At 38.3% G+C, this 144,179-nt stretch overlaps 5 protein-coding genes across 9 annotated transcripts; all 5 read left to right on the top strand.

Annotated features, from left to right (window-relative positions):
• Positions 1 to 3,287: 3,287 nt before the first annotated feature.
• On the top strand, positions 3,288 to 4,743 carry LOC307171788 (ictacalcin-like). Its single transcript, XM_079893627.1, has 3 exons — positions 3,288 to 3,538; positions 4,120 to 4,250; positions 4,497 to 4,743. Exons 1-3 carry the CDS (start codon positions 3,532 to 3,534, stop codon positions 4,638 to 4,640), a joined length of 282 nt encoding a protein of 93 aa, XP_079749753.1. The 5' UTR covers positions 3,288 to 3,531; the 3' UTR covers positions 4,641 to 4,743.
• On the top strand, positions 3,478 to 15,742 carry LOC307171789 (ictacalcin-like). 2 transcript variants are annotated; one of them, XM_079893628.1, is made up of 3 exons: positions 3,478 to 3,538; positions 14,944 to 15,074; positions 15,346 to 15,742. In XM_079893628.1, exons 1-3 carry the CDS (start codon positions 3,532 to 3,534, stop codon positions 15,487 to 15,489), a joined length of 282 nt encoding a protein of 93 aa, XP_079749754.1. In that variant the 5' UTR covers positions 3,478 to 3,531; the 3' UTR covers positions 15,490 to 15,742. The 2 variants fall into 2 exon arrangements, with proteins under 2 accessions (XP_079749754.1, XP_079749755.1); XM_079893629.1 differs by lacking the exon at positions 3,478 to 3,538 and adding an exon at positions 13,742 to 13,983.
• Positions 15,743 to 25,748: 10,006 nt separating this feature from the next.
• On the top strand, positions 25,749 to 46,024 carry snx27b (sorting nexin 27b). Of its 2 annotated transcripts, none has more exons than XM_079894747.1 (13): positions 25,749 to 26,211; positions 30,601 to 30,832; positions 31,136 to 31,328; positions 31,445 to 31,509; positions 38,195 to 38,299; positions 38,385 to 38,463; positions 41,086 to 41,249; positions 41,363 to 41,452; positions 41,987 to 42,136; positions 42,290 to 42,418; positions 42,494 to 42,553; positions 42,630 to 42,678; positions 42,782 to 46,024. In XM_079894747.1, exons 1-13 carry the CDS (start codon positions 25,886 to 25,888, stop codon positions 42,847 to 42,849), a joined length of 1,710 nt encoding a protein of 569 aa, XP_079750873.1. In that variant the 5' UTR covers positions 25,749 to 25,885; the 3' UTR covers positions 42,850 to 46,024. The 2 variants fall into 2 exon arrangements, with proteins under 2 accessions (XP_079750873.1, XP_079750874.1); XM_079894748.1 differs by having other exon boundaries at positions 25,779 to 26,211; positions 42,630 to 42,692; positions 42,782 to 42,851.
• A 1,341-nt stretch (positions 46,025 to 47,365) lies between these two features.
• adar (adenosine deaminase RNA specific) lies at positions 47,366 to 66,362 on the top strand. Of its 2 annotated transcripts, none has more exons than XM_079893798.1 (15): positions 47,366 to 47,456; positions 52,290 to 54,442; positions 54,739 to 54,937; positions 55,885 to 56,033; positions 57,964 to 58,099; positions 58,209 to 58,447; positions 58,601 to 58,754; positions 59,929 to 60,100; positions 60,195 to 60,288; positions 60,943 to 61,062; positions 61,153 to 61,283; positions 63,192 to 63,374; positions 63,919 to 64,031; positions 64,129 to 64,256; positions 64,396 to 66,362. In XM_079893798.1, the coding sequence occupies exons 2-15, from the start codon at positions 52,413 to 52,415 to the stop codon at positions 64,745 to 64,747; spliced, it is 4,200 nt and encodes a 1,399-aa protein (XP_079749924.1). In that variant the 5' UTR covers positions 47,366 to 47,456; positions 52,290 to 52,412; the 3' UTR covers positions 64,748 to 66,362. The 2 variants fall into 2 exon arrangements, with proteins under 2 accessions (XP_079749924.1, XP_079749925.1); XM_079893799.1 differs by lacking the exon at positions 47,366 to 47,456 and adding an exon at positions 49,041 to 49,373.
• Positions 66,363 to 78,484: 12,122 nt separating this feature from the next.
• kcnn3 (potassium intermediate/small conductance calcium-activated channel, subfamily N, member 3) lies at positions 78,485 to 143,590 on the top strand. 2 transcript variants are annotated; one of them, XM_079895641.1, is made up of 10 exons: positions 78,485 to 78,947; positions 79,564 to 80,634; positions 94,447 to 94,542; positions 111,942 to 112,238; positions 118,273 to 118,394; positions 120,972 to 121,113; positions 132,804 to 132,914; positions 138,029 to 138,156; positions 139,786 to 139,855; positions 142,219 to 143,590. In XM_079895641.1, exons 2-10 carry the CDS (start codon positions 79,609 to 79,611, stop codon positions 142,561 to 142,563), a joined length of 2,337 nt encoding a protein of 778 aa, XP_079751767.1. In that variant the 5' UTR covers positions 78,485 to 78,947; positions 79,564 to 79,608; the 3' UTR covers positions 142,564 to 143,590. The 2 variants fall into 2 exon arrangements, with proteins under 2 accessions (XP_079751767.1, XP_079751768.1); XM_079895642.1 differs by lacking the exons at positions 78,485 to 78,947; positions 79,564 to 80,634 and adding an exon at positions 90,315 to 90,390.
• Positions 143,591 to 144,179: the final 589 nt, after the last annotated feature.

Below are 144,179 nucleotides of genomic sequence, written 5' to 3'. Positions count from 1 at the left end.
TGGGAAATGGATCTCATTGAAGAGAACTACATGCAGGCTAAGAAAGAGAAGTGTAGTTGTCACACTGAATATTTGTCAGGGTAGGGTTATGTTTAGGCACAAACCTTATGTCACGCTGGGTTGCAAACAAGGAAAATATAAGGCAGGATTTAAGCACAGCAGAATATTCTTTAATTCTCCAAAACTCAAAATAACACTTACTCAGGAAACAAAACACAGATAAGATAACAACTCAAAATAATGAGGAAAACAAAGGGCAACTGAAACACATGGAGATAATCAAAGAAACTCCAAACAGGTGTGACTTAAATCAGCAATCAGGGCAACAAACACTGTAATCAAACTAGACTGAACACACAAAACACAGAAAAACAGAACATAACCCTTTCTTTCAAAACTAAAACAATTATATAATACGAAAGAATTCACAAAACAGCAAAAACATAGAAGATAGCATACTAAATAATCGAACAATTTTTGGCCCAAAAAATATTATATACTTTTTTACATTTAAAACATGTGACAACTTGCATTCAACCTGACCTTTATGAAAAAGGCCTTTTGCAGATGTCTAGATTTAATATGTGAAAGGGAAGGGGAGGGATATGTATTTTGTTTGTCATGATGTTTGTATGTTTTGTATGCTAGCTATGTCAACACAGTATAATAAGTGGTTCATGCCAACTGTAGCCAATCAGAGCAAAGATAATGTCTTTTGACTTGCAGGAAAGTCATTTCTATACACAGTAACTTTCTTCTTTATACTTGATATGAAAAGTGAATGAGTTTGTGCCATGCTTTTGTGCACATTTATTCATAGCAACATGCATATCTTCAAAGAAAGGCCAACCTCCTGCCAGAACAAGTATTTCCACCATGTCCTGTCCTCTCATGTTCTCATCCACGCTTGCACACTGTGATGCACTGAGAGTTTGAAGCCGACCCTAACTAACACTCGTGGTCAAAATGGCGCCAGGGAGGTCCCACTTACTCAGAGAATGTTTTTGATGGTGACTCATGAGGAAACTGGCCACAGAGTGCATGAGATTTAATCATGAGCTCTTGTTTGTCTTCTCCCAGCTGCTGCATCCAACTTGCCATTGCATGAACACATAGGTGTGCATGTGTGTATGTTTCTCACTCATTTAAAGGAACAGATCACCCATGAAAATTCTTTATCAACTCTTTCTATGTAGTCCCAAACCTGTATGACTTTCTTCTGCAGAACATAAAAGAAGATATTTTAAAGAATGGTGAGTAGATGATGACAAAATTGCTGTTTTTGCCGTTTTAATTGCTGACTATCCCTTTAAGGGAAGTAAACAGCACACCAAAAAAGTTAAATGCATTAACGTGCACAAAGAACAACTGTGGTAAAAAAAAAAAAACCTGAAATTCTACTCGAATGAGTCACCAAACACAGAGGTTAAATAAGGCCAGTCATCTCCTCCGCCTCCTTTCCCCCCCTCCTTTCTCCCTCCCTGACTTCTCTTATTTCTAGCTCTGTCTTCAAATCGGTCACTGGTCCTGAAATACCAGTACTTTTGAATGCTTTTTACTATGTTGGTTTGACATGCAATGTCCCTCCCCTTTTCCCTTTTTCTCTCTATTCCCATCTATTTCTTTATTCACTTTTTCAGCAGTGCATTGCAATTAATAAAAGCTGCAGCTAGTGTACAACTAGTGTAAGCCCACGCTTCTGCATCACAGCTGTAAAACAGGATACACGACATTATACTGTGCCATCTAGTAGCATTCATTCAAATCAGAATGAATACAGTATTCCTTGTTTCTCCTCTTATATAGTATTTTGTGTGACTAGTTTTGTTTGGCTGTGCACTGTCAGAAAAAAAAGTATTGTCTCTTTAGGGGTACAACATCTTGTTATTAGGGCAATACCCACAAAGGAATACATTTGTACTTTATATACTCCTAAAGTGTTGATATCAGTAACTTAAAGGGATAGTGCAGATTGTAAAGAACTGTTTTTGTTCATTCAATGAAAGTCAATGGGGTCCAAAACAACATTGGCCCTCACTAATTTTCACTGTATCTAAAAAAAAAAAAAAGAAGAAAAAAAGAAGAAGAAAGAAAGTCATACAATTTTGGAACAACTTGAGGGTGAGAAAATTATGACAGAATTTTCATTTTTAGATGTACTGTCCCTTTAAGACTCTAATACGCACTCTTTAGGGTAGATTATGTACAAAGGTGTCCATTTGAGGATACTGTCCTGGTGACAATACTTTTTTTTTTCTTTGCACTTTTTTTTTTTTTTGTTGGTATTCCACTTTAAGGTGCTGGCTGAATCTATACTAGGAATCTAAAATGCTCTAGCAAAATGTACTTCACAAAATAATTTTTTAATCACTGCTTTGTGGTATAACATGCTTCCCATTAAGCATTGCAATATGAGATATGCATTTTTTTTGTTGGTCTTCCACAACATTTAGTGCAGATAAGCAGCTTTTGACTGCTATAAGCAGGCATATATAGTCTCTATGTGTTGTTGCCTTTTAGAATTTCTTAGAATAATAGACACTAATCCTGTGTATTTAAACCATGCATGGCTGGTTAAGACTGCTGGAGCAACTCCATTATGATTGCAACATAACTTAAAGCAGTATATTTATGACATCTTTTTCTGATTAATGACACATACAGTGTGCGATTTCATTACCTAATGGTTTAAACTTGTGCCCTTTAGCTGTGAAAAATTTGATCTTGCTGATTGCATAAATCCAGCCTTTATGTTAAGAATGTGTCTTGAGAACTAGTCTGACCAACTAGCAGTTAGACATGGGGTAATCAGTCTTACTTTTCAGATTAAAATTAGACCAATCTATGTTTTTATGTAAAAGTTTTTACCAGTCGTAAAGAAAAAAATATGGACATGGTCATTTTGATAAATACATCTGTATTCGTTTAGCTAAAGACTTTGTCACATTTTTATTCAACTTGAGCAGTTTTGAATACCAGCAAACGTGCATGGGCATGCATAAACGAGTAGCCCTTAAAAAAAAAGTTTCTACATAAATTTCAACATACTCACTATTAGATATAATTTCTGCATTATAAGATTATTTCAGCGATTCCAGTTTCACTAAAGTGGTTCTCAGATACGCCCATCTTCCCCATCCAGGGGAAGGTATTGACAATGGATTTGCCCAAAGGCTCAAGTATAAGGTTTTGTCAGTTTATTTGCAGGAGCTGGTTCAACCAGTTGAGTTAGAGACTTTACAAGGACAAGAAATGCCAAACACACCTGCTTCATTTTTTACAAGCTCACTGTAAACAAGAGTTTCAATGGTTTAAGGTAGTGAACAATGAGAGAGCATATAGGGCAGAGTAAAAGAGAGAGGGATGTGAATGTAGGTGTGTTTGTGGTTAAAGGGATGGGATGGTGGGAGGGTGAATTCGGGGGGTGTGGCATTTTACTGCATATAACAGTCAGTCTGTCCCTTCAGTCCTCACTCGCTTGGTCTCCTTTTCTTTTACTTCTTGCTCACCGTGAACTTCTACAGCTACACCATGTCACGTAAGAGACTTTATATTTTTTTACTATCTGCTTAAAGTGAACTAAGTGTAATGTAGTGCACTGCTGCTGTATTTAATATGTTCAGCGTTCTTGCAACCTTTATTTTCTGATATTGATTTGAAGGCTAGTTCAGTATTTTGTTATATGTTTTTCAACCATTAATTTATTGGTAGATATGTCTTGTCAGTTTTACCATTTTCGTAGTTGGTGGTGAATAAAATGTCAAAATCGAGTAGATCTCCTTCCTTCCTTCTTTCTTTCTATCTTTCACTTCTGTCTTAATTAAAGGGTAAGTGCAGGGTGTTGGCCGTGATCAAAACTGTCGTTTTTAATCCCCCCTTTTCTGAAAACTCCCACTCTGTAGACAATTACAGGTCCATCCCTTCTCTCCTCCTTCTTATGTTTGACTCCAGAGGGGTGTAACTTTAACCGTTTGTTATGCTGCTGCTGGGCGTGACATTTCATATATGTGTATTTTTGACATCTCCACTACTAATAATTTTGGATGTTGTGGACACATAGCCTTTGCTTGATTATTGTTATTAATGGCGCACCTATTTTGTATCACTCTAATTTCACAGAAACTCAGCAAGCGATGGCTCAGCTGATTGCAGTCTTTCATAAATACTCAGGAAAAGAGGGAGACAAGCTCACTCTGAGCAAAGGCGAGCTGAAGGACCTGCTCACCGCAGAGCTAGGAGAAATATTTGGAGTGAGTTTCTACATAATCGTTTCATTGTCCATTTAAAATATAATTCCTCTTTTCATTATGACATAAATCGCTCCTTTCTATAATTAATTTTTTTTTATTATTAAATAAATAACATTATTTAAAAATAAATAAGATTCATTCTTTTGTATTAAATCTCATAATGAATATATTTTGAGCTAATAAATCCGTTTGATTCATCACTGCACTGATCGTGTCTCTGACTGCACTTTTGTGTGTTTGTTAAAGAAAACCCAAGACAAGACAGCTCTGGACAAGATATTTAAGGATCTGGATGCAAATGCTGATGGTGTTGTGGACTTTCAGGAGTACGTCACCCTGATCGCCTGCATCACTATGCTTTGCAATGATTTTTTTACTAAGGATAAATAACTTTGTCCTTACAGAAAGGTTTTGTCTGTAAAGTTATGGTACATCTGGAAAAAAAAAAGAATAAATGTTTCTAATGTTTTGAATTAAAACTGTATTCTTAAAATATGTGAGTGTGAGTGTTCTTAACTGTAAATGTGTGTTTATTGTGTTTGTGGCTGCAGTTTAATTAAACGGTTAAATCCTATGGATATATTAAAACTATGCTTCGTTTTCATATGGAAACGTTCACTTTCCATTGACACTGCTAACATAACATACTTACAATGAATTGTAAAATTACACTATAAAATAACACTGACACATATATGGACTTATCATTTCCTAGGACATGTGAAAACAATACTGTCTTGAGACAAAACAATGGCATGTTTTAAGATATGTCAGTGCAAGTTGCTTTCAGTTCAGACAGCTCAAACATGCATTTTAGTCTGGGTTATAGACTTTGTGCATCATTCCTGAATCCCAGCCCATTGTCTCTGAACACTGACTGCTATGTGGTCTGCTGCTGTTGAGAACAATGCCAGGGAATGCTGAAGCCAAACTCATGTCTTTCTCCCACTCCCCTATAGCGGCCTCAAAAAATGTGATTGTGACCCTCTGTATCTGTACTTGTATTCTTGTGGTCACTACCTTTCATTGTTCTAAACAATGCTAAAGAAATTTGTTTCAATAATGGAAGATTAGTGAGCTTATTATATTATATTATATTATATTATATTATATTATATTATATTATATTATATTATATTATATTATATTATATTATATGGGTGATGTAGGCTATTCCCTTCTGTTTATCTCCTTTTCAATATGTCATGTTAATTGGTTTAGAACTGCACAAATATTATGCAAGTGTTCAGTGACTCATTTGAATGAATGAGGCACTTATATAGCGCTTTACTATACTACTTTACATCCAAATAATCATATCAGGAGTCTCCCTCAACCACCACCAGTGTGCAGCATCCACCTGAATGATGTGATGGCAGCCACAGAACAGCGGTGCCAGTGTGTTCACACCAGCTATAGGTGGAGAGGAGAGAGAGTGATAGAGCCAATTCAAATAAGGGGGATTATTAGGAGGCCATGATTGATAAAGGCCAATGAAGAGATTTTGGCCAGGACACCTGGGTTGCACCCTTACTCTTTCGAGAAGTGCCATGGGATTTTTAATGACCACAGAGAGTTGGGACCTCAGTGTATGTCTCAACCGAAGGACAGTGCTTGTGCAGTATAGTGTCCCCATCACTATACTGGGGCATTAGGAACCACACAGACCACAGGGTGAGCAGCACCCCCTGCTGGCCTCACTAACTCCTGTTCCAGCAGCAACCTTTCCCAGGAGGTCTCCCATCCAGAAAGTCTACTGACCAGGCTCAACCCTGCTTACTGTAGCTTCAGTGGGCAACCAGTCGGAAGAACATTTAAAAGATCTAATATTCATAAGTGACATTGAGCTTATTATTATAAGGTTCTATCTCCACTTTTGGTCGAAATTGAGTTTTTGACATAATCTGATCCATTAGGTGTTTATTAATGCCTGTGTGGTGTTATTTTTGTAAAAAAAAAAATTTTGTTAGTAGTTATTAATAAAATAAAAAGGTTCCATCTCAGTTTTGCCAGCTGGGATGTAAAAACTTTGATGCTCAATATCTCAGAACTACCCTAAACGGAGATAGAACCTTATAATTCTAAGCTCACGACATGCAGAGCCCCTTTGCATCCTGATGAAAATGACAGTGAGTGTGTCACCTGCCTGGGCAAAGCTCACAGATAAGCTGCTCTCATTGTGAAAGCATGCCTCTCTCAGCTCTCCGCTCTCGGATCGCATTCAGAGTGCGTCTCCGCCCCTCACGCCTTCCCATTTCCTTTCTCCCACGAACCTTGGATAAAAAAACAGCGGGCCAGAGGATTGAGCAACTGGATGTTAGAGAGCTCACGCCGGCTCAGACCCCACATGCCTCACTTTCTCCACAGAGAGAGATTTCACCTGTGCTTTTTACCCGTCTGATGCAAGCGGTCTCGTCTCAGTCGCTGAATCCGTAGAGGATCTTCACAATGACTCTGTGTCATTGGCAGCTTCGGACGCGGAGAATTGGTCGGGCTCCGTTCGTAGTTGCATAGTGAGATCACCGGCGCCACCAGTCCGCCCCCAGCTCGAGCCAGTCTGGGCTTCTCGTCCGCGACAGGCAGGTCTTCTGCCTCGGCTGCTCTTCGCTATGCGGCTTGTAATGGTAGCCACAAACACCTGATTCGAGCATCAGACTTCCGAAATCCTCTTCTTCTACATCATATTGAGTAACGTTCCCCTCCGCTATTGTCATAACTTTACATCTGTCTCCACAGCGCCTGTTAGCTTAGCTTCCAAACAAGATGGAGGATATTGCTTTTAGTTTCAGAAAGTGAAGTCCCACCCACTGATCTGTAATAGGCCTGTAGCGTGAGCGGGTCCCGCCCCCTGGAATAATGAGGAGCTAGTGTTTGTAGTCTCTACACTTTTCAATGAAATGTGACTTCCTGCTTATTATGACGCAAAATGATGATTTTTACGTCATAATAAGCAGGAAGTAAAACACTTAAATCCTTATTTCTCCCATCTCAGGGAAAAATTAATGAAAAATCTACGTTTATTATAATATATGACTGGGTTTCTAACAATACAAAGCTTAATGCAAATGGGTGAAGAGTCCCTTTAAGTCTTGCTGCGGCCAGACCACCCTCCAAAAAGCCTTGAGTGTTCCTGCAAACACCCTGTTCAGTTCCGGCTGTTGGAGCAGATGTTGCAATTACAGGCCATGGGCCCGTTCAAGTTTACACACCCTTGTAATTGACCGCTGTTATAACGGACAAAAAAAATAAAAATACTCGGCAAAAGAGCACTTTTCCTCTTCCACACCCTGCACAAATGCAAATCCTCACGCTATTACGCCTGGGGGATTGGTTTTTCTCAGTGGATCTGAAATATGCATACATTCATATCCAAATAGCCCCCATCACAAACCAGTATACAGTCCTACCAATCGGACTGTCTCTGGCTCTACGCACTTTTACAAAGTACATGGATGCAGCACTTTTCTCCCTGAGACAGAAGGGAATGTGCATCCTCAACTAATTGGAATTGAATTCCCACAAATCTGTGTTCCTCAGCCATTTGAAATGCCTTGGACTCAGAATCAAAATAGCCAAGAGCTCACTGTCCCCCAGTCAGAGGATCTCCTTCCTGGGTGCAGTTATAGACTCAGCCCAAATGAAGGCTTGGCTGAGACACGAGAGCGCCCAGACTTTTTAGCAGCTCGCGACCTCTTTCAGAGTAGGGGCCCGTCTCCCCCTCAGAACCTTTGAAAGGATTCTAGGCCTCATGGCCTTCGCATCAGCAGCACTTCCGCTGGGTCTGCTACAAATGCTCCCCTTGCAGTACTGGCTGAAACCCCAGGTCGATTCCCAAGCGTGGCGCTCAGGCCACCTTCATGTCAAGGTGGAGGTGGACCATGGCTGCATCAGAGCCCTGGCCCCTTGGAGAGACCCCAGCTTTTACGAGACCGGGGTAAGCTTGGGGACGGTCTCAAGGAGGATGGTGGACACCTCGGACGCCTCCAACACGGGTTTGGGAGCTCTGTGCAAGGGCAAACCGTACTCCGGCTCTTGGACGAGCACGGAGAAATGGCAGCATGTCAACTGCCTAGAAATGATAGCTGGCCCTCAAAACCGTCCTGCCAAACCTGACAGGTCACCATGTCTTTGTCCGATCGGACAACACGACAGTAGTGTCCTAGATAGTTGAAAAGGGTGCGCAGTTTTAAATATCTTGCAGTATATCTTACAGAAGATCTTTCCTGGAAAATGCATACACATCACCTCGTAAGGAGGGCAAATCAACGCATCTATCATTTACAAAGGTTGGCCAGGTTTAAGGTTTCCCAAAAAGTGCAGAAGACTTTCTATACTGGAGCTGTGGAGAGTCTACTCACTGGAAGTATTATTTCCTGGTTTGGAAATACAACGGACCAAGATCAGAGCAGCGTCTAGTTGTCTAGAGCAGGGTTTCCCAACTGGGGTGCCGTCTGACGAGAGCAGGGGTGCCGTGTAAAAACTCCTTCAAACATTTTAAAATGGCTAAAATGTGTGCAAAAAAATAAATAAAATTATTATATACCATCAATCTCAGATGTCTCTAATAACAACAAATAACGCACACACATTTATAATAAAAATGCAAATCGTATAATAATAAATAAATAAAAATTCGCCATTGAATTGCGGGGGATGCTCATGATTTCATTCCCGTGCTTCATTCCCAGTGCGTCCACATACAGCTGCCTCTTTTTCATGGCTTGTTGCACTTCTGGTCAAATCACACGAATATATTGTCACAATGCCCGTCTTGCCGCGTATTCATAAACACATCGGTTATGTCCGTGCTGTCAACGGTAACGCATGCGATGAATGTTTTTCAGTTCAAAGCTACAATATGTAATTTGCCATAATCCATAATGTTTGAACAAAAGAACAACAGCATGAGCATGCCGCTAAACGTAACGCAGTTGTCCACATCTGTCGCCATGGTTACTATGGCAGTACAAGCGGAAACCAGGGATAACGCGGATATTACGTATTTGACAGACGACAAGTGACAAGGGATGGGCACTATTTCAAATTGTGAATTTCTCTGAATTTACAAATTCTTGGAAACATTTAGGGTAATGTAAGTACACAATTGAAAGAAATATATAACACTGTGCAAGTGTTTTTTTTACATTTTGTGCCTTTAACGCGTAAAAAATATTTAACGCAATTAACGCAGCATCCGTTTTTCTAGTCATCTTTTGGCTAGCGTTACATTATATGATCACTTTCTTCTTCATGCAAATGCTTTTAAACCATTCAAGCGCGTTAAGACAAAAGAGAATGCGCTGTCTATGAATGTCCTGCTGACACACACACAGGACGCACAGAAAGACGCGCACCAGAATCGACTTCTCTTTCACGCTTGAACGAATAATAACACCAAATGCCAAAATGTCTGTTTTGTTGAGTATCCTCATAAAAGCAGTCTTAAATTAGTTAAATAAAGTCTTAAAGGGTCATTTCACCCGTGGAGACATGAATGTGTATTGAAAGTGGGTCATTTATGTAGAAGAAATGTGAAATAATTTTTGAATTTGGAGCTTTCTAGACTGAGAAAAGCCAGAAAATGTATTTTTGGCTTATGTGTATTAAAGACAACAACTCCCAGAATGCACTTGGTTCGCTGGCCTACAAGGCCACTCCCAAGTCACGCCTACCGGTAAGACAGCGCAGTTGAAAACAAAAACATCAAGGCAAGGCTAGGCTACGAGTGAGTCTCCGTGACGAGTTTGCCCAAAATGTCCGGGATTCGGCTTTCGCGTTCTACAGTCGCCATTCATCATGTTTACTGTGGCGAGCAGGACGAGGCTGAGGGGCGCGGGAGAACGGCGCGAGGCCGGTGGCGTGATTACTGACGACCGACACCTGTGAGGCACTGTTCTCGTATCTCGCACGGAGGAGCAGGTATTTTCTTAGCAATAGTAAAACACACATCAACCGATCACGCCACCGGCCTCGCGTCTTTCAACCGATCACGCCACCGGCCTCGCGTCTTTCTCCCCCGGCGCTAGCCTCGTCCTGCTCCCTGTATTACTGTGATTACTGATGAGCGCGCCTGTGAGATGCACCGGTCTCATGGGCTATCTCTCACGGAGGTGCGGGTATTTTCTTAGCAATGTTAAAACGCAAATCAACCGATCACTTGTTTAGCATTCATGTAAACATTACATTCAGATTCACCAATCGGGGTGAATTCAGTTAGATTGAAACAAAAGGTGAGCATGTAAACAATGGATGGCGACCGCAGAAAGCAAAAGCTGAATCCCGGACATTTTTGTCGATCTCGACGGCCGGACATGTCCGGGAAATAGAGTATGGTAACCCCTACTACTCAGCTTTCTTCGTCCCTGTTTTCTGCAGGTTTCTGCCGTTGAAATCAAACGCACTCGCACTGATCTGTGATAGGTCTGTTAGCGCATTAGGTCCAACCCCCTATGGGCGGGTTTGAAAGGGTGGATCTAGTGCTTGTAGTCTTAACAGAAATCCCCCCCTCTTACACTTCCTCCTACAATGACGCAAAATGACGATTTTTGCGTCATTGTAGGAGGAAGTGTAAAGAGGTAAATACAGATTTCTCTCGTCTCGGGGGAAAATGAAAAAATGTTGCATGACCATTCAATAGTATGACTGGGTTTCTAACAATGCAAAGCTTAATGCAAATGGGTGAAGTGTCCCTTTAAATTAATGTAAAGATTTGTGAGAAAATGGGACACGAGTGAGATCCACATGTGCAGCAGTGACAGCAGAATCAAAGAACACAGGTAATAAGGGTTTAATTTAAATTTAAAATAAGGATTAATCTATATTGAATTTATAATTTATGCAGTGAAGGCTGTAAAGTGTTTTTTTACACTTTTGTTTTTTTTACACCCAGGAGAATGGACCCTTCTTCCCCAGACGGTTCAAATGATCTTGAGTATTTTCGGAGTATTTTCGACCTCTTCGCCTCTGAAGACAACTCTCACTGCCCAAAATTCATCTCAAAAGGATTTTTTTGGATTTCCCACGAATTGCCCAGCCTCCTTCTTTACATTTTTCCCCAAGTCGCGCTCCTCCTTCAGGTCATCAAACAGATCAGGGAGGGCGGACACTTAGTCCTTCTAGTGGCCCCTCTCTGGTGGACCCAACCTTGGTTCCCTGAGTTGATTCAGCTGCTGACAGCAGCCCCATGGCTGATACCCCTGAGGAAAGACCTTCTTTCCTAGGCGAACAGGTTGATTTGGCACCCCGTCCCACACTATGGGCCCTCCATGTGTGGCCCCTCGACGGGGGCTCCCAACAAGAGTCCTAAACACCCTTTGTGAGACTAGAGCGCCGTCCACGAGACGCCTCAATGCCCTTAAGTGGTCCGTCTTCTCCAGCTGGTCCTCAGCCCGGAGCCAAGACCCTGCATTATGTGAAGTACCGCTGGTACTTTCATTTCTACAAGAGCTACTGGACGCGGGTTGCACCCCCTCCACACTCAAAATCTACGTGGCGGCCATTGCAGCTTTCAATGCTCCCTTGGCCGGCCAATCGTTGGGTAAAAGCGACTTTATTGTTCGCTTCCTGAAGGGGGCAAGGAGGCTCAACCACCTTGAGTTTGGACTCTAAAGTCGCCCTCAAGCCCAAGTCGGCTACATGCCCAAAGTGCTTTTGACTGTGCACAAGTAATTTTGCTTTCTGCTCTTCACATATCGGAAGACGAGCAACAATTACACCTGCTCTGCCTGGTATGGGCCCTAAGAGCATATTTAGAGCGCTCCGCACAGTTCAGACAGTCGGAGCAGCTCTTTGTGAGCTTTGGCGGCCACACCAAACGGGCTTCTGGTCACGAAGCAACGATTATCCCGCTGGTTAGTTGATCCTATCGCTATAGCTTACGCTTCAATGGGCCTCCAATGCCCCATCGGCGTCAGAGCACACTCCACCAGAGGCATGGCCTCCTCCTGAGTGTGGTCCAGTGGGTTGTCTATTGGTGATATATGTGCGGCAGCCAGCTGGTCCTTGCCGTCCAACTTCACCAGATTTTATAACCTGGAAGTCCCTGCGCTACAGGCACATATCCTCTCTGTATTTGGAGCTGGCCTCTGAACGAGCCCGGCCCACCATTACTCTTGGAGGGTCCGACCAATCTCTGAACCCTCTTCAGGGCACGATTACCTCATTGGCCCTACTGCCCTTCGGGCCCTTGTCCAAGTGTGCCAGGCGTTGTTCTGCTTGAACATAGCACCGCATGATTGGATTGGTTCCCCATCACGTCTAGCAGACGCAATACGAAGTGACCGTTTGAAAAGGAAAGACTCGGTTACTAACGTAACCTCGGTTCCCTGAGATAAGGGTATTGCGTACGACATTCGTTGTTTCAGTCGATTTAACCTGAATCATATGGCGAAATTAGCTGCTTTAGGCAGATGTCCCGCCCCTTCTGGCGGGATCTGCGCTCGGATCGGCAGGCTGTGCAACGATTGGTTTGCGCAGTTACGCCACTCCGCCATAGGTTTGTGCAGTTCCCACTGACCAGCCAATAAGCGTGTGTGTAGATCACTGCACTGTTATGGCTGTGAAGTAGCACTGCGTTATTTTATAAAAGGCTTCAGTAATCGGAGAAAAGTGAGTTTTCCCTCCCTTTCATTAGCATGTTAGAGTCAAAATCATTTTTCATGAAACTGTAATCATTCTCTTTTATTGTTGTTATTATAATGTTGAAATTATGTTTCAAAACAAAAACAACTGTTATTGTCCGTCCCTCCTTTTGTTATTGTCCGTCCCTCAAAACACATTTTGTTTTTTCTAAGTGCTTTTCCCAATTCAGTGATCAGACAAGTTGCAAATAACTACTAAACATTAATCTTCACTGCAGCTCATGGAATGCAGTATTTCAACTAAATGTCTCCATCTTGTGGTGGCCCTCATAAGGGATCTTTGAACTGATACGTTGGCACTCAGAGCCATAAGGAATGAACTTTATCTCATGTTCAGAACTTTAATCTCAAAGAATGAATTTGTTGTTATAACATTCAAAAGTTGTATTCATTTCTATTTCAGGTCACTCACTATATTTGTGTCTATCTATGTTTTATGCAAAAGTTATTAACAGTCTAAACAGTCTAAAAGAAAACAAATTATGGGCTTTGTCATTTTGATGAAAACAGGTGACATCTGTATGCATTTTGCAAAAGAATACTTTACATTTTCATTCAGCTTGAGCAGTTTTGTATACCAGCAAACATGTATTAGTTAGCGAGTATGCCTTAAAATGATTTCACAACTGGAGTTTCAACATAATTACTATTAGATTTAATTTCTGTAGTATAAGTGATTCCTGTTTCACTAAAGTGGTTCTCAGATACGCCAGTCAGAGTCAAGTATTGATTTGCCCAAAGGCTCAAGTATAAGGTTTTGTCAGTTTATTTGCAGGAACTGGTTTAACCTGAGTTAGAGACTTTACAAGGACAAGAAATGCCAAACACACCTGCTTCATTTTTTACAAGCTCACTGTAAACAAGAGTTTCAATGGTTTAAGGTAGTGAACAATGAGAGAGCATATAGGGCAGAGTAAAAGAGAGAGGGATGTAGGTGCGTTTGTGGTTAAAGGGTTGGGATGGTGGGAGGGTGAATTCGGGGGGTGTGGCATTTTACTGCATATAAAACTCAATCTGTCCCTTCAGTCCTCACTCGCTTGGTCTCCTTTTCTTTTACTTCTTGCTCACCGTGAACTTCTGCTACACCATGTCACGTAAGAGACTTACATATTTTTTTACTGACTGTTTTACTATCTGCTGCCTTAGCAGTGATACTAAGTGAACTAATGATCTGCACTGTAATGTAGTGCACCGCTGCACAACTGCTGTATTTGATGGGTTAAGCATTCTTGCAGCCTTCATTTTCTGATATTGAGTTATTGCTATAGTTTAGTTTAGGGTACAACGGGGCTAAAGGCACATCTTAAGAAAAATTTGCTTTTCACTACTCCCATAGTGTTTGATTGCAGAACAAAAAAGTTTTTATTTAACATGGATGGAGTAACAGATTTTGTGTGAAATTAAATCATAAAAGTGGTTTGTTTGTTTGTTTGTTTGTTCAAAAATCGTATAAATAAATATGAGGTGGCAAGGTGGGCCTTTTACCCCAGACGCGGGGTAAAACCAGCATGGGGCAAAAGGCACAAATCATTTATACGTCATATTAAAATGTGTCTTTTACACGGGTGTGCCTTTAGCCCTGTTGTATATGTTATATGTTTTTCAACCATTGATTATTTGGTAAATATGTCTTTTGTCAATTTTGACGCAATAGTTTAAGAGTTTGTGTGTTGGGAAGAGGAAGCATGTTGGTGGTGGATCAAATGTCAAAAGTCAAATGTCCTTCTTTCTTTCTATCTTTCACTTCTGTCTTAATTAAAGGGTAAGTGCAGGGTGTTGGCCGTGATCAAAACTGTCGTTTTTAATCCCCCCTTTTCTGAAAACTCCCACTCTGTAGACAATTACAGGTCCATCCCTTCTCTCCTCCTTCTTATGTTTGACTCCAGAGGGGTGTAACTTTAACCGTTTGTTATGCTGTTGCTGGGCGTGACATTTCATATATGTGTATTTTTAACATCTCCACTACTAATAATTTTGGATGTTGTAGACACATAGCCTTTGCTTGATTATTGTTATTAATGGCGCACCTATTTTGTATCACTCTAATTTCACAGAAACTCAGAAAGCGATGGCTCAGCTGATTGCAGTCTTTCATAAATACTCAGGAAAAGAGGGAGACAAGCTCACTCTGAGCAAAGGCGAGCTAAAGGACCTGCTCACCGCAGAGCTAGGAGAAATATTTGGAGTGAGTCTCTAAGTAATTGTTTCATACATTGAACATTTGAAATATAATTTTTTCTTTTCATTATGATATTTTTGAAAAAGTTAGGTATTAAAATGGCTCCTTTCTATAATTTTCTTTTTAAAAATAATATATTTACTTTTAAATTAAATTAAGGTTCATTCTTTTGTATTAATTCTCATAATGAATATATTTTGAGCTAATAAATATGGGCCGTTTGATTCATCACTGCACTGATCGTGTCTCTGACTGCGCTTTTGTGTGTTTGTTAAAGAAAACCCAAGACAAGGCCGCTCTGGACAAGATATTTAAGGATCTGGATGCAAATGCTGATGGTGTTGTGGACTTTCAGGAGTACGTCACCCTGATTGCCTGCATCACTATGCTTTGCAATGAATCCTTTAAAAAGAGTAAATAACTTTGTCCGGTTGCACTTTATTTTACAGTATGTGCACTTGAAAGTACTGGGTAATATAAGGTTAATATAACTATATGGGTTTTAGGAGTAGGTTCAGGGTTAGTAGTTATTTGCCATTTCTATATTGAGTACATGTACATGGGGAACAGGAATGTAAAATAAAGTGCTACATTTTGTCCTTACAGATATTTTTTGACTGTAAAGGTATGGTACATCTGGAAAAAAAAGAATAAAGTTTTTTTAATGTTTTGAATTAACTTACAAAATGTGGTGTGTTCTTCTCTGGAAATGTGTGTTTGTGGCTGCAGTTTAATTAAACTGTTAAATCCTAGGGATATATTAAAATGCTTCATTTTTACATGGAAACATTCACCTTCCATTGACACTGCTAACATAACATACTTACAATGAATTGTCAAATTACATTCTAAAATTACAGACACATATTTAAATTTTCATGTTTCATTTTCATTTTCAATTTTCATTTTATGCATATGGACTGATCATTTCAGGAAATGTGAAAACAATACCACACCACACCAAAGGGGGCCTCACAAGTACTGATTATCGTGAGAGAGATGTATATTTTGGTAGACCTCATGAAGAGTTCATAGATCAGACTTCTTAAACATTTAGGCCCGGTTTCACAGACAGGGCTTAGATTAAGCCGGGATACGGCCTTAGTTCAATTAGGACATTAAAGCAGATTTTATAAACGTGAAAAAAAAAGAAAAAAAACATTACTGGTGTACATCTTAAGACAAATTTTTAAGATATGTCAGTGCACGTTGCTTTCAGTTCAGATAACTCAAACATGCATTTTAGTCTGGGAATATCTTAAGCCTCTGTGAAACCAGCCAACAGTCTTTGTGCATCATTCCTGAATCCCAGCCCATTGCTTTGAGTGTGAGCAGCTGCTTAACCGTACTGTCCACCTTCTCCACCATCCCATATTAGACAGAAAGAAACCTAATTTGGTCTTAAACACCAGAGGTGAAAGGCAAAACAAAACAACTGTAATTTTCTCTAACACCAAAGTTTTATTATTAATTTTAACCACTGAGATAGCCTACATATATATATATATATATATAAATATACATACATACACACACATACACATACATATATACATTAAGTTACACTAAAACACTCCATAATAGAGATTTATATATATATGTAAGTATAAAAGTTATTTTAAAGGCAAAAATGAAATTAGATTAATCAGAGTGTATTAGAAATATACCTCTCCCATGCAAACACAATTAATGCAAAAAAGGAAAGAGCAGGAGCAAAGACAGGAAATTAAGATTAACACAGTGCAGTCGGGAAATTAAAGGGGAAGATGCACACATATTGACACTTCATGTATACATTTAAACATTTTTGTGTAATTCGATAAATTAAAAGCGTTGGAAACTTTTCCTTCGTCGAAGCAGAGGCCAGGAGACGTTGGGATATCTTTCAAGCAGAAGTTACTCTTTATGGAGAACTCGCTGTGCGTCCCTGTAGTCATCAAGTCTAAACTAAGGAACTTTACATTGCAATTTATATACATTTAGGAGGAGGGATTTACATACAGGTGGATACACTCGGAACAAAGCATGTAAATGAAGTAGGCTATACAGGTTTAGGAACCCGCCCTAGACTCTAGAGTGTTACCAATCCTAATCCAATCAGCATAACTATTCAAATGCATAGATGCTAATCCAATCAGCCTATTTATTCAACGACTGGGGCTGGGGCTGGGGCTGGGGCTCGGGTTCCAAGAGCCATTAAGGCCAAAGTGAGAGTCTCAGACACAATTAAATGTAACCTTGTTGAATGGTCACAGGAAATAGACATGGAGTATATTGGGTTGAATATCTCCTCATATGTCTTTCATTGTCAATTGTTTATATCGACCACCATCAACCAATAACATATTTTATGCGCATCTCCATAATATTCTTAAGCAATGTGATGGTAAAAAGGAGTTAATATTAATGGGTGACTTTAATATAAACTGGGACAAAAAAAACGTAAAGAGATAACAAACAAATTCAATCTCTCCCAACTGATACAAGGTCCAACAAGAATAACCGACTCCTCCCAGACACAAATTGATCTGATATTTACAAACAGACCTGAGAGAGTAACTACATCGCATATGCTGACTGGTCTGTCTGACCATAATATCACACTGCTGGTAAGGAAACTAACCACAATTTGTAAATTCTACCAAAAGAAATCAATTCTATGAGGAAATTCCTACAAATGAAACGATCAACTTGGAAAAAGCTATAAACCAAATTGACTGGTCTGACTTTCTAACCTGCAGGAATACTGAGATTAGCTGCAGCACTTTCTTTTCTACTATTACCGAGATAAGAGCAGCTTTCACAAGAAAGGTGAAACGTAAACATGGAGAAAAGACCACCTTACCATGGCTAAATGACACTCTATGGCAACAAATGAAAGAAAGAGATTCTGCTTTAAAGAGGGCTCTGGGCATAGTAGCGACCGGCTCACCTTTACAACTCTCCGAAATAAGTTTTTAAGGAATTTAAGAAAGGCTAAGGCAGAGTTTTTTTTTAATCAGAATCATTAACGAAGCACAGGGAAATGGGAAACTTATTTGGAGAAATCTTAATAAATTAACTAGGAATAAAGAACAAAGGATAACTTTACCTGATCAACTCAAAGTGAATGGAATCCTGACCCAAGATAATGATATGATAGCAAGTACATTTAATGATTTCTTTATAAATTCAGTCAGAGAGCTGTCTCAAGGTATCCCAACTGAAACTATACCATCTATCCCCATTGATAAAGCTAAACCTATTTTTAAAATAAAGGAAATATCTGAATCAGAGGTTATCAAAATTATAACCTTGCTAAGAAATTTAAAAGCAAAGGATTCATATGGTTTGGATACCACATTTTTAAAATCACACAGGGACGCACTTGCTTGCCCCATTGCACATCTGATCAACCTGTCAGTTAGGCAAAGTACTTTTCCAAGCTCCTGGAAAACAGCAGTAGTATCTCCGATCTACAAGTCTGGTGATAAAACAATGGTGTCAAATTATAGACCCATTAGTATTCTATCAGTGATATCCAAGGTGGCAGAAAAATGGGTAGCAGAACAGCTGAAAAACCATCTAAACTTGGGCCACACCCCTTTACACCCAATGCAATTTGGATTTCGCACAAACCACTCTACAGAGACAGCTAACTGTTTTCTCCTTGAAAACATAAAGTCAAAATTAGATGAGGGTGGTATAGTAGGTGCAGTGTTTCTGGACCTTAAGAAGGCTTTTGACACTGTGAATCACCAGACACTATTATCAGAATGATCTTTTTTTAATTTCTCGGATGAGAAATGGATGGAGTCCTACTTAACTGACAGGAAACAGAGCATACATATTGGTAATTCTTATTCTTCATACCTCGACTGTAATATTGGTGTACCCCAGGGGTCAGTATTGGGCCCTATCTTGTTTAGCCTGTACATTAAAGGTTGTATCAGCGATTTCAGGCCGAAACATAAATGATCACATTCATCTAATCTTTCCTATCGATCCGCTAGCTACCCGCCCCATAAGCATGGCGTCAAAAAACTACGTCTCTGTAGGCAGCCTAGGCTCTGAAATCTGCACACAAAAACAGTTGGTTTCATCAACACTCAAAACCAAAATAAATAGTGTTCCAACTAGGCATGTGCCACAATAGGTGTAATTGTGATTGTCAAAACATTTGGTAACTAAACAGAATTTTACACAATTTTCACGATTTCAATTCAATTCTTCGGATTTGATTTCAATCTTGATTCAATATTGACTCTTTGGATAAATATTAGGTAGGCTACAGTAGATAGCCTACATGTTAATTTTTCTCAAGAAAAAATATCTCTCACATAATGCTGTAAACATACAGAGAGCCCTATCAGCTGGTATTATTAAAGCTGAGGTGCTACAGCGATCTGTCAAGTCACATTTACAAGCACCAAAATGGTATTTATTGTCTAAATTTCGTAATAAAATGGACAGAACATGAGAGCTGAGAATTTTTTCATTTCAAAAGCAACCTACTCTGTCTAGTCTGTTGGTGTCAGTGTCCTCTTTGCTCCGTGATTTTTCTCTGCGTGAGAAAATGGATGTGTTTATATACTAGTTTATATACTATTGTATTGGAAACTAAATTAAACATTTAATAAATTTGTAATACAGCAAACATGTAGAATACGTTCCATAACCATTACATCAACACATATTGTTTTTTTCTGGATAATTTATAGACTTTGTTTGGTGTAAAAAGCACAAGTTTCCCAATTCACTGATCAGACAAGTTGCAAATAACTACTAAACATTAATCTTCACTGCAGCTCATGGAATATTTGAAGAAAATGTCTCCATCTTGTGGTGGCCCTCATAAGGGATCTTTGAACTCATACTTTGGCACTCAGAAACATAAAGAATCAACTTTATCTCACGTTCAGAACTTTAATCTTTAAGGAGTCATCGATACCCATTTTCCACAAGTTGGTATGATTCCTTAGGGTCCTCATGTAAAGTTTGTAACATACTTTGGTTAAAATTCCTCAATGGTCATGTAAAACAACACCCTTTTTACCTCCTCAAAAACAGCTCTGTTCATAGTGACCGTTTCAGTGTATGTCTCTTTAAATGATAATGAGCAACTGCTCACCCCACCCCTCTTTTCCTGGGGCATGTTGACACAAGACACATAGGGCCCTATCTTGCACCCAGTGCAATTGACTTTGTACACCGACGCATGTATCATTCCTATTTTGCACCCGCGCAAAGCGCGTTTTTTCCTCCACAGTAGCACGTCGCTAAACTAGGGAATGAACTTGCGCTCCCTGAGCGGTTCAGCGCAAAAAAGGAGGCGTGTTCCAGCGCAAACGTTCCTTCATGCTATTTTGCAGGTTTAGAAAACAGTTGCGCCACTAACCAGGAAAAAATGGTTTAAAGTCAGTGGCGCGTTGCGCATGTTATTCATATGCTATTTTAAGGGTGCGTGCTTGGCCATAATCAATGTAGCGTGTGCACAACGCGCATACACTTTGATTCTCTCATCTACACAGAAGCAGCCGTTTTCATTTTTGCAAATTATACATTATTACGATAGATAGATAGATAGATAGATAGATAGATAGATAGATAGATAGATAGATAGATAATTTATTATAAAAGCATACATCTAGCTTACACATTTACCCAAATTATCATACGCCTTTTTAACCGAAGTTAATTTGGGTGTGTTTCTCCATCCCCAACGTCCCTGACGAGAGCGTTGCTCTCCTCGGCTGTGAACCGCTCCTGGCGCGCGTCTGGCAAATCCGCCATTATGATAGGAATCTGCTTTAGAACAAGCGCGCCTGCTCTTAAAGGGAATGTGAGATGACGCTCTGATTGGTTTATTTCACGTTACGCCCAAACCACACCTATGAATAATGAAGCTACTTCAGACCAACCCATTTTAGATTTGCGCCTGGCGCAAGAGTAATTTATCCCGCCGGGAAAATAGCAACAGCGCCAAGACCCGCCCACAAAGTTACTTGCGCTTTGACACTTGCATTTCAGATCGTTAAAATAGGGCCCATAAAGTCAACCTCCCTTGGCAGACAGTATACAAATATATGGCAAGCCGTTTTAGCTTAAATTGTACCCAGCGTTACTCGTCGTAATTGCATTTTTACTAGTAAGAATTCAATTAGAGAGCTCTACAATTCAGTTCTTACTAGTAGCAATTACAATTAGAGAGCTCTCTAATTCAATTATTACTAGTAAGAATTACAATTACAGAGCTCTCTAATTCAATTCTTACTATTAACAATTACAATTAGAGAGCTCTGCAAATAAATTTTTACTAGTCATATGTCTCCATAGACTTACATTCATTTTTAATTACAGAGCTCTACAATTGAATTGTTACTAGTAAGAATTACAGTTAGAGAGCTCTACAATTCAATTATTACAGTAACAATTACAATTAGAGAGCTCTCTAATTAAATTCTTACTAGTAGAATGCAATTACAGAGCTCTCTAATTGAATTTTTACTAGTAAAAATACGAATGAAAGATATGTATAATTGCAGAGCTCTGTAATTGAATTAAAGAGCTCTGCAATTGCATTCTTACTAGTAACAACTGAATTAGAGAGCTCTCTAATTGGAATTGTTACTAGTAATAACTGGATTAGAGAGCTCTCTATTTAAACTGTTACTAGTAAGAATTGAATTAAAGAGCTCTGCAATTGCATTCTTACTAGTAACAATTCAATTGTAGAGCTCTCTAATTGTAATTCTTACTAGTAACAATTCAATTGTACAGCTCCGTAATTAAAAATGAATGGAAGTCAATGGAAGTCAATATGACTAGTAAAAATTCATTTGTAGAGCTCTCTAATTGGAATTGTTACTAGTAATAATTGAATTAGAGAGCTCTGTAATTGTAATTCTTACTAGTAGTAATTGAATAAGAGAGCTCTCTAATTGTAATTGCTACTAGTAAGAATTGAATTGTAGAGCTCTCTAATTGAATTCTTACTAGTAAAAATGCAATTACGACGAGTAACGCTGGGTACAATTAAAGCTAAAACGGCTTGCCATACTAATATGCTTCAGTGGTCATGGGCGGAGCATGAGCAATATGACATCATATTGCTCAGAAAATCAAACAGCTTGATTATTGAGAGTGTTTAGGTTTTTTGAGGATTAAAAAAAGGAGTGACATACACACACACACACACATATACATACATATATATAATATATATGTATGTATATGTGAGTGTATATATATACATATAGCACACGTATGTCTGCAAGATGTCTGTTAAAGATAACTTAAAAGGGTGGTTGATTATGATTTCACTTTTCTAACTTTAGTTAGTGTGTAATGTTGCTGTTTGAGCATAAACAACATCTGCAAAGTTAAAGCAGCACTCAGTAGCTTTGGGATTTCTTCGCTGTATTCTCGCTTTTTGCTCGCAGGTTTCTCTCTAGAGCTCCCCCCACAGCTTCGGAATAGATATTTGACAACACTGTTGTAAAAACTCGTTGGTGATTCTCAGACACCAGAGGCTAGTAGATCAACGACATCAAAGCAGATGGGACATTCTTTAAAACGTCTTCTTCATTCGGGTTCGGACAGCGTGAGGGAGCGCAATAATGACAGTATTTGAGCAGATTTCTTTTGCCGTAAAGCAATTGTTTACATCGCGAGACCTGATCTCACGCGATACTTCCTGACGCGACGGCCGCCCGGCCCGCCGGCTCAAAGTTGCAAGTGCGGATTTTCCGCTCACGGGCACCAGGGGGGTGCGAAACGACCACCATTCAACCCGAAATAAGTAATATAACCATTCCAATGACTCCGAAGCTGTTCAGTTAAGGTAAAAAAGTTACTTAGTTCACCTTTAAAACGCTCAAAGTTCAAAGCAAAGGGAGATATTTTCTTTTAAAGAAATTGCTTTTTAAGGACTACAACAAACGACTGGTAGTGACTACTAAACATTCCTCCCAGGTTAGTGACATCACATCACTAACCTAAATTTACATAAACCCCGCCCCCGGGAACGCGATGTATTTAACCATTATCATGACAGAATATGCCAATCAATTACTAGAAGAGAACTACACATAAGCTACATAAATTCATCAACTAACCATTTAGAAATGTCCTGTTGCATTCTACATGTTGTCACTTTTTCTTGAGTCTCTCCATTATTGTCTGACTCCAGTTTGAACATAAAAGATTAAAAGTTTTTGAAATTTGCATTGTGTGTCTGTGTGAGGTAATGAGCTGCTAACACACAAACACACACCAGCTCTTGAAGCTCCGCCCTCTGTGACGGGAGCAGCAGCTCATTTGCATTTAAAGGACACAAAAACGGTGCGTTTTTGCTCACCCTCAAAAAATGACAATTCTAACATGCTATATAAAAATATCTGTCAGGTATTTTGAGTTAAAACTTCACATACACACTCTGGGGACATCAGAGACTTATTTTACATCTTGTGAAAAGGGCATTATACCATCACTTTAATCGGGAAAGCATCTGCGGTTTACTAACATCTGATAGACGTCTTTAAGATGTAAACATCTTAAAGACATTTCTAAATGTCTATTTGACATCTGACAAGAAACGTCCTATTGACATATTGCAGATGAGCAAACACTCTAATAAATAGGCTATGTCTTTCAGATGTAAACACGTACATCAAATAGACGTCTCCTTGATGTAAGTGTGCTATCAACTGTTTACACTTTAAAGAGCTTTCATTTCAACAATAATCTGCCAAGTGTCTTTATTAAGAAGCATTCATGTTCTGATACTCCATTTCCAGTATTGAGAGTGAGGAGTTGTCGTCACGGTATAGAGCCCCTCCCCCGATCCGCCATGTTGGCAGGATTCCAGCGGCAAAACATCATTGTTTACGTGTGTTGTTAACTCGGTAGTAGAGGAGGTTTTCGCAATTCCGCACTGTTTTACCATGCCTGGAAGTAAAAACTGCTCCAGTGTTTGTCACAAGAAGCCAAGCGCCGACATTAGGCATTTCTCAATAGCAAGTACGCAAAGTTTGGACTTAAATGCCAAGTCCAGCTCAGGAGAATGACTCCCGAGGACGCGCGTCACTCAGCTCGCTCTGCTACTCCGGTTATCTCTGTATGTACATTTTAGGCAACAATAAAACGAAATATGTTATAAAACACTACACTGCCTCTTTTCGTTTTCATTTAAAGAAATCTTAAACATTACACAAATGTGGTTCAGGCAACGCATATTTATTATATTCACTACACGTAACGTTAGCATATTTATAACAAAACTTTTTTTAAAAATTGTTATATTTAAATTGTTCTTTTCGTTTAAATTTTAAAAATATTAAACTTATTAATATGGTTCAGGCAATATATTATGTGCATTTGTACTCTGATCATCACTGTAATAAAATTAAAAAAAATACAAAACTAAACCCTGTCTCTTTTTGTTGAATTTCAGTTTTATCAATAATAGTCATTATAAAAGTAGCCTATAAGTAAAAAGTACAAGAAGCTATACAATAAGAAATAAAGCAAACGATTCAGTCAAACATACAAAGTCAGCGCTCTAGTCTAACATTACAACAACGGTAAAGTTAAATAGCCTAAATATAAAGTTATGAAATTTCACTTAGCCCTCAGTTTGGCCAGGGAACAAGATTCACAAGACCAAAGATCGCCCGTTAGGTCAACACAAGACGAATTATATCTCATGTTATCTTCTCTAAATACCGCTGTTTTGCGCTTGGTGTGAGCTTGTTCCTGTAAGGTCCCTTTTCTTTCGCCTTATCTTTTTGCATTGCTTTACTTTCTTCCTTTTCTTTTTCGTATTCGTAGATCAGTCTGTGTCCCGCTGAAATAATAAATAGCCTAATAATAATAGCCTAATAAATGCGCAAAAATGAAAGAGCTCTGGAATGTTTAGTCGCGCTTCTGTGTAGTTCTGAAGGCGTTGCCCCTGGCAACCGATAGCGTCTCCTTCCATCATGGCCGACAGGCTCAGACCCCGCCCAAATCAACCCAAGTCGGCACGTGACTCCTCACTCTCGTGATCCAGTAATGAGTTAAATAGATTTACATAAATGTTTAATTTATCTGAATGTTATTAAAAATGCGTTTAAAGTGCAATTCATTGAAACAAAGCGGAAAAAAATAATTAATAAAATTATTATATTATTATAAGTATTTATTACATGGCTCGGCTGAATTAAATGTAGAATGCGGTCTGTTATTTCTTGATAACAGACCGCTGCGAAGTATAACAGACCGTTGCCATGAAAAACAGTGCGTTGCTATGGACGCGGAACGGACTATTTTCTTTGGCGGAAGCAATACAATCGTTTTTAAATCAATAAACTCCTTTTTAAATCAATAATTCGTGTCAAATTATTTATTTATTTTGTAGGTAGCCATGTAATAAGCGGGATAATGTATAGAGAGGCGGTCGTTATAGCGAATAACAACCCCTTCAGGCTGATTCAAGACCCCTCCGCTTCGCGTCGGGGTCCTGTTCAGCCTGTCGGGGTTGTTATTCGCTATAACGACCGCCTCTCTATACATTATCCCTTACATAATCTACATAAAATATATTTTCTATTATTAATAGAACTGGAATCTATGCAAAACATGCAGTTAAATGAAACTACATACCCCATGGTGCACTGCTTTGTTGTTACGTGACAGAAGTAACTTTCAAGGCACGCAAATGCAGCAGTGTCTCGTGATGGGGGCGGGTTGGCGTCAGTTTTTCCCGTCTGGAGTCTGACGCACTCCGCCAGCCAATAAGCTCATGTAGCACTTCGGCGCCCGTACCCGCTGTGGAGGCAGGATTTCTTCAAATAAAGATGGCAGATGTTGTCGAAGTAGACGGCACTCGCTCCGCTGCCCCTTCCACGCTTCACTCGGCGGCTCGCAACGGCTCCGGCATGAGCTCGGCGACATGCGCCGGCGGCCTCGTCACGACCACGGTCACCTCCGGGCCTCGGCTGGTCCGCATCGTCAAGTCGGATTCGGGCTACGGCTTTAACGTCCGCGGTCAAGTGAGCGAAGGAGGGCAGCTGAGAAGCATCAACGGCGAACTTTACGCCCCGCTGCAGCACGTCAGCGCCGTGTTACCGGGCGGTGCGGCAGATCGAGCTGGAATCTCAAAAGGGGACCGTATTCTTGAAGTGTAAGTTTATGTAAATAATCTGTGGACGCGCGTGAGGAGCGCGAACAGCCGCTTAACCGCGCTGTCCACCTCCACCGCCGTCCCTTATTAGACAGAAAGGGACCTAATTCGGTCTTAAATACCAGAGGTGAAAGGCAAAACAAAACAGTGTTTTTCAGACACTTAAAGGCTTCCGATAAGAGAAATCACTCTGTAATCCAGTACAACTGCTAACCTGGCTAATAAGTGGGTTGATGCATATTGGATTGAGTAAGTTAGCTGAAAGTTAGCCAACCATGTCACTGCAGTGCTACATATCATCTGTGAAGTCTCGAAATATACAGTATATTCAAAATGCATAACACTTATATGGCATACAAATGCAGTAGTGCTTCCCTCAACACATAGTGAAGGATTTCATATTCCAAACACATCAGAGCTTGTCATTCAAACATCTAGCATTCGCAATCATCCCATATCGTTTAAGTTTTTAGCAAACATTATTATTAAGCTGACTTTATTAACTAATTTCAAGGCCACCTAATTGCATAAAGTCACAGAATTGGCTTTCTTCGGTTTTACAAATGCGGTCCCCATTATGTCATCATTCACTCACCCTCATGTATTTCCAAACCTGTTTTTTTTTTTTCATAGACCAGAACTACATTGACTTTAATTTATTGTATTGTATTGTATTAATCAAAAGTGAATGGAGGCTGTCACATTAAGGCTAACCTCTTATGTTACGTTCCTCTGAAGAAAATAAGTCATACAGGTTTGGAACATTAGGGTGAGTAAATTATGACATTTCATTTCCGGCTAAACCATCCGTGTCTTTGCACACACTGTCTCTGCCTGTCATATGCATCGGTGTATGTCTCTGCGTGAATGGCTGCTTCATTTCCACCAGATAAAGGAGGTTTGTGTTTGGACGCGTTTGTCTTCATTGCAGATTCAGGTCACATACAGCACCGTGAACAGACAAGCTCTCTCATTCCTTCTCATCTTGACTGCGCACTGTTCTGAGCAATACTGGGTCAAAATCGAAATGTATCTCAGTGGACAATTGGGCAAACAATAGCTTTTATTCTCACACTCCTCAGTGATCGGCACATCCTTTTTATAACTGTGGTGATCTCAAACATTTGCAGCAGCAGCATGATTATGTAACCGCAGACTTGTTGTCTATGGACTACGTTAGAGGATGTCTGTTAGGAGGAATGTCTGGGTTGTGTTTTGTTGCGATTTATTATTTGTTGATGGTATTGTGTCTCTAATGTGCACTGGAGCGGTTCCGGTTGCATGTTAATATTCACAGGGCACCTCATTGATGCTGGCATAGGTTGCCATGGTGACAAGTGGTTTCCGTGGCGTTGAAGGTGACAGCTCAGCATCAGCATCAGCCAGTGTAAACTTAAGACAGAGAGGGATGCAAAACAATTCTCATCCATCTTATGAGAAGGCCATCTCCACCTTTTGTACTGTGGATGTACTGTTCGCGAATGTTTTAATATTACACCTAAAAAACGTTCTATGTGCAGTTGAAACAAAATGCAAAGTTTTGCAAAGCACCCTCAGAGACATGCACCCCAAATCGATAGGAATGTGTACAGGTATACATTTTATTCATTTGAACAATCCCGACATCTATTCGTAAACTTCAAATAGAAAATGTTTACACTATGCCTATTTTTAGTGGCTGCATTAAAATGTGTACAAATCTGCATTACACTGAAATAATTCCCTTAACTGCATAGTTTGGGCCTTATTATATTAATAGTTTTTTAATATATGTAGTTGTGAATGTGAGTTTGCATTCTCTCTCTAAAAAAAAAAAAAAAAAAGACGGTGTACTTCGAAATAATGGCAAGAAATGATTTACATATTTTTTGTTTGATGATTCACAAACAAATGACACTATGAGCCGGTTCTTTCTGATGTATCTAAAAAGGTTTAACATTACAAATATGGCTTGATTCTTGGAACAAATGACTCTCATGAGCCAGTTCTTTTAATGAATAGTTCAAAAAGACAAGTTGCCTGTTTTGATCATTTTGAAACTTTGGCCAAAATATGTCCGTTGTCAATAGTATAGTGGTGTATGAAACAGCTTACATAGAAGTCACTTTCAAACCTAGCAGCTTTCTGTTGGTCGTCATGGTGAATTTACGTTACCAACTTGTGAAAATTTTGTGAAGATTTTTTTTTTTTCTGTCCTCGTGCAAAATTCCAGATCCCGTGGAATCCTATTGAAACAACTGGATTTCGCCTGTGAAGATTCGTTGAACGTCTTCTGCAATGTGACCGCACCTTTAGCGGAGGGAGAGAGAAAACCCCTCTAATATAGGCCTACCCAATTGAATCAGAATCAATTCAAGAACTTGGTATGGATGGTTTCTAAATCCATATCAATACCTAGACCTTCAAATTTCTCAATCTTCTGTGTTCCCCAGTTATCATGTGATGAACGGCTAAAAGAATGTCATGTCAAACATATAATGGAGGGCTCAGCTTTCAGAAAGTGGGAGTCCATTTGGAACTGGGCGGTCTGGAGGCAGGTTAACCTACGGTCTTGTATTTGATACAGCATGGGTTTTCAATTCTGGCTCTCAAGGTCCACTTACCTACAGAGTTTTGCTCCATCAAACCCACCTGCCTGTAGCTTTTTAGTAATCCTGAAGATCTTAATTGGCTTGTTCAGGTGTGTTTGATTTGAGTTGGAGCTAAACTCTGCTAGAAAGTGGACCTCGAGGGCCAGAGTTGAGAACCCTCATGATTGTGTTATAAAGAGAGAGATGGTGTGAGGACACACTGTAGGCAATACAAAACTATGATTCAGTGGCGGCACGATATTTACCGCTTTTTTATGTACAGTAAGGAGGAAGAGTGAACGTTTAGTGAAGATCTTTGAGTGGCTGACTGAGAGCGTATTTGAGTGTCTACGAGAAACAGACGAGTGAGAATGTCAATGCACTGCTGATTGCTGTTGAATAAATCTTAAGTACTTTGTTCCAGTGGTTTTACTGGAATTTTTTGGGGTTTTTTTTTTTTGCTGAAACTCTTCAGTTCTCTTTGACCACAAAGTCATACCACCGATACCACATGATGGTATCAGAGTTTGTTTTTTGCCCTGAATGATTTCTGCTCTGAAATCTGCATTACAGTCAGAATGACACCTTGCACACATCAACCGCATACAGCATAGATTTTGAGGTCAAACTCAGGTTATCAGGGCAGAAGATATGAGACTTTGAGTAAGACCTGCTCAGTTTTTAAATAAAACCTGACTTTTAGCAGAGCTCAAATATAATGATTTTTTTTCTACTAATCAGTTGGGCCAATAGGTCAAATTTCTACTTGACCTGCCAACATTTTTTCTGGCTCCACCACAAAGGAAGGATTTTATTTTATTTTTTCATTTTCTCAGAATATTGTTTTATTTAAAATATTGTGCACATTTTAAATAACTATTCTATTTGAATATATTTTCAAATGTATTTTATTCCTATGATGGCAAAGCTGAATTGTCACCATCATTACTCCAATCTTCAGTCTCACATGATCCTTCAGAAAGCATACTAATGTGCTGATTTTGTTCTTAAGAAACATTTCTTATTATTATCCATGTTGAAAATGGTTGTGCTGCTGAATATTTTTGTGAAAATATTTTCAGGATTCTTTACAAAGGAATAACAGTATTTACTTGAAATAGAATTTAAATTTTTTTTGCAAGAATGTTAGTAATGGCTCGTTTCCACCAAGCGGTACGGTACGCAATTATTTACGTTTCGATTGTCAAAGTTGTGAATGGTTCCAAAATACCGAACCGTATCGTACCACTTTTTTGGGATCCTTCTGTTGGGGTACCTACAATAGTACAGTACCTAAAGGGTGGAGCTAGACTCACTGCAGAACAATGATTGGTTGACAGAGAATCGTCACTTGCGCATGCTACAAGGGGATTGACAACAAAATAGGCGCCATTTTTTTTATATACAGTTGAAACATAATGCCGTTGCAACACAATGTTTTTCATCTACATTAACCAGCTAGATTGCTCAAATTGAGATGTTTGGTTTTCTTGCTGGCAAGGCATAAACTAACTTTCAGTGGCATCACAGCACTGGCTTGAAAGGGCAAGTAACAGTTCCGTCAACTGAACCGAAACTCTCACACCCTTATTGTTGAGTCCTGTAAAGATTAGACCATAAAATAGGAGCTCCAGGAACTCCACCTAAGTAGTAATTCAGGATTAAGAGATATCTGATCTGACCTTAACCTTCTAAAAGGTCCTGGTAAGGCAAGATTTAAAGCATTAACCATTTAACGTCACATTGGTATAAGGTATTGGCCGAGAGTACAAGCTTAATTCTGTAACCAGATCCTTCTCTGCTCTTTTTCGCTCTGCAGAAATGGGGTGAATGTGGAAGGGGCCACTCATAAGCAGGTGGTAGATCTCATACGAGCAGGAGAGAAAGAGTTGGTCTTGGCCATCCTGTCGGTTCCTCAGCCAGAGACGGACAGTCTTGATCCCGGGGACGATGGCTCTTCGCAGTCCTGCTATGACTACAGTGACAAGCAGGCCGTGCCCATCTCCGTGCCCACCTACAAACATGTGGAGCAGAACGGGGAGAAGTTTGTTGTGAGTGTTTTATCCTCTGTCCCTGCTTACGCATGTCTGGTATTTTTTTTTTTTTTCTGGTGATTTCAGTATTATTTTTAAAAGGATTTTGTGTGTGTGTGTGTGTGTGTGTGTGTGTGTGTGTGTGTGTGTGTGTGTGTGTGTGTGTGTGTGTGTGTGTGTGTGTGTGTGTGTGTGTGTGTGTGTGTGTGTGTGTGTGTGTGTGTGTGTGTGTGTGTGTGTGTGTGTGTGTGTGTGTGTGTGTGTGTGTGTGTGTGTGTGTGTGTGTGTGTGTGTGTGTGTGTGTGTGTGTGTGTGTGTCAGGTCTACAACGTGTACATGGCAGGCCGGCAGTTGTGCTCAAAGCGCTATCGAGAGTTTGCCATCTTGCATCAGAATCTGAAGAGGGAATTTGCTAACTTTGCATTTCCCAAGCTGCCAGGGAAATGGCCTTTCTCCCTGTCTGAGCAGCAGCTAGATGCTCGCAGACGAGGGCTGGAGGAATACTTGGAGAAAGGTAAGAGGGAACGACACAGGAAGGAGACGTGAGATGAAAATCTAGAAAATAACTGTTTACAGATGTTTCCAACATTCTTTCTGTGTTTCTCTGTGGTTCCCTCTTCATCTCACCAGTATGTTCTGTTCGGGTAATCGGGGAGAGCGACGTCATGCAGGAGTTTTTGTCAGAGTCTGATGAGGTAAGGCATTGTGTATATTAGGGATGTCAGGGTATCAGATGACAGTAATGATATTACTGCAATAGTGTTTATAACTTTAACTGTATAAAAGCATACAAAAACAACTTACTGTTGATTGGCACTTTTCTGCGGACTGGGGTGTATCTCATATATGTATTCAGGCATATCTTGAATAAAAGGCAAACAGTGCCTTTCCTTCTGATATAATTTATCCAAAGTCTAACCGAAGTTTACCCTTAGGGTCATCTGATTTTAAGAAAGTAGGAGGAAGGATAGCTTAGAGGCGGATATGTGTGATTACAGTCAGTGGGTGATTGCAAACAGAAATGGGAAGTATCTGTGTAAAAGGCTGGGTATCGTTCAAAAATGTTCTATACCGATGCCATGACTTCGATACCGGTTCCTGAACAATACTTTTTTGATACCAATTTTATAAACAGATAATGTTATAGCAGAGGCTATAACATTAATGTGAAAAAACAAGAAAGCTAAACTGTTAATGCAGCCAACCTTAAGGATAAGCACACTTTACAAGATACCTAGTTTAAGATACCTTAGTTTTTTTTTCAGGATGGTTAAGTAAAATTGTATTAATCAAAAAGCATGTGTAATTAATTGAAATCATGAAACTTGTTCAATTTAACAGCAATTTATTAACAGTTTACAGAAATGATTTAGAATTTTTGTTTAAAATGTATTTTTAACCAGTTCTGTGCTTTCCGTTTTATTTTGTCTATATTACATTTAAATGGTTTAATCAAAAACATTTCTAATTAATTGAATTCATAAAGACAACTTAATTTATACATTTTTAAACGATAATAGGGCCCTATGAAATGTTTTTTTTTTTAATAGAAGTTCTGTGTTGTGTATTTTAATTTATCTTTTAATCAAATGAAAATTAAACATACCCTTAAAGTTTTTAACAAACAAGTGCTACACAACAGTGGTTTACTGTTAAAATTATAACATGGAAGAACATTTGTTTTAATAATAATTGTATTATTATTATTATTATTAGTAGTAGTAGTAGTAGTAGTAGTAGTAGTTTACATTTACATTAATTTTTTTGTAAATTTGGAGTGCTGTCAGTACAGAGAACAACGACAAAAATCGGTGTTGCCTACACCGTGTTATCCTCTTTTTAAAATTTGCACCCTGTTGACTTCAATGGGGCAAGTTTTAAACCTGCTTTTAGCCTCTTAACATCCTTGATGTGTCATTACAAGTGCCCAGCCATGTTAGATGATTCCTTCAGAGTGAACACGGGTGAATCTGACTGCAGTAGATGTGAAAGATATGAATAAAAGTGATGTTATTTCAGCCAGCGCTCATACCTGTATTTACATCCTGTTTTCGGTCGAAGTCCACAGTAGTCGATTGTCGAGTTCAGGCGCATGATCATAGGTAACTCATAGGTTTCTCTCAAAGGAAATGTTGTCAAAGTGAGAATATTATACTGCAAAAGGACTATTTAAATATGAATCCTGCATGTTTCGCGTGTCTCTGTGTCAATGAATGGCGCAGACGCGCGGTTCCATTTACTACACGGCATGCGCGACTCACGTGGTGCTCGTCTGCGCCATTCGTTTGCATCGCGTGCTGTTACCATCAAGCCGGTGTAAACTTGTGTTTTTCCCTGATGCCTCGCCACAGCCAATCACCAAGCACTTGATTTGGGCACATCATACATGCTGCATGCTTATTGTTTCACTGATGCTGACGAGATTAAATTTTTAGATATCGAAATTTGGTACTGAACGATAAGGCATTTTATTGATACTCCATGGTATCGAGGCAATTCGGCCAGTGCCTAAAAAGTATCGAACTCGATACCCAGCCCTATCTGTGTACCATGGGGAATGTCTGGTGCCATTCATCCTCAGTAATCGCATGAGCATTCACAGTTTGTCTTCTGGGGTAGGGAGGCCAGGCCTGGTTTTAAGCATCTTCTGATTATAAAAATGTGTCTTGCCCTGCTTTATTCTATTCCATTTATTCCCTATGTTTGCCATTTCACGCCCAACAGACTGCAGTGATGTATTTTTGTAGGTCAACCCAGAAGTTAACATCACCCTGGTTCCCTCGACAAAAATCCAGTTGGATTTTTTTCATTGGCTTTTGGATTATTGTGACCATCAAAAACAACACATTTATGGTTCTTACACAATTTGTTTATCATGATAATCTTCACAAATGAACTCAGTTTGAGTAAGAATATTTTGCAAGGCATGTTTTTCCTCCCAAAACTAGTTCATCAATTTCATTGGGTAGGGTTAGGGTTTAGTATTTGTTGTAGCATTGTGTAGGCATCAGGGCTTTGACATGACCAATGAAATCTTTAGAATCAGCTGTGGGGCGGAGTTTTTTATTTTTATTTTTATTTTATTTTGTAAATATAAACAAATTTTGATTTTGATGGCTGCAACACACTACAAAAAAGTTGGGACAGAGGCATGTTTACCACTGTCACATCACCTTTCCTTTTAATAACACTTTTTAAATGGGAATTGAGGATATTAATTGTTGCAGTTTTGCAACTGGAATCTTTGCCCAATTTCATCTGATACAAGACAGCTGCTCAACAGTCTGTATTCATCGTTGTCTGATTCTCCTTTTCATGATGGGTCATCATACATTTTCAATAAGAGACAGATCTGGACTGCTGGCACATCCCTTCTATGGTGCAGAGTGTCTAGAAACCACTTAGTTTTAGCAGAATGAGGCCTGGCATTGTCTTGCTTCCCAGTAGAGATGTCATTTTGATGGCTGTTTATGTCTCTGTACAATCCAAATATATTCCTCCATGTCAGTGGTACCTTCACACAAATGCAATTCACCCATACCGCTTGCACTGATGCACCCCCATACCAGGACAGATGTTTGCTTTTACACCTGTTGCTGATGAAAGTCTGGTTGGTCCCTTTCGTCTTCAAACTCAATGTCCATTTTTTTCCAAAAATAAGCTGAAACATGGACTCATCTGACCACAGCACACATTTCCACTGTCCTCTAGACCGGGGGTCGGCAACCCGCGGCTCTTAAGCGCCGCCCTAGTGGCTCCCTGGAACTTTTTCAAAAATATGAAAATGGAAAAAATATTTTTTGTTTTAATATAATTTCTGTAGGAGGAAAAACATGACAAACATTCGTAAAACCCATTCGCACTTACGATCGCATCGTTGTGATTAGAATGGTCAGTGCATGACGTGATCAACTGCTAAATTCAAATGTGCTCTCGCGCGTTGGCTGCCAATATGGCTCTTTCAACATTTTGGGTTGCCGACCCCTGCTCTAGACCATCTTAGATGAGCTCTTGCCAAAGAACTCGGCAGCATCTTTGCATTGAACTGATGGATAGCTTTCTCCTTGCGTAACAGAGATTCAAGTGGCATTCCTTTATGCAACATCAGACTCTGTTCAGTGAAAATGGTTTTCCAAAGTACTCCCAAGCACTTTTGGCTGTATTTAACAGAGTAGCATGGTTTCTCATGTAATGCCGTCGGAGGGCTCAAAGGTCACGCACATTCAACAGAGGTCTCCTGCCTTGCCCGATGTCTCTGGATTCTCTGAATCTTTTCAAAATATTATATGGAAGATGGTGAAAGACATAATGCAAGATCGCAAAGATTTTGAGAAATGAGAGAATTGTTAAACAATTAAAAAATCACATGATATTTGGCACAAAGTGGTGAGCCATGACCCATCTTTGCTTGCAAAGACTGAGAAGCTCGTTTACACCCAAACATGATTCCCTCACCTATTACCAATTCATCTGCTCATTGTGGACTGTTTCAAAAGAGTTGGATAATCTAACTTGGATAATCTTTTCACTTCTATTTTGTCTCTGTCCCAACTTTTTTGGGGTGTGTTGCAGCCATCAATATCAAAAAATATATATATTTACAAAATACAATTACAATGTTTGTCAGTTAAAAAAAAAAATCAAGAGAATTAACAAATCACAGATTGTGAATTTTATTGCATTTTATAAAAGGCCCCAACTTTTCTGGAAATGGGGTTGTAGAATAAAACGTGAAAGTATCTTGAGCTTGTGTTAACCACAGACGTTATCTCATGCATTTAAAAAAAACATTGACTTTAGGACAATGCAACTGGAAGTGCTAAAATGCTGACTGTTTTCTGTGTTTTGGCCTACAAAAATACATCATCCTTGCAGCACTGTATTGGACTTCACCTCATGTATACAGTTAATCAGACGACAGCTGGCCTCTGCGCTGTGCACACACTCTGAAAGACCACTAAATGAGTAAATGTACTTGGATAAAGAGAAGAATGTAGTCCTGCAAAAACCTTCTTCATCTTGATTATAACTACATATAAACAAAAGAAGCATATTTACAGCATTGCAATCTCACTTGACTCAAAAATTGAATCATGGACGATGGCCACCGTACAAAGAATGTGACTGAGTCACAAAGACTCTACAAAGACAAAGTGTGATAGATAAGTTAGCAAGGAAAACATTCCTTTGTTAACATATGTTCTGACTCTCAAAAATGACAAACTGATAGAGAGGATCTCATACATCACAATGCATTCAACTACAGACTATTCAACTCAATTCCTTTTTCTGTTGCTGTTGTTTTTGTATTGAATGCAGTGTTTATCGAATTACAATACTGTATCAGTCGATTATAAAGTGTTCCTTAAAGGGTTAGTTCACCCAAAAATGAAAATTCTGTCAGTAATCACTCACCTTCCTGTTGTTCCAACCCCGTAAGACTTTCGTTCATCTTCGGAACACAAATTAAGATATTTTTGATGAAATCTGAGAGCTGGATCACTCCTCCATAGGCTTCTATGGGATCGAAACTTGCCGGCCCAGAAAAGTTATTAAAGACATCGTTAAAATAGTCCAAATAGTAAATATTTTGGATTATTACCAAAATCTTATTAGCAATCCACAGCGAAACAAATACTTGCCTAATGTAAGTAAAAAATTCTCAAATAATCAAGTGAACAGTCAGTAATAAAATAAGAACAATAGGACAAATAAATACAACATAAACAGATACAAATGGTTTAAGTACTGTTTTTTTTTTTTTTTTTTTTCCTGTTTAGCATTAACAACAGACAGCAGAGGGTATATTAGGTTTCTGTCACTTTAAGACCTGCAATGTCCAGATGCAATACTGACCAAACAGCCCAACCCAAATTAAATTAGGTATAATTCAATTAGATAATTATAATTTATTGTTTGTGAGACCTTTTCATTTTTGTGATTTATTTTCTGGTGAAATGGCGAATTATTAGCCTGGCAAGCCCGACCTACATCAAGATGTTGGGTCTGGCAACTCACCATAGACACGGCTCAATCGAGGGGCAGGATAAACGGCTGTCTTTCAAATTCCCTCTGCACGCAATAGGACAGCGCTTCAACCAACCAGAGCGTTTTCCCAACAGCGGAGCTAGTTGATAGATTCAACTTTTGCCATATCTGGCCGGCAAAACTACTAACACATCTTCCTTTTTTAAAGAAGGACTTAAGTGCCGTTCTATGCTCTTTTCTCAAAGAAAAACCTAACTCCAAGTCCTCCAGAGTCATGGACAAAGCCGATTCGAAAGATGTTCGCCAGCAGCAGCCGTCATTCTTTGTTTTCAAGTGGCAGGTAACCGTCGCAACTCTGTCGTCATTATGTTAAGCCCGCCCCGCCTACTCTATACACGACGTAATTGGCCTGACCCAATTTAGGTTTTTGCAGCTCGAAAGTCAATGGAGAGTTGCTAGACTGCCCTGGCTGCAAAATACATTTTGCTGGCTGCAAAATACATTTTGCTGCTGCTAGGGTGTGTCTAGATTTCTAGGCTAGCAAATTATGCAAGCTCGCAAAAAAATGCGACCGTTGATTTTGCGTTGTATTCAGCGATCACGGAATCGCAAAAAACTGGGGCTGGTTAGAAACAAGAAAAGTAATAAGTAATGTAAATTCATTTGTAATAAAAAGTGTAAAACATAAAGAGCACTTTAATTACTTTCTGTAAATAAAAAAAAATTAAAAGCTTTGCCATTTTAACACAAGTATAAGAATATCTTGAGGGGCCTTAAAATATTGGTTTTGACAGTGGGGGGCCTTAGTCAAAAATGTTGAGAACCACTGCCTTAAATTGATCCTTCTCCCCTTAATGGCCCCAAAACTACAAGCCTGTCAGTCTATCCATCCATCCATGCATTTATCCTGTCAGAGAGTCACTTTTCTTGTGCCCTCTCTCTTTCATATGAGTGGCATGATTGACATAACAGCAACTCTACATTTATAATACCAAAACGTTAGCAAGTCAGCTACAGGCAATAATAGAACATTGTTTAAAAAAGAGAGGGAGAGAGAGAGAGAGAGAGAGAGAGAGAGAGAGAGAGAGAGAAAAAGAGAGAGTCATTCTGAACAGTCCGCTCAGGGCTTAAAATGGCCTGTATGTCTTTTCAAACCAGATGGATTTTGTCTTACATCTGTTTAATTTGTCGAGGAATTTTGAATTTCCTTAATTTAAAAATGTGGCAGTCATGTCGTTGTTTGTGTACTCATTTGCATGTTCCATTGCTCTGCTGTGAGTGTGAATCTGTACCTTGTCGGGGTGTTTCTCAGGCACACGATGGACAAGCAGCCTGCAGTGCTGCTCTATCTGTTTGGACTGTATTTTTAGGTCCCTCTCTCATTTCTCCTAGAACTATAATGGTGTTTCTGATGTGGAGCTAAGGATAGCAATGCCAGACAAAACTACAGTTACGGTCCGGGTGAGAAAGAATTGCACAACAGACCAGGTCTACCAGGTAATGTATTTAACTCATTTGAGTTATCTAAATCAGTTTCTAAATCCACACATTTCATTCTCACTGTCTCTTTTTTTTTCCCCAGGCTGTAGTAACAAAGATTGGGATGGACAGCATTACTGCAAGTTATTTTGCTCTGTTTGAAGTCATTAACCACTCCTTTGGTGAGAGCTCTTCATCATTTTTCCTGTATGACAATGTTATATGTGTTAAGTATTCCTAATAACTAAGGGTGTAATCATTCCGTTTTTTTTTTTTTTCATTTTCCGATTTTGGTTGAAATCGTGTTCAGTTTAGATCGCTTTTTGGGGGTGGGGGGACGCCTATTACCATATCTGAATTTCAGCTCCAGAGGCTTCCTCAGCTCTTGATACACAATGATACGAACAGTAACAAAGGCGTTGGGTTTTTCCGTACCAATTCTAGCGAGTCCTCATCCTTTTGAAGTGCATTTTCATCCCAGAAAACAGTTACTTCTTGACATGAACAACACTAACCAAACTCTGCCAGGCCTCAGCTACAACTACAGTGTTTGAAGTCGGGTCAAAGTAAACGTTGTTCGCAGACAGCCCATGAAGATCATAGGCTGGTATTATGCAAATGTCTTACATTGTGACGTAGGTATGTAACAGGAAGTTTCGGCAGTTCCGAATCGATTATTTCTTTTAGGAGACTTAATTTGTCATGCGCTTTGATCTTTAAAACTTTGCAGACCTTTTACATTCACAAACAGCTATATGACACACTGCATAAAAGGTAATATTCAAGTATTTAAGTAAATCAAAGCACTAAAAGTTATGCAGTAGTGAATCAAAATAAATAAGCATTTGTTTGCTCTCCTCAAGTTAAATCAAGTGTACCCGAGTTAATGAACATCCCGACGTCCACGCTGATGGAGCGCCGCATAGACAAATATGTAAATATGTGCTACATGTTTTCCTTTTAATAACAAAATAAACATACAACAAAAATAGATGAGAAAACAACAGTTAAGAAATCATCTGATCATAGTGATGTGGATGTTTGCATATCACATTTATTTATAGCCTGCTACGTTATAAAATATTGCTTTAAAGCCACAAATATAACTGTTATCTATAGGCCTCTTGTAATTGAGACATTTATCCAAGAAATTCATTACAACCAACAAATGTAATGTCAGAGCGGGATTTGAGAGAACGTCGCTTTACCAGTGAGCGGTACATGAGTGGAGCATTCGCTTGGGCGTGAGTGATTAAGCAGAGCACACTGGCATAGAGCAGAATAGTTCGTTGTTATACAGTTCTGTCAGGACCACTACCGTCAAATACGATTGACAATAAGCATACAGTTTGGATTCGCGGTATGGTTCCGTTCTGGGCGAGAACTCCCTGCGCATCCATGCAGCCTAGCATGGATAAGAGCAGGGAGAGCAGCAATAACCCCCCTTGGGGTAAACAGAACAGAACCAACATGAAAGTTTGCAAATATATTTAATTCAAGATTTTAAAGTACAACATAATCTAGAATTACTCTGATTCAAGGGGAATAAGAATGCCAAATCCTGACTGGGCAAGAGGAGGAGCTGGGGATGGAGGAGGGTAATTAGTTCCTGAGAAACGCGATAGCTGCTGATAATACTGAAGGAGCTTATATATGTATACGGTGATCGGCGTCGTATTCCTATAGGTTGATGTGGATCAGCTGACGGTCAGCTGATGCGAGCTTGACTAACGTGACCTGCCAGAACTAACGCTACGCTTGATATTTGTTGTTTCTTTTTCTTCTCTGTGAATGTACTGATGCAGAATTACAATAATTACTCTTGAAAATGGACGCTTCGCAATTCATTCACATTTAATATTCATATTTTTAGATGCGTCCTAAGATATGAGATGAAATGCAATCCAAACATGCATCAAACTGTTTCTGTCATTACTTGTTCATGTTTGCATATTTTTCATATTTTCATATAACTAGGAATTTAATGGAAACCAATTTCACAGATTAAGAAATACATTTTTACTTTTGTACAAAATGTTAACTTTGTATCTCACAATTGTGACCCAATATCGCAGAATGTAAATGTATTTATTGTAAACCTTATTAATTACCTTTTTATTCTGAAGCAGAAACAGCCTTCATTTCATTGTTTAAATTTTTATTTTATTTATTTTTTTAATCAAATACACTTGTCAACATCACACACACACATATGTATCTGTATGTATGGAGTTTGTTAGCTCATGACTCTTGAATTATACAAGCCTCTTTGTTTTCTGATCATCTTATCCAGTCACTTAATGAAGCCAAAATGTGTTCAGCCAGTATGTGTGGTTTTCCCGTGTGTGATTCACGCTAAAATATCTTCAAAACCCCATCCACATTTTATGATTTGATGTCACAGAATTGCTGTACTTGTATCTTTAATTGCTCCCAAAATATCCAAACAGTTAATGAGTATGTATAGGAGAGTTTGTGGGTGCTTTGTATTTGGTGTTGTATTAATAAATGGTTTCATAGAGCAGCTTTGAACATGTTTGACCAGCATGTCTCAACTCATGTGTTTAAGTAGCAGGGTCTTGTGTTCAAATCAAGCTCAATGTTTATTGATTATTTTTATATAACGTTCATACCTCAATATATAATATTAATGATATAAAGTAATATATAATGATAAATGAAGTACATCATAAAGTCCTTCTATGATTTTGTAAATACTCTGACTCATCATTTTTCACACTTTCTCTCTGTCCCGGTTTCTTACTGCTTATCTACCTCTATATTTCTGTCTCTCGATCTCTCAGCACGCAAGCTGGCCCCTAATGAGTTTCCACACAAGCTGTATGTGCAGAACTACACATCTGCCATCCCAGGCACCTGCCTCACACTCCGCAAGTGGCTCTTCACCACAGAGGAAGAGATTCTTCTCAATGACAACGAGCTGGCTATCAACTATTGCTTCCATCAGGTCTCTGTGTGTGTGTGTGTGTGTGTGTGTGTGTGTGTGTTTTCAAGAAAATGTGTGTTTGTGGCTATGCGTTTTCAGTCTGTACTGGTGTTTACTTGTTTCCTCTTTCTCAGGCTCTGGATGATGTGAAAAAGGGATTTATCAAAGTGGGAGAGACATCCTACCAGCTCCAAAAGCTCACTGAACAGAGGAAAATGACCATGGTCAGTCTCCAAACAATTCACAGTTATTCTAATGAGTGGAGGTCTGGGGGTTAAAGGGATCGTTCATCCAAAAATGAAAAATGTGTGCGTGATTTTATGTTTTCTGTGGAAGGCAAAAGTTTTGAATCTTGAAATCCTTTACATTTTTTATTATCCAGCTCTCAAATCAAGTATCGCACCTATGGCGTAAGTTTAATATCACAAAGTTTAAACATTTGATTTGATAGTGAAAAATAACTTAAGGATTCAGAAGATTTTTCCCTGTTTCCGTAGAAAAAAATAAGTGTATGGGTTTGGAACGACATTAGAAGTATATGACTGAATTTCCTTTTGAGTGGCCATAAAGACATTTAAAATGTTACTAAGGATTTCTAATTCAAATAATTGCTGTTCTTTTAAACGTAGTTTCCACAAAAATATCAGACAGCGGTTTTCAACATTGATAATAAAGAGTTTTAATATCAGTACATCCCTAATTGAAAAGTGATTGTGAAAAAATGAATCTTAATCTTCCTGTACCATCTTCCTCTGTAGTATTTAGGTATTCTGAGGACATGTGAGGGTTACAATGAGATCACTTTCCCGCACTGCTCCTGTGACTCACGTAGGAAAGGTCACGTCGTCACAGCGATAAGCATCCACCACTTTAAACTCCATGCGTGCACAGAGGATGGCACTCTAGAGGTGAATGTGTTTGCTTTGAAGGAGTGAAACATTGCTTGCTAGGTGTCATAATTTAATTATAGTACATGTTGTTGATACCACTCAGAAACGTACTTTTATAAGTAAGAAAAAACAGTTCAGCTGCTTAATGATTTGCCCTTTGTGTCATTACAGAATCAGGTGATAGCGTTCGAATGGCCCGAGATGCAGAGGTGGGACACGGATGAAGAGGGAATGGCTTTCTGTTTCGAGTACGCGCGAGGGGAGAAGAAACCTCGCTGGGTCAAAATCTTTACTCCTTATGTGAGTCTCGTACTTCCATGTGATCTTGCAACTTGCATTTATTCTAGTGCACTAAAGATGCCTTTTCTTTCCCAGTTCAACTACATGCACGAGTGCTTCGAGAGAGTCTTCTGTGAGCTCAAATGGAGAAAAGAGGTGGGTACTTATATTCTAAATGAGTGTTTGCTTGTCTTTTGCTCTGTGTTATTATAAGATTGATATATTTTTTCAGGTTGAAGAGGAGGCCACGGACAAGGACAATAAAAACTGCAGTAAAGATGGTATGTGCGGTAAGGTAAGGCTATGCCTGCCTCCATATTGAATTGTGGACATTAATGTCCATCTATAATGTGTGCTCTTCTGAAGCTTGTCTATCTTTGACAGAATATCTTCCAGCTGTTGAGACACAGAAGGGATGGAGGCACATGAATGAAGAGATCATCTCCTCTTGAATTCTCGAATACATGCACACGTACACTAAAAGCTGCATACCGTGACTCAGAAAACATTTCAAACCAGTCCCATATGCTTACATGCACTCCACCACTGATACACACATACTGAAATACGAAGATATGAAGCGGGAAATGACACAGTCAGAGTGCAATGATGAAAATAAGAAACTACAAGAGACTTTTAAAGACTTACGTCATCATTTCATTTCATTGGACTGGACAGAATTATGTTGGACGTACTGGAGTTGACCGCCAGCTCAGGACAGAAGAGACGACACTCAAAGACTGTAATGCTCCAGGAGACAGACGTGGTCATTGACATGGCACCAGCATTGTGACTAATTCATGTCATGTGACTGGTCACAAGACGAGGTCTTCAGATGCTGAAAACTGAGAGACTGAATTGTGCTTCTGGGGAGTGTGTCAATTTAAAGACATGGAAACGTCAGCGAACTGACTAATGTATCATCCTGACACTAACACAGGCACCTGTGAGGGCAGAGATGCTCTCTCAGAATGTGACAGTTTAAAGGTACACTATGTAACTTTTAGCGCTCTAGCGGTTAATAAACAAAACTGCGTGAGTCTTGCGGAAGAACATTGTGGCCAGAGTTTATGTCTATACAGGTCACGCAGGTAATGGGATCCTGCTCGGTCTAAAATAGTCAGAATATAAATGCTTATTATAGGCGTAACGAAGTGATTCAGGATAAGACAAAAACACGGTTTGGAAGATGGATTCATGATGTACTCGCTCATTATATACATTTTGAAAACCAAAAAGTTACATAGTGCACCTTTAAACAAAAAAGAATATAAAACAAAACCATTACTACATTTTCCACTTGGACAATCAGAGTGAGAGAGGGAAAGAGAGGAAAAAAAGGCTTTTCAAACGAGTAGAAACGAGGGCAAGAGAGACAGATCAATACTTTCCATGCTTTTCCACATTAATTTGTCTCTTACCTCACTATTGCCACTGTGTTGGTAGTAGGTTTGTACAGATTTTCAGCCCTTTAGCTGAACTGAGGTTTTTAATTTAATTGTTTTTTTTTGTGCTCTCATCTGTCTTCTATTCTTCAAAGCAGTATTTGGTTGCATTAGCTATAGCCAGGCCCAGATGGAATTTCTGTGCAGATTTTAATGGAATATTCACCTGGTAAAATGTGTTAAATGGGTCAATGACGTGACGCCCCTTTTAAATCTATTATTTATTCAAATCAAAATGTTAAAAATGCGATTCATATATAAAGATATTAAATGCACATCTTTTTAAAGTTTAATTTATTTTTTCCTTCTTTTTTGGGGGGGGTTCTGGATTTAAGGTTATGTGGTGTAACTCCCCCCTCCCCCCAAAAAAACATGATAATAATTCATAATAATGGTAAAAACAATACTTTTTTTATTTAAAAAAGAAATTTTCAAAAAAAAGTTTTAAATGACTTTTTTGACTTGCCTTACACAATTTTCAAAGGCCCCTTATATTTGCTATATTTTTACTGATATATTTTGCTGTAATTATTACAAAGCCCATGTTTTGTTTTCAAACTTTTGTCAAAACTGGGAGTGTCCATATATTAAATAAATGATCCATAATAATTTATGATTCCAGAATTTTAAAAAAAACATACATATTTCAATAAAACAATAATGTTGGTTTACATTTTATACTTAGATTTTTGGGGCTGTTTTTATTTTTTATTTTATTTCAATTAAGCTATATATATATATCTCTCTTTTTTCTCCTCATGGACACTATTGCATGTCATTGACCTAAACACATGCAGCAAAAGTACCTATAATGGTAGCTAAATGCATGATTAAATTAATGTGAACAATCAAGGGCTGAAAAACTTGTGAATTACGAGTGTTGTAAATCTGCAGAGAGTCTGTGTGGATCTGGCCATCAATCTTGAACACCTGCGCACGAATCATCTGTAACAGAGCTGTGTGGGTGTTCACTCAGCTCATATGGAACTTCAGTTTAACAGTATTAACAGTGTTATAAATGTGAAGCACTGAACTGGAAAGCCAATAGTGAATATTGGGCTGCTTGTTTTATGAGCTTTAGGCTGTCATGCCTTCATCCAGCAGTAGGTGGCTCTGACCGCACAGGAAGCCGTCTGCATCAAACCATGTGTGAGTGTGAGCATTTCATTTTTTTTTCCCTTCCCCTCCCGCCCCACTTTTACTTATTGTAGCGCAGGCGCATACAAATCTGTCAGACCAGACCAGTCAGGAGGACATGTTTTGCACTTTTTAAATAACATATGTGTGATGTGTGTTAAAAGACGGCATTGTTCCTTTAAAAGTTTCATCACATTCATTGACTTTAAAGGAATATTCCTGGTTCAATACAAATTAATCTCAATTGCCACAATGTTGATTACCATGAGTAATTTAAAATAAAAATGTGGGTTACAGTGAGGCACTTATAATGGAAACGAATGGGGCCAATCTGGAAAAGTAAAATACTGACTTTTAATACAGTCACAAGGCATAATGTGTATAAACACATTTTTTGTTTGTGTGTGTGTGTGTGTGTCAAATTGTTTGTTTTCTGTGTAATGTTATATCCAGCTTTATAGTTTTATAGCTTAAAACAACCTTACAGTTCAAATAATACACACGTTTTACCAGAAGAATTCATGTTTTATAAGCTTCATATATCTGCTTTTAAATCCTCTAAATATTGGCCACAACATATCCTTGATTGTAGCTTTTTTATTTATTTTTTTACTTAAGAGGTGAATCAAAATGAATAGTAGGCTATTCAACCAGGAATATTCCTTTAATAGACAAATTGAGTAAGCAACGACTTTGAACAGAACCATCAGTGGATTTATGTTGTGTTGGATTACTACAGCTGTCTTATATAACAGTTATGCTGGTTATCATGGGATTTCACAGATTCACGCAAAGCCTCTGCGCAAGCACACGTAACAAATCTCTCTTCTTTCTTGTCAGATGGCTTGTCATAGATTTAAGATTAGACTTTTAGCTTCGTCTCTCCCCTCTCTCATTCTTTACTCTTTCATTCTCCGTTTGTTTGCTCTGGTTGTTTTTCTCTATTGGTTCAAACTTTAATTTATTTGAATATGGAATTCAAACTCAAAAATCTCTGTACAGTATTTTCAGCGCTGTGAGTTTTTGGGTAACCTTTTCAAACAAATCAGGCACAAAGTGACTAGTATAAACCGAAAGAAGCAATGTAGGACACACTGCAAATAAAACAAAACAAACAGTACACCTGGAGGAGGTTTTGAAATGGAAATCTCAAGTTGACATGAATTAATGTAAAAGTCATAGCATTATAATAAAATGTAACATATTCTTTTAAATAAATTGATTTATTGACCCAAAGCTTCTGTCTGTGTGACCTTTTGGTGGCCTCTCAGTGAGAACCAGTGACAGATACACTGAAAAGTGTATCTTATACACATCGAAAAGATGTGGGCAGAGGTGCCAACGCGGGAATAATTTAGCAGCCGTATAAATTGTGAATGGGATTAGTAACAGTAGTGTTGCTCTCTGTGGGTCATGTCACTGACCTTCACCCCAGTGATTTTATCAGGCATTTAACAATTAAAGAACAAATGGGGCTCGAAACACAAGACGGCTTGTGTCACTTCAGCAGCAGCGTGAGCGTCAGGCCTAGTACAAGTTTCTACTGCCTTTGCCAGCTGAGGAAGTTCAACCTGCCACTGAAGCTGCTGATACGGGTTTATTAAGTAGTCACAGAGTCTGTCATGTACACCTTTAGAACTGTCTGGTTAGGTTTGCTCACCAAATCAGACAAAACAAGGCTGCGGTGGACAGTCTGGACATATCGCTACCTCCAGAGCAGGTTATCTTTTAATCTTTTAGATGCCATGAACTGCCAAATAGGCTATGACTCCTGCAATCCCGATTGTGATCCTCATCCTACATTTTTAAAGGCAGCTACATATTTTCATGTAAAAGACCCAATTAACACTGGAAAAATATAGGCCTATTTTAAATGTGTAAAGTATTTGTAAAATATCATTGATTTTTTTTTTTTCTTCTCAGATCAATTATTATTTATTTAAATCTGAGTTATTTAATTGTAATTGATTAATTTAATATGTATACATTTATTTCTATATTTAACTATTGGTTGGTTTAATCCTATTTTAATTATTACACGGCATTTCTCTAAACTTGTCCACGGACCCCCTAGTACTACCATGCGGCCCCCCAGTTTGAAAACTCAAGCTCCAGAGTGAGGAAAAGGGCAGGAAAATCAGGCAACTGAATATTATTATTTATATTATGATATCATATTGCATTCTTTCATACTCATCGACACTGGGAATATTACTAGCTATAAACCATAACGAGCATTATTTACAAAACAATTTCAAGTTATGCATTACACAAATCGCTATTTCATTTCATTAATAACCGATCGTGTTTTCAGGATCACATTGCGGCTTCTTGCGAAACCCTACGTCATCAGAGAGCGTCAAGAACACCGTCGCAGCTACGCGCCACATTTCATTGTCATTCACCAGCGCTGTGTTTTCAATCTGCATGTGGCCTCTTGCAGGGACGTTGCAGGATTGTTTACGTCGTCTGCGCATGTAAGTATTTTTACTCCATGTAACTTACACAGCTTTATGTTATTTACTATATCAACGCGTTTTCGGAACGGAGTGGGAACTGGATTGTCCTGGAGTGAGAGAAATGCTTCAAAGCTTCTCCGATCGCGGTTTGTCGTTGGCTGTCGAAAGAATAGTCCATATGCCGTGTCCATTGAGTCTTTTCGCCCTAGTTACCTCTAATTTTGTGCTGTTGCATGCTTGCAGTTAAAATAAAGATTAGCAAATGGTTTATAGCGGGTTTTATTTGCTTACTTGCGTAGGCAGCGATGTTTTCATTCAAAGTGAGCAACCTCCGATGTCCTTGTAACTAGTTATCGGTTTTCAGAACTTAAAGGGCTTGTTGATACTGGACCAAGACGATTATTTTGGGATTAGTTTAAAAATATATGTTTTTGTTGAGTAAGAACAAAAATAATACCATGATATTGCCATAACGCAAACCCATAGTACCGCATTCCTTTTTCGTACGGGACTCTTGAAATGTAACGTTACTCCTTTGTATAATGTATGCAGTCTAATATCTCTGCGGTTACTTACTAAATACAATTTTAAAAATCAAACTATTCAAATTCTAATAGGTAATCCGGTCATAACAAAAAAAAAGTAAGTACCATAATAATTATTTATACAATCACTTCACACTGTTATCACCACAATAATGCTATATGAAGACATTTAACGTTAAATTAAAAAGTACGTTATTCGTTTCACAGCTTAACTCACAATAAATGTAGTGACGCAAAATAATAATAATAGTAAAGATGGCAATAATATTAATAATAGATTAGCATGAATTTTAAAGAATACTCTTAGGCTATAACGTTACATCAACTATGGACTATCGTGATGAAAGCAGTTGTTGTCATTCTGTCTATGAAGCTCTGTAGCCTAAAGCCCTGAGCTACTAAGTTGCAACTTTGCGTGACTGTGTGTATTGGATAAACTGTGTTATTAAGCGCCTCCTGGAGACATTTGTCTGTACATGACCCGTATTTTTCCACACTTTTTCTTTTAGAGAAGTGAAGTCGAGGCACGCGCATCCTCAGAACCGTTTTACACTTTCGAGCTCCTGAAGATGTTTAGCCACCTCAGGCTTCAGCGGGAGGTTATAAACTGCAGTGCAGTTTCATGTCGGTCACAGTACTGTAACCTCATGTATTATGCATCTGGGAGGGTCGCAGGTGGAGGTTTGCTTTCCGTCTGCTGGCTGGTGAAATCTGAAACGAAACCAATAGTTCAACGGCTATGATAAAATGAGTAGTGCGATGCAGTATTAATATGTCGCGCTGTTAACTGATATGCAGTAATATGAATACAGTCGTCCCCGCACGAGGAGTTTCACAGTTTATTAACCTAGAAACGATTTCTTGGTATTTGTGTTTTCAGATACGTTTTACTCCATTGGGATGTTGTTATAACTAAATGGTGTAATTACAGTTTGTGAAACTGTAAAATAGGCCTATGAAACTTTCAAGCGCTTCTGACTAATGGCGCCGCCTGCTGTCAGTTTAGCGAAATGCGGGTCATTAATGAGTTTTAGAGACACTCGTTTGAGAGCTTGGAGAAGAATAGAAAACGAAACTTAAGTGGCCTGTGCCTAGTTCGCAACATCCCGCGTTTACGCATGCTTTCTATTTTCTTTTATTGCTGATATCGTTTTTCCAACACACTTTCGAAAAGTTTAGACAAGTTTCAGGATCATCTCGTGTTGTGGAGTTTGTGGATCTAAACGATTTGCAGAGGCCACCAGGGAAAACGTAGGCGTATTGCTGGAGTTTAATCAGTCTATTTCATTTTCATTTTGCGTGCGGAACAGTTTTAGTCGGTGCACGAGTCTGGGCCTTATCTAGTTTGTCTGTCAAGTTCATCTGTCTTTTACCTTCAGGTGTTTTTGTGGTATGTATAACCTAACTTTTTGGATTCGTCTGAATGGGTTTTTATTTGTGTAGGTAAAACCCACTTGTTGCCAAAGTGACTGAACCGTTTCTGTAGAATCTGTGCTAAAACTAGGAGTCAGTGATTCGTTTTAAAGAAGGCTTTAGATACAAGAGTATTGTAATAAACACCCTTTTATTTTCATCCTTTGAGGGGCCCACTTATGCTTTTGGGTCATATACTAAATTTGTATGGTGTATATACTAAATATATATACACATACTAAATTTCTCTCTCTTTTTTCAAAGTCATGGGAATGTATCAAATCTTAAGAAGTCCCCTAAGTCATTTGTGTCAAGCACATGCAGTTGTTTTCTTAGAAATATTGTGTTTGTTAGAAATTGCTTTGTGTGAATGCAATCTCTATTTTTTAAACTCATTATTATGATGTGAAAATCCATTGGTTAAGAGGTTAACATTTACTATATTTTGAATCATAGTCATTTCCCAATATTTAAATAAATGTTTAATAACCTATCTACCTCAACTCTGTTTTGAAGACATTAATTTATTTAAATGGCTAATTGGCTAAACTTTCTGCTCTTACAACAGGCTTTTCCTTGGTAAAAGGAAAATGGTATTCTTTAAAATACCTTGGAGTGCCATGTTAGTACCATGGTATTGGTACCTACCTAGGTATATATTACAATCTTGTACCATCTCTACCCTGTGCTACCTCAGTGTATTTTGAAAGGAATGGCCACTAAAATGCCAGATTTATATTGGGGATATAGTCCAGTCATTTTAAGCTAAAATGGGGGTCAACTTTGAACAAATTGCAACAGAAGCAAACTCTACTGATTTTGTATCCTCAATATGTTCTGAGTAAGGAAAAAAAAAAGCCCCGAAGAATCCTATTAGGGGAAAGTTTAGAAAAAGACCCAAATATAGCCTATTCATTCGCCTATTCATTCTTTTTCTTACATGAATAGGGTAAAAATTTTAACCTTTAGCTATCACCATGAAAATGACTGAGTTGATTACTTAGGCTACATCAAGACAAACAAACATGTATTACAAGTTTTTTTAAATAGTTTGTTAACATGGACAAATGGTGCATAATCTAATTATGTATGTGCTAATTTTCATAAATACCACAACAGATCTAAACATTGGGTCTTGCCAGGTGAAAATGTCTTGTGTAAAATAAAATACTTAATGTTAAGGTCTGAATGGAACCCATTTAGGCTACCTATTAATACATGTATAGAGGCAGGAAGATGTACTTTAGAAACCAGCCTTTATTAATTTTTAAGAGATGGGGTTTGGGGCTGGGTCCGTGGGACTGTTTCTTGGGGGCGAGTCTGAGGGAAGAACAGGAGACAATGGTAAGGAGAATGCAGAAGACAAAAGGTAGGTAAAATAAAAAGTGAATCCCCAGAAACAGTCCCATGGACCCAGCCCTAAACCCCATCTCTGCAATAATAATTAATAAAGGCTGGTTTCTAAAGTACATCTTCCTGCCTCTATGCATTAATGCTCATGGGTAGCCGTAATGGGTTCCATTCAGACCTTAGCATTAAGTATTTTACTGTTGTGTGTTAACAAGATTGAACAAGACATTTTCACCTGGCTATATCCAATTTTTAGATCTGTTGTGGTATTTATGCAAATTAGCACATATGTAATTAGATTATGCACCGTTTGTCCATGTTAACAAACAATATAAAAAAAACTTGTAATACATTTTTTTGTTTGTCGTGTTGTTAGTAATCAACTCAGTAATTTTCATGGTGATATCTAAAGGTTAAAATTTTTACCCTATTCAAGTAGGAAAAATAATGAATAGGTGAATGAATAGGCTATATTTGGGTCTTTTTCGAAACTTTCCCCTAATGGGATTCTTCGGGGCTTTTTTTTTCCTTACTCAGAACATATTGAGGATACAAAATCAGTTGAGTTTGCTTCTGTTTCAATTGTTCAACCTTTTTTCATAAAATGACTGGACTAATATCAAAGTGACAAGTGTGACTGTCACTTCAGAATGCTCATGGAGGAGCACATGGAAAGAGATTGAGCAGCAGAATCACTTTCCCTTTTGCTTAAGCTTATTTAGAGAGTGCGCTATTATGTCTGAAGATAAATGTTAAGCTGCATCAAGGTGCTGAATTATTTATTGTCTATGCTAGGGTTTGATAGGAGGATATGAGTTCAGGTATGTGTGTTCTTAATATAAATTTTCATTGTACACTGGAATGTAACAAAAAGTAACATGCAAAAATTATGTGGTTAGAAAAATGTAGCTCTCACTGTCTCACATTCATTTTTTTTACTTTGTGTCTTATGTAATGTGTGATAACCTTGCTATTTTTCTGGGCTATTGTTGCCTGAATCTATTAAAAATAATGAATTTGCTGGCTAAACTCTCTATTGACCTGCTGTATTGTGAGGAGTGAGCACTGTTGAATCTTAATAAGCAACTTATTTTACTCTCACAGCAATTCACCAGACATATATTATGCTGTAGAGTACTACATTTTTTGAGTGTTAGGTTCACCTTTTTTTTCTGTCTTCCAATGTTTTTCCAGTCTCTTAAAAAACAGCTTAACTCATCATTGTGCTTTAGCTACTATAGTTGCTCACATTGGGAGAGAATGTCCTTGAAAATGCTTTCCTCTAATACCCATGACCACTTTCCCTCACCATAAGGATCTGCAAATTACTCGCTAAGCCAGAAATAAATTGATTGTGTCACAATAAGCATGAATAATTAATCTGTGAGCCTTTTACCAAGTGTTCAAATTACAGTCTCCTCTGTTGCCAAGAAATGTGCCGACAGAATTTGTGTGTCTGTACAGTGACACTGCAACATCAAAAAGATTGCTTTCACTTTGCATTCTTTAATGGATTTTTCTGTTGTTCTATGTCTCTCTGCAGAAGAAGCAGTGCACAGACTAAGCCTTTGCCATCATTGTGACATTACATCCAGACAGCTGAGTCTCATCCTAACACGTCCACCAAGCCCAACGCTACTCCCTCCTCGCCCCCGACCCCTGCGCTATGAGCAGAGGTAGAGGAGGGTTTAACAAAGATTGTCAGCGATTCTCCCTCCCTCCCCAACAGGGAAAACCTCAATTTCATTCCCACACAACCACTGGTCACCAACGGGGCCCTTGTGTCCCAAGCCCCGGCTCTGTATCCGGCACCTATCCTCACCCTTCTCTTTACTCCTCTTACCCGGGTGCTCCTGGCGTGCCTCCACGTGGTCATCCTTTTCCCCCTAGTCCCTCTGATTCACACCTGTGGGCATCCCCCCACCACAGCAGTGATCAGATCTCTGACCCAAATGGTGTAAGTTTCCGACAATACCAGGTACAGTTCCTCAGGGGGCAAAGTGCACAGGCACCGCAGTTCAAAGCACCCCAGCAGCGAGGGTCCCAAACCCCCAGCCAAGGGGAAAAGGTCTCAACTGGGCCTCTCCACTACCAGACAGGTTATCGAGACTTCAAAACAAGTGGTAACAGTTTCGGTAGAAGAGACTGCTACGCGAGAGGCCGAGGAAATTGGCAAAGAGAGCATAACTTTGGACCTAAGAAAAAATCAGGGTGGAATCAGCCTCATCAGAAGGGACAGTATTATCCGAATCAACAGACTAAGCATTACTGGAATGCACAGGCAGATGATGTGTCCTCTGGCCTTCATAGTCTGAGTTTAAGTGACCGGATAACAAGGGTAGACAACTCTGATATATTGTCCTGCAGTAGCATTTCTAGCAAGGTTTTCAGTTCTCCTGGCTCGGTCAGAGAGTCTCTGTATTTGACCCCTGAGATCCAGCAACAGGTCTTTGCTTTTTTGACATCACTCGGGCCAGACGAGACTATTCAGGCGAGAGCCTTGAGCAAAAAGCTTGGTCTTCCCAAAACGATTGTTAATCAGGCTTTATATGCCCTCTTAAGGACAAACCAAGCAGTGAAGCAAGGTGAGACCCCTCCTCTGTGGAGACTCTGCAAGGAAGAGGACAGTGAGCCAATCAAAGGGAGAGACCAATCACAGTCTTCAAAGGATTTGGTTAAAGAGCCAGGTCGGAGTTCATCCATAAAACAAGAGGCTAGAGAGCATCTCACCAGCACTAGCGCTCCCTCTGCATCACAGGTCCTAGTAGAGGCTGACGGCGATACCAGTGACCAGTCGGAGGACTCTGAAGGTGACGATACCTGTGAAACGTTGATTCCTGTCCAGGATCAACAGACTCTTTTACCTGCAGTCCAGTTGGTAAACTTGTCAACAATGGCGGATTCTAAAGATGGCAAAGAGAAGATCCTACAGTACCTCTACGAAGTGGGTACGGGTAATTCGCTTGTGATCGCCAAGAACCTCGGCCTGCGCAGTGCCAAGCAGGTTAATCCCACACTCTATGCCATGGAGAAACAAGGTGATGTAAGGCGCAACACTGAAGTTACTCCACCTACATGGTCACTTAGTGCACACCGGCAGGAAAAGATGGACCGCCAACGAAAAGCTGCGGCGACTGCAAAACGGGATGTGAACAGTGCCGAGATGTTGAACTTGGCAGCTGAAGGAATTGCAGAAGCGGCTTCGGTCAAGTTGGAAGCAGATGATGTATTTGATTTTTCAGGTGATATTGGAGCAGAGCCGATGGATGGGGGTGAAAATCCATTGGTGGAGATGTTGGACAACAATAACATTTTTGGTAACGCAGAACTTGACATGCCTGGTCTTGAGCCAATACCCCCCAAACCCAGTGACCTTTCCTCCTCCACCTTCCGCTACTTCCAACCTCCTCCCCATCAGTTCTCATACTATCAGGATACGGCCAGTAATGGAGGAGAACGTTCACAGTGGGCATCTGATGATATTCCAGAATTCCTGAACACGATCCGCTCCGAGGTCGCCATTTCGTTGGCTGCTCCCCCTCCCCCAGCTCAAAGCCTGGAGTCAAGCAGATTCCAGAAACTCAAGGAGGCCCGCAGTAAGAACCCAGTTAGTGGGCTGATGGAGTTTGCTCAGCATCTTGGACACACTTGTGAATTCCTACTTCTGGAGCAGTCTGGACCCTCACATGACCCCCGGTTAGTAGATGAGAAGTTTGTTTATGGTTGCATGTCAGCATTTGTTAGCCTGTGTTAAGACAGTTTTTGCCTTTTTTTTTTTTGGCAGTGTATGAGTTTGGAAGGCAGATACACAGCTGTGATTAATTTAAGAATTTGTGAAACAGCTAATGTATTTTTTGGAGATGTTACAGAAGTAATGTTCTCTTGTTAGTGAATTTTGTTGAAATGAGATTGCATGATTAAGAATTAGTAGAAACAAACTGTTTACTTTTAAACACAGTTTATAGCTTGAGATTTTTTCTTTTTGTCTCCAGGTTTCGGATGCAGGTCATGTTAGATGGTCGCAGGTTTCCACCAGCTGAGGGTTCAAACAAAAAAGTGGCCAAAAAAGATGCTGCAGCCACAACCCTGAAGATTCTTTGGAAGGAGATGAAGGGAACAGATGGAGATGAAGAGGAAGAACCGAGCATTGAGGGAGCTGAGTCAACCACTGACCTGTCAGATGATATGCTAGTATGTTTGTTTTCTTTTTATGTATCAAAGTTGCATGAAACTTGACCATTTAATCTCTTACAGATAATATCTTTGATGTCCTATTTTACCTTTCATTTAAATATATGTACATTTATATAATATATGTATGTTGTATATTACATATAATATAAAAATATTCATTTAAATATAATATTGATTTAAAGGATTAGTTCACCTCAGAATTAAAATTTCCTGATAATTTACTCACCCCCAAGTCATCCAGGATATTCATGTCCTTCTTTCTTCAGTCGAAAAGAAATTAAGGTTTTTGAGGAAAACGTTCCAGGATTTTTCTCCATATAGTGGACTTCAACGGGTTGAAGGTCCAATTGCAGCTTCAAAGGGCTCTACACAATCCCAGCCGAGGAATAAGGGTCTTATCTAGCAAAATGATCTGTTATTTTCTAAAAAAAACAACATTTATATACTTTTTAACCACAAATGCTTGTCTTGCACTAGCTGTGATGCACCACACATTACGGAATCATGTTGAAAGGTCACGCGTGACGTAGGCAGAAGTATCGACCTAGTGTTTACAAAGCGAACATGCAAAGACAAAGTCAGACGTCCTTTACAAAAAAAATAAAATAAATGAAAGGTAAAACAATGATGTCGGACGATTTTGTAGTTGAAGAAAATGGGGAGTTTTTTGTCCTATCCTACATTTTCCGCCTACGTCAGGTTACCGCCTTCAACCTGCTAATAACTGTTGAAGTCCACTATGGAGAAAAATCCTGGAATATTTTCCTCAAAAACCTTAATTTCTTTTCTACTGTAGAAAGAAAGACATGAATATTGTGGATGACTTGGTGAGTAAATTATCAGGAAATTTCAATTCTGAAGTGAGCTAATCCTTTAATTTAAAATAAAATGTTCATTTGTTTATTCATTCGTCCTCTCTCGCTCTCTTCATATAATTTCTAAAGGGTGGCACCGATACTCCGCCCCAGGCTCTTTCTCGGTCTCTACCAGGAGGAAAGAATCCCGTTTCTGTCCTGATGGAGCACAGTCAGCGCAGTGGGCATGCCATCCAGTTTATCAAGACAGGACAGGAAGGGCCCCCCCATGATCCACGGTAAAATGCGTCCCACAGTAAAGAACTTTTGGTTACATCCCTTTAATCCTGCTACAGAAAGTCACATGCTTTTTGTCCTGATGTGTCTCTATTTGCCAGGCTCTTCTGTCCCCTTGCCCTACTCACATTCTCTACACCTCCAAGCACATTCTGTACTATCTCCTCTTATTCTTGTTCATATTCTTCCCATATCACTTTGTTGCCTCTACAGAACCTACTGAGCTTTTATGTTGTCGTTTTGGTAGAGCTATTCTTTTCTCTTTTTCTGTTCCTCTTTTGTGTTTTTCTGTGTCCTTTCTTCCCTTTGCCCCTACAGTGTGATTTTTGCTGAGTGTGAAACAATGCCTCTCTGCTTTGTCTGATCCTGGCCCGAAATGTTGTTTTATCTGTATACTGTCTTTCTTATTTAGTCTTATTCTTGCTCATTTTAATTTTATTTAACATTTATTGATATTGTCCATTAGCAAGAGTCTGCATCAAAGGAAGTTGCCTTGACAAATTAAAAAAAAAAAGAATCAAAATAAGATTAAAATCGTGATATGGCCTAGTGATCATTAAACTGAATATTTAATGAAATTAATATATAGTCTGCATGCATGCTTCAGAGTGTTTTCATTGATCTCAGAGCGCTCAACACAAACCCCATCTCAGGAACTGGTCTAAGTCAGATTTGATATGAGGTGCTTATTGAAAATGAGACATTTCTGTTGCAATGTAGTCCCTAATACAGTATGATTTTATATCTTCTCCTGTTTTATACCCTTGGTATCTAAGCAGCAGCAATATGAGATGTTAAATGTGTGTTAAATCACATTTCGAAACACAATTTGATTTAAAAACAAATGCATCACTAGAAGGGTGTACAAGTGTGGAAGGAAAAACCCTCAGTCACACCCTAATTAACAACACAAAATAGATAAATAAGAGAATCTTGATCTCTGTTGAGGAAAAAAAGCTTCATTTTACTTTAGGACTGAGCAGTAAGTTACAATTCTTTAGATGGTGTAGTTGTATTATTGCAGATATCATACTGCAAGTATAATATCTTGAAGTTGATGAATGTAGTTTCTCCTCATTTCTTGTTTAACTTATTAAATGAGAAATCTTAGTATTGTTAGGTTCAGGACAGCCTCCACAAACATACATGTATAGTTCTGTCATGTGCCAGTGGATATTCATGGCCTTTAGCAAAAGAGCGATTCTGATTACTGGCCTTGATGTAGCCTAAATGTAGCACTGCTTGCCAAACTAGCCTTACTAGGCAATTTTTTTGGCTCTAATTGGCAAAAACAGGAATTGACAGCATACTTGTATGCATAATTGCATATTTTTGTTTCTCTGTCGTTCTCAGTGTGCTTTATCAGTGTAACAAATATTAGTACATTTGAATAGCTGGTTGTAGTTGGGTCTTAATTATGTTTTTGAAAGAAGTCTTTTGCTCATCCTCACCAAGGCTGCATTTAATTGATCAAAAATAATTCAAACCAATATTGCAAAATTATTACAATTGAAAACAAATGTTTTCTATTTTACTATATTTTCAAATATAATTTATTTTCAGCATCATAACATAACAATTTTTTTATTATCAGTGTTGAAAAGTGTTGTTAGTTTTTGTGGAAACCACACTTTTTTTCAAGCATTTATTTGAGCATTTATTTCAAAGCATTTATTTGAATCAGAATTTTTTTGTAACAAAGTCTGTTGATCAATTGAATGCATCCTTGCTGAATAAAAATAATATTTTTTTTAAAAGCTTAATGACCCATTCTGTTCTGTGCGATTTGTATAAGCTGATTGGAGGAATCGGAGCTCAATGGAATAGAACTGCCTCAATATATTTGAAAATATATTGTCCACTGTGACTGATTTGTCATTTTCACTCCTTTCTCCCACCATCTTTCTTGCTTTTTCTTACTTCCTCCGTCAGGTTTATGTTCCGTGTAAAGGTTGGGGACCGTCTCTTCCAAGAAGCCTCAGCGCCCAGTAAGAAAGCAGCGAGGCAGCTGGCAGCGGAGGAGGCCGTGAAGGAACTAATGGGAGATGGACTACTACATCTTAACAAGGTGAAGAGAGGTTTGGCAACAGTACAAGAGGAAAAAGAGCTCTTTGAAAGATGGAAAGAAAAAGAGAATTTTATATGCTGATAAACTGAACTCGATCTTTCTCTTCCAGCCTCCAGGAAATTTCTTTGCTCTGGGAGAGAATGAGCCTCAGCCAGCCGTTCCTGCGTGCCCCTCGCTACCCCCCCTGACGGCATCTGAGCTCCAGGCGGCACATGAAGCAGGTGTGGGTGACCTCATCAACCACCTGAACAACAACGCAGTATCCGGCCTCCTCGAGTACGCCCGTGCTCGAGGCTTCGCTGCTGAAATCCGCCTTGTGGGCCAGTCCGGACTCTCACACGAGCCCAAGTACACTTGCACTCTTACTTTGTCAAGTTTTATTGATCTTTATGTCCTTAGTACAGAAGCAGCAGATTCTCATCTCGGTGTCTGACTCTCCACTGCTCTGGCACACAATAAAAAGTTCATATCACATTTTATTTCATCTCCCTTTTTTTACAGGTTTACTTACCAGGCTAAATTGGGAGGGCGGTGGTTTCCTGCAGTGTGTGCTAGTAATAAGAAGCAGGGGAAGCAGGAGGCAGCAGACGCTGCTCTTCGAGTGCTCATCGGAGAAGCAGAGAAAGCAGCACGTACTGGAGAGCTCACACCAGAGGTACTAAACACGCAGAAACTTTAATAAAAGTTCGTAATAAAATAAGCAGTAGCTTTTAACTATGCATTAACAAAGTTACTATTAAATATTGAGGGGTTATAATATTTGAAAGCAGTACAAAATTAACATTTTGGTGTTTTTTTGCTACACGTGTCCCTGTGTGTGATGCTAAATTGTTATAAAAAAAAAAAAAAAACAGATTTTTTTTTTTTGTCTGTTTATAACTATTTTGTGCACAACATTTACATCACCAAGGGTCATTATAATTCCTACAATTTTATTTATTCAGAAAACTTATTGCAAACTGCAACATAAGAAAACTTTTAATAATAAAGTTCTGTTTAATTATGTTGTTTGCTTGCCAAAACAAAAGTTTACTCACAAATGGTTGGTATTTTTGAACCATTTGAAAGGGTTTTACATGTACTAGGTAAGTAAATGTGTATATATAACTTATATTTATATGATTTATATAGAACGATTCATATAAATATTATATGTATAATTTATATTGATTTATTTATACATTTATAAATTATATGATTCATTATTTATGTGTGTTTTTTCGTTTTTAATGTTATTGACAGAAGTCTCTTCTGCTCATTGCATAAAATAAATGTTTTAAATTTAATTGAAGTATTTTTTCACTTATTTTCAGCATCATTACTCCAGTATTCAGTGTCACATGATCCTTCAAAAATCATATGCATATAAAAATATGCTGATTTGGTTCTCAAGAAACATTTTTTATTATTATTATCAATAATAATGTTGTACATAGTTGTGTACAATTGTTTTTTCAGGATTCTTGATGAATATAAAGTTAAAAAACAACATTTATTGTAAATCGAAATCTTTTGTAACATTATAAATGTTTTTACTGTCACTTTTAAGTATTAATTTCTTTCCAAAAAAAATTCCTACTGACCCCAAACTTTTGAATGGTAGTGTATAATGTTACAAAAGCTTTCTTTTTCAGACAAATGCTGTTCTTTTGATATATTTATTATATAGGAAACAGATTTACTAGATTAGAGACAGTTGTACATTATTTCCCTGTACAACTGTCATTATTCAGAAGTATTTGACCAGTCAATGTTGCACTTGACCTATCAAAATCTTAAAGAGAGATGTGTAATAAAATTGTTACTAAAATAGTTTTTGTATGTTTCAGTTGCCAGTATCAGGCAGTACGATGCATGATCAGATCGCCATGCTAAGCCATCAGCGCTTTAATGCACTCACAGCTCGCATCCAGCACAGCCTTCTGGGTAGGAAGATTCTTGCCACAATTGTTATGAGAAACGGATCAGATACACTTGGAACAGTTGTCAGCCTTGGGACAGGTACATAGACCCATAGACTTAAACACAGACAGAGCCAACATGCTGTATGCACTGTAATTAGAGATGTGCCATAATTGTCATCTTACACTTGTAGGAAACCGCTGTGTTAAGGGAGAGGAGCTTAGTCTTCGAGGGGACACCGTTAATGACTGCCACGCAGAAATCATCTCCAGGAGAGGCTTTATCCGGTATCAGCTTGCTGCAGAAATTTCTCTCACTCTCAATCCCATAATTCATTTTTCCTCTCATTCTACAGCTTTTTCCTTCTCATTCTTCAAGATGGAGTCTTATTTCACAGCAGCTCATAAATAATATTGACTATATATTCGGTCTTGAAGATGTTACTGTGAGAGCATCTGCTCCTATGCCTGCGGTCTTTCTTTTTCTCTGTCTTTCTCAATGATAATTGTGTGTGTGTGTGTGTGTGTGTATATATATATATTTGAAGTGGATTAAAAAAATATCATCAAAGTTGTCCTAAGACAAGTATTGTCAAAATTCATGTATAACTTTGATGAAAGGTTTTGATCCACTTCAAATATTGACTACTGTATGTATGTGTATGTGTATATAAATGTTTAAAATACATTTTTAACTGTATTGTTACTGTTATCATTTTTAATGTTATTTAATTTCTTAATATTTCAGTAATAAACTTTATATATGTAACTTTTTTTACACAGTTAACAGTTTAATCTAGCATTTAAAAAAGTGAGACAAATGCACAAAAAGCACCAACTTGTAACTGTTACACAAATTAGATTTTGATCAGCCCTATTAGTGAAATAATAAAAAGCAATATATTAACTAAACACTCTATTTGTAAAATCTGTATGGCTCAGGTTTTTGTACGGTGAGCTGATGAAACATTGGGAAAGCCCTGGTGATGGGAGTATTTTTGAGGTGGCAGATGATGGTAAGCTGAAGATCAAATCTGACATCACCTTTCATCTCTATATTAGGTGAGACATGCACTTCCTCTCATCTGAGTTGGTTTTAGAACAGAGATTCATCTGCAAACATGATAACGCATGCCTTTTTCTGTCTCAAAGCACTGCTCCATGTGGCGATGGCGCTCTGTTCGATAAGTCGTGCAGTGAGGCTGCTGAAGAAAATCTCTCTGGACACATGCCTCTCTTCGAGAACGTAAAACAGGGCAAGCTCAGAACCAAGGTGGAGAACGGTAAGCGACCAAAAAAGACCTAAATAACTGCATCAATGGGGTAAAAAAAAATAAAATACAATTACACATTTTTCAGGTTAATCAGGATCTTCTGAGTGATTTGATACCTATACTTAAAAATTCAAAGATCAATCTTTTAATCTGTCTTAATGCAGAAACCCCTGAAAAAACAACATTTCTATCAGTGTCAGCTGTCACATGCTGTCATAGTTTCTGTTTGAAATTCCCGATCTTAAAGTCAGCATGAAACGGAAGTTGCGATAGTCTTTTCTTCACTATTGTAACACACATCTGAGTGAAACGGCACCTCGAACAAGAAAAAATGTGGGCGCGTCTTGATTTTGAACCTCATAATAATACTGATTTGTAGGCTACTTATATTTAAATTACACAAGGAAGTTTTTATAATAATATTTTTACACTTAAATGGTGGCTGTCATTAAAACATGATGGATTTATTCAAACACACATTAAATATTGAAGAACAGGCAAGTAAAAATACAATGAATATGCAATATAGTGCATATATTTAACAAAATGCCAGTTTCTTGTAGCTGCCAGTGAGTGACTTTTCTGAGGTAAAAGTAACATTACGTGATAGTTTACAAGCTGGGTTTTTTGTTTGTTTTTTTTACGTCTTTCTAAAAACGACGATTGCATGTGACATGATACGGATTTCAGTAAGGTGTACTGTATCGTTTAACATACCTTCTGATGTTCATTCATGTTTATTTCGTGCTGTAACTAGAAGTAAAGCAGAAGAGATGAACAGTTCATGTGTGCCCGGCGCTGCTGCTTGGCTTGAACTGAAGCGCTACAGCTATCTGTCACGCCACATTAAAGAGCGCCAAAACAGCATTTAGTGTTTCAATTTCATAATAAAATTGACAGAATTTGAAAGCTTCATATCAGAAGTAGCAAAGCTTATTGGGATTTATTGGATGGGAAGCACGCTACAATGTTTAGTTCAATAATCAACTAAAAAACAGCATAGACTGAAAGATTGATTCTTGGGATTTAAGAATCGTTATCGGTTCTTCAAAATGAGAATCGGTTAAAATGTAAGAATTTTTTTTTTTAAGCAGACCAACTGTGATCTCATGTGAGTGAGTGTTTGTCTTGATCTCGCACTAGTAAACACATTATCAGAGAAGAGAAGAGATGTTGCAAGTGGGAGGGAGAGTTATTTTGATTAAAGATTATGAGGGCACATGAATTAAAAATATAATGATATTCACAGATAAATAAAACAAGAATTGTCCATTTTGATTTCATGGTGACTTTAAATGGCCATTTACTGTATGCACATGCTGTGGCGTAATTCCAGGACCTCAGGTACACAACTCTAGTCCGCTAACTGTCGGGTTAAATAAGAAGCACTCAGCAGTGTTTGTCGTACCATCTGGTTGCAGTTATCTTGCCAAAGAGGTTCTCTATAGCCACGTGAACGTGGCCTTTTGCCAGGCAAAACAGCCATTGTCTAGTGGGATAGTAGAAAAGCAATTACGTGGCAAAAGCGGTTGGCAGGTAAGCGGATGTATTTCTTTGAATTCAACTTGACAAGTCTGCACATGATGTTGGCAGTTGTGCTTGGTTAGCTGTTGTGCGGACCCTGGCTGTTGACAAGGAAGTAAAAAAAAAAAAAACAACGGCCTCATGATGTATTGTGACAGATATTTTTCTGACAGTCCTGCGATAAGCCAGATTATGCTTACAGATAATGCTATTTGTTTAGTTGGCTAGTTTTCTAGAGCTACCGTAGACAATACTACAGTCTTCTCATTTGGTCCTCAACTGTACATTCTATTTACATGTCTGTCACATCATACATTCTTGTGTATTATTGAATAAACCAAGATTTCTCACCTTTTCCTTTTTCTGTTTTCATTAAACCTTACCTTTTCTCAGGTGAAGGCACCATCCCAGTGGAGTCCAGTGACATTGTGCCCACCTGGGATGGCATTCAGCATGGTGAGCGCCTGAGGACCATGAGCTGCAGCGACAAGATCCTGCGCTGGAATGTGCTCGGCCTACAGGGGGCGCTCCTTAGCCACTTCATCCACCCCGTTTATTTGCGCTCAGTCACCCTTGGTAAAAAAAAAATGCTGCCATGCTTTGTGTAATGATATCCAGTGTTTTGTTTTTATTATTTAATTATATTTACAATGAAGGTATTTAACTGAAACTGATTGAAAAATTAATAATAATATTATTAATAATAATTAAAATATGTAAACTTGTAATAATATATTATATTAATTATAAAATGCTTTATTATTGTTGAATAATTATTAAAAATAACTATAAAATTATTTTAAAAATTAGGTTATTTTTATAAAGCTATAAATTAAAACCAATAATAGAAATAATTAAATTATATTTTATTTGACGATTCATTATAAAAATGTATGTAAAAATATTTTGTAAAAAAAAATTTGTGTAATTTTTTTAATAGTAGTAATAATAGCAAATTATATTGCTCTTATATTAAAATTCATAATTTTGTATTCAAATGGTTATATAAAAAAATATATATATTAAAATTATAATTTATTATAAAATGTATTATAATTATAATATCAAAGTTAGAACTTCATTGACTTTTTTTTTTTTTTTTTAATATGCATTTGTTCAGGGTATCTCTACAGCCATGGTCACCTGACTCGAGCTGTATGTTGCCGATTGGCTAGAGACGGCGATGCGTTCAAAAAGAGTTTACCAGCAAACTTTACTCTCAACCACCCTGAGGTACACACACACACACACACAACACAATGCATTTAGTACTATGAAACTTGTTTTTACTTCGATTTCATTCATTTTTATTCTGTATTGCACTCTGCAGGTGGGCAGGGTGAGTGTGTATGACTCGGCACGCCACACAAACAAGACCAAAGAGTCCAGCGTTAACTGGAGTCACCCGGACCAGGTCAGCGTTGAGGTACTTGATGGCACCAAGGGCAAAGTGGACAGGTGAGAGACGGACCCATCCGTCATACATCATTGTAAAAAGGGACTGCAGCTTATCTAGCTAATTGAATATTTAACCGAAGCACTTCGAGACCTAGACACCTGCTTTCGTTCATGATCTATCTTTCTCTCTTTATGCCAGTACCAAGATGGAGGTATCACGGGTTTCCAAGTCCAATCTGTTCCGTCTCTTCCAAGCTTTGTGTCAGCGTGCAGGCCGAGCCGATCTGCTGGCACTGCCGTCATACGCCCACGCTAAGATGGCTGCCACTTCATTCCAGGACGCCAAGAGGCTGTTCTTCCTGGCGCTGAACCAACATGGATATGGCTCCTGGATCGGGAAGCCCTTAGAAGAAAAAAGTTTCGAGGGAGAAGCCAGAGGCTCAGAGCTAAGGGGAGGAACCGGGGACGTTCGGGCTCCGGGTTGCGCAGTTGACCCCAATAGCTCCTTGAGCTCAAACAACAATTTACAGTCTGCAGCACAGGGCTTTTAGGGGATAGAGAAAGATGAAGAGAGAACAAATTAAGGGATAGATGGAGTGGAAGAGTGCCTGGCAGCAAGAGAGAGAGAATTGAGGAGGTACAGAGAGGGAGGAACAGGGTAAGCCTGTGGCTTTGGATTTGAACTTTTACCATCATGACAAAGCAGTAACGGATGCTACCATGGCAACAGAGCCATAAACCCAAGGCAAATTGGACTTGATGAGACATGAAGTAGAATCTCGGCCCTTTTTTTTCTTCTCTTTTTTTTGTTGAAAGTTTTAACTACAGGGTTGCATTTGTTTTAGCGGGTTTCTTTTTTCTTTCTTCCCATTTGCGACCATCTCAATACTGTTACGTGAGTGTGTGGCCACGTAGCTGAGGGATGATTCTGTTTCTCTCTCCCGTAGTCTTTTGGATTCGAATTCTACGTTTAGGTATTTCTCATTCAATAGAGAGAATTTTTTTTTTTTTTTTGCTAGTCAGGGATATATTTACTGATATTCACCTCTTTTAGCTGAGTTGGGTTGCAAAGGGTCATTTGTGAGTTTTGAAGTGTTAGTTCACTCAAAATGAAAATTCTCATTTACTTGCCCTCAGTGTTCCAAACCTGTATAAATTTTTTTTTTTTCTGTGAAATATCATAAAAGAAAGATATTTTGAGAAACATTCAGTTACCAAAATTCTACAAAATATAATCTTTTGTGTTTTTAAAAAAAAAAAAAAAAAAAAAAAAAAAATGTATATAGGTTTGGAATGACATGAGGGTAAATGATGACAGAATTTTCATTTTTTTTATGTGAACTATCACTTTTAAGTTGCTCATCATGTACCAATTTGTCATTTACCCACCTTTTTTATCCATTTAAATGCTCAGTTTGCTTTAAATCTGCACGGAATAAACTGCTTCTGTATTTACTTATTAATTCATTTTATTTTTGTTGCACTATGTGAAGTTCCACATACCAACACTTGACTAGACTGCTTGAAATATATACATAATGTACATACAGATACATATGCACACAGATGTATATATAAGGTCTGTTGAATGAGTTTATACATATGCGTGTGTGTTTATGTATGTGTATATATTGTATGTATATATTTTGTAATGATTCGTAACTTTGAAATCCAATTTATTTTCTATCTTTTAATTATTAGGATGTAATTTTATATGAGATGTGTATGTTCTGTTTTGACTATCGTTGATGTGCATTGTTTGTTATACATGGGGGTGGGGGGCTTGTGGTAGATAATGCATGCAGCCAAACAGTCTACATTTTTAGTGGCGAAAGCTATGGGTGAACGGCACAAACTGCTCATATGCACATTTGTTTGTGTGTGTGTGTACCTTTTGTGGATCTGAACTATTTCTTGGAATATTATTTTGCCCTTTATATTGTAAGCTCAAGTCTGCATTGCTTGTTTCATGTGTTCAGACACTGTTAATTGATGCACTGCTTCAAGACTAAAGCAATACTAACATTCTGTTTCCTTCTTCCAGCAAATGTGAATCTGTATGCCTCAAACATTTGTCCTCAAACCATTGAAGCCTACTCAAATTCTTTTTAGATAAGTTCTGTTCTATTAAAAAAAGTAAAAGAGCATTTTCTTTCCATGAGCTGCAGATTAATGTCTTGTGGTTTTTGCATTTCACAGCAACTGGTAAACGTGCTCTGGTTATAGTACAATTGTGATGGTATCCTCGGGAGAGGTGGAAGGGGATATATAGGTCAGAGTGCTGCTATTTACCTCTAATCAAGGAGAAAATAGTTATAAACTTACAAACTAATATGCCTAATTATGTTTCAGTGTGTATATATATATATATATATATATATATATATATATATATATATATATATATATATATATATATATATATATATATATATACCCTGAAATATTATTAAATAATTATATTTCAGTATAAAGTATAAATATTCTGCTATCAACTGAACTAAGAATCTTGAAAACAAGGCCAGAAAAATTAGTTGGGGAAAAATAACAACCGTGTATACAAATATTTTTTTATTGGACAGCAAATGAGACATCCATCCCTCAAGATTGCAATGAAACAATAAATATATATATTGTTCCTGTTCTAGCAGTTTCAGATTGCAATGAAACAAAAAAATATATATATTGTTCCTGTTCTAGCAGTTTCAGAATGTTTCTTTGTGAGGAAAATCTTTGATTTTTTTTTTTTTTTGGAATGATGGGGTTGTCTTGGCCAGAGTATCCTCGTATCTTACAGGCCCATTATACATTTAATTAGAAACAAGTATTTAGGGTGTGTTTATTTTCCTTGTATGCCTCTGTGGAATTGATTAGATAACTAACTAAGCATTTCATCTAAGTTAATTCAATATATCAAGCAATTTTGTAATTAATACATCATTGTATGAAATGACATATTAAAAAGGTGACCGCCTTGGCCTAACAATTTAATAAAAGCAAATAAATATCAAAGACTTGTCCTAACACAGTTTCATCTTAGTTGATTCTTGCCTAAATGTATGCCAGTGACGTGTGTTTACCAAACAGCTAGCATAAATATAGCGTAAAAGTGACATTGAAAGGAATTCAAATTTACAAACTCAAAACTTGTCACAACGTACCGTGTAGGCCTACCTTTTAAACAACCGCTGGATGGCGACCTTTCCCTGTTTCGTGTAGTTCACAGGTGACAGGTTTGAGAAGATCAACCCCCTGGACGAGATTGCAGTAAAAGAGAGAACATTAGTGTGAAATTATTCGTTTTCCCCTCTCTAATTTCACTGGAAAGTCTGCTGATTCTGTCTGAGAGCATTTCTATGGGTAGCCTACCTAATGAGTAAAATACCACCAGCTGCGGTGGTGACATTTATTGATAATTTCACACTTTTATTAAAAAAAGAGCATGTGGAGTCTCTCTATATTAACCTGAGCATAATAACGCACACTGACAGCTGTCACGTCCACATCATGCGTTCATACAGAGTGTCCACGACGCCTAGCGCTGGTTTTGTCGCGTCGCACGCTCTGTAAACGGGGCTGTCAGACTCCAACTAGGCTAATAAAAGTCATTATCTGTAGGCCTAACGTTACTCCGGGTCCGCGCGAATATTTCGACGGATATGTCAAACAAGTGCACAGCGTGTATATGAAATATTAGTCTCGTTTATACGCCGTGTAATTGAGGTGATCGATGCCCGAGAGAAGAATGAATGAGAAGAGGGAATGAGGGAATACGTAAAGATGAAGTGTGTGTAGCAGGAAAGCCTCAGGTGAAAAGAACAGGGAAACGCGGAACTAAAGCTAACTGCTATTGGTTAATGAGTATAGGCTACTAAAGTAAAGGTCACTAAACGCTTTTAGCATTGTGTGTTTATGGGTGTTGCTCTCAGTGCTCGTGGCATCCTATGATGTATCGCAACAGCTGACACTTTTGAGCCCTGAAACGAAACATTTAAGCTCGCACATTGCAGGTCGTCACACAGCACACCCTCCCATGAAAAACACACACGGTCCTTCCACCAGCTGAGTCAGTAGAATCAAAGTTGTTCTGCAAGGCCTGCATAGAATGACAAATGCACTAATGAAATGTGTGTGTGTGTGTGTGTGTGTGTGTGTGTGTGTGTGTGCGCGCGTGTGAGATCAACCTCTGAGGGCTTTCCCTTCTAACTTCCACCTACACACCAACTGTCACAGCACAAGTGTTATTACTGTATTTAGAAATCTGTGCATATCTGTGGCTTACATAATGAGATTATAATGTGCTGCTATATGCACTGCATGCCAAATATATGGAGTTTCTTTCATAAATTAATGCATTTTATATTGAACCACTAACCCTCCCTCAAAGGACATCATTTGGGTGTCACAGAAACATAAGCTAAAGATTTGATGGTTAGGCTACACATCACAACATAACATTAGTCAGTGCATTAGGTATATATAGGCCATATTTAAAGCATTACTCTTTGTTAATTGTAATGTATAAATATACCCTACTATTATGTTCACATTAATGTTAATTATAAACTTGTTACACTCGGATAGTTCACTCAAAATGCCTTGCCATTGTTAGTGGCATGCTCTAAAGCTACATTTTTTTGTGTGAGTCAACTATCCTTTTTACAGGAATAAATGCATACAAGTAGCCTATTGTTAATTGCTGATACTTAATGAATTAACTGTTGTTAATTCATTAAATCTTATAATTAAGTTGTACTCATTTTGTGACACTGTAAAAAGAAGGTGAGTAAAGAGGTTGATGAAAATTTAATAGAGGTTGAAAAGGTTGAAAGCAAAAGGCAGTGGCTGAAAAAGAGGAGCACTGAAATGGAGAGAGCGGGGAATGAAAAGGTGAGAGTAGAGGGTAGGGATGATGGACTGGTATTTAGGTAGTAATCTGTTTATAGTAGGCGAACCCTGACCACATCACCTTTAGTTTAGGGAATTTTCCAGAGGCTGCAGGTGGTATGTATGTAATGAGAACGCTTTAAATTAAAGGTTTCCAGCACTCACATGGCTGGGAGAGAACAGAGTAAATGTCCTCACATGCCAAACAACTACAGCCGGCAGTGTTCAAATTGTGGCAAGGGTTATGATTGAGTCTCTTATTATACAATTAAAATGTGATTTTCATTGATGTTATTACTTTTGGTGAGTGGTTGAAAATCCTGATAGATATTTTCTGCCTAACAAGATTTGTTGATGTTAACTCATTTATTCCAGTGGCAGTACATCTCAGAATGTACATTCAATCAGAACGTCTAATATTTAATTAGAGTGAAGAATAAAAGTCAGCTCATGTTTGCAATAGATGCTATGATTTGAGAAACAAAATGCAGGGTGGCAAAGGTTACAAAAATGATTTGTTATAGATCTGATTTTAAATATTTGGGGATGAGTAGATATTCATGGTCTACAATTCTTTAGAAGTCGTCTGCTTCAGAGATAAAATGTGCTATTTATTATGTATTTTGATGTGCATATGATCATTAAACAACTGATTGACTACTGCTTCCAAAATATTTTGAGTTTTTACATTTTAGATCTATGTAGATTTTGTATAGTATTTAAAAACTACAGATATGTGTATTGGAGCAGGGTTGGACTTAAAATCTGCAGGGCTGTGGTCCAGTTTTTCACCCCTTCTGGATGTTTTCTAGAGCTGATATTTGGCAATTTGTTCAGCAGAGTGATGTAAGTTTCATTATGATGCATCATCCAGGAATTTAGGAATAACATGATGCAATGTATAGCATGTATGACGCAACACCAGCATCAGATTGCATTATTCGTTGTTTTGCCTAAAAAGCAAATACTGTCCAAAACCAGTCATAGATTAATTCATAGATCCAGTCAAAGGTGTATTTTAGTCATTTCTGAATTAAAATGGGATCCCTTCCCTTTATAAATCACTTTTCCTCTGCCATTCAAGTCAAGGGCCGTATATACTGACCCAATAGCATTTCTTGAAACCTAGAGCCAATCATCAATTTTAAGCATCGTTTTTGTTCTCAGTAACCCAGAAGTAAAGTTTGACTACATTTATTTCAGAAGTATTTTGTCTGTAGACCAGTGTAATCACTAATTAGATATGAATTGTTACAAATAAAATGAATTTTTAATGTTCAGTGGATAGCAGCAGTTATTAGGCAGATTGTTACATCACCAGCATTTCAAAACAAAACATAAAACTCAAAACAAAATAAATCTTGTGGCAGTCATACATCAAAGATAAATTTTATCTTCACACTCATGAATTAAAGACAAGTGCTGCGTCAGAATATGCCTACTTCCATACTATATAATAGGCAAAAAAATAACCAACACTGTAAAAAAAATCCCGTAGTTTTTACGGAAAAAAACTGGCAGCTGGGGTTACCAGAACAATTCCGTAAAATATACAACAAAACAGTAATTGCTTTTACCGAATAACATGTACATTTTACAGTTTAAACCAGCATATAACACACTGGAGTTCTGTTATATTTACTGGTTTAAACTGTAAAATGTACGTGCTATTCTGAACAACGTCAATCTTACAGTATAAACCAGTAAATATAACAGTAAATTTCAGTAATATGATATAATGTTAATTTACCATCTGTTTTGTACACTGATAACCACCAATCACAGCAGTGATGAGAGTCACATGATCAATCAAAGCTCAACACAAGCAGTTCTTCCACAAGAAAGTTAATACTAATATATATAGAAGCTGCACAGTGTCATTCACACAAACATTAAACACCATCATGGTAACACATGAAATTTTAAAAATGCAATAAACATTAATTTAACAACATTAAATGTAACATAAACCCCTAATGTACATAACTGATTAGAAAAAACGAAGAAAACTATGAAGAAACAAACATAGTTATTTCAACAAAAATACATCAAATGTGAAGTGTCACAGGGAATTGTGGAACAGGGAACAGGGAACACTTCAATTTACGGTTTTTCACTGTAAATTATACAATGAGTTGTTTTTTCACTTTCAAAAACTGTAAATTTAACGGTATGTTACAGTAAAATTACATTAAATGTACCGTTAGATCTATCACAGTTATTTACCGTATATAGTACGGAAACTTTCTGTTAACCAATTAACAGTTTTTCACTGTAGCATTTTTACAGTCTTTTACCGTTAAAATTACGATCATTTTTTACAGTGAAGTGTGTGAGCTGAGTATGTCCCGAATTCACAGTATTCATAAAACAATAGGCGAAAAGTACCCATATGACCTACTACTTCTAGATTCTGAAGTGCGCATTCAGTGGACACTTTACTATCCCATGAGGCCACGTGAGAGGATTTGTGAATAGAGTTGAAGCGACGCAACTGACGCCATATGATATGACACTGACAACATGGCAGATGTATAGGCTACATCCGAATTTCATTCATACTATATAGAACATATTTTTTAAGAGGTGTGAATGCAAAACAAAAATTTCAATACATACACAAAAAACAAAACAAACGCACAAACAAAACAAAACTCAGAACTTGAAAAACAAAACAAACAACAACAAAAAAAAAAACTAATATTGCAGCAGTCATGCATCAAAGAGGATTGTATTTTCACTCTTATCGGCAAAAGACTAGGATCCAGCATCATTTGTTGCGAAACAAAACTTTCAACAAAAACAAAACTTAAAAAAACGTAATATTTATTTCCAAAATCGTGCAGGCCTTTCTCTTGATATCAGTATGTTCACTTTTTTTTCAGGGCCCAGATGCCACTGAGTCCTGCCGACTTCAACATTCACATGAGTCTCTGGAACATGAACATGGTAAAGTGAAAATCAAACACCTTGGAAATGAAAGGTACAATGTTTTTAGGAATGGCACAAAGGTCTCTGTCTTTCAATAAGTGCTTTTTTGCCATTTGTTGTGTCTATTTGGATTATGTTGTGTAAATAAATCCAAACAATTTAAAAGCCATTCTTTTTTAAATCTCCTCATTTACAGTATTGTGCAAGCTTGCTCAGAATGATAGGGGCCTGATAGCTCCTAATAGGGCCGTTAGGGGAGTGTCTTTGTCTTTCTCAGGTGAGAAAAGCCATACATATTAATGAGGTCTCGCATAAGGCTTATTCACACAAAACACGTCGTAAATTTTTTAAATCAATATATTGTCTTCTCTGAATGATCAGTCAGGATGATTTTCACATAGTTTTGCAGCAAATATTCTAGGCTACGTCATACAATTTTCAAAAGTCTTGTGAAGAAATAATCAGTAGGGGTTTCATGGCCTTATTTCAGTGAGAATTTTTTTTTGTATTTTCACAAACCACGCATAAATGTCATTATCTCAAAACTACAAACTTTTACATACATGCTGCTGATATATTATTGTAGCAGAGTTTGTGCTGAATACAGTGTAATTAGACTTTAGCCATGAAAATGTCACAAGTAACAGAAATAACCAGAAATGTCAGAGCATGTCAGAACACCTCCAGGGCCCAGAAAACAGCTCAGACCTCAGAGGGTTAAAAAAAATCTGGCAGCAATCAAACATCAAGGAATTGTATTTTCAGTCTTATGGGTTTTCTCAAAGACAAAACGTTTGACAAAAAAAAAGCAAAACAAAACCTAGAACTTGAAAAAAAAAAAAAACCTTGCTGTCGTCATACGTCAAAGACAAATTGCATCTTATAAGTTAAAGACAAGGATCCACTGTGTTAGCTCTGTAAATCCCTGCATTGTTTAGAACTTTCTGATTGAAAAAAAGTTGGATCTTGGATCTTAGTCAAGTTCAAGTTGTGTCAATATTTGGACAAAAGAATCTAGCTTTTGCTCTTATTGGGGCAACAAAAGCGAAACTGGCAAAGATGCCAATGATCATCAATCATTCAGTGAGTGCATCACAAATTGAAAGCATCTTTATATTGCCAGACTTTGATCGAATTCTCCAGCATCACAGAGCCACGGAGTCTCTTTTGTTACTCTTTCCATTCAAAATTGTCTTCCAAAACACTTAAGACATGTCTCATCAGCCAAGTTGGAACAGGGGAACATTGAGCGAACCCTGCTAGAACATTATGGCCAGACGGGATGGTGTAGAATGCTGATGTAGCACTGAGCCTGTGCGTGTGGGCAGTAAGGAAGTCCATTAGCGAACATGAAGAACACTTCTCTCTGAGTGTGTTGTTTCAAGAGCGAGGACGTCACAGCAATTGTGTTGCATTTGTCTGTGTGGATCATTTAGAATCTGCGCCTGCTGTTTTTGAAGCGTGCAATTATTTATTTATTTTTTGGCCATGTGTATTTTTAGCCCAAATGTGCGGGCATGTTTTCTCCATGTCTTTCCATTAAAGGGTATAGTTATTTGTTTGGAAAAGGGATATGCGGTGTGTGTGTTCATATTGTATGGGATCTCAAGCAAAGGTTTGACGTAACACCAGACTGTTACTGTGGCACCCCTCTCTCTTTCTGTTTACTTGTCTCTGTTTGTCCATCTGTCTCTCCTTCTCTTTCTCCCTCTGCCCCCCATCACTCACACCCTCTGCCTGTCATTTCTTCTCCTTATCTTCTTCCATTCTCTTAGTATTCCTTGTTTCTCTCCTTGCTCCGTCCTGCTCCCACTCTCACCCCTTTTATCTCGCTCTCATTGCGCTCTCAAATTTCTCTGCCTCTGTCAGCCCCGCGAACCCTTTTTGTTCATCACCATCGAACTGTGTGGAAGCATGTGACTGCAGCCGCGAGAAGAGCCGAATGGCTGGAAGGAGGAAAGATTATGGGCCGTGACTCAATTTGATGGATCGTTTCATGAGTTTAGCATGTCCACTGAATCATAGGGGTCACCAACGCCTCCCACTGACTTCGAGAACACGGTGTGTTTTGAACGGACCGGCGGATGAGGCATAGCTCAAGTGTAGTATTGCTGAGTTCACATTAGCAGTAAATAAGGTGGGTTTGCTTTCGCCCCGCTGCCCACCGAGTGATGCTGTTCTGCTATTGATTAGCATCCATGGGTGTGTGTGTGAGTGTGTTTCGATCCAGGTGGAGATGATGGGAATTTTACGGCCTGTTTAGATGCGTGGACGCGGCCTTCCCCTCCGCGCACTCGTGGATCAAACACGTTGGGCCTACATATCTATTAGCGAGAAGTGCAATATAAAATAAAACAAGATCAAGGTGAGATGGAGAGCTCCTCCTCTTGTGTCGATGCAGACTGTATGGCATTTAGACAGAAGGATTTCATCCAACAGGGGGAAAAAGAGAAGACAACTGTCTGTGTACTCTGCTGTTGGCATGGTAACCAACCACTCTGCCTGTGCTCATTCTGTTGTTAGGTCATATATATATTTATATATAAATAATATATATATAATATATATATAAATTTATCAGACCAGTGTTTTTCCAGCATTTATCATTCCCTCTCGAACTTTCACGCTGTAATACACCACTTCATAGGTATCCTTTAGGAACGAGCTGACCTTTTCTCTTCACAAAAGCAACAAAAGCACAGATTTGGTGTCACTCTCCCCATCTCTGCGTATCCATAACCTTCCCTGTCGGAGAGACTGAAATCGGCATGACGAATTTCTCCCTTTCTTTTTCTTTCTCATGCCCTCTGAGCTGTGCTCTTAGCTGTCATGTCCGTCATCTTCTCCGGTTAGAAATGGACAGCTGTGTCCCATTTTGTCCCTGTCCTCGCACGGTCACCTTTGACCTTTCCAGTGGGCCACTAGTTTCAGCTGTAACTCTCCTTTCTCTGGAGTTCCCTTTCAAATGTGGCTGGTTTGGTTTTTTCACTTATTTCTTAAAGGGGCGGTCACACTACACTTTTCATTCCATCGACTTCCATTCATACGCATGCGAATGCGTCAGACCGCAAATGCAAAATGCGGAAAAAAGTTTAGCATTTTGATGCGTTCCTAAGTTCAAGTTTTGGTGAACTCTGAGCTGCAAAGTCGCATCATGTGACGACGTGTGACCACTAGAAGATTGATAGGTAACGGGCGCGACTTCTTGGCTGTATTAAAAGAACAATATTTTAGCAGTAAAGTCGAGTAGATTGCATTGTTTTTTTTACATTTTGAGTGTATGACTATTTGTTGAATTCATGTTTATAAAAAAGACATCATCAAGTAACATCATATCACGACCGTTGCAGTGTCTGAAGAAATTTCGTATGCTCGAAATCTGTGACTGCGGCTTAAGTCTTTGATCTGACCACTTTCCACTCTGTGTCATTGTTTTAATATCTCCTGGATTGTCATTGTTTCTCCTGGATTGGCCGCTGGGGAATTAAAGGGTTAGTTCACCCAAAAATGAAAATTCTGTCATTAATTACTTGTTGTTCCAACCCCGTAAGACTTTCATTCATCTTCGTAACACAAATTAAGATATTTTTGATTAAATCTGAGAGCTGTCTCACTTCTATGTAATTGAAACTTGCCGGCCCAGAAAGTTAGTAAAGACAATGTTTAAAACAGTGAGCCTAAGTTCTGACGTACAAGCCAGAAGCATTGTGCTGTTACACTACGTGAACTCACTCACTACGTGAGGTTAAAGTCACAAAAAGTATTCTCGTCGCTTGATAAACTTATGGTTGAGCCGCTGTAGTCACTTGGACTATTTTAAACATTGTCTTTACTAACTTTCTGGGCTGGCAAGTTTCAATTACATAGAAGCCTATGGAGGAGTGAGACAGCTCTCAGATTTTATCAAAAATATCTTAATTTGTGTTCCGAAGATGAACGAAAGCCTTACGGGGTTGGAACAACATGAGGGTGAGTGATTACTGACAGAATTTTCATTTTTGGGTGAACTAACCCTTTAAGCCTGTGTCATGCCCCTTAGATTATGTGATACCGGACACATGGATGGGAATAGCGTGACCTTACATCATCACCATGACTACCGTGCGGGATGAGGAGGACAGCGCTTGCTGCCGATGATGTCACTGGGTCGACATATGGTTTGTGCTGTAATAGTCACTAAATCTGGGGAAATCGCCTTTCCAGGTGACATGAGTATTTCATTTATTCGTGCCTGTCAAGTAAAATATTCTCTGTCCACGTTGATGGAGCGCCATCCTGCTATATCTGGAGCCTGAAATGTTGGATTTTACGTGGTAATTACCGGAGCCAGAACATAATGACATGATGGAGAGGACACTGTTGCCGTGAGATAGCAAAGTGATGAGCCACTTTGACCTGGAAACTCATTTAAAGTGCGTTTTTTTTTTTCTAGATCTACATGCATTAGCAAGGGTCAGCATCCTGTGCGGTGGTGGATCATATGCGCTGAATAGGCAGCTGTGGTTTGTGATCATTATAAAAAGCGGATGTCAACATTGGTAATGTGGTCACTTAAAGGTCTGCCTGAAAGTATATCTTAAAGGGATAGTTCTCCCAAAAATTAAAGTTCATAAAGGAAGATATTTTGAAGAAAGTTGGTAACAAAACAGTTTTGGTTACCATTGAGTGTGGAGACAAAAGAAATCACTGTGGCATTTCTCAAAATATCTTCTTTTGTTTTCCACAGAATGAGGGAAATCATACAAGTTTGGAATGACACGAGGGTGAATAAATGATTAAAGGGTACATAACATGCACAGTTTCACCTAATCTCATGTTAATCTTGAGTACCTATAGAGTAGTAGTGCATCCTTAATATCTCAAAAAAGTGTTTAGTTTTATTATATTTAGAAAAGAAAAATACAGCTTTCCGATTCTCTCCGGAAAAAGCCGAGGTCCTGGAGGCGGAGCTATAGAGTCAAGCGGTAGTTCTTGATTTCCAGCAAAAGACAGAAATCTGATCCAGTTGTACTTACATGAATGGGGTCTTTTATCACTGGGACCGCTCCACGTTTTAATAGCAAACGATTTGCAAATCCAGCGTCGACCTGAGCCTTGTTAATAAAACATTCGTCACTGAAACGACCAGAACACACAACCGCACTTCCTACACTCCGTTGCTGCCCCGGAAAAACAAACTGCATCAACTGTTCCTGTAACACTGGGTTCTTTGGAAAACTGAACACGGTAAGCTTTCCCTCACATCCAAATACACACTTTTTTGGAGACATTCTTGAACAAATCCTATGCAGCGCTGCCGATGATTTCCTGTTGAAGCGCGTTGATGTGCGCGGTCTCGCTCTCCTCTAGTCGACGTGCTCGCGGGCGAGCTTTTCCGAGAGAAATGCTCATATAAGGAGTTGCACTCTGATCTACGTCATTAGATCCACGATCTAAAAAAAAACAGCCGAAACTTGTACCAACCCGGAAGTAAGATTTTCAGCATAGAAATTCTCCGTTATTCGTCCAAAATATTTTTTTAAAACTTTGCCCATGTTTAGCATGAGAATCCATCTCTTTAACACTGTAAACAACTCTGAATACATGAAACACCATTGTACCCCCCCTTTAAACAAATTTTTAACGAATACAAAGTTGTCAGTTTAAGGGATGTCTGCATCGGCTGTCGTGTATTTCCCGGTGACAGGTGTTGTTTCTTGAGACAAAGGGGCAGTTAGGTCTACTTTTGTGGGAAATAGGCTAGGTGCTGTGCCCTTTGCCACCTGTTGGTGGGACTTCGACCTGTTGTGGCAGCTGTGTGTTCCTTCCCCATGCTGATGAGTTGACGAGATATGTCATGATTAGGTGACCTTAAGCAAGAGTGCAGATTACACTGCAAAGATGGCAATTAATTGCTGCCTTAAATTTTTGAACTGAAAAATTCATGGCATTTTTTTTTTGACAACTTGAATTTAATCAATGATGAAGATACCAATGAATCTCTCTCTCTCTCTCAAAATAAAAACATAAAATTAAAATGATAGCTCCAACAGATATTGCTACTGCAATTTGGTTGCGACTTGGTATTATATTAAAGTGTCATCATTTTATTTATTTATTTGTTTGTTTTTATTATGTTGCATGCTTATTTAATAATTAATTGTTCTTTATCAATATCTAATTATTTAATAATATGTTATAATCATTATTAAAGTTATTTTTGTTATTATAATGATTAACAACAATTATTATAATAATAGGATAACAATTTTTTTTTGGCTTAGGTTTTACTGAAAAATCTAGTGCTATGAAAGCAGAAAGAGGAGTGGAGGAGGCAGGTGGTTTTTCTAAATTAAATGTTCTTCTAGTTTTTCCAGAGCTTATTTGCTTGGTTCAGTGATGTGTGTCCAATGAGAGGAGAAGAGAGGAGGGACTGGGGCGGAGAGACGGAGCCCAAAAGAGAAGTTGAGAGAGAGAGAGAGAGAGAGAGTATGAGAGACGTGCTGTCAGAGTGAGAGCTGGAGGACATGCATCCATTTCTACACAATATCAGACTCTCGCTACTTTTACCTTTACTCATTTCCAGACGCTACTTTAAAGCGCTTTTCTTCACAGGAGGCTAATAATGCTAATTAACGCAACGGGTGGATATATTTCCTGAAATATTAAACAGCGCTCTAAATCCTTCCCCGCTATTTATTTTCCGCTTTTATTTCTATCATTGTTCAGGTGTTCAACGCAACAGCTTTCGTCCGTAGGAGTCTCGTTTAAATAAATACCGTTTTATACTTCTGTCATTAAAAACCTTCAACCTGGAATCACAGCTTGACAACGAGCCGAAGAAGAAATGATGGCATGATTGTGACAACATGAAAAAGAAAAAGTGTGGAGGAATATTGTTGCACTGCTTTTGAAATCACCATATGAAGGTGGAGATAGACTGACAGGAGAGAGGTAAGTGACAGAGAGAAATATGTCTGATGGAATTAAAATCTTAGTTGTAAATATTCATACATGATTATAAATGTACTAAATTATCTATATTATGCTCTCTAGCGTGTATTTATTTTAGATGCAATACAAATAGTGCAGAGCAGTGATGGTAATATGATGAGTCTTGCATTTGTCACAGGTCAGCCCAGAGACCACAATTTGTCTATTGCATAAGTTTCTTAAAAATAGAGAGAATCTTGCATGCATTTATGTGTAAGATATTGCTGGAAGGAGCTAGAGGAGAGGAGGGGGTGTCAGAGAGAGAGAAAGGGAGGAAGAGAGAAGGCAATGGAGAGAGAGAAAGCTCAGAGCGATTAGTAGATATGGATGGGTTCATAGGTTCATCAGTTTTCTCTTTTTTCACTCACAACGATCTTCCACGCAAACTCCTCCATCACATTGCAACAACTCGGTGTCACCCAACACTTTCGATCCATCCTTCATTTATTAATATGAGGGGAGTCCCCCATTTAATCCAGCCCTCTTTTGATCCTGCTAATTTTATTCGGTTATAAATAACGTAATGATCCGTTCTTCACTCTCACTCTTTCTTTCTCTCCCTCCAACTAAACTCCAGAGTTGAGGAGCAGAGCACAAACAAACCTGCTGGAGCCTGGTTGCCATGGATCCCCCTCCCTCTCTGAGTCTGGTCCTTCTCAGCGGGAGCGAAGACGAAGAGCAACGTCTCCCCCTCCCTCTCGGTGGTATCTCCCATGCTTCCCTTTCTGGCAACTACCCTGGGACCAACCACTCAAATCATACGGGAGGCAACAGCAGCCTGGAGCGTCTCAATGGCACCCCTTCGCCCACCACGCCGAACCTTCCCCCGGCATCGCTGCCCAAATTACCCCTGTCCATGACCCCCCAGCTGTCCACGCCAATCCCCAACGCGCTTCACCCCACTAGCACGCCGCTCTCCTCCTGCTTAGGTAGCCAACACAGCCTGAGCGGGGAGACGTCGCCTGTCTACAATGCGCTGTTCTACTCCTCACATTCACCTTCCACTGAGCGAGAACGGGAGCGGGAGAGGGAGCGAGAGAGGGGATGTAAGCACCGGCAGGCGAGTCCCCTGGTGCACAGGCGGGACAGTAACCCCTTTACAGAGATCGCCATGAGTTCGTGCAAGTACAGCGGTGGCGTGATGAAGCCGCTCAGCCGCCTCAGCGCCTCCCGTCGGAACCTCATCGAGTCCGACAGTGGAAGCGACACCAAAGAGGGCGGGGCGAGCGCGGGTCAGGTGACCGCGGCCTCCTCTCAGCACAGTCAACCCCAATCCCAGAACCCCCCAGAGATCATCATCTCCTCGAAAGAGGATCCGCCTTACGGACACGCTTACGAACTAGAGGCCTCGGCCAATCAAATGTCCATCTACCACCAGAACCACGCCCTCTCTGAGAGCAGGGGCATGCTGGGTGGTGCGGCGGGGGGCGGGACTAATGGAAGGAGGGGCGGTGCCGTGGGAGGGCCAGGGAGGACTGCTTCCAAAGCCTCTAAACGTAAGAATCAGAACATTGGCTACAAACTAGGCCACAGAAGGGCACTGTTCGAAAAGAGGAAGAGACTTAGTGACTATGCGCTCATATTCGGCATGTTTGGCATTGTTGTCATGGTGATTGAGACCGAGCTGTCCTGGGGTGTCTACAATAAGGTGAGGACTTTGTGTACCGGGGACTTGGGTGAATGGTCGGGCACGAGGACACTTCCTGCTGGTCCTGCTCTGTCTGTGTGAATAAGAATGAAAGTGCATGCGCTTCCCATATAATGTTCCCAAAATATCGGTGGTAAAACTTGGATGCAGCCATACATATAGTATTGCGGACTATTAAATCAAGTTACATAATGAGATTAAACCAACAAGAACAGATGTTTGACCACACAGAAAGGGATAGTTCACACAAAAACAAAATTCTGTCATCATTTATTCACCCTCGTTTTTGTCCATCCATTGAAAGTCCAAGCAACCAAAACTCGCAAGCATCAAAAAGTACAAAATGAGATCAGAAAAGTAATTCCCATGAATCCAGCAGTTTAATCCAAGTCTTCTGATGAGACGTGATTGTTTTATATGATACAAAGATTTAATTTAGACTTTTATTCATATATAAACATTGATCAATGCACATGCATTGAGCACATCAAATATGGTAAAAAAACCCTGGCAGCCCCACAGTGCTTGCTTGACATGTGAGAACAAACCTCATTTCAGTAGGTATCCATGCGATTGGGAATTTCACGTGATGGCGAAACATTTAACAATGCAGATTTCGCATCGGCTTCATCGGACCCAACAGAAGGCTGCTTTTGGTTTGACTTTTGTGTAAATGGTGCTTCATACATTTCTACAGTTTTGTCAATGGACCTTTTCTTCCTTACAAAATTTAACAGAAATGTGACCGCTCCGTGCCTTAGTTTCTGTTTAGTGTTACTTTTTTTTTTTAACTTAAACCAAGCAAATTTTTCAAAGCCAATGATCAGTTGCGTTTTCGTTTTTATTAAAAAAAATAGCAGCTTAGACCTTTTTTATAGTAACTGCTTATGTGTTCCACTGGAAAAAGTCACAGGTTTCGAGCAACGTGACTGTGGATTATATGATGACAGGATTTTGTTTAAAGCAAGTGATCTGCGAAAAGTGTGACTCATTTGGAGTGACCATATTTAGATGTGCAATGTGAATGCGTGATTGTTTTGCCACAAACACCAACAATAATCCTGCGACATAATCATCAGAGATATAAATAAATGTTTTTCGGTAGTTGCACTCAAAGCCCTCTCAGTTTGAATGGGCACGAAGTGTGTGATCGAAGAAACCCATCACTGGAGCTTCTGTTATTCACAGGGTGCAAGGCCATATCATGATTCACAAGCTAAGCTGAAAATCAACTCTCAAAACAAACATCCATGGAGAATTGGTATGGCATTTGTCACCTTTTTGGAACAGAGGACAGTAATGATGCACCTGTGTATCTGGCGTGAGCATGAATGTTTTAAATAGTTGTCTATCTTAGTGAACATACACATTGCAGTAGACATTCAAGGTTCGTAATGTTGAAAGGATCAGATGTCTGTAGGCTCAGAAAGAATTTTGGACAGCTGAGATTTCTTAAATGGCGTAGAGATCAGTAATATTTGTGTGATTAAGAAATGCTTAGAAACTTTATTTAAAGGAATGTTGTTGGATCCAAAACAAGTTCCTAGAAGAACATTTTAAATCATCCCTCACAAACATACCATGGCCAGTGCTGGGTAGATTACTAGTAATAACAAATTGTAGTTGGTTACTGATTCAAAATTACTGGACAAAAATTGTTAGTATCATAATCCATACACATTTAAGGTAATATAATCTGACTATATATTTAGATTACTTTTGACCTAAATCATTATATCACATTGATTTGAATGGGATAATCATGTACCGTATTGGTATATAAATACAAAAAGAAAGAAAATATATTCCATTCTTTGTTATCAACAACATGAAGTGCATTAAATATCAGGCAGGGGGTTTGTGAGTTTAATGAAAAGTAATTTTTGTAATTAAAATAAATCAAAATAAAACACTTATATATATATATATATATATATATATATATATATATATTACAAATATTTTAATAATACAAATATTTTATTTGTTCACCTGCATGTCATATGACAATTAACTAACATCAGAGAACGGTGAATTTTATTATTTATCATTAACATTATTATTGACTTAATTTTATGTTTGATATAACTTAAAATCTCAGGGGGTACTTCAATTAAATATGTTAGGTCAAAAAAAGCTGGAAAAAAAAAAGTTGGGGGAATGAATGCATTGCATGACAATATGAAATAACCTAAACTTATTATTTTAATGTGTTCGAAAGACAAAAGCCTTCCAAAGACAGTAATGCATTCTTAAATGACTTACTGAATGATAATTCAAACAGTAATTAATGTGCTCATCATGAGTTGTTTAGATATGCAATGTTGAGAAAACTCTTCTAAAAAGTGAAATGATTTCTGTAAATCCAGTGATCAAATGCTGTGTGGCTCACAGTTTTCAGTGATTTCAGGTACATGACTAGTGGCTGGTCTGACCTGGAAGACCTTCTGAACTTTTCTGAAAATTTAAATGATAAAGTAGTAGTAGGGAGAATCAATGAATTATAAATAATTTACTGCCAACCAACATTCGAGCTACACATTTCTACTTTTAAACCCTCCACACTGTCTAGACTTACATGAAGAGTTTCACTGTGAAGACTGTAAAGAACTGAGAGATGAGTCAAAATTGTGGAAATTGAAAGGATTTTGATGATAGAGCTCAATAAACCCAATACTGAAACAGTTTAATACAGAAAGTGGTGTGGGTTGACTGTATGTGTTTAGCTTCCCTAAAACTGATTTATACATTTTGAAGGAATATTCTGTCTCTTTATTTATGCATTACAAACCTCCATTTTGCTCTGCATAAGTATTGAACCCATGGGAGACGAGAACACGTATCCATGCAGTCTGCACTTGAGCTAAACATCAAGTGTTGCTTGATGATCAAAGTAGATGTAACTGCCATTACAGCCTACATAGTGTTACTCAAGACAAGAATTACAGACTAGTAACATTTTATATAAAGCCAAAGTCTCAAAATCAGTGAGGCTGAAGTTAGGTAAGTGACTGATTCTTGTGCCGTTACGTTAAAAGGATTGAATGTAACTGACACATTGTGTACAAGGCCTAATATTTTCCACTGTAAAAGCCACAGCCTCAGATTGAAGGCTGAATGTGTGTGCGGGTGAGTAAGAAATGGACACACAGAGCCGAGCTCATTGTCAACTTATTTAACTTTGGTGTCAGTTGCCTGATCTTTGTTGATGACAGGAAGCTAATATGCTAATATTAACTAATAAAAGCATTATGGAACCTTATAAGTGACCCATTTGGCACCTTATATGTACAGTATAGGTATTCAACTCTTAAATTATTCAGTTTGAAGTTAGTGTGTTGGAACAGCTGGATATACTCATAAGCTTAAAAACACATACATGATTTAGGGCGCTATATGTAGGCATACTCAATTTAGTCCTATAGAGTTTGATGTTAGCATGTTGCTAAGCTAAAAACTGGGTACTCTAATAAGCTTAAAACACAGCACACATAAATATTAGGTAAAATCGTACGATTTGGGACACTTTACGTAGTATTACTCAACTCTATTGACTCCAATAGAGTTTGACATTAGCATGTTGCTAATGAGCTTAAAAACACAGCACACATAAATATTGGGTAAAATTGTACATTTTAATGACACTGTAATGTTTTTATTGATAATTTCCATTATTATAATCGATAGTTCTATTGCATTTTTCACCATATTGGATTTTATTTTTTGCTGAGCTTGCTGCAGTGCATTCTGGGATTGCATTTACCTTGAAGGCTACATGCAATGCTCCTTTGAAATTTGTCTAAAACGAGGTGTCTTAGAAGGCAGAATAACCGAGTCTTTGTGTTGCTTAAAATGCTCAGTAGGTTTTGGAACAGCTCTGTCGTCTGAAGTGTGTGTCTGTGCGCGAGTGGGTTTGTGCGAGCGTTATGAGGTGTTCTCTTGCATCTGGCACTGTTCTGAATGGATCTGTCTCAGCATGTATTCTGGAAATCCCTTGTACGTGTAGTTGTGGTCCTTGTTCTGCACAGGTGCTTGTGATATGGCAGATATATAGGAAATTTGTTCTGTCTCAGTATCTCTCTTTTGCTGCCTGTCTTCCCTGTGGCTTTCTCTTTTGTCTATCGCTCTTTTCCACTTACGCTTTGTTTCTCTTTTTCTCTCTGTCACACACATTGTTTCTTTTCTCATCCTTTTACTCTCTCTTGTACTCATTTTCCCTTTCCTCTCTCTGGCGATTCCTTTCCACTTCTCTTCTGGTAATTATTCTGGGTCTGGATATTTTTCACTTTCTTTCTTGTACTCACTATCCTTAGTGCTCTTTCTCTCTCTCTCTGTTATTGTAGTGGGCGGTGAACGGGGGAGTGTTATTGGAGAGGGAGAGAAAAGCGAGTGAGTGTTAGAAGAGATGAAATGAAAGGCTGTAATAAAATCTCTTTATTTGAGATGGAAAACGGGTGAGTGAGTCAAGTTTGCACATGAATAATGGCCATGCTGATTGTATACCATTATAGCCATTATAAAACAGCACAATAAAAGCCTGTTAGTGCTGCATCGCCCCTCAGAGCAATTAAAGGGCTTTTCTCTCAGTGCATTACTGTTGAAGGTCCAGAGACATGCGAGATACTGATGCTCTTCCACTTCCTCCAAACTGCTTCAATTTGATTCGACTCATCTAATGGGGAATTACCTCTCCTCAAACCCCCTGTATAGTGAATGGTAACTCCCATTTGAAACAAGATTATTTGAATGGAAAATTGAGTGATGGCAGAGGGAATAAACAAGGAAAGCGACTGCTTAGATGCTGCCGAACGCTCACATCTCTGAGTGACCGGCTATATTGATTATTGATAATCACCTTTGCACACCATCAAGCGCCTATTGATGGCTTTACTGCACCGCTTGAACTGTGTGTGTGTGTGTGTGTGTGTGTGTGTGTGAGTGAGAGAGACAGCTGCTTTTGAAAGGATGGAAACCAGCAGGAAATTCCTGATGAGGCATCATTATGTCCAAAACATTTTCCTAACCTCTTAACGCTCTCGTCTCTTTTGAAATGGCAGTTGTGTGTGCACATTGAATCAAAGAAGCTGAAGAAGGCTGTCTATGCTTGAGCATATAAAAATGAAGATTTCACTAGTTTGGGATGTGAAGTCTATGCTGATCTGGATGGGAGTATATGAGTATATTATGGCTGTCGATTTAATGCATTGATTTAGTGCATTACTCATATGCAATTAAGTTAAAAACCATAAAATTAAAAGGAAATTAACTCCTAAACCATACACTGATTCCCTAAATAAGGAATTTAAAGTCAGGATAGAACGGAATTTGCGACTAGCCTCTTTTTCCTTTTTGTCTCGCATATCTGAGTAAAACGGCTTCGAATGAGAAAAAAATTAGGGCGGGACTTGATTGATTGGATAGGTGTGGTTTGCTATTTCTGTGATCTCAACTAAGTGACAGGTTGCCCCGCCCTCACACCAAAACATCATCAGAGAAGAGAAGAAATGTCGTTGCAAAAGGGAGAAGTTGTTTTGATTAAAGAACATTATGAGGGCACATGAATTAAAAAAATAAAATAATGATGTGCACTGCACGGATAAATAATTTATAATAACCTGCAATATTACATAAAAAATAAGAGTTGTCAATATTGATTTTACACTGACTTTAACTACCATCGGACATTCCTCATATTCAGTGAAATGAGATAAAACACAACTGACTTCTAAAGTCGCTGTTTGCCACAATTCTGTAATGTCTTTCACTTATCTTTGTTTGAGGGCTTTTCTCTGAAAATAGAAATATGCAATTAATTGCAATTAATCCTCAAATCGTATCTATAATTTATACAACTGTGGGAAGGTATTGATGTTACATGCAAATGTGTTTAGGTGTTTGTATGTGTGAAGATGTGTGTGTTCCTTACACGCTCAGCTGTGGTTCCTCCGGAGATGTCTGGTCCATTCACACTCCGTACACATCCTTCCTTCCTTAAATAGACAGGTAAAAGGAACAGGAGAAAGCGAGAGCTGATAAGAACAGCACGAAAGAGTGCAGTGTGAAATAGGAGCCATTGCGTGTTACTAGCATTGTTGTATTTCATGTAAATATTTGCTCTTTCATATCGACTTTTTATTTGCCGTCTACATTAACTAGTTCCTTATATTACATGCAAAATAATTGAATTGTTGTCCTAAAACACAGCTGATATATGCGGTACAGTGGGGTCCAAAAGTCTGAGCTCACAAACGAAAATGCTTCTACTTAGCATTTTTCTGACTTCTTTTTAATCAGATGTTATATTATTATCATAAATATGAGTTTAAGATTGTCTTAGCATTTGGTTTTCCTCTTTTGTTTTAATGACAGCAGCACTCAAGCTGCACAAAATCTGCACAAACCTGATGATCATGTTTTCCAGCATGAAATCATCTGACTGTCTGTAGAAAGGAGCATTTATTTGGCTGGAAATAGTGCAGAATCTACAGTATTTTAGGGCATAGCATTTTACATTTTTAAATATTCTGGAACTCTGTTTATTTCCAGGTTTATGTCCTATTTTGAGGCATTTTGAGTTTTCAGTGTGGTCAGATTGGTTAGTATTTGGGTCCCATTGAATAACATAAAAAGGTCATTTTAGGTCTTGATGAAACTGTTCAATAGCATGTAGAGTTGCACGAGGCCGTATGCATTAAATCCATCCTCCTCCAGCCTCACATGTTTGCTCGACCCTGAACAGCCCTAAACACCTGGAAAAAGCTCCTGTCAAATCAATACTTAATTTTCACACCTTCCTCACTCTGTCACGCGTCCCTTTGGAACATCTTAGCTTGGACTTGTTTATTAGATGCAAGGAAGCATGCAAAATCCCTTGGTTGATCAACCTGTTGCCAATGCACAAGGTCATGGGGCACTGTGTGTGTGTATAGAGGACCAAGTTTAAAAAAAAATCAACTGAGATAAAAAAGAAATGTTTCTTGAGCACCAAATCAGCATATTAGAATGATTTCTGAAGGATCATGTGACACTGAAGACTGGAGTAATGATGCTGAGAATTCTGCTTTGACATCACAGGAATGTATTACATTTTAAATATATATTAAAGCCCAAACACACACACACACACACATAACGTTTTCTGTGGGGATTAGATTTAGGTGTAGAGGGGATAGAAAATGTATTTTGCTCATTATTAAAACAATACGAGTCAATGGAAAGTCCCCACCATTTTAGAAAAAACGAACCTGTGTTTATGTGTAATCCATCTCTAAGACATATATAAGGGGTGATCCAGTGGGTTGCCCGACTCTAATCTCACTCCTGCCACACTAACGCTTTTACAGCCCTCTCATGGGAGCAATAATCATCAGTACATAAAGAAAAAAAAAAGAGTGAGGGGGAAAAGGAATGGAAACATGAGAAGAGATGGACAGCGCGAGGAAGGGTCAGTGAAAGAGCGAGGGGGCAATAGTGCACTGAATTAAAAGGACCTTCAAATGGCCATTAATGCTGTAAGCTTAATGTATGTGCCTGTATGACTGCGTGCATGTAGGTGAGGCTGTGTTTGTGTGTTTCCATTTTTTCCTTGGCCTCTGAGTATGTAATTGGGTTTTCAGGGGTGTAATGGTGTATGTCAGCGTGTAATCAAGTGTGTGTGTGCCACTCGGTGGGTTATTGGGCTTTTCTGTGTGTGTGTGTGTTTTTCATTCAGTGAGATACATTACTGTTTTTGTAACATTTGGTTTTGGTGGTGGTGTGTGTTTTTGTAGCGTTTTTGTTTTGTGGTTTAAAATAACAGTTTGGTCGGTAACCCTAAGGAATGTGGCAAGCCAGTTTAACATTAATTCATTTGCTGGATATGATTTATACAGTAGATATCTAGAATTTTCAAGTAACAAGTAGCTTGTTACGTAAGGCTCCTTTACACAGCATAGTTAAGGCTGCTCTGTGCCTGCTCAAAATTCTGTGTAAAGACATACTGCATAAAAGCCAGACCAATTTATGCCTGCTCTGACCCAGCTCAGCCCGTATCAAAGTATACAGTTGAAATTGCTGTGTTGCATTTGTCTGCAGGATTTGTGTAAAGACACCTAAATGGCAATTCAGAAGTGCTTCTGTGCCACATTTGCAGTGTAAATGTAGCAATAAGCTACTTATTTTTCATGTGCATATTAAAAATCGTAAGTTCAATTTGTTTGACAGTTTCACTGAGAAGAAACAGATTCAAAAGAGTTATCCATTCCTTAATTATATATGGTTTGTTCTGATTCTCACCATCCAACAGAGAATGCCTTTATTGCTGATGTTATGGTGGTCAACAATGTAACGTTTACTCAACGCTGCCTACAATGTAATCAATAATAGCTTCACTACATGAAAAGCTGCATGATTCAGCCAAACTAATAGCTATGCTACTTTTACTTTAGCTAGGTTGAGCTATGCTAGGCACACAATTTTCATACCTCTCTTCTGTATGTCAACAGCTGTGTCATTTGTGCCTTAGGATTTTTTTTTTTTTTGTTGAGAAAACAGATAAAAAAAATTATAAATAAAAACTTGTAAAGGTGGCAGATCAGGTTCTCATATTACCAGCCGTGGTTGTCTGTGTGTGTGTGTGTGTGTTGGTGATGTATTTATTGGCTTATGTGTGTGTGTTTATAAAGCTTGATTGTGGTTTATTTGCTGTGTTTTTCCGTATGGGGTGAGTGTAGGTCTCAGGGTGAATGATAAAGTGTGGCGTGTGTGCGATTGGTTTGGCCAGAGGGTTCAGATCATTAGACTGCTTGACTTAGACAAAGTGCTCCGAATGAAGGGTCATACACACATAACACCTCACATACAGTGACATTAATCATCTGCAAATCTGTGTTTGTCCAGGAAAAAGCCCCTTTAAGGGACGGCCCATACGGCGACCATCTTGGTACCAGCTATTTTCTATGTCAGAAGAAGTCTGCTTGAAAGACAGAAAGACCAAAATCTCCATAAATCTCCATCTCAATAGCACATTTTAAATCAGCAATAATATCTGATACTGATGGTGTCACAAATCATGCTAAAATGGCTGGTCCAGCTGCGCATAAACAAATAAAGATTATTTATAGGTCATTATAAATACTTTGCTTTAAAAGTACCAAGTAGTCACACACAAAAAAAGATGCATCGATAATCGTTTTAGCATCGCATCGCAGCCCGAATCGTAATCGAATCGAAACGTGAGGTGCGATCCCCACCCCTAATCAGGTTGGACAATTCTTTCTTTTTTTTTTTCTTTTTTTTCTATCCGGTTATTAATGATTTATTCATGCACATCAAAAAAAAATCAAAAATTAATGTGACCTCTTAAAATTATTCATGAAAATAACTTCCCCTCCCTTTTGCAATGACTTCTGATGATGTGTTTGGACAACCCGTCACTCACAGGAGATCAGGAGCCGAGCAACGTTCTAACAATCCAATTAATGTTCAAAAAGTCCCGCCCTACATTTTTTGTTGTTCAAGAAGCCTTGGATATAAGTTACAATAGGGGAAAAAAAGACTAGTGCAACTTCCATTTCATGCATGGCATGAGTCTTGTTTGTGTTTCAGGGTCGGAAAAAATGTCTCGTTGTGTGTGTGTGTGCACTGCAGGTTGTATGTGGCTTGTATTTGAGATTTTTCAAGTGAGTCACTTCATCCAACACCAGTGGTAAATTAAGAAATCGAAACAAGAGGAAGTAATTGCATTAGAATCACAGATGACGGCGTGCATTTGTGGCGGTACGTTCAACTGCGAGTGTGTGTGCGTGTGTTTGCGCGCGAATGTGTTTGAGTAACTGCGTGACAGACAGAAGGCTCGAAGATGACTGTGTATTCAGACGTCAGAGCCATTTTGTTCGGTGTTTATAAAAGGACCAGAGAGAAGTAAAGAGAGGATGTTGTATAGATGGAGGAGAAATGAAAAGAAGAAGAACAGGAGTTATATTTTGAGCGTGTGAGAGAATGCTGATGGAGTTAATGGAGCTCAGAAAGCCTATTAGCTCTGCATGGTGTCCATCATGACCGGGATCAATAACTGCCAATCTAGCCATGAGTATGTTCGTCATGCTCACTGTTCACACGCTAGTATATAACATGAGCTCTGATAGTCATGTCACAGACACTGAGGACTCACTTAGGAGGATGGTAAGAAAACAAAAAACGCAGGCAGAGCGAGAAGAGAGGGTTGGGGAAAGTGAGAAGAAAGCGGAAGTAAAATTCTGACCTCCATAAAGGCCTCTAGTAAAGATCTCTCTCAATTTTGTGTGATGTCTGACATGACATGTTTTAATTTCATTGTAGAAATTTCCTTTAATAGTCAATATGTTGGAGCAGTGCTATGGGGGATAGTGCGTTTCTCATTACATATAATGACCTGGGTCCCTCTCCCTTGACTTTCCTGTTAAATATCCTCTGTACTATCTACTAAATCTAATCTAATCTTATATATTTTTGTCACGTTCCAGTTGCAATAAATGTGAGAAAGGATCTAATCACAGCAGTGTGTGCAGAACACTACGAAACAAAACAACCGCTATACACACAACGAGAACTGACAATGAACAGAACGAAACCCAGAGCTTAAATACACAGACAAACCTATCAACGAAATGAACGACAGGTGCAAATGAGAATGAAACAATGAGAAACCAACTAACAGAAACACAGCAAACTGAACTAAACGTGATGAACTAAATGTAAAACGAACACAGATGATCCCTTTCTATTCTATTCTATTCTATTAAAATTATAATATATTTAACAAAAATAATAAAGGCAAAAGTATTTGTTTCTTATAATAATATAGAATAGAATATGGTATATTACATTATAATTATCAATTAGTTTTGCCTTTATTATTTGTTAAAAATATAATTATGTTATATCATATTTTATATTAAATTGCATTGTATAAATAATTATATTTGAATCCGTTTTACTTCATTTTTAATTGAATTGGCATATCATTTTAGTGGACAAAAATGACACAAATGTGTCAAACTATAACATTTAAAAAAAATTACACATATATATTTGTTTACATGTTTACATAAGTATTAGCTACTTTTTTAGAAGGTAGTGTTGTGAATTGTTGCTTCATGTCTGTGAATTTTTTTATAGAAATTGTTAAGAACACTGCATTGTACAATGTTGTACATTTTTGGGGCAAAAGTTTATTCACAATGTGAGTTATACATTTTGCCTGGCGTGTAACTTTAGTTCAAGTTCAAGTTAATGTGCATTTGCATTATTGTCTGTGCATATTTGTACGTTTTGTGTGCGCGTAATGAGTTTCCAGACAGTCATGGCTTTACCATATCCAACATCTCCTGATGTTGTTCCAGAGGAACCAATAGTGGGGTTGATGAAGAAACATCTACTCAGATAAATCACGCTGAGCATATAGGGCCAATCAATCTTTCCACCTATTAGAGAAAATCATCTTTAGGACTTGTCTGAAAGCCTGACAGAGAATGAAAAGCAACAGTTGTATCAATAAGCTGTTAGCCCCTGGATGGGTACAGTGTGCATGTGCTCCAGTTAGGAGCCCTGAGTATTTATATATGTGTGTGTGGGTGTGTGTCAGTGTGAGAGTGAGAGACTGAGGAGCCGTTGGTCCCCCAGACACCACTGTCTGTCTGTCCTTGTAGAATAATGCTTCCAGTACGGAGCCTTAAATTAGACCCACAGGTGGCCAATCTAATAATGTGTGTGGTTCAGCTGGACAGCATCGAGGCTCAGGCTGGAAGTGATTAAGAACTTTAGCTTTTCAGTCAAGAGAGAGTTTAAGCAAGTTGTGTGTGTGTGTGTGTGTGTGTGTGTGTGTGTGTGTGTGTGTGTGTGTGTGTGTTAAATCAAATTTGTGCAGCAGGCAGTAGTGTATAGTATATAGGTGTCAAGGTGAGATCCCTGCAATCACACACAGTCAGACAAACATTTGAGTAACCATGACATTCTCTCTCTCTCTGTGTGTGTGTGTGTGTGTATGTGTGTGGTTTGAAGTGATGTGCATGTAATCCATAGATTATGAAAAGACACTAAAAATGTCTTGGCAGACTATATGGCACAGATGCACATGCTGCGATTGTGCTGTTCATTTTTTTTTAAAGAGATAGTTGACCTAAAAATGAAAATTATTTCATCATTTACTCACCCTTGTGTCTTTCCAAAGTGGTAGGATTATTTGTTTTCCATGGGACACAAAAGGTGAATTTTTTTATCAATATCATATATTTTCCCCTGATGTAATGACAGTGAATGAGGACTGTGGCTGTCAGGCTTCAACGAAGTTGGAAAATGCCTATGGAGGAATCATAAAAGTGGTTTATGCATCTAATGAGGTGAAAGGTGTTTTTTGTTTTTAAAAGAAGTGTCTAATGCTTAAAGGAGAACTCCGGTCAATTTTAACATTGAGCTCATTTTTTTGTACATTTGGAGTGCTGTCAATACAGAGAGTTCACTAAACCATAGGTTTAGTGAACCATAGGTTTCAATCATAGGTACTAAACCAATGCGCGTGAACTCGACAATCGATTACTATGGACTTTGACCGAAAACAGGATGTAAATACAGGTATGAGCGCTGGCTAAATAAATATAATTTTTATTCATATCTTTCACATCTACTGCAGTCAGATTGACCCGCGTTCACTCCGAAGGAATCACTCACATGACCTGTGCACTTGTAATGACACATCAAGGATGTTAAGAGGCTAAAAGCAGGTTTAAAACTTGCCCCATTGAAGTCAACAGGGTGCAAATTTTAAAAAGAGGATAACACGGTGTAGGCAACACCGATTTTTGTCGTTGTTCTCTGTATTGACAGCACTCCAAATGTACAAAAAAATGAGCTCAATGTTAAAATTGACCGGAGTTCTCCTTTAACAAGGCTGCTTTCGATTTGATCAAAAATGCAGTAAAACTACAAAAAATACAGTAAATACAATTTACATTTTTATTTCAATACATTGTAATTTATTCCTGTGATGGCAAAGCTGAATTTTCAGCATCATTGCTCCAGTCTTCAGTGTCACATGATCCTTCAGAAATCATTCTAATATACTGATTTTGCAGTCAAGAAACATTTCTTATATTTACCAATGTTGAAAACAGTTGTGCTGCTTAATATTTTTTCAAATAGAAAACTTTTGTAACATTATAAATGCCTTTACTGCCACCTTTGATAAATTTAATGCATCCTTGCTGAATAAAAGTATTCCTTGCTTAGTTGCTTTAAAAAAATAATCTTGCTGAACCCAAACCACTGAACAGTCGTGTATATTCCAAATCTTCTGATGCCATATGATAGATTTGCATGAGAAACGGATTGAAATTCCAGTTGTTATTCATGAGGAGTGTAACATCTGACAGACTCTGATTTGATGTCATTCAGGGAATTTTAGCACATGATTAAACATTTCCGTCTGTTCATCACACAGATCTACCGTATGATTTCAGAAGATTATAATGTAGAGCACGAGTCATTTGAACCACTTTTAAAATACTTCTAGTACTTCTGCGTCCTTCTGAAGCTTGAAAAATCAATTCCCCATTCATTGAAATTGCATGGAAAAAAACAACCATGTTTGTAGCTCATGTCAAGTCAGTCACATGAGTTTATAATAAAATGGTGCCAGACATGTTATTTTTTGCTTAACTAGCTCTTTAATTTTTTCTGCCCCCCCCCCCCCCCCCCAAAAAAATAAAAATACACAGGGTTAGCACCTGTAAGTGAATATTTCTCCGTGATATAAAAATGGTGTGTGTGCTAATAACAATATGTGTATGTGTTTTACAGAGCTCAATGTATTCTCTGGCGTTGAAGTGTCTTATCAGCCTTTCCACCGTCATCCTTCTTGGACTAATCATCGCTTACCATGCTCGAGAGGTGCAGGTAAACACACAAATGATGTTCTCACATTAGTGTCTATTGTTGAGGTGTGGACACATTCACCATTGTTCTACGAATTTCCGTGGGCGAAATCTTGTGATTTCAATAGGAATTCATGCGATCTGGAATTTCGATTTCCCAATGCAGATCTCACAACAGGTTCAAGTTGGATGAATTTGCTGCGTTGACCAACAGAAATCTTTTGGTTTAAAAGTGACTTTTGTAAATCTTGTGATTTCTCTTCCAGACCACTGTGCTCTCCCATCCCAAATGTGATATTTGACCAAACTATTATAGCTTTCCAGTATGTTTCACTCTGTGTAACAGTCACAATATGCAGCTACATTATAAAACGAATAGTTAATTGATAATTAAAATATTTGCTTCGAGCAGTGGTGAATCATGGCACATGGGCATTCGAGGGCAGCAGCGTTCTCTGGGATGGCACAGGGACGCTGTGTGCAGAGGCCACTCTCAGTCCCGCGGCCCATGTTAGGGGCAATTTTATGGGATTGCGCCCACTCCCTGTTCTGCTTGTCCCCATAATTGAAAATGAGCAGTGATGTAGCAGGAAACATTTTCCAAGGGGTGTCCTGTGCTTTACTTTGCCTGTCTCACTATCTGTCTGCACCATAGGAATAAGATAAGCTGTCTGCCCGTGAAAAAAGTCTCCTTATCTGCTGGAGGCCAGAAATGAGGGATGAATGATAATAGTGGTGTACAGCTACAGGTCAAGTTAATCAAATCACAAAACTTTAACTACCGCTCAAAAGTTTTGGGGTCAGTACGTTTTTTTTAAATATTTTTTTAGAGAAATGAATCTTTTATTCAGCATGGATGCATTAAACTGATCAAAAGTAACAGTAGGGACTTACTTTTTTAGAAAAGATTTCCATTTTAGTTAACTGCTGTTCTATTGAATTTCCATTCATCATAACATTTCCGCTAAATATTAAGGCGAGACACTACAGGCTATTTTTTTTTCATGCATCTGTCAACTTCGAGATTTGGGGCTTTTTGGCTTTTCATAAAGTGTTTTTTTTTTTCAGACTAGTGTAAAGAAAACATCAAAAATACACTTTTAACTGTGTCTTTCAGAGCACTTATCTATTTGCGTCTGTAGATTTCAGTTACAGTATCTTTAAAGGTTTTCTCAAAATGAGTTTTTCCTCCTATTAAGCCAGAAATCTCCACTTCAGTAGCACTTACATACACCAAACTTTATAGTTTTATTCTTATCTACATTCTGAAGGTTTTTACAGAGGGGTTTGTTCATATAAAATTGTCCTGATTTTATACAACATTTTATTCCTAAAAATAATGGCGAAAATGTATTTATTTCTGTCTTTTGACAGTATTTTCTGATTTATGGAGTGATAAAAAGAGATTTTAATTTAATCAGTTGTGCCACTTAAGGCAAGACACCCCAGGTGAATAGGGTAAAAAAAATGTTGTTTAATTTTTTTGATATATTAAAGTCAAAGGTTACTTTTGCATATTTAAACAAAATTGCAGAAAACTTGTAATACAAAAAAATGTTTGCAATTATTTATGTAATAAATCAACTGTGGAAATATGGTGATATTTATTAGTTATTTTTTTACCCTATTCAACTGGGGTGTCTTGCCTTAAAGGGATACTTCACCTCTGGAAAGATGAATGTGTATTTAAAATTGGTCATTTATGTAGAAGAAACGTGAATAATTTTTTCTAGACTGAGAAAAGCCAGAAAATGTATTTTTGGCTTATGTGGATGAAAGACAACAACTCCCAGAATGCACTTGCTTCGCTGCCCTAGGAGGCCACGCCTACCGGTAAGAGAGCGCAGTTGAAAACAACAAGGTTAGGCTACCAGTGAGTCTCCGTGATGAGTCTGCCTGGGATTTCGAGATCGCCCAAAATGTCCGGGATTTGGCTTTTGCGTTCTACAGTCGCCATTCATCATGTTTACTGTGGCGAGCAGGTTGAGACTGAAGGCCGCGGGAGAACGATGAGAGGCCGGTGGCGTGATTACTGATGAGCGACACCTGTGAGACGCACCAGTCTCGTATCTCTCACGGAGGAGCGGGAATTTTCTTAGCAATGTTAAAACGCACATCAACCGATCACTTGTTTAGCGTTCATGTAAACACTACATTCAGATTCATCAATCGGAATGAATTCAGTTAGATTGAAACAAGAGGTGTGCATGTAAACAATGAATGGCGACCGCAGAAAGCAAAAGCCGAATCCCGGACATTTTGAACGATCTCGCCCGCCGGACATGTCCGGGAAAAGGAGGATGGTAACCCCTACTACTCTGCTTTCTCCTACTACTCAGCTTTCTTCACAGAACAAGAGCCTGCTAGCTTAGCTTACAAAGAAAGACGGCTGACACTGTGTGTACATTCTGTGAGTGAGATCCCACCCTCTATGGGCGGGTTGAACAAATGCGGGACAGCCCCTACTACTGGCTGTAGTCTCTCGCCTCTGGCCAGAAAATCCTCCGATGACGCAAAATGATGATTTTTGCGTCATCTGAGGATTTTTTCCAGACAAAAAATACATAAATCTCTCCTCTCAGGGGGATATGAGGGTGGAAAGCACGGTAATTCGAAAATACTACAGGTTTTCTACTAATACAAAGCTTAATGCTAAATCCTGAAGTATCCCTTTAAGCAGCACAACTGTTTTCAACATTGATAATAATAAGAAATGTTTCTTGAGCAGCAAATCAGCATTATAATTATTTCTGAAGGATCATGTGACACTGAAGACTGTGTAATGATGCTGAAAATCCAGCTTTTCCATTACAGGAATACATTACATTTTAAAATATATTAAAATAGAAAAAAATGTAATATATTTAAAAAATGTAAAATTTAAATGTGCCTTTATATATATATATATAGTACATATCTTTTTCTTATTATTTTTAAGTTGATTTTCAGCAAGACACAAAGATGTAAACATTGTTTATTTGGAACATTTAGTATGTTTTTAGGGTTATGCTTATGCACGTCTGACAAAGCTGATTTATCATCTGTCCTTCCCTCCATTTTAGCAGCAGTACATTTAATAAGGTTAAAGTGACAAACGTGTGACCCCTTTGAATATTCATCATTATGAATGATTCAAATAATAATTGTAATAATCACTTTCCTTTTCAGTTGATGTCACAAATTTTCAATCAATTCCCAATGGATATGGTCTAATCCTACCCTTCTTTTTCATTGAATATCCTGTTTTACCTTTAAATACTACTCATTATAGAAGAAAAATAGGCTGTGAATGCTGAATGTTGACTTTAAGCTAACAGTTTGTTGATTTTTTGGGACTAGCACAAGTGTGTGTTTCTTTACAAAGGGAAATCTGTTCATACATTTATCCAACAGAATATCATTACAAGCTCACACATGCAAACATGTTCTCCCTTGTTTTCACTTTATCGCTGTGTATTCCACCCACTTTGTAATTTCCCTCATCACTCTTTTGCCATCTAACACTCTCGCCTCTATCAAATTATGCCCGTTCCTCTATCTCTGTCTCTCTCTCTCTCTCTCTCTCTCTCTCTCTCTCTCTCTCTCTCTCTCTCTCTCTCTCTCTCTCTCTCTCTCTCTGTTCAAATCAATTCATTGTGTGCTTTCTCTCACGCCGTGTTATGTTTTCCTCTCCTTCCCTTCACCCCCTCGGTTTTCCTCTCTCTCTCTCTCTCCTGCATGTTTAGTTGCTCGGTCTCCCTCTCTCTCTCTGGTTGTATTTTTACCTTCATTCAACCTTCCCTTGCCCCCTCTGTCTGTGAGTCTGTGAATTATTCGTCTGCTTCAGGCTCTTTTAAGCTGCTGTTGAACACATGCACAGATATACAGCTCCGGCACTCGTTTTGCTCTCCGTTTCAGGCCAATGTGTGTGTGGTTGTGTAAGGGTGCAGACAGTGTTTCATTCATTTCGTTGGATTGAGAAGTTTCTCATGTACGTTCGGCGTTATGCAAGTGTTTTCATGGTGATGAGACTCTCTCTCCTGTGTGTGAGTCAGACTTCAGCAGCTCTTTCCTTGACAGAGACTGTGTGTGTATGTATGTGTGTGTTTTTGTGTATCGACGCAGTTTAAGCGAGATAAAAACATGATGTGAGTAGGTGTTGATTAAGGATGTTTTTGAGGAGAGAGACAGAGAGGAATACGACTGGAATGACTGTTTATTCTTCATCCCTACATTCCCAAATTTACAAAGGTAGCAATATTGATTCATTATTAGTTGGCACCTTAAAGAGATAGTTCACCAAAAAAATTGAATTATGTGATCATGTTCCAAACCTATTTGACTTTCTTCTGTGGAACATAAAACAAAATATTTTTGAAGAATGTTTCAGCCCATACAATGAAAGTCAGTGGACTACAAAATTGGACCCCACTGACTTTCACTGTATGGACAAAAACAAACAAACATATTTTTGTCTTTTGTGTTGCACAGAAGAAATTCATAAAGATTTTGAGATGGGGGTGGTTAAATGATGACATTTTTCTTTCTTTTTGCGTGAACTATCCTTTTAGTCCTAGTCCTGTGAATCTCTCAATGGATCCCATTTTTAGGGTGTTCACACTTGGCATGTTTAGTTCGATTAAAACAAACCCTCGTGCAATTGCTGTTAGTGCGGTTCATTTGAATAAGTGTGAACGCTGCCAAGAACGCTGAAAAGATGGGTCTTGGTTCGCTTTGAATGTAATGTGAATGCAACACATACTAAAGACATGTAAACGAACCAAAAAAAGGAAGATGACACCCTAAAAAGGACAGAATGCTCACGCATACCGTTTTTTTCCATTGTCGTGATGTTACCCATCACAGTTCGGTACAGGCATCAGAACCGCGTCTCGCAGCAGATCTTCGTTTGTGTGTGTGATGGAGGGATTCCTGCTGTTTTGACTCCTCCACACATTTTATAAGCTCTTCACGAGTTCTCAGCTGGTCAAAATACTATCACATGTAGGCTACGCACATACAATGAGTGCATTTAGCCCAGAACACAGCATTGTTTGTTGTTTGGTAAGTTTCATCTCAAAATAGGCAATACGTCATAAAAGCAGACCAATCAGGTTGTGAACGTATCCCTATGCCTTCAGGTTCGGTGATAAAAATGCCTATCTGAACCCTAACATTTAGACCAGGACTAAATGTTTGATTGTTTGTTTTGGTCCGGACCAAACAAACCAAGCGGACCGAACTTTAAGTTAACACACCCTTATTTTCAGTTGAGTCAAAATCCACTTTGTCGTTATGGTTGAAAGCACCTCTAAGGTAGCGTTTGAACTCAAGTGTACGTGTTAATGTGAGTGCATCTCTTCCTCAGAGCCAACAGGCTTCATCCTTGGCAAAAGTTTGTGAACTGCTTGGCTCACCTAGAACCACATTAAAATGATTCATGGCTGTGCAGCTTCAGCTAAGACCTATTAAAGAGTTTGGTGAATCACCAGTATTACATGAAGCCAATTTTATAATTTAGCTTCAAGGTTGGGCTGATTCTAGAAACGTTCTGCTTGAGTGGTTTTTATGATGAGCTTTTGGAAGCTGTTTGGCCCTTGGAGACTTAACACACTGCGCATTTGAGTTCATGTATTTGGTTGGTGACAACATGAGACACTGTAAAAGACTATTTAAAAGGATACATCATTGATGTGGAATTTCACAGGTATTTGCTGGAATAAAACATTGGTTAGCTATTGGAAATTTACCATGGAAATCAAATTTGTCCATTGTAAATTTCCAATGAAATTTCCAGGAATTTCCAGTTATTTGTTGCAACAACAAAACTGTGGTAACTTGGTATTATCATTACTATATATATATATATATAAAATAAATTATTCAGAAATGGCATGACTAAAGAGTTCTGAATTTTTTTTATTGAATTATTGAAAAAATAACAACTCTATTTTGGTATATTTAAATATATTTTGGCAGAAACTAAAGTTCCTCCTATTATATAACATGCTCTACATGTTTGCTTAGCTACAGTATATTAAGACTGAGGCCAGTTGCCACACTATTTATTCAGTTAATAGTACTCATAGTAGGCTTATTTTTTAAGTCAGATTCCCATATACATTATTGTATTATAGAGTCTACTAAAGGTAGGGTAGGCAATTTGTTTTATAAACACTTTTTATTATACTGGTTGAAACTTTCTTCACACTCTGATAGCAATCAATAATAGAAATGGAAGTCTCAGGACCAAAAAATGTTCATCCAATCATCCGAATGCAATGATACGATGTCCTACCTGCCTGTCAACATATGTATTTGCATACCTCCGCACACCCTGCTCTCGCAGACATCACCCGTCTTCAGTGCGTTCCTTAAGGCTGTGCAGAGTTGTAGACAGACGTCAGTCACCGAGCACCAAAAACAAACAGCAGCCGCCTTTTGCAGTTCCTCCTGAACCAAAACAATGCGCTTATGCTGTGTTCACGCCATGTCATAACCGTAATTATGAGTTGGCAACCCGTGGCGTTTTACCCGGAGCTGTTCACGTCCACAGACTCAGAGTTGTGCGTTTCTATGTCAACTATCAACACCGAAATGAATCTGCAGCTGTCAGGAGGTACAAGTAAGAGCTCTGTAAGTTGTCTACATTCATTATTATTGTCATTTTACGTGGTCTGAGACATGAGGTCATTTAATGCCGCCTCTCATCTCGTGACACTTTGCAGACTCTGCTGTGTGCATGTGTTTTGAAGGATGCGTGGCTTGGATCAGGAAGCATGGATATCATGCTTTCAAAGCTAACTTGCTATTGCTAGTCGCTCTGATATTGCCTACCATACCTTTAAACATTTTCATCGTTACTGACCAGGAAAAATGTTACAGTTCATATAATGTGATTGTGAACATCCCCCAATAGCTATATGGGGTCACTAGTGGTCACTAATTTGCCATAAATCTGCCTGTTAGAGACTTTCAACAGAAATTTAAACCATAATATAACATTTAAATATACAATTAAAATGTAATATTTAAAAAATGTAATCGATAAATTGACATAAATAAAAAGAACATGTCCCGATTTGACGTTTATGGTGTTAAAATTGAATTGAATCTGACCTGCGAGCTTAGCTCCACAGCTGACTTCAGCTCTAATACTGAAGTACTGAGATAGAGACTGTAAAAAAAACAAAAAAAAAACAGCCATGAAATTTGTCAACTATCCAGTTACAATACAACTATTTTGAAAGGGAGTAGCAAAATGTTCTGAATGTTACAAGCGCAGGCTAGAAATAAAAGGCATAATTTAGCAAAGCGTAAGCAGAATGCTAATGTAGATTAGATCCCCTCAGGGTTCTGGAAAAGGAATGAGGTGTCAGTGACAGTCCTGTACTTAGAGCTGAGAGGTTACTGTAGTATTAACCACGCGGTACAGCTCCCCCCTCCTGCTCTGACATAAAGGAGCTAATGCACAAGGAAGGCTTTTAACTGACTGCATGAACGGTGCTGGCAACGGAACGACAAGGAAACGTTTCCAGAACATTGCGAAAGCACCCTGACAGCACATCTCGTCTCTCAGGTTCATTGTGTGAGAGTTGTAGCTTGGAGGAAACTAAAGGGGTTTCCTGCTGTTTTTGCTACTTGCTACACACATGGGAGATTGTGCGTATGTGCGAGAGAGAGAAAGTGTGGATATAAATGTATTTATTTTAAAAAGAGGGAATTCCAAGCAGATTCCACTGCTTTTAAAAACACTGCAGGCAGATTTCCTATCTTATTTAGCCTGTGTGTGTCGGTATTTTGGGTTTGCCTCATTGGTAATCTGAGTGGATTGGAGTTACCTGTTTCATTCTGTAACACATTTCAGGAATCATAACAGATTCACCATAAGGCAGTAGGATCGTTTTGCATGACATGCTTACAGACAGCCGATTAATTGCCTTTATGAGGAATTTCTGCCTCTGATGAAGTTGATCAGACATTTTGGATCACAGTTTTGCAGTGTGACTGCTGCTATGATGCCTGTTGACTTTAACTTGTGCTATGAATGGGACATTTACAGTTATTTACCCAAATCATGTACTTTAGGATATGTATTTTAACTCATGAAGTAGGCCTATTCCTCTAGTAAAAGTACAGAATTACTTATTTTTAAATGTATACATTACCGTTCAAATGTTTGCGGCTGGTCAATTTTCTTTTAAATGTTTAAAAAAAAAAGAAGAAATCTCTAATGCTCATCAATGCTGCATTTATTGGATCAAAAATACAATAAACAGTAATATTGTGGAATATGATTACAATTTAAAATAACTCTATTTTTTTCTATTTTAATATATTTTAAAATTGAATGTATTCCTGTGATTTTCAGCATCATTACTCCAGTTTTCAGTGTCACATGATCCTTCAGAAATCATTCTAATATGCTGATTTGCTGCTCAATACACATTTCTAATTATTAGCATTGTTGAAAAGAGTTGTGCTGCTTAATATTTTTGTGGAAACTGATCATGGATTTTATGATGAATAGAACGTTCAAAAGGACAGCATTTATATTTTTTGTAACAATATAAATGTCTTTATTGTCACATTTTAACAATTTAATGCATCCCCTGCTGAATATCTAAAATCATACTTTACTTTTTTTTTACTTTGGTGCAATGGCAAAACTCAAAACGTTAATTGCGTTTCATGGTATTATTCAGTCCCGCAGACTCCCACTCCTTTTAAAAGGTCCTGCTTTTGTCTTCAAACTTTCAGTTTGTGTTGAAGCTGCTGATGATTTTGTGTAAGAGCACAGAAAGAATTTAGCCAACTAAAGAAAGCATTTTAACAGACAATTTAGCTGCGGTGTTAGCATTATTATAGAAGTTATTAATAGTGCGTAAATAGGTGATCGTATTTATATCCATTTTGCAAAGACACAAGTGTAAGTGGGAATCAGTCAGTAAAGACCATAGACTGTAAAAAAATATGGACGTAGTGTCCGTGACGTCACCCGTAGGTTTATGAACAGCATTTTTGAAACCCAAAGTCGGTGGAGCCGGCCGTCGCCATCTTGTCAGCGCGTCACCGCACGTCACTCTCGGATAACTGAAAATGGGCAAAGAGGCAGGATTAGCGGAGGTGATGTGACGGCTAACAGACAGCAGACAAACGGCTAGTAGTGACAACAGCGGCAATCCACCTGTCACTCAAGTGGCCACGCCCTTAATTATGCACAACTTTAAGGCTTAATATAATTTAAACGGATAAGTTATACAAAAATTCACCCCCCTCACAGTTGTCATGAAGGGCAAAATTAGCTATATAGACCAAAAGCACTTTTTGTACCAGGCTGTAAACATATGTTTTTCTGCTGTAAATTTTGGCATATTAACATGGGAGGTCTATAGGCAGGGGTGCACATAACATTTTTGGTCTTGTTCTCAGGGGAGAACCTGGGGTTGTTGCTTGGTCCTCACATTTTCAAATGCATTTTTTCCTTAACCCACCTCACGGGAGGAACAAATTAGAGGGATGCATAATATATTGTTAAATATTGTTATCTGACTATACCTACATCCAAATAAAAAAAAATAAAAAAATCGAGCACACTTTAAAATAGTCAATTTTTTATCAGGCATTAGGCTAATATGGCCTAGTCGAGTCTATGCAGACTGCTTGTTATTATCAGAGATGGCAACGCCGGCGAAGGAGGTAACTTTACGTGACAAACTCAAAAAAGGAGAATTAAAAACAAAGGCAATAGAAGGTCATCCATCCATTTTCCCTCCCAAAACGCTATAAATCCATCCTTTTTTATATATATATATATTTTTTTTTAAATTGATGGTTTGTCTTTTTTTTTAAAGTATTTTGTCATTTATGAGGAAAAAACAATCTTACGTGAGTGACAGTTCTCCATTACGGACGTGACCACTCTGAAAGCGCCACGGCACTAAAAGACTTTCAAACTTTCACAGAGACCTCAAACAGAAAGCACAAAGCCTTTCTTTAAAGCGAATTTCGTTTTGTATTAATTGTATCTTAATTTTAATCCATGTTTCATTAACCAATTTCCTGGTTTTAATAAATAAAAAAAGTAAATAGGCTATCTTGATTGTTTAGGCTATTTTTTAATTATAGCCTAAGTGTAAAATATTAGGCTGTGTATACCGACATGGATCAATTATTAATATTAAATTTCATCTGTCTTTTGTAGGCATAGGCTAGCTGATGGCGCACCAACGAAAAATCCTAAATGATGTGCCAAAATGCGTTTTCTATTAGGCTACAATGAAAATATTGTACAGTCAGGTTTGCCGAAGTTCGTTTCATTTAGGCTATTTATTTATTTAAATCATTTATTTATTTTTGTCCATGTGCGGCGATCGGAGACGGAGTTCACTGCTGATATTCTGAGGTAAGAGAGTTTTCTAGTCTCGCGGCTGTCATCAGCAGCGCCTTGCATTGCCCAATCAGCGGATGGCGGGCGGGTGCGGTTTTGAAAATTGGTCAAAAACGTTGGTGCGGATGGATGGCGGACGGATGATGAGTTTTGCGATGCGGTTGCGGATGAAATAGCCCATCCGCGCATCTCTAGTTCTGAGGCCTATCCAACACCACAGATTGCGCACCTATCTATCCCCAAATCTTAGGTACGCAAATGAGGGTTGCGGCAATTCATCTGGTACGCATTGTTTAATTGGGTAGCGCATGCGCACCTGCGCACCACTTATGTGCATCCCTGTCTATAGGATTGATTCTCTTTTGTAGCCTGTCTCTAGCGGCCAGTCGATGAATTGCAGTTTGAGTCACTTCCGTGTTGGATTCAAGGGAGAGACCGGAATCAAGTTGCTACTTGATTTAATGTTGTAAAATGTGTTATTTTAGTATTATTTATATACTATTGTAATATTTTATATTTTCAGTTTTCATTTTAATTTTAGTTTAAAGGGATAGTTCGGCCAAAAATGATATTTAACCCATGATTTACTCACCCTCAAGCCGTTCGAGATGCATATGTCAATAATTTTTCAGACGAACACATTTTCAGTTATTTTAGAAAATGTCTTAGATCTTTCAGTGGTTATAATGTGAAGTTATGGGGTCCACCTCCTTCAAGTCCCAAAATGTGCATGCATCCTTCACAAAAGTAATCCATCCGGCTCCAGGGGGATAAACGAAGGCCTTCTGAGGTAATCCGTGTGGTTTCGTCGTAAAAATATACATATTTAAAACTTTATAAATGAAAATATCTTGCTTCTGGCAACGGTCGACGCGCGTTCACAGGAGATGGATGCTGGTGTATAACGTAGGACGTAGCGTCGGAAGTGCCGTGACGTAGAACGAAGTACAGCTAAATCAAACGCTACGCCATACGCCGGCATCCATCTGCCGTGAACGCGCGTCGACCGTTGCCGGAAGTAAGATATTTTCATTTATAAAGTTTTAAATATGTATATTTTTACGACGAAACCACACGGATTACCTCAGAAGGCCTTCGTTTATCCCCCTGGAGCCGGATGGATTACTTTTGTGAAGGATGCATGCACATTTTGGGACTTGAAGGAGGTGGACCCCATAACTTCACATTATATCCACTGAAAGATCTAAGACATTTTCTAAAATAACTAAAAATGTGTTTGTCTGAAAAAAGATTGACATATGCATCTCGAACGGCTTGAGGGTGAGTAAATCATGGGTTAAATATCATTTTTGGCCGAACTACCCCTTTAAGTTTTAGTAATTTTATGTGATTTTGTCATTTTTATTTGTTGGTTTTTATTTTATTTTTATTTAAGGGCATAAGGCAACATTTCACATTTTCATTTAAGTTAAAGATTTTTATATAATACCTTGAGTTTGATCAGAAGAATAAGCATAGCAGTCAACACATTTTTTTTCTTGCTTTCCAAGGCAAAATATAGCCAACATTACGGGTTTGCCAGGGTTTGTGCAGAACCACTTCAGTTGTTTTTGTATATGAGTTAGGATGTCAGAACTGTCTCAGACTGTCAGTCAAAGCTGTCAGTTGACTAAAGTCTGCAGAACTGTATATCACACAGTCTGACATAAAGACAGTTGATGTCTGCCTTGACTTTTACTTAAGATCTCACTTGGGTCATATACAATCTGACAAGCAACAATGATAAAAGACAGAAAAAATCGTACAATGTTAGCCGGGACTTCAGTGATTGTAGGGAAGTGTGCTGATCTGAATTAGTATGTAAGCGTTTGTTTGTTTGTGTGTGGTGTGTATATGTGTGACTTACAATGCTATTATCATAACAAAAGTGTTCATCTCTGACAGGACAAAACAACAAAACAGACACTATTCTTCTCGTTTGGCTTCACTCTTTCCCTCTCTCTCCTCTTTCAGCTTCCGTCTTCCTCCTGGATTTCCCTTTTTTTCTCAGCTCTGCATTTTTCTCTTTCTCCCGTTCTTCATTTAGCTGTCTGCTCTCCTATTCATCCTTCCTTTCTTTCCCTAATTTTTCCTAATTGGCTCTGGCCCTCATTTGTTGGGAGGTTCTGGGTTTCTCTCTCTCTCTCTTGTCTCCTCTCTTTCTCTCTCTGATGGGTTTAGAAAAGCAGCTCGGTCCAGTCACTCATGTTGACTGATTACCTTAACTAATGGAATTTAATTATTCAGCATATCCTGGTGGCGATTTGGCCCAAAAAAGAACGACAGGATGGGTGATGGGGGGAGGGGGCGAGGTAGTGGAGAGATGAATTAGGAGTAACGTGCGGAGGAGGAAAGGGAGAGATGATGATGGAGAAAAAGGAGATTTCAGCATTTTTAGCATTTCTTTTTTTCCCCTCAAAGTTAAATGGAACGTTCCCACGATTACTCATAAACGCAAAGCTTTACAGAAATGAGAACCATTTATCTGCAGATAAAGATTGTGACGATTTTCAGCAAATATCAGAAATATGGAAGGAGCCATGTAATGAAATAGGCTATTTGGCTGTTTTGAGCCAATATGTGTTTGTTGTGAACTGATAAATGGACATTTTGAGTTGATATTTGTCTAGATATGTTGAGCGTAACCAGGGTTAAAACCGTAAAACATTTTTCATTATTTGTTGAAATAAAACTAATAAAAACGACGAAACGCTCAACAAAATTACTAAAACTATAACTAAAATTAAATTGAAAACAGAAAATAAAAAAATGAAAACTAATTCAAAATATGAATAAAAACTAGAGTTGGACCTCTAATAAAAAACTATAAATGACACTAAAATAACACTGAGCGTAATGTGATTAAACATTGTTTTTTATTATTGTTTATTGTTATTAAATGTTGAAACATTTTAACATTTAATGAACATTAACTGCTTTACATTTTTTTGTTCATTTTGTTTAAAAAAGTGTTTTTTATTTATTTAATCAATTTAATGTTTTTAAAAGTTTAAACATTTTAACCTTTAATAAACATTCTAATGATAAACATTATTTTTCAAATGTTTTTAGAGAATTTTTTAATAAAAATTGTGTGAAATAAATTTTTCATCAATTTAATGTAGCTATCATCACTGTTTACTAAATGTTTAAACATTTATATTTATAATACTATTTAATATGTATCTCTTTTCAAGTTTTTTATTGTGAATTTTGCATATGAAAAAGTGTTCATAAAATGTTTAAACATTTAATAATCAAATCATCTTTTTCAAATATTTTTAGTGAATTTAGTGTAATATTGTGTTAAAGTTCATCAGTATTCTGTCTCAGTCTCCTATATTATTTACAAAAACCAACATTTAATCAGCTACAGTCCACTGTAGATGTCAATATCAGTCATTAAGACCCGTATTCGTCAACCATTATTCATAAATCATAGAGCCATCCATACAAGCCTCTCACAGATTCACATGCACTCACACACACACACTCTCACACATTCTCTTTCATTCTCCTTCCACCTACCCACACGCGTGTGTTTTTCCCGCACATTCATTCTCTTTCTCGGCTTCTTTCCCTGCCTTTCACCTCCTTTCTATCTCGCTCCCTCTCACTTTCCTCATGCTCTCTCTCTCTTTTGTGATTGCATACACACACGCACAAACACACAGTCATTCTCTCCCTCTCTCACCAGGGGATCCTAATTAAGCTTGGCTGGTCTTTGATGTTGTCGCCTAGGCAACAGTCACCATGACGAGGCTGGCTTTTCCAGAAAGAAAAAAAAAAAACATGCGCATTTTACAGCCATACGACATGCACGGTGCCCTTCACACACAGAGTCAGGCACGCACACATGCACGAGCAATTAGATAAACAAAACAATTTCTTCAGATGCCAGAAAGACCTGTTGCGCTGTGACACAACCTTGCGATGAATATAGGCGAGAGTGCCATATATGTAGCTGAAGAGATATCCCAATTCATTCATGAGTTCTCAGGATTCCCGTATAATCATTTGCAGCCCTCTGTGTGGGTGTGTGTGTGTGGATGTGTGTATGTCTCAGTGGGGAAAACCCTGCTTGCCTTCTGCTTATCAATTAAACAAACCTTGCCAATCTAACACTTACAATTAACATTAAACACATCTAACACCGCCAGCCAGCACAATTAGCTTCCCGTTCCGTCGTTAGGCTCTGCTGATATACCGCCTGACATGAAGTTGCATTGGGAGAGAGAACGAGAGAAAGAGAGAGAGTCGTATAACTGTCAGTGCACATTATGCCAGCGGAATTCTGTTTGCTTATTGCTCTGTCTGTTTGGCGTTCCTGGCAGGATAAAATGACTATCTGAGCGTGTTCTCATTGTGGGACTCATCAATCTTTTTCCCTCTCATTTTGCCTCCTGCGCTGCTTCTGAGAACACACTTTACTCATTCAGTTAGTCAAACGGCAGCTCTATTTATTAGTTGTTCTAATGAGGTAATCTGAATTATTAATTTGTAATTGAAGTTTTTTGATTAAATGGATGATGAATAGTTAGTCTTAAGTTGTTATGTAACATTCGTTTTTTCTCTTTTTATTCTTTTGCCCTAAGTAGCACAGCGTGACAAGCAATTTGTCTCTCAACGCTTAAAGCAAAAATACTGGGCGATGCAACACAAGAACATTTTTATTTATTAGAGCTATTTGGTCCTAAAATCAGGAAGAGACTTACATTTTTTTGGGCCTCTGGAAATTCGAATACATTTTTTGAATAGCACTTTTTGATTTATGAATACATTTGTTATTTGAAATGATTGTTTATGAGTACTTTCTTGTTTTGTTCACTATTAATTTTCACACAGACATTCCTCAAAAACTCATAAATTTCTGAGGGAACACATGGCCCTGCTAATTCTCTTCTGGCTTTTAGAAGTGCAAAAGGATTTTTGACCAATCAGATTTTACTCTAGGCATTATGGGCCCCATTTTAACAATCTGAAACACAAGTAACTTTGTGGGTGGATCTCGGGCGCTGTTGCGATTATACCGATAAATGACTCTTGCGTCCGACGCAAATCTAAAATGGGTCTGAAGTAGCTTCATTATTCATAGGTGTGGTTTGGGCGTAACGTGAAATAAACCAATCAGAGCGTCATCTCACATTCCCTTTAAAAGCAGGCGTGTTTGTTCCATGGCGCACGCCAGGAGCGGTTCACAGTCGAAGAGACCGACGTTCTCGTCAGGGCCGTAAAACACCGAGAAGTGACATTGTATGGGGATGGGAGAAACCCACCCAAATAAGCTTCGGTTAAACAGGCTTATAATAATTTGGGTAAATGTGTAAGCTAGATTTATGCCTATTTTTTCACATCTTCATGGACACCACAATGATTTCCCTCATGTGGAATATTTTTCCTTATAGTTATGTATGGTTTGCAAAATGATAACTGCTGTGTCTGTGTGTAGATGAGAGAAGCAAAGTGTATGCGCGTTGTGCACACGCTACATTATGGCCAAGCATGCGCCCTTAAAATAACATATGAATAACGCACCACTGACTTTAGATAGGTTTTTCCTGGTCAGTGGCGGAATTGTTTTCTGGAACTGCAAAATAGCACCAGGGAACGTTTGCGCCGGAACACGCCTCCTCTTTTCGCTGAACCGCCCCCCGGGAGCGCAAGTTCATTTCCTAATTTACCGACGTGCGTCTGTGGAGGGAGAAGTCCACTGTGCGTCGGGTGCAAAATAGAAATGATACATGCGTCGGTATACAAAGTCAATTGCGCTAGGTGCAAGATAGGGCCCTGAGTCTAGATATTAAGCCAAGTTATTTAGTTATAAATAATATTTTTCTTAGATACTATTTTGTTTGTTTTGTTTTGCTCTAAAATCCAGAAGAGAATTTGCATTTTTGAGCCATGAGTTTCCTCTGGAATTTCCTTTTTTTTTTAGCAACTTCACATTATGATTTATGTGTACTATTACGACCTAGGATTAAGTCACGATAAATAAAAAGAAAAAGCAGGAAAATTAAACATGACTCCCCGCCCAGTGCTCCGAAAAAAGAAAATAAATTCACATACGAAAAAAACAGCTATACGATAAATGTTTTATTAAGATGTTGAAAAAAAATAAAAATAAAATTGAAAGCTTCAGAGAAACAAAAGAATGACCATTTGGTGCATAAACTTCAGGGTGACCCACGGCCCAAAATAACAAACAAAAAGTCAATATGAATAAAAGACCAAATATCTTCCCTCAAGAGATAAAAGAAAAATCCAATTGATTAACCTAAATACATTATCAAAACAGAGCGAATGTTACAAAGGACACCAACACTTAAAATATATAACAATCATATAACAATAACATTGTTGGTGGGGAGACAGGAGAAGTGTGACCGGCCTGAAGTCGCAGCAGCTCGTTGAAGAGCGGAAGAGATTGTTTTAAACCTGCCGCAATCAGTGCCATCCAATCCAATGAAGACTGGCAGAGCCATCAATCAGCTGGTTAAAGGATGCTACTCAGGACAAACAACACACACACACACAGACAAAACAAATTCAAAACAAGAACAAATGCATAATATAAAAGAACACAAAAAAACACACATCCGTAACAGTACTTTACTACTTTCTTCAACATATATTACACATAGCCATATCTCAAATGAAAAATGTATTAGAAGTTCCTGAGGTCATTTTTGGATTTTAGCACGATTCTGGATTTTATTTTATTTTATTTTATTTTATTTTATTTTATTTTATTTTATTTTATTTTATTTTATTTTATTTTATTTTATTTTATTTTATTTTATTTTATTTTATTTTATTTTATTTTATTTTTCTATCTGGATTTTTATACATATACATATATATAGTTTTTATGGGGGTTTGGTTTTATTTCTTTGTGTTGTATCACTGTCACAGCTAGTGGCTGCTGTGTTCCATTGAGCACTTCTTTACATTTTAATAGAAATTTGATATCCATTAAGCAGATTGAAACTTTGCCGGGAAACTCTGCTCAATTTGCATTGTTTAACATTCCCATTCTGACTTTTCCCCTTCAGCTCTTTGTCATTGACAATGGTGCGGACGACTGGCGGATCGCCATGACCATGGAGAGAGTGCTGCTCATCGCTCTGGAGCTGATCGTTTCGGCGGTTCACCCGGTGCCGGGGGACTTCAAGTTTATGTGGCGGGCACGGCTGGCCTTCTCCTACGCTCCCTCGCAGGCGGAGGCAGATCTAGACATGGTGCTGTCTGTACCCATGTTCCTTAGACTCTACCTCATCGCCAGAGTCATGCTGCTACATAGCAAGCTCTTCACCGACGCCTCCTCCCGCAGCATAGGGGCACTCAACAAGGTCAGAGGTCAACCCAATGATTAAAAACTGAGAATTTAGGGTGTTAATTAAATGTGAAGCATTTGTTTCTGAGTGTGGTTTTCCTTTTCTTGCTGTTTACATTCTTTTGGCTAGTTAGAATGGTTCCAGTAGCCTCTGTTGGTTGATAGCAGTGAATTCTGACTAAATATATTTGCAAGTAACACATCGCCTGATTCCTGTTCGAAGGTCTCTTAAAAGCATGAAATCACATACTTCTGGAGGGTTCTGCACTTTCCAAGCAACTGCCATTGAGATGAATGGGAATGCTAACAGCTAGCTTTCTTCAGGTATTATAGACCAACTAGTCCAAACCTCATCAATTGGTCAGGTTTTTCCCTTACTGTCTATCTTCAATTCCCCACTTGCGCCCAGATTCAATAAACACATACTCTTTATGTTTTAGTTCCCTTTTATGTGGACAGTCATGAGCATTGAGGCCTGTGGTTTTCTGCGCTAGAGGAAAGAGGTTTTGTGTGGATTTATGTGGTTTGTTCAGTCTCTTGAGAAAGGTGAACCTTTCAGCTTTACTGACTTTACTAAAAATGAAAACTAGTTACACTACAGTCTAATGGTCAGATAAACCAAGAGTTTCAAACTTTTCAATTCCATGGACTTTCAAATATAATGATCCCTTTACTAGGGACCCCTTTCCTAAAAAGGCTGCTATTTTCATGTATACAGACCCATTTGTACTGTAAATATGAATATTATAATTTTGTATTAAATGTTATCTTGAAAATCTTTATTTTCTATCAAGTTGACTACCCACCATACGAGAATGGTTAGCTGTATAAATGTGAAGAAATACAGAACTGTCTTTTTTCTTTTTTTTTTTCTTTAAACTTTTTTTCTTTTAATTTTTTTACCTCCAAGCATCCTTTTGCAGAACTTCTGCAGGGTTTCAAGACCCATAAGAAAAATTATTAATGAAGTAACTGACAACATTGAAGCTACTTAAAGGGATAGTTTTAGATATATAAATTCTGTCATCATTTACTCACCTCAAGCTTTTCTAAACCTGTATGAGTTTCTTTTTTCTGCTGAACACAAAATAAGATATTTTAAAGAATGATGGTAATCAGACAGTTGATGGACCCCATTGACTTCCATAGAATTTTTTTTCTCCATACTATGAAAGTCAGTGGTCAATCAATGAAGTCGGTCAACTGTCTGGTTACCAACATTCTTCAAAATATCTTCTTTTGTGTTCAGCAGAAGAAAGAAATTTATACAGGTTTGGAGCAACTTGAGGGTGAGTAAATGATGACAGATTTTTTTGGGGGGCTAACAATCTCTTTAAGGTGACGTGTGTGTGTATATATATATATATATATATATATATATATTTATTTTTTATTTTTTATTTTTTATTTTTTTTATTTTTTTATTAAAGAATTGTTTTTATAGTTTTACAGTATCAAAACCGTGGTACAGGTGTCTCATGGCACTGGCAGCACATACAACCACCCATCAACTGGTAGTTAAAGGATAGGGTGAAGGGTAATAGCAAAAAAAAAAAAAAACAAGAGTCAAGAAATTAAGACATTCAACATACATTCTCATTTAAAAAAAATTTAAAAAAATTAATATAATTATTCAATCAATCTTAATTTTATCAGACAAAATTTCTCAAAAACAATAGGGGGTTTTAACTGAATCTTTATTACAAGCTACATTTACAGGTTCATTTGCTAAATAAACAACAATATACAGGTGCTGGTCATAAAATTAGAATATCATCAAAAAGTTGATTTATTTCAAGAATTCAACTTAACAGGTGAAACTAATATATTATATAGACTCATTACATGCAAAGTGAGATATTTCAAGCCTTTATTTGTTATAATTTTGATGATTATGGTTTACAGCTTATGAAACCCACAAAATCAAAATCCCAGAAAATTAGAATATTACATGAAATCACACAGTAATTACACAGTAATCCCATGGTCATTGAACCAGGTTTTGGTTATTTTGGCAGTGTGGGCAGGTGCAAATCCTGCTGGAAAATGAAGTCAGCATCTCCATAAAGCTTGTCTGCTGAAGGAAGCATGAAGTGCTCAGAAAATGTCCTGGTAGACGGCTGCGTTGAGTGGACAGCACAGTGGACCAACACCAGCCGATGACATGGCTCCCCAAACCAACACAGACTGTGGAAACTTCACACTGGACTTCAAGCATCTTGGATTGTGTGCCTCCATTCTTCCTCCAGACTCTGGGACCTTGGTTTCCAAATGAGATGCAAAATTTGCTCTCATCAGAAAAGAGGACTTTGGTCCACTGTGCTTTATTAAATCCAGAGTCAATGCAGCCGTCTACCAGGACATTTTCAGAGCACTTCATGCTTCCTTCATTTTCCAGCAGGATTTGCACCTGCCCACACTGCCAAAAGAACCAAAACCTGGTTCAATGACCATGGGATTACTGTGTAATTACTGTGTGATTTCATGTAATATTCTAATTTTGATTTTGTGGGTTTCATAAGCTGTAAGCCATAATCATCAAAATTATTTCAAATAAAGGCTTGAAATATCTCACTTTGCATGTAATGAGTCTATATAATATATTAGTTTCACCTGTTAAGTTGAATTCTTGAAATAAATAAACTTTTTGATGATATTCTAATTTTATGACCAGCACCTGTAAATTACTTGAAAATATACAAACAGCAGCATTTAACTAAATATTTCATTATAAAAAAGACAAAACGGCTTTATGATTGAACTGATTCACTAAAACGAATCAAACCGTAATGCTTAGTGTACAACACAATGTGACATAAAATGTGACAATATGACATTGTTATTCTATGCTGCTACTGTACATATTGGAAAAAGTGGCTTGTTACTGAAAAAGCTACATTATTATAACAGCTAAGCTATACTGTCATGCATGCTACTAAAAGTAATGCTAGTAGTGTTGCTACATTTACTCCCCTGGATCCAACGAAACCCACTTGCTATTTGGTGTGTGTGTTGGGATTTGTTGGGTCAGAGTGAACTAGCATTAAGACGAACCTTATTTTGAAGGTCAGTGTTGGACAGGAGCTTAATCTAATTGTTTTTGCATTGTTAGGATGCAGCATCACAGCTCGGTGTCAGTTGATGTGACTGATGAATATTCTGCTGTAATGGATTTTATGATTGATGGCTGTGTGTTTTTCAAGCAGGTTTATCTCTGCTCCCCTTTAGATGGCTGATTGATGTCTCTGAATATCGTGTATCTCTTCAGCTTTGTGCTTAAGAGAGGTTGAAAAATGACTGCCGTGGCTGTCAAGTGTTTGATAGTTCAAAGTTTGAGTTTTGTCCTTCGGTGCCATTGAAATAATCCAAAACAGGTGAAAAGAGTCCTGATGTACTTTAATTTGAATGGCTGATTGGAGAGGGTAATCACTTTGTCCTTTGAGAGAAGCTCTTGTTTCAAAGAGATGTAAATGCAAATTATCTTTCCTCTCATGTGCTGTTTTATCATTAATGATCGTGTGGCCCAACTTAGCTCAGAGATCTCTAAGAGCTGCATTAGAATCAATCTGAGCTGAAAATGAAAACATTGAAGGGCTTCTGGTAAATTTCAGTCAGGACACCCAGTATTTCACATAAATTAAGATATTTCAGGTCACAGTCTTTACTTTTGAACAAAGACACTGAACAACCTTTGATCTAAAACAGCTGTTTTAACTTCCTAGTGCAACCGGTGGGACAAATATAAGGTCAAACATGATCTTTTGATGGTCTTAATTTGAAAAAGACCACCCATAGGGACTATTGGGACCCATCTCACCACCACAGCAGCTTGTTTTTGAGAGAAAATGCATATAAAGACATTAAATACAATGCAATCAATATATCTATTTGGAAAGAAATCTGTGTAAAAGATCTATCTTTGCATTTATTTGCATTTATTATATAGAAACTATATTGAAATATAAACTGTTAAGTTTTACTGTTTAGTTTGATCAATATAAAATATGTATGTAGATCATATATATATATATATATATATATATATATATATATATATATATATATATATATATATATATATATATATATATACAGTGCAATGCATAAGTTAATACACCCATGCTAAAGTTGACTAAAAAGAGGAATAAAAAATCATTTTGAAAATTGAACTTAATGCCTTAATTTAAAAAATTAGGAAAAATCCAACCTTTTAGGACACCAATTTTCTTTGTGAATGAATAATGTATCGTAAATAAATAAATGTTCTTCCTTAAAATACATGGTGCATAAGTTTGGACACCCCTATGTTAAATTCCCATAGAGGCAGGCAGATTTTTATTTTTAAGTATTTTTTTTAAATTAATTTTTAGGATACTATGCATCCTGATAAAGTTCCCTTGGCCTTTGGAATTAAAATAGCCCCACATCATCACATAGCCTTCACCATACCTAGAGGTTGGCATGGTTTTATTTCAGTTAGCCTAAAAGCTAGTTTGATTTGCATTGAGAGATGATCTTATGGAAAGTACCCCATGCCAATCTTTAGGTATGGTGAAGGCTATGTGATGATGTGGGGCTATTTTAATTCCAAAGGCCAAGGGAACTTTATCAGGATGCATAGTATCCTAAAAATTAATAAAAAAAAAATACTTAAAAATAAAAATCTGCCTGCCTCTATGGGAATTTAACATAGGGGTGTACACACTTATGCACCATGTATTTTAAGGAAGAACATTTATTTATTTACGATACATTATTCATTCACAAAGAAAATTGGTGTCCTAAAAGGTTGGATTTTTCCTATTTTTTTAAATTAAGGCATTAAGTTCAATTTCCAAAATATGATTTTTTATTCCTCTTTTTAGTCAACTTTAGCATGGGTGTATTAACTTATGCATTGCACTGTATATATATATATATATATATATATATATATTCATTTTATGAATATTGGAGTAATGGCTATTATTAATGTTGGAAACAGTTGTGCTGCTTAATGTTTTTTTTATAACCAGTAATACTTTTTTCAGGATTCTTTGATGAATAAACAATAATAAACAGCATTTTTTAAATAGAAATCTTTTGTAATAATATACACTACCGTTCAAAGGTTTTGGGGTCAGTAATGTTTTTTTTGTTTTTTTTTTTAAATAAATTTAAATTTAATCCAGCAAGGATAGTAAAGATTTCTATTGTTAGAAAATATTTCTATTTTGAATAAATGTTGTTTTTTTAAACTTTTTATTCATCAATGAATCCTGAAAAAAGTATCACAGGTTCCAAAAAAATATTAGGCAGCAACTGTTTATCAAATACATCAAAATAACTGAGTATCAAATCAGCATTAAAATGATTTATGAAGGATCATGTGACACTAAAGACAGGAGTAATGATGCTGAAAATTCTGCTTTGACATCACATAAATAAACTATATTTTAAAGTATATTAAAATAGAAATCCATTATTTTAAATTGTAATAATATTACACAATATTACTGTGTTTTTGATCAAATAAATGCAGGCTTGATGAACATAAGAGACTTCTTTCAAAAACATTAAAATAGTTTTGACCGGTACTGTATATATATACAAGAGTTCAGATGCAAAAGCCTAAGTGCCTCCTGAAATTTTCTTCTAGAATGATCATTTTTATCAAGGTCGTATATTTAAGTTCAGTAATTTCACTTAAATGACATTTAACAGGTAATTTTCATTGCCATTTAAGTGAAATTACTGAACTTAAATATACAAGCTTGATAAAAATGATCATTCTAGAAGAAAATTTCAGATGGCACTTAGAGGCTTTTGCATATATATATATATATATATATATATATATATATATATATATATATGGCTTATATATTATGAAAACCTAATTAAAATGAAAAATTCCCTGCTATAAACCATACTTTTTAACATTCATGATATAAGGCTAAATTGCTCATATCCATCAGGTAAAGCTTCTTGCAACTTGTTGCTTCTGTAACTAAAACTGGTCAAATCCAGACTGAAATGAATCACACGACTGGTTGTTTTTCTCTTTTCAGGTGCACTTTAACACACGGTTTGTGATGAAGACCCTGATGACCATATGCCCAGGCACGGTGCTGCTAGTCTTCAGCATCTCCCTGTGGATCATCGCTGCCTGGACCGTAAGAGTGTGTGAGAGGTGAGAGAGAGAACGAGCGTGAGGAAGAATGAACAAATGAATCATTGTGTATGGAACTGCGCCATTGTGTCTAGACGCTGTCAAATTTCTAATGCTTAATGAGGACTCACCTGAATCCCCACCAATAAGTGGCACTGCCTGGATGACAACACACCGCTTGAGGTGTGCGAACACTCGCTTTTACACGTCTGCTGTTCTGAGAGAGACCAGAGAGAAAGAGACAGATAAGGAGCACTTTCGTTCACACCCTTGTTTCTGAAACCTGAGACCTGTCTATCTAAACAGCTTTCCCCTTTTTCCAGATACATATGCACTCCGGGTAGCAGCCAATCGCGACGTGCATCAACAGATTTCCCATGTTGCATCTTAAAAGGGTCGCGGGATAAACTAGGCCCTCAGGCCAGTGAGTGGGTGTTTCCGACTCTGCCAGGCGTGTTGTCATGGTTACAAATTCTGGATGTGTGTTAGTCTCGGGGTATACGCTTTAAAATATCGAGGGTTCCCCGGATTGGGGGGCCTGAGGTTTGATGATTGTTTTGATAGCGGTAGGCTCGAGCAGCACGATATGAGTGACGGTTTGCGCATTTGAACTGCCACAAGTGATCAGCGCAGAGTCGTTGTGAGATGAGCCTACAGGGATCTGGTCTATTTATATGCACTGCACTCAAAGTCATCATTTTGAAGGCCCTTTCCAGAGGAGGAGTCTCCCTGCAGGCTGTATGCTGCTCTTACTCAGTCCGGCATGCACACAGTGGGCTTTAGACCTCCCCCTGACTGGATGAACTTGTTTTGTAAACTATATTCTTGGGAAGTTGCTATGATGCCTTAAGAGGACTTAAAGAAACTGATGCTACTGTACAAATAACAAAAAAGGCTTTGATTTTCTTCTGTTGCAGTCAACATGAAATCGGTTTTATGTTCTTAATACACATTACTGGTCTTATTCTGCTCAACTCATTAGTTCAAGTTAGTAAAACATAAATCACATTGTTTACATATTTATTGATCAGTTTTTTGGTTTCCTGGGAATCAAACCTACAGTACGACCTTGGTGTTGTTAGTGTCATATTGAGCTTCAGGGAGTCTTCAATACGCCTGCTCTCTCTTTCAAAGTGCTCTGTAGAGAATTTGTGAAAGCATTTTTTTTCAAAATGGAAAATATTTGTATTCATCAAAATAGTCTGAAATGTCATTCCTTTTTATAAAGATGCTGTATGCAATTTTTTTGACTGTACTAAATAAAATACCATAACATATTTGCAGAGATTCAGGAAACATGCTAAGTTCAAATACTTGTTTCTCTGAAAAACAATGCTACAGCCAGTTATTCTTCTCTGAAATGTGCGTTCCGTGTCGGAATGTTTGTTTTGTTCTGGTCTGTGGGATTCCGCCTACTCCCAATTTTCCCAATAGTAGCCCATTTTAACACCCCCGGTTGGCGGTTGGCGGAAAACCCAGCGTATTGCAGCCATGGAATCCAGCAAATGAACTGGGACAGAGATCGCAAATTTGACCTGACCTAAAAAGCCTTGACAATAAAAAGAAAAGAAAAAAAAAACTTGTACATGTACATGTATCAACTTACAATTGTACTCGTTCATGTTGTGTCTCCTTAAAGGTCCGTTCACACCAAAGACGATTTCTATAAAGATAACGATAAAGATATAATTCTAAAAATCGTTTTCAATATTAAAGAATAGCAAAATTCACATCACATCTATAACGATAACAGCACAGAGAAACTATATCGTTGGAATCACTTTCAGAATGATTTTTTTCCAGCTGATGAACAATAAAAACATTGACAGCCAATCAGAATCCATCCTGCTGTAATGAGCTTGAGCATTTAAAGCGGCATACAAGCTTGCATTTTGAATAAACAGAACGATATTTTCCACTGGTGTGGACACTAATATAGTTATCTTTATAGTTATCGTTCTTGGTGTGAATGGGCCTTTAATCTGGCAACCCACGTGAGTGTTGAGGAGGAGGGGGCATTGGAAACAACTCTCCAATATTTTGAATTTGGACTGCAGTACCCATTTCAACCACTAACTGTCACTATTACATACTGCACCTTTAATGTTGTTACCTTGACCTAACGCGTAGATACGAGTAGGACTGAGAGATGGGCTACAAACGTGTTTTCTTTTTTATTTTGTTGTTTTTATTTTATTAAGTTTTATTTTATTAAGTTTTGTTTATTTTTTTTATTTTAGTTTGGTTTTGGTTTTGTATTGGTTTGCAATTATTGAGATGTTCTCAGGGAGGATTTTTTTTTTTTTTTTTTTTTGCTGCGTCAAAGGTATAACAAACATTTAAGAACCTTCTCATAGTTTCTCGACAGGCCTCTGGGCAAACACTTAGACTTTCTAGAATTTCCTTCAAAGTGCTTTGCAGATCAGATTAAGGGATGGAAACGGATGAAATAATTTGATGTGAAAACTTTGATGTGATATTTGTGCCTATTTCACATCCAGTTATTGCATACATTCCACAGCCAGAACCTTGTTCAAAGTAGCTTTCAAAAATCAAATCTTTCCTGACTGAACCGCTGCTTCTTTATTTCTCTCTCAGGTACCATGATGCTCAGGATGTGACCAGTAATTTTTTGGGTGCCATGTGGCTCATCTCCATCACCTTCCTCTCCATTGGATATGGAGACATGGTGCCTCACACCTACTGTGGCAAGGGAGTGTGTTTGCTCACAGGAATTATGGTACAAACACACACACACACACACACAAATAGCACAGAGATTTCACACCCACAGTGGCAGGGGACAGTCTAAAGATATGTTTTCCTTCTCGTTATCTTATTTCTAGAAATCCAAACATGCACATCAGCCATGTCTGTTAGCAAACACCAGGACGCACCATCTCACAAACATCCAGTGTTTTTAGGACGATTGAATCCTCTTGTGTATTCTGGGACGGCACATTTGTTCAGCTTTTAGGCTGTTTTAGGACTGCCATTGTTCTTCCTGATAATGTTATGATGGCGATAGCTTAATGTAAACCCCAGGTACTTCTTGGTATAATCCCGAGCCTTTATGTCTCTGTGCTTGAGGAATGCTTGACAGGTGGTGTAGAGCAATGGTTTAGCAGTGTGTTTATTTTGATATTGAGTTTGCAGATGTAAATATCTGTTAGTAAAGGTCACTTTCTCTCGTTTCATTCTACTCTCTGTTGTTCTGTTTGGAGTATTTGTTCTTCCTGTTCACATGCTGTCAGTTTCTGTGTCTCTAAATATCCTACCAGAGACTACAGAGGAGAAGCATGGTTAACTTGACATGACAGTTCTTTTTCTTTTAGTTTTGGGATTTTTTTTTAGATATTCTCTCTCTCTCTCTCTCTCTCTCTCTCTCTCTCTCTCTCTCTCTCTCTCTCTCTCTCTCTCTCTCTCTCTCTCTCTCTCTCTCTCTCTCTCTCTCTCTCTCTCTCTCTCTCTCTCTCTCTCTCTCTCACTCTCACTCAATTGCGTGCACACACACACACACACACACACACACAATATACAATACAATAGCATAGCATGTGTCAATGACAAATAAGTCTGTCCATGATAAAGAAAAGGAACCGTCTTTTAAAACTCTAGTTTAAAACACTAAGTTGTTAAAAAAATGTCATGGTGATGTAATTATCAATTCAATAGTTAAAAGCTATTTTTGTTGCACTATGAGTTTTTTTTAAAAAAGAGATCATTATTAAATTATAAATATCAATCAATAATATCAGTTTTCGGGGAGTTGCACCACATGACATTTAATTTTAAAAACTGAACTGAAAGTTTGTCAAATTATCTGATATTTTACTCATTCAGTCATGTGGGTTTGCAGGGTCCTCTATGATATAATTTCCTGTTATATTAAAAAAAAATCTGCATATTGGTTGCACCACATGACTTTTGATTTGATATGTTGCTTAATAATGATTTTTTCTGTCGTTTCTTCATTATGATATCAGGACAGTTGTATCATCTTGACATTTTTGGCTCAATGCTCCCCAAAATGAATTTTAATTAAAAACCTGCTTATCATAGAACAGGTGTATTCAAGTCATTGTATGTGTGAACTGCATTATGTTTTGAATATTTATTAGATCTGGCCAAAGAAAATAAATAAATAAATTGACCCAGATAATACTGATATATTCCCACAGTCTAATGTTTCAAACCGTTTGTGTTCCTTGCAGGGGCTTTTAAAAAAATATGAGCTGCTGAAGAGATGAGATGCTACAGAATAGGAATTCTCTATAGAAAGAGTGTTGGATGTGATTTATTTTACTATTGATAGTGGTTGTAATGACTTTCTATAGGCAGAATTATGGCACTTGTTGCTATGACAACATAGAAGGCCAACTCTGTTAGACTGTACCACTGCCCTGCGGAAACGGGAGTGTTTGGGCAGGGCTTTAGTTTGCCAGTCGCTCGGTGCAGCTCAAGGATTTGGGGATGCAACAAGCACCTGTCTATCCTGTCTGCAAATGTAGATGTGGAATCGAGGACATTATGGTCATAGTGTCTTGAAAAACCTGTTATCTCAATCAAACACGAGCTTAAGGATAAATTGTTATAGTTGAGTATTAGCCTTTCTCTCGCATCATAACTGAATATTCTGCGTTTTAAACCGGAGCTCTAACACAATGGTCTGGTTTCACAGACATGGCTTAGATTAAGCCAGGATTAGGCCTTAGTTCAATTAGGACATTTAAGTAGCTTTTATGAACATGTTTTAGAAAAAAACATTACTGGTGTGCATCTTGAGACAAAACAATTGTACTGACATATTTTAAGATATATCAGAGCAAATTGGTTTCAGTTAAAACAGTTCAAACATGCCTTTTAGTCTGGGACTAGACTTAAGCCTTGTCTGTGAAACCGGGGGATATATTTTGGTCTGAGGGCAGGTGTTTTTTCTTATTTTCTCATGATATCAATAACTGTCAGATCTGGAAAGAGGCGAAATATAAACTGCAATGGAGTATGTTTGCAGAAAAATTGATCATTCTGACACTCTTTTGTCACTTTAAGAGATTTTTTTTTTATGTTTTTTGGTCTGGGAATAGTTTTATACAAGCTGCTATATGGAAACACACATACACATTTTGACAATGTCCTAGGGTTTTTTTTTTTCCGTGGATGGTCATCATGTTTTATTAAGTGGTGAATATGGGCAACAAAAGTGCTTCTTGAAAATGGGCTTTTTCGTTTTATTTTTATGTCTTGCTCTAGAGTATTTTGGGGTTGTACGTTTCTCTTCCGTATGTCTTGCAAGTGGGTTTAAAAACATTCCATTAGTGTCTCCACACACACATACACTATACACATACAGTATATGCCCTATACACAGTCATAGGAAGCACACACACTTTCATTAGTCACTTTTTAATTCCATTTCATATCTTATTAGTAGTTCTCCGACCTCATTAACTCTTCCCCTCCTCTTCTCGTTACTTTACATTACAGCTTTTTCCCCCAGAAATCTTTTCTTTCTGCGTTAAACTATTGTGTTCCTCTTTTCTTGATCCGAAATTGTTTTTCTCTCTCCCTGTCTACCTCACTCCACCTCTTTACCTCTAAATGGGTTTATTTCCTCATTTTCCCACAACCTGCCTTAGTCTTTTTTCCTCTGTGTACCTCTACTGCTTCGGTGTAGTCATTGAAATCTTCAGTTTACATGTTTGTGATGTGTAAATGGGAGTAAACCTTTGTGTGTGTGATTGTTTTTTGTTTTTTGTATCATCATAGTCTCTCCAGTGATGTCTACACTGTTAATGTTTCCTAGTCTATTTCAGTACATGGATGAATCTCAAGAATCTCAGGTCAGGGTCATATTTCTTCCCAGTATCAAAACATTTTTTAAATGTAAATTATATGAAATTATATTTGGTTACTCTGATTAAATTTACATTACTTTTATACAGTAATGACAATCATACTCATTATCATACTGCTTTTTTATCAGAATAAATTGGGAAAAGGCAGTACAACAATGTGAATACTTACAAATTTAATTTTGTTTGCATATCATGAATGAGAGAACCACATTATGGTTTATTCAAAAGTTTGGGGTCAGGAAGAATTTTTTTTTTTTTTTTTTTTTTTTTTTTTTACAAATACATTTACTTAGCTAAAAAAGCAATTAAAGTGGAATTTCTAATGTTACAAAACAAATTTTATTTCAAATAAAATCTATTCCCTTTCGAGGGAACTCGCGATGCGTCGATGACGCTTTGGGAACGCCCCCAGCGTGATTGCATCTGAAGCATCTATGTCAACTAGTCCAAAGAATGAACGTCACGGGCGGGTGACGTCATGACCAGGAAGAGATAAAAGTGCATCCGGTGCAACCGGCATTAGCTTCTGTTGCCTCAGCAAGTGATCTGTGTCGAAATACTGTCTGTCTTATTTACTGTTGTCTGTCACGTTACACACATTCACTATGGCGAAACAATTCCGTTCCCGCCTGTCACTTTTCGAGGAAAGTGGCGAGGCTCGCGAACCTTAGGTTGCTGGACCCGCTGCTGCTGAGGCAGCACGGAGAAAGCATTCCTGGGGATCGCAAATGGATCTCTCAGCGGGGTTGGAGACGGGTCCGAGGACCTTATCTCCTCCCTTACCTGGGGGATCCAGTGCTCTCTCTCCTGGATCGGGAGCCTGCTCTGCGGATTCTCCCGCCCGGGAAGAGAGCCTAATGCTTCAGTGCTCTAGTTCTGAGGAGGTAGATGTATTAAGAATTGGCAGTGACACAAATAAGGGGGAAGAGGATTCGCCATCTCTTTACCCCGCTTATGAGGAGCTGGTGGAGGTGATTACTCGTGCTGTGGATAAATTACATATTGAATGGCCAGCCGAGAAAAGAGGCTTCTTATCATCCAATATTTCACCTCCACCACGAGGCCTTCCATTTTTTCCCGATCTTCACAGCGAGCTGTCTAGATCGTTGAATAAGCCATACTCATCCCATCTTTTCAGCGCCCAAGTTCATGTATATTCTCAAATAAGGGGGTTGAAAGAGTATGGCTATGGGTCGCTGCCCCGGGCAGAACAGATGCTTGCGAGCTATCTGTCTCCCGGTTCAGCATTGTCCCTGAAGGACAATACATCGGTGGTCTCTTATATAAATCGTCAGGGGGGTCTCCGTTCGCGTCCACTATGCAAACTGGCGCACCAGATTTTCCTATGGTCCCTAGGGAAAATACTCTCTCTGAGGGCAGTGTATATTCCAGGGAACCAGAATATAGGAGCAGACACCCTGTCAAGACAGGGGCTGAGGCCAGGGGACTGGAGACTCCACCCCGAGGCGGTGGAGCAAATTTGGGAATTTTACGGAAACCGTGTAGAAGTGGATCTGTTTGCATCTCAGCACACGACGCACTGTCCACTTTGGTTCTCCCTTACTCACCCAGCCCCCCTGGGGCTGGATGCTTTGGTACAGATGTGGCCGAGGCTACGTCTGTACGCATTTCCCCCTGTTGCTCTGCTCCCAGGAGTTTTGGAGAGAGTTCGTCAGGACGGGATAAGTCTTCTGCTTGTAGCACTACTCTGGCCGAGTCGAATTTGGTTTGTGGACCTAATTCATCTCCTAGACGGGCCTCCATTGGAGATCCTGATCAGGAGAGACCTTCTGTCTCAGGCAGGGGGCACAATATTTCACCCCCGGCCAGAGATTTGGAAACTATGGGTTTGGCCTCTGAGGGGTCCCAACTTATAGAGAGTGGTCTCTCAACCGAGGTTGTTGAGACCATTTTAAGCTCCAGAGCTCCTGCTATGAGGAAACTTTATGCACTAAATTGGATAGTTTTCACTTCTTGGTGTCACCAGCGTCAATGGGATCTGGTTAACTGTTCAGTTAATACAGTACTTGAGTTTCTACAAGATCGCTTTGTATCAGGTTTATGTCCTTCCACACTGAAGTTATACGTGGCGGCCATTGTGGCTTTCCAGGCCCCAGTGGGTAATACATCTTTGGGTCGAGACCCCCTGATCACTCGTTTCCTTCGTGGCACCTTGAGGCTGAGGCCTGCAATTCGCACTAGGGTGCCGGCTTGGGACCTTTCAATAGTTAGAAGCCCTGTCTGGGGCTCCCTTTGAGCCCTTAGATTCGGTTTCAGAAAAGTATCTTACATTCAAGACCATCTTTCTGCTAGCTATTTCGTCCCTCAAAAGAGTCGGAGACCTTCAGGCCCTTTCGGTATCTCCCACCTGCCTTGAGTTTGCACCTGTGATGGTTAAGGCTTTCTTATACCCTAAACAGGGATATGTTCCTCCAATATTCCTCCAATATTCCTACCAATATTCCGAGGCCTATTGTGTTGCAGGCTTTCTGTCCTCCTCCATTTACCTCTTCGGACCAGGAAAAGCTGAACCTTTTGTGTCCACTGCGAGCACTGGACACTTATGTTCATCTGACTTCTTCGTGGAGAAAATCCGATCAGTTATTTGTCTGCTTTGGATCACCCAAAATAGGTCTTCCAGCTTCTAAGCAGACAGTTAGCAAGTGGATAGTTGAGGCTATTTCTCTTGCTTATGAGTCCTCTGACCAGCCATGCCCGTGCCCAGAGCTCATTCCACTAGGAGTATGGCGGCCTCTAAAGCCCTATTATCTGGGGTTTCTCTCCAAGACGTTTGCGATGCGGCGGGTCAGTCCTCACCGCTCACATTCATGAGGTTTTACAACCTGGACCTGGATTCTGCCCCAGGGTCTCTACATCCTACATCCCTGTGATCGACTTGCTTCGGCAATTTCGAAGCTAATGCCAGTTGCACAGGATGCGCTTTTATCTCTTCCTGGTCATGACGTCACCCGCCCGTGACGTTCATTCTTTCCATTGGACTAGTTGACATAGACGCAATCACGCTGGGGGCGTTCCCAAAGCGTCATCGATGCATCGCCTCGTTCCCTACTCAGGGAACTAGGGTTACAGTCTTAACCTTGAGATGTTCTTTTCTATTCATCACAGAATCCTGAAAAAAATATTATCTTCCACAAAAATATTAAGCAGCACATCTGTTCTCAACATTGATAATAATAATAATATTAAATGTTTCTTGATCATCAAATCAGTATATTAGAATGACTTCTGAAGGATCATGTGACACTGAAGACTGGAGTAATGATGCTAAAAATCAGCTTTGCCATCACAGGAATAAATTATCAATATAATATATTACAATAGAAAACAGTTATTTTAAAAATCCTTTTTTTTGTGGATCAAATCAATACAGCCTGGGTGAGCATAAGGGACTTCTTTTTTTTAAAAAATATTACAGAATCTTACCCCCGATTTCAAACCCAAACTTTTGAACAGTATCTCAAAAGGAGTCATTATTAACACATAGTGCTAATTTGTCAACTATTTTTTAATTTAGTCTTAGTCTCAGTCCTGTGTCAAATGTACTTTTTAGTTTTTATCATATGTAGCCAGCCTTGTCCTGTTTTTGTTTAGTCAAGTTTTAGTCAGCTAAATGTCTGGCCATTTTAGTCTAGTTTTAGTCAATGAAAACTTAGTCACATTTTCGTCATGATTATTTTGCTCAAAATTATAATCATAACGATTGTCGTCATTTTAGAAAATTATTTTTATATTTCATCAGAATTATTGCACTTTCACCTATAAGCACAAATCAAGAGAATGTCAACTCATACGCATGGTTTATTTGACCTCATCTAGTTTCCTGATTTATTAGTGGCTATTTATCATATAAATTAACACACTATCTACATTACAAAAGCTGGTAAAACAAGAAACTTCCCTCAAAGATTAAAGCAGGGAAATTCCTAATTCCAAATTCCATTAATGTTTTTCAACAGCAAAAAAAATCACAATCGCAAACAGTCAATTTATTACGACTTTGCAGATCCGATTTCACCAATCACGAACTTTGGAACCAAGTGTGCCGCACAAGTCCTGAAAAGTGAAGCCAGAGCATTTTGATCTCCCCATGGTGGCTGGCTTCAGTACAGGTCTTAAACTCCACCCTCTCCATGTAATTGAATGGGACACGAGCCAAATTAAAAAATCCAATTACATTTCAAATAATTTTTTCCCAAAGATGGTTTCTGTCATTTTTAGGTAGTTCTTATCACGCAGACGTATGTTCAAGTGTTCATTTTTCCAGTAAGTTTGGTTTTAGTTAGTTATTTGATGCCAAAAAAGGGGGTGTAAAGTCATGATTGACAGCTGTGCTTACGATTGAGTCTGTGAGAGTGGGAGTGTGGGCGGGACATTGGTACCGTGGCCCCACCTCAGGATCACTACTGCGCAGGCTCAAGCTCCGAATGACATAAACGACCATTACTGGGACATTTTGGCTTCATTTTTCTATAGTTGAAGGAAGCAGAGACACGCTGTCCATCTTTTTTTACAGTCTTATGTTTGAAACGCAGCAAAATCCGAAACTTCTTCGCATGAGCTTGCGTTTCCTGTCACTCACATTTGCATGTGTTTGAATGCAAGTCAGTGGACTAAAAAGTGTAATGTGACCGCACCTTTAGTCGTGGAAAAAAAAAAGGTAGTCGACAAACATTTTTCATCATAGTTTTCGTTAATGAAATTAACATAATTAAATCGTCAAAGCTACTCTTTTCCATAAATTGAAAATACATTGATTGTCATCTTACACCCGGCGCAATGCAGCTCCAAGCGCGACGCAAGTGTTTTTTGCTAGTTTCAGTCCGACGCAGTTATCATTTTCACATCCTGCGCCACTTTATTTAAATAGCAAATGCATTTGCGCCCATTTGTGCGCCCATGGGCGTGCTGGTCTGAAAACGAGCTGTGTTCTGGCGCATCGTTGGCGCTTTGCTATTTTGAGGCAACAGAAATAGACTGTGACCAACTGAAACCTGGTTTAAAGTCAATGGCGCAATTTTTTTTTGCTATTTAATGAGCGCGTTAGTAATGTGCGCCTATAGGCGGGTCCACAACGCGCGTACATTCTGCTTATTAAACACACAGGGACGCACATATTTAAAATAAAAGGATTACAATGTAAAAGATTATTATTGTGCACATAAAGATATGGTGGAATCCGGCTTGTCCTGTATATGGTCTGCTTGCGCACTTTTACCTCGCGCACGAGCAGTTCTATTTGCGCTCTGGTGACGCGTTCGGTCTTTCCACTATCAAATTCCGTCATGTAAATAGCGAATCTGCCATGGCGCATTGCAAATGGCCTTTAAAGGGAATGGGAGATGAGACTCTGATTGGTTTAACGCACGTAAATCTCAAAACACACCCATTACTCATTATGAGAATAGGGATGGACAAGTGAATTCGGACACGCCCTAAGTGAACTTTCGCCGGGTGCTTTAGACCATGCGCTTAGATCGTTAAAATAGGGCCCTTTACATTTTGTGAAATTTTAAAAATGTGACTATACCAGCATTTCCCTCTAGCATTTTGAGCACTATTGAACGGATTCTTAAACACATCTGGTTGGCCATTGTGTTCACACGCTCAACATATGTGACCCTGGACCACAAAACCAGTCACATGGGTCCTGACTCCTGAGATTTATACATCATCAATAAATAAGCTTTCCATTGATGTATGGTTTGTTAGGATAGGACAATATTTTGTTTTATATATTTACGGTAGGAAATTTACAAAATATCTTCATGGAACATGATCTTTACTTAATATCCTAATGATTTTTGTCATAAAAGAAAAATCGATAATTTTGACCCATACAATGTATTGTTGGCTATTGCCACAAATATACCCGTGCTATTTGTGACTGGTTTTGTGATCCAGGGTCACATAATATGTCTGTGATTGGCTAAAATGGTCAATGCTTCAAAAACATGTTCGTCTTCACCATGCGGCAACCTTCCGGTCTCTCTCTTGAATCCAACACGGAAGTGACTCAAACTGCAATTCATCGACTGGCCACTAGAGACAGGCTACAATAGAGAATCAATCCTATAGACCTCCCATGTTAATATGCCAAAATTTACAGCAGAAAAAAAAAAATGTTTACAGCCTGGTACAAAAAGTGCTTTTGGTCTATATAGCTAATTTTGCCCTTCATGACAACTGTGAGGGGGGTGAATTTTTGTATAACTCATCCGTTTAAATTATATTAAGCCTTAAAGTTGTGCATAATTAAGGGCGTGGCCACTTGAGTGACAGGTGGATTGCCGCTGTTGTCACTACTAGCCGTTTGTCTGCTGTCTGTTAACCGTCACATCACCTCCGCTAATCCCGCCTCTTTGCCCATTTTCAGTTATCCGAGAGTGACGTGCGGTGACGTGCTGCCAAGATGGCGACGGCCGGCTCCACCGACTTTGTGTTTCAAAAATACTCTTCATAAACCTACGGGTGACGTCACGGACACTACGTCCATAATTTTTTTTACAGTCTATGGTCTTCACCGAGCGTCACACAGATACACACGGGAGCGTTTGAAAGCAGGCGTCTATCAGCGGATCCGTCTATCAGTGGATATATCAGGGATCCGCTGATAGACGCCTGCTTTCAAACGCTCACATGTGTATCTGTGTAAGCTCTCGGTGAAGACATGTTTTTGAAGCGTTGATCACTGTAGCCAATCACAGACATATATGTTGAGCACGTGAAGACAATGGCCTATCTTAGACAAATATGTTGTCAAACTGTTAGAGGGAATGTATCATCACATTTTTTTTAATTTCCATACCGACTTGGTACCGAAGTCGGTATATATTTATTCACAATGTGTGTGTGTGTGTGTGTGTGTGTGTACCTGGTGTTATGTTATGGGGACCAAATGCCCCCACAAGGATAGTAATACCAGTAAATGTTGACCTTATGGGGACTTTTTTTCTGTCCCCATGAGGAAAACAGCTTATGTTTTGAAAATGTAAAATGCAGAAAGTTTTCTGTGAGGGGTAGGGCCCCTAGAATATACAGGTGCTGGTCATATAATTAGAATATCATCAAAAAGTTGATTTATTTAAGTTATTCCATTCAAAAAGTGAAACTTGTATATTATATAGACTCATTACATGCAAAGTGAGATATTTCAAGCCTTTATTTGTTATAATTTTGATGATTATGGCTTACAGCTTATGAAACCCACAAAATCTCAGAAAATTAGAATATTACATGAAATCACACAGTAATTACACAGTAATCCCATGGTCATTGAACCAGGTTTTGGTTATTTTGGCAGTGTGGGCAGGTGCAAATCCTGCTGGAAAATGAAGGAAGCATCTCCATAAAGCTTGTCTGCTGAAGGAAGCATGAAGTGCTCTGGAAATGTCCTGGTAGACGGCTGCGTTGAGTGGACAGCACAGTGGACCAACACCAGCCGATGACATGGCTCCCCAAACCAACACAGACTGTGGAAACTTCACACTGGACTTCAAGCATCTTGGATTGTGTGCCTCCATTCTTCCTCCAGACTCTGGGACCTTGGTTTCCAAATGAGATGCAAAATTTGCTCTCATCAGAAAAGAGGACTTTGGTCCACTGTGCTTTATTAAATCCAGAGTCAATGCAGCCGTCTACCAGGACATTTTCAGAGCACTTCATGCTTCCTTCATTTTCCAGCAGGATTTGCACCTGCCCACACTGCCAAAATAACCAAAACTTGGTTCAATGACCATGGGATTACTGTGTAATTACTGTGATTTCATGTAATATTCTAATTTTCTGAGATTTTGATTTTGTGGTTTTCACAAGCTGTAAGCCATAATCATCAAAATTATAACAAATAAAGGCTTGAGATATCTCACTTTGCATGTAATGAGTCTATATAATATACAAGTTTCACTTTTTTAACAGAATTACTGAAATAAATCAACTTTTTGATGATATTCTAATTATATGACCAGCACCTGTACAGTTTGTACAGTATACAAATCATCACATCTACGGAAAGTCCCCATACAACATGGAAATCTGTGTGTGTCAAGATTTGAAAGTGGTCAACTTTCACACTGAATAAAAAAACTGTACCACTAGAAACAGTTTTTTTTTCCCTTTGGTCATGCCTGGTCTCCTCTAGGGCACCAAGCAAACAGAACTGCCACTGGTTCCCCTTTAAAGAAATAGGTGCATGACGCCACCGAATGTAACACTACAAAAATCCTAATAATGCTAAAATTGTTTTCATTTTCCTAAAGCATTTTCATCTCTTTTCTTTTGATTTTGCTTGAAATATTAGCAAATTATGTATTTTTTATGCTAAACACTTCACATCCACCCTCTTTGCTTTTTTTCTCTTTTTTTCTAATGCTCTCATGAACTGGAGTTAATGTTTCCCTGGCCCGTCCATGGATCTCCTTTTATTATCAATCATCATTTATTATCAGTCATGTTTCCCTGTTTCTCCATGTGATCTCTGCTAATGATACAAGTATGAAGTATTTTATGCTTCTGTGTGTTTTTACACCTTGACCTCATCTCTTGTCTCTCACAGGGAGCAGGTTGCACTGCATTGGTTGTTGCCGTGGTAGCCAGGAAGCTTGAGCTGACAAAGGCGGAGAAGCATGTGCACAACTTTATGATGGACACACAGCTCACCAAACGGGTAAACACACTCACACACGCTTCAATAAATGGACATGTAGGCACAGCTTTATATTCAGAGAACCATACATGTACCAGTTTTCTTTCTACTTAGGTCCTTTTCAATTTTTCATGCACTTGAAAGACTCAAAAATAGCTCCCTGTATCAAATATGTATCAACATCATGGCTGACATCAGTGACTAGAAGGCTGGTGATCAATAACTGCAACATACAGATGTGCTTCTTCAGATGAGCAGCTAAAGTAAATGCCTTCCTCAAGTGAAGGGAGTACGAGCCTCTTTTTTAAAAGTGGATTACCTCAAGCTTACTCAATTGCCTCAGCTTAACTGTTTGTTGGGGGACAAGAGAAAGAGAGATTGATAAATGCTGTAGAGTCACCGCGCCAATCATCCTCATGCATTGAATTTGTCGCTACTATGGTTACAAACCTCTACAAAAAGCAGAAAAATGTTCTCGCCACTTTGACCTCACAAACATGTTGCCGTGGAGACACAGTAACAAAAGGTTTACCTTCAACTGGTTGGAAGGGTGCAGGTTGTTCCTCCATCTTCCCATCAGGTGAAACTGACAGTGCAGTGAAGATGGACAGGGTAGAATTGTTTATCAAAAACCATCCTTGAATAGAAATGCTAATGTGATCTTTCTAAAGTATTCCAGTTTTCTAATCACGTCAGTACCATTTTCACAATTTTTCATTAGTGGTAAATAAACTCTTCTAAACTGATTACACTTGTAACAGCCAGTCTTCAATAATTAATGTGCATTCATGAGGGTTGTAAATGTTTTCTTTCATGCAATTATTGTTTTTAAAGGTTACTGTGTGATGAACACAACAGAATGATAATTTTTAACTACCTGTTTACTCAGTAAACTCTTAAAACAAATGCTCTTTATTGGTATCTAGTCACATGATGATCCTTTAACATCCGTGGAGCCTTTGCATTGCATAAAAGAGTTTATAGTGGAAATTGTCTTCACACTAAGAAAAAAAGGTTCTTTTAAGAAATGTTCAATGAAGGGTTCTTTCAGGAACCCAAAATGGATCTTCTATAACATCTCTGCAAAAAAAAAAAAAAAAAACCTTCTGAAACATTTATTTTTAAGACATTCAAATAATGCAAGATACAAGTTTAAAATCATCCATACACTCTTAAAAATAAAGGTTCTTTGTTCACATCTATAGTAATCTAACTAACCCTTTAACAGCATCTACCTGTCACCAGGGGCGATTCTAAGGTCATTGGATATTCGGGGCTTCAGCCAAAAATAAAATTGGGTATTTTTATTTAAAGGAATTAATTAATTATAAAAGCGATTTAAGGGAATAAAGAAAAAGAAAGGCTTATTGTATTAGTGAAATAATTGTAACTATTTGCAAATAATATTTTAATTTTTAATTAGGCATGCATTCTCTCTAAATGAATCAAGGAAATTATAGCATATTTTCAATTCAAAAAGGCTTTAATAAATAAATAAATAAAGTTGAGTAATTTGCGTTACCGGATACTGTTGGTAGTTGAACATTTCTATTGTAAAACAGTCAAATATTAAATTTTTATCTACTTACATATTACCAGGCATCTGTTCACTTTGACATTGATGAGCTAGACCGCTGAACTTTTAGTCTTCCTAACAACAAACTGAGCGTTGCGTAATGTAGTGCATCAGAGCAGCATCAAGAATTATTTATTATAATTCTTATTTGCATCTTAAGTTTATTGCCAATAATTATGACAGGTTTGCGAACGTGAACTCGGTGAGCTCGCGCAAAACACATCTTCAGCACAGCGACTCATTTAAACGCCTCTGATTGGCCGATGTGTTCAACAGACATGTCTGTGATTGGTTACAATGCTCAACGCTGCAAAAGCACGTCGTAAGTACCTTCTAATGCAAAGGGAAAAATATAAATAAAACTGTAATATGTTCTGTTCAGGATTAGGTAATCGTGGCAGCTGTAGTCTTATTCACATTTGTTTTTCTGATTAATTGTTTTGCTCTATGAGAAAGACAATGTAACAAAACATTCGGGGCTTAAGCCCCCTTAGCCCAGCCCTAGCACCGCCCCTGCCTGTCACCTTTGTCTGCAGCGCTGTTCTTTTCTCAGCCTTGATGATATGTAGCACCGCAAGTTGTTGTGGGAGATTTCATCTCTTAGCCCTCCTTTTTGCTCTTTCTATCTCATAATTTCCACCTGTTATCACGAACCCCACGGCACACAACAAAACCTCCACGGGCATGGAAAACAACAATAAGACGACACACAACAAAAACACAGCTCCGATCACGCCGTCCTCCATCCTCAGTTGTTGTGCTGTTGAATGCTGTGCTTAAATGACGTTGCTGTTGGTCGGTTTATGTCAGGGGAAAATTTAGTTCTTGGGGAACCACTGGTGAACATGATTTCACCAAGTGCAACACTCCTGGATCAACATCTTTGTTGATCTTGGAACAACATTCTAATCAACCAATTGGATTTGAAGTATGTTTACAGTAATTTCAAGTTTAGGCTTACAACCAGGGTTAGATGTTTCTACATCAGTGTTTATTCACCTATAATTTCCCTCTGATTTTAGGGACAACTTTTTAGGGGTAAGGTTAGGTTTAGGGGTAGGGATATGGTTAGGACAAAATTTTCGGATAGGAATGTTGTTCCAGGATCAACAAAATATGTTGATCCAGGAACATGTCTTGGCAAAATCACAGTGACCTGGGAGCACCCAGTAGTTCCTATAACTACCTGGTGCCGAAGCCCGTATAGTGCTTATCTTTTGTATTTGGAGAAATGTTCAGATTGAATTGAAAGTTGTAGCTTGAGGTGAGCTAGTCTGGCAGCTGTTATAATGGTAAGGCTTCAGTTTACCACATATTATAAAACGGATAGTTCCGGTCCTTGATTCTGATTGGTTGAGCCGAGTTCAAAGCCGTTGAAAATTACTCAACAAACATACACCTGTGACCGCATTACATTAGTATTACTGCGCAACTGCCGTTTGTGATTGTTTGTTGCTGCATGTGTTGCTTGGCAACCTCTTTGGAACTATATTGCTTGATGGAGGAATAAATGTGTTGTAACATTATATTTTTTGTTTCTGGTGTTTATTTTATGAATAAAATAAATATTAAAATTAATATTTTTATGGAGTAACCGTTTTATAAAAGAAATAAGCCCCTTCAAGCCGTGTTTTACGGTGAATTTAGAACAGCTAAGGAGGTTAGCTCTGCTCCGCTCCGCGTCGTGCCTAACAACGCCCCTTAGCTGTTCTAAATTCACTGTAAATCACGGCTTCAAGGGGCTTATTGCTTTATTAAACAATGATGGCCCAGACTTCATTACAGTTACCTGCCCTTTGCCTCCCCCTCTCTGACGTCCACTTTCAACTGCTTCAACCTCTCTGACGGTCTCCCTCTCCCTCTGTCTCTTGTTCTATCTTGTCTTTGTTTGATTGTACAGTGCCTAGTAGTGACTACCATGTGAAAAAATGCTATATGGCAATACTGTAAGAATGAGGGCATTTTATGATCTAGTTTGTATATTTAGGAGATATACAGGGGCTGTTATGAACTATATTATTTTATGTGTAATAGCAGTATTTATAATCACTGTAATACTGCTTAATTGTCATTTGGATTCCAGATTCCAGAAAACTCCACTTGTAGACAGCTATGAGCATCCCTGCCTAAATTTGATCTGGTATCATCGTTTTCCCTCTCTCGTTCCCTAACTTGCCTTGTCTTTGGCTCTTTTCATAAATGAGACCTGCATTGAAGTTGGAGCAGAGCTCCTACTCTTGTATTATTAAATACACTGACCACTGTTAATTAATCAGAGCTGTGCAGTGCTAAAAAAAAGAGCCTGGTGCTGCCCTATGTGTGGAGGAATACTGTCAAATCTGGAGCTTATTAAAAACGGGAAGGTTCTCTCATCCCTCCGTTGCCCAAAGAGGATGTAATTGTTCTTTCCACCGAAGTGGCGCCCCTTTGAAGTCTCCTCATTCATTTTTCTTCAGCAGATTTTCTTATTCAATTTTGTCCTTTATTTGCTCTCCCTTTTCTGGTGCCATATGTGAGATTAAAAGAGTATTTGTGGCTTCAAGACCTCACAAATGAATCTTTCGATGCACAAGGAGGTCTTCAAGAGTCGAGAGTTTAAAACATTAAAATATTTGAAGCTCAAGATATTCTGTTATACCTCTTTCAGTGCAAAAACTTGCATCTTATCTGCTAACCACCCGCAATCCTGTTTAATCAGGTGCTAAATGTGCTAACATAGCGCTGCACTGTCTTTAAATAGGTGTATAGTGGATCAATTGCTAAAATATGCAGGCCGAGTGTGCAAATAAATGCTGTGATTGTCTTCAGTAATACCAGTAAAGTTACATTGTAATAATCCTTACTCATGAATTATGAAGTCATGAAGTTGTGTTAAATTTTTGTGAATTTCAATTATGCAAAGGGAGGTTTGTCTTGCTGCATTTGGGCATGGAATTTGCCCAGAGCAGAACCGCCAACTCTAACTGAATGCATTATCACTTAAAATATACATTTGATAAAAGTGGTCCTGACTGAAAAAATGGTAAGGTAACTCTCACCTTACACTCATTGTTTTGATCAGAATACATCACATCCAGTCGGGTGGTCACATATGATCTTACCGTTTAAAATATTTTTAACACATTCAAAGCTCAAATCAGATCCAAAAATTCCATATACGCAGATGATCGCAACTCCACGCAGCTGCCGTACTACTTGGAAATGGATGACTTCCGGTCTGTTGTTTTTTGGGGATATTTAAAAGGTGACTTTACTTCACTACTATTGTCCTTCAAAACCTTACCACAAAGATATAAATATACGGCTTTAGAGACGACTCTCTCTTATTGGACATCACTGGTCTGCAGCCATAATAGTTAACTGACCAGATGACAGAATTATGGGCTACAATGTCTGTTGTCAAGTCACCCTGGAATATCTCCCAAAAAGACCTTTAATTTGGCAGATGTTTGGGATTGTGTGCATGTATTGGCAAAGCAGAGCTTATACTTGTCAATATTCTCTGCTGAGGTGCTTTTCCTGTTGCTAATATTGTTGTTATGGCGACATGTTCCCTCAGATAAAGAACGCAGCAGCAAATGTTCTACGAGAGACTTGGCTGATATACAAGCACACCAAGCTGATGAAGAAAATTGACCACTCCCGTGTACGCAAGCATCAGAGGAAGTTCCTTCAAGCCATTCACCAGTGAGAAAAACAGCCTCCCTTCACAGACACCACAATTTCACTTAAGCCCTCATCTATGCACTTGTTACTTTAAACACACGCTGATGGACCGATAAACAACAAAAGTACTTAGTGAGCTTTAGCGATGTACGCTAAAACCGCACAAAAGCATTTGGAGTGCTTCACATTTGGGCTAAGTGGCCAGTTGTGTGATAACGTGTGATTGTGGCAGTTAGCATGTCTGACCTGCCCATGGACGAATGGCAGCTTTTTCTGATAATGGTTAGCTGTAAGAGCTAATTTATAAATTTTCATGCTTTTTTAAAAATCTGTGTACAAGTGTAGTGATGGTTTTCTGTACCATTCATCTCTTCAGAGACCTGTTTAGAAACCGGTGTAGAAACATGAAACTTAAGCTTTCTATTGTAATTCAATATTTTGTATCATCCAAATACTAATTTATTGACATTTTAGTATTTTCTGGCCTTATCAATGATCTCACCGACCATCCATATAACAAACATTGTAAAGGGCCATTCACACGAACACAGATAATTAAGACAAAGCAGTCTTAATAATCGTTCTTATTCGATGAGAACAGTGAAGTAAACAGCCATAACTATAACCAAGAAAGACACCGATATTGTTGGAATTACTTTCAGAAAGTTTTTTTTTTTTTTTCAGCTGATGAATGATAAAAATACTGACAGCCAATCAGAATCTGGCTTTAAAGTGCTTGAGTATTTAAAGAGGCAGACATTAAAACTGCAGTGCAGACTTATAATAAACAGAACATTATTATCTATTGGTGTATAGAAACTTTGCACTCCACTGTTTGAAACATGGTTATTGCATTTTTAGTGCTGCAAATAAATTGATTAAAACAACGGCTTAAAAGGGATAGTTCACCCATAAATGACATTTCTGCCATCAATTACTCATCGTAATGTCGTCCCAAACTTGTATGACTGTTTCATTTATGGGTTAACTATCCCTTTAAGACCAATCAGAAGCCTCGGTTGTTTTGGCAGTTGACTGGAAGAAAACACAAGTGCTAATGCTAATATGGCTAGAGCACTCTTGCATTTTAGCAAATTAGTTATAACTACTGAGCAAATGTTACGTCACCTAATTCAAATTCATAAGCCAGTCCAATTTGGTTGAAAACCAACATGACCCTCTGACTTTTCAGATCGTCGTAATGCTTCTGAAAGGACCACGTTTCTTACTCGTTTGGCCAAACTGAATGCTGTATCAGCTTCTTTGACTGTTAGCTCGCTAGGGCTAATGCTATTCTCTGTCTCTGTGTGGGTGCCCACCACACACATACTCATCATTTTAAGAGCTCTAATCCTCCTGTCACTGTTTTGTTGCAGCCCTGGCCGCCAATTTTAAGAGCTCCTTTCAAACCGAAGCCTTTCTTTTAAAGAAATCCTACACTTATGGAATCCTTTTAAGTCTGAAGCTTTTATGATTTACGCCGTAATTGCGTATTCATCTTGGGGGGATTCTCATCAACAACAAACAAATAAAGAAAACAAGCTGATTAAGTTAATTAGCTAGTTGAGGTTTACAACTGAGGGCCATTGGTGCTAGTGAGATTAGGAGGGGGTCTAATGGGCTGTGTGTGTGTTTGTCCCTGTTTTGTAGATTACGAAGTGTTAAAATGGAGCAGAGAAAACTCAGTGATCAAGCCAATACTCTGGTGGACTTATCAAAGGTAAGACTACTGTCCATGCACACACATAATCAACACAAATCACAGACATGGTCGCACATCAGAACCCACGCATATGCACGTTACATCTGTTAGGAAACAGTAGACACCCACACACACTTTCGATGACATTGTGTTCCCTTTCCTGCAATTTTATCATACCTACATACACGCAAACACTTTATAATTCCCAAGGCTGCAAGTACGTCGACGGGAACACATAATGCCCGGTGACACACACATACCTTTGCTTTCCCAAATATATCTCAGCATTCAACTGTTTCCATGATGACCCGTTTGTTTCTGTGGCTTTGTGTCTCCTAGCAACCTGAACAAGTGTTAAAGCAGGGATGACAGTGGGAGCGAGGAGACAGGGAGAGGGAGAGGGAGAGGGAGAGGGTGGGAGGGGAGAGAGACAGGAAGCTGAAGAGTGACATAAAATGTGTGCAATTCAAGATATTTTTCGTGATGGCGGTGTGTGCCTGTTTGGGCATTATTTTTCTGAATGTAACTGTTTTTATGTATTTTTTTGCTTTTTTTTGTGTGTGAAAGATAGTGTGTTGTGTGTTCCTGCACTGTGCACCATTTTCTCTGTTTAAAATTAGAAATTTGAAGATGTTGTACTGTGTACATGTCGTGTATGGGTATTTAAATGCATAAGATATTAACAATTGTTTTCAGTGAGCCTGTCTGGTAAGTTTTATTCCTCACTAAATTTGACAAGACCCATGCCTAAAGACAGAAAGAAAAAATATATATATAATATAGCAAGAAAAATAAACTTTATTCAAGATGTGTTCTCTAAAAACAAGTCTTAATATTTTGCTTCTGAAGTAACTATGTAATGTATTTAGGTTTTAAGGATTTTAACAAATTGCTTTGCTCTAAATACAATCCAAAAATAGTGATTAAGAAGTTTTTATCTGAATTCTACTTGTTCTGTTTTTCCTATTAAAGTATTTTAAGCTCAGATAGTGCCCTCGCAAAGCTTGGGAGACCTGTTGGAGATCTGTTACATTTTATTCAAGTATCAACTTTGTCTTTAAAATTCCAGAGAATAAACAGAACATGGGACGCAAATGAAACAATTGTTGAGACACATTATGACTTTAGAGCTATAAAATGAACATGAATTTCATAGTTCTGATGATTTAGTCCTAGAAAAAATATTTGATTGCAGATTTTGTCCACAGTTTAAGATCTCATCGAGAAACTCGAAAGGAGAAACTTTTGGGATTACTGAAGTCTTTTTTTCTCAAGAAAAATTGGAGAAGCTGAAGTCTCCATTTAATTGTATTGCTGTCTAGCCAAAGAAACCAAGATAATACAGATGAAATCAAAATGGACCCTATTTACAAATAATTGTTTGTCATCATAATCTTTCAGCAAAATATAATAAATTGCTCTTCCTCTGTTTTCCTTTTCCATTGATGTCACTATTGAATAATGCTATCCAATAACCAGATAGCTACTTGTTTTAGCAAACTCCATGCCGGTATATAACGCCCACTGTTCACAATCCAATCAGTTTCTGATGGATAAAAGCCAGTTTACACCAAGAATGATAACTATAAAGATCACTACACCAACACACGATAACATTCTATTTAGGTTGTCTACCTCTTTAAATGCTCAAGCTCTTTAAAGTCAGATGGATACTGATTGGCTGTCAATGTTTTTATTTGTTCATTAGCTGGAAAAAAATAATTCTGGAAGTGTCTCCAATGATATCGTTCTTTTGTGTTGTTATCGTTAGTTGTGGTGTGAACTTTCCTGTTCTCATACAATTTATAGTTATCGTTATTGGTGTGAACAACGGGCCTTAAAAGAATGGTTCACTGAAAAATAAATACTGTCACTATTTACTCACCCTCAAGTTGTTCCAAACCTGTATGAATTTCTTCTGCTTAACACAAAAGAAGATATTTTGATAAATGAAGGTAACCAAACAGTTGATTGACCCCATTGACTTCCATAATATATTTTTTTTCCATACTATGGAAGTCAATGGTCAATCAATGAAGTCAATCAACTGTTTGGTTACCCATATTCTTCAAAATATCTTCTTTTGTGTTCAGCAGAAGAAAGAAATACAAACAGGCTTGGAACAACTTGAGGGTGAGTAAATGATGACAGAATTTTCATTTGTGGGTCCCATCCAACCAGAAATGTATTACATTAAGAAGTAAAATGTATGGTCAACACCATGTTGACTTTATATCTACTCTTTCTATTTAATGTTTCTCATGGTCTCGTTTAGTGTTTGTACTCTTTTTCCCTTCCTTTGACTGTCCTGTAGGCTATCCCTCCCTTTACTTTACCACAGTATTTTTGTCTAACTACACTGTCATTCTCTCTCCACATAGATGCAGAGCGTCATGTATGAACTGATGTCTGAGCTGAATGACCGCAGTGAGGATCTGGAGAGGCAGATGTTAAGTCTGGAGCAGCGGGTGGAGCAGCTGACGGCCGGCTTTAACGCTCTGCCCGCTCATTTGTCGGCCACGCTCAGCTCCCAGCATGCCGCACTCATTCAACTGTTGCGTGAGCGTGATGCCAAGGTCCTGAGCCCCACTGTGCCCTCTGTGCTCTCACCCACCGCTGCCAGCCTGCCTCTAGCCAACCCCCCCTCCGGCTCCGGCTCCGGCTCTGGTTCCGTCCCGGCTCAGCCCACCGAGGACAGTCCCAACACCAGCAGCTCCAGTTGCTGAGAGCACTGGTGCGGGAAGTTCCCTCCAGGGTGGAGAGATGGATGATTAGTCGTAATGAAGAGAAGTGATGACATAACCATATACACGCATACTCATACGATGCACTGTAACTACGAGCATTACGCAGCTTAACGCCACAGAATATATCACAATGGAGGAGATGCTAACATTTGCACAAAAACCCTATGACGAAACTGCCATATTTCATGTAGTCCAAAAGAAGGACGTCCTTTACTGTTACCATGAATGTATACATTTTAGAAGAGACTGACTCAGACATGTTGACATGCATGGACACTCATACACACACTTAATTCCGTCTTTGCTACCAAAGTGCTTTGTCTATAGTTGACTGAATGGACTGAGGTGTGTGTTGCAAAAACAAGGGATCAGGGTGGTTGGGATTAGAGAGAGTATAAATAATCAGCGCCCGAGAATGTTATGATGGCGAATCATCATAGATAGCTGGACAGCACTTTTTACAGTCTGCAAGAGACTAACAGCCATTTGAGCAAAGCATTATTTCAAAGAGCGACTCTGAAGCCAGTCGATACATTATAAAAATCACCCCATCAAGGTGGAACAGCTGCTCACACGGAAATAACTGTAGAATGAGTGATTATAGTCATTTTCTTAGTGGAATTGCTTCTATTATAATGGTGTTGGAATAAGAGACTTCTAACCCCATTTCAATGGAGAGACCATTTCGAAAACTGACTAATAGTGACATCCTGTGGCCGGAATACTGAATTACATCCGCTTGGAATATTGTACAGTATGCCATTACTGAAACTTAGCTTTGTATCGCTCGGTTTTTTACTATTAATAATTACTAACGCAGTTTTAGCTCATATTTATTATAATTACACAATAGCATTCTTCTCATTCATCATGGAAATTATGATTGCTGTATAAATAACGATTTTATTAATATTAATTATAGATAAGGGAGGTGCCGTTTGAGGTTGAAATTATTTTGTAATTTTATTTTACCAGAGAGAATTAATAAAGTATATATCTATACTTGACTGTGTCTGTGTGTGAGTATCATTGTGTGACTGTCAGCGGCATATCGAGCAGCCATTAAAGGCACATACACATTAATGTTTTAACGTTAATGACCGCTACAACTGACAATACCAAATGTGTCTTTGTTTCCGTGCAGCATTAAACGTTCTTGTTGTAGGTTTTTATTATTTTTTTTATTTTTTTATAGGCCTATATTTTATCTTACTAATTGTAGCCGAAGGATCTTAGTAGGCTATAGCCTAAAAATTTTGTGGAGTTTGTACTCCATACAAGTTTGTATAGCCTATATTCAAAAGGGTTTCAAAAGTTTTAGTCATTATCTTAAATGCGCGGTTGCGATCTGCTCGTTCGCTTAGTCGCGATTTCGGACGGTAACACCTGTGTCGATAAAGTAGCTTATGACCTTTATTATGGATTTATTATAAATCTATATAGCGTATCACCAATGAAAAAGTATTTTTGTTATTGTTTGCTTATTTATTTATGTAAAGACGTTATTTGTGTGACCCGCGCGCGGTTTGAAACTCAGATTTCTCTTGGCTATAAATCCGCCATCCACTGTTTCTTAATTGTAGGCTATATAGGCT

The sequence above is a fragment of the Squalius cephalus genome, assembly GCF_949319135.1.
Source record: "Squalius cephalus genome assembly, chromosome: 15".
Lineage (NCBI taxonomy): Eukaryota > Metazoa > Chordata > Actinopteri > Cypriniformes > Leuciscidae > Squalius > Squalius cephalus.
The sequence above is the reverse complement of the archived record's forward strand: the minus strand, read 5'-3'. Positions and strand labels throughout refer to the sequence as shown.

Coding starts and splice junctions, on each gene's coding strand:
- LOC307171788 (XM_079893627.1), top strand. Junction 4,251..4,496: donor AGCTAGGAGAAATATTTGGA/GTGAGTTTCTAC, acceptor TGTTTGTTAAAG/AAAACCCAAGACAAGACAGC.
- kcnn3 (XM_079895641.1), top strand. CDS start 79,609: ATGGATCCCCCTCCCTCTCTGAGTCTGGTCCTTCTCAGCGGGAGCGAA. Junction 94,543..111,941: donor ACCATGCTCGAGAGGTGCAG/GTAAACACACAA, acceptor TTTCCCCTTCAG/CTCTTTGTCATTGACAATGG. Junction 118,395..120,971: donor ACCGTAAGAGTGTGTGAGAG/GTGAGAGAGAGA, acceptor TTTCTCTCTCAG/GTACCATGATGCTCAGGATG.
- snx27b (XM_079894747.1), top strand. CDS start 25,886: ATGGCAGATGTTGTCGAAGTAGACGGCACTCGCTCCGCTGCCCCTTCC. Junction 41,250..41,362: donor TCAACTATTGCTTCCATCAG/GTCTCTGTGTGT, acceptor CCTCTTTCTCAG/GCTCTGGATGATGTGAAAAA. Junction 42,419..42,493: donor TCAAAATCTTTACTCCTTAT/GTGAGTCTCGTA, acceptor TTTCTTTCCCAG/TTCAACTACATGCACGAGTG.
- adar (XM_079893798.1), top strand. CDS start 52,413: ATGAGCAGAGGTAGAGGAGGGTTTAACAAAGATTGTCAGCGATTCTCC. Junction 58,448..58,600: donor GGACTCTCACACGAGCCCAA/GTACACTTGCAC, acceptor CTTTTTTTACAG/GTTTACTTACCAGGCTAAAT. Junction 64,032..64,128: donor TTACTCTCAACCACCCTGAG/GTACACACACAC, acceptor TGCACTCTGCAG/GTGGGCAGGGTGAGTGTGTA.
- LOC307171789 (XM_079893628.1), top strand. Junction 15,075..15,345: donor AGCTAGGAGAAATATTTGGA/GTGAGTCTCTAA, acceptor TGTTTGTTAAAG/AAAACCCAAGACAAGGCCGC.